A 144,179-nucleotide genomic window follows, 5' to 3' on the forward strand; every position below is an offset into this window, starting at 1 on the left:
TCTGGCAGCAGAGGCCAGGCGGCGGGGGAGGTGGGAGCAAGTGGACTGGCTCTCCCAGGGCAGCCGCCCTCCCCCGCCGCCGTCGCGATCGCCACCGCCAGCACTGCCACTGCTGCCCGCTGCCATCCCGGGGGACGAGTGCCGGTCTATGGGGAGGGCTGCACACTCCCTCCCCGCAGCAGCATCTAGCAGCCAAGGCCCACTGGCGAGAGGTGTGCAGCTCGGGACCACCTGACCCATGGGCTCAGAGGAGGCAGTGGGCTTGGGGGTGGGGTGGGTTGAGGGAAGGGGGCGTGGGGGTCGGGCAGGGAATTGGAATGGCCTCGAGCCCCGCCCACCCGCCCGCCGGGGCCGGGCACCTGGGACCCAGGGCTGTGTGCCTGCAGTGGGCCCCGGGGATCCCTGTCTGGCGGCTGTCGCCGCGGTGATCGGAGCCCGGACCGCCCTGCTCCCGCGAGGAGAGGGCTGAGGGGGTCATCTGGGGTAGGGGTGCACTCCGGGTGTGGGGCGAACTGGCGGTGAGGGCGGACAGGCTGAGGGGGAGGGGCTGCTGGGAGCGGAAGTGACCCGGCTGTAGGGTGGGGGGTCATCCCGAGGTGCAGGGTTAGGGGAGTATCTCCGGTCGGTGGGGGAACCTGGGGTGAGGCATGAGGGGTGTGCTTGGTTTGCAGGGGCTGTAGCGTAGGACCTAGTGGGGCGCAGAGCTGGGGCGGGACTTGGGTGTGAGGAGAAGCAGGTTTGTGTCGGGGGTGCAGTGGATCGGGGACCGGGCGTGGCAGGGGGAGGCATTGACTGGGTGGGGGTCGGCGAGCAGTGGCGGTGGGGCTGATGGGGTGTGGCCTGGCCCTGGGCCCGTGGTGGTCCTGCTTGGGTGCCGGGACCCTGGAGGGGGGCGTGGCGGGGCGCGTTGTTGTTGGGGACCTGGCCAGCCTTGGCCGCGGGCTGGGCGATTCCCACCTCCCCAAGCTCCACCGGCCCACCGCCCGGCCCCACTCGCAGCATCCCTACTGCTGGATTCCCAGCCAAGCGTCCATGCTGCGGGCCGGCGGACGGGAGGGGGAGGGGCGCTCACCGCCGAGCGCGCGTGCGCGCGCGCGCACCGTCGCCGGGACGCCGGGGCGCTGGCGCGCTCCCAGAACGTGAGGAAGCTGGGCGGGAGCTGGGTGCCCCTGGAGCAGCTCCCGGAGGAGGAAGGCTGCTCGGGGTCTCGGCCTCCCGCCGCTTGCTGTCACCTCTGCTGCCGTCGCGAGACAGGTAAGGGGGCGCTGGTGGGGGCGCGCAGGTCGGGGAGTCGGGCGGGTGAGGCTGGGCTGTGCAGTTGGGGAGGCGCCCGGGGTGGGGGAGGGGTGCGTCGGTGGGTCCAGGCCGCAGGTCCAGGTTGGGACCCTGAGGCGGGTCCCGGGGCCCCCCGCCCTGGTTGGGGTGCCTACCTCCCCCTCATTAGTATTGGCTGAACCCCGCGGCTTTCTTGGCCGCCGCTCATAGGCGGGTTTGTCAAAGTGGGAGCAGCCCCGTGAGATGGGAGGGCGCTGGACGGCCCCGGACCAGCCGAGACTGGCCCTCAGGCCTTGCGTGGCCTTCCCGCGCGGGTGGCCCTGCCCTGGGAGTGGAGGCCGCCCCGGACCCTGTGGGGCACAGGCGAGCTGGGGCAGAAGCAGGGGCAAGGCCCGGCCTTTGGGAGCTTGTTGGCCTGCCCCCGAGATCGAAAGCTTCTGACCAGTGTATTTTGCGTCTTTTGAGGACTCTTCCTCCTGTTTTGCACAGTGGCTGCACCAAACGACATTCCCACCGACAGTGTAGGAGGGTTCCCTTTTCTCCACAGCCTCTCCAGCATGTATCATTTGTAGTCCTTTCAATGGTGGCCATTCTGGCTGGTGTAAGATGCTATCTCATTGCAGTTTTGATCTGCAGGTCTCTTAAGAAATGTTGATGCTGAGCATTTTTTCCTGTGCATATTGATCATTTGTGTGTCTCCCTTGGAGAATTGGGTGTTTAGGTCTTGTGCCCGGTTTTGGATGTGTTGCTTATTTCCTTTTTAGGAAGGTGTATGAGTTGTTGATTTGGTTTGAAAATCAGTCTCCAGTCAGTCACATCTTTTGCAAAGATTTTCTCCCGTTGTGTTGGTTGTCTCTTCGTTGTGTTGATGGTATCCTTAGTTGTGCAGAAATTTGTGAGATTAATTGGATTCTGTTTCTTTATTCTTGGCTTTTATTTCCAATACTCCAGGTGCTGGTTCAGAAAATACACTGCTGTAATGTCTGCCCTCTAGTTTCATGCCTATGTTTTCCTCTAGGAGTTTTATGGTATCTGGTCTTACATTGAGGTCTTTCGTCCAGGTTGAGTTTCGTTGTGTACGTGCTGTCAGAGAATGTTCTGATTTCAGTGTCTTACAGGTGGCTGTCCTGTTTTCCCAGCACCACTTCCTGAAGAGAGTGTCTTTTCTCCATTGTATATTCTTGCCTCCTTTGCCCTCGATTAATTGAGCATATGTGCGTCGGTTTATTTCCGGACTTTGTGTCCTGTTCCACTGATCCCGTGTTTCTGTTTTTGGACCAATACCGTGCTGTTTTGCCTGTAGCTCTGTAGTGTCGTGTCAAGTCTGGGAGGGGTATTCGTCTAGCTTCGGTCTTTTTCTTCAGGAATGCTTTGGTCATTCCGGGACTTCTGTGATTCCATGTACATTTTAGGGTGCTTTGTTGTACATCTGTGAAGAGTGGGCTGGGTAATTTGATTGGGATCGCATTAAATCTGTAGCTTGCTTTGGGCAGTATGGCCATTGGAACATGATGAATTCTTCCAGTGCAAGAACATGGGCTGTGTTTCCGTTTCTTGAAGTCCTCTTCAGTTTCTTTTGCCAGGGTTTTGTAGATCTCCGCATACAAGTCTTTCACTTCCAGGGTCTGATTTATTTCTAAGTGTTGTCTTGTTTTGGGTGCCATTTTGAAAGGATGATGACTTTTGTGTCAAGAAATGCCACTGATTTCTGTACGTTGTTGTTGTGTCCTGCTGCCTTGCCAAGTTCTTTTCTCAGCTCTAGTCATTTTTGTATGTGGAGCCTGCAGGGTTTTCTGTGTATAGGATCGTGTCATCCAGATAGAATGACAGTTCTTCCTCTTCTTAGCCATTGTGGATCCCACTTCTTTCTTGTTCTTGTCCAGTTGCTCTACGAGGACTTCCAATACTCTGTTGAGTAGAAGTGGTGCACGTGGGCATCGTTGTCTTGTTCCCCATTTTAGCAGACAGGCTTCCAGCTTTTCTCGGTGGAGTATTGTGTTGGCTGTAGGTTTGTCAGAAATTGCTTTGATTCTGTTGGGGATCTGTTCCTCCTATACCCAGTTTGGTAAGATGGCGGGCTCAGTGTGTTCAGGGAGCTTGCAGCCCAGACTGCGGAGAGGGGAAAGGAGTCCACTTCTGAGAGGAGGAGCGGCAGGTGTGTGTAGGGCATTGGAGGAATTTTGGGTGTCCATTCTGGAAATTATTTTTTACATAAATTAAAGGAGTATTCATTTATGCCTCAGTTACTAAGTTCCAGTGATTCTGAGATGGACGTCCACACCCACACTTATTAATATCTCTGAAATCAGGGCATGTCTTACAGCAACAGCATCTTACCTCCATTGGCTGGACAGGACTGCTACATCGTCGTCATTACATCTGATTGTGCAGATGTGGACACAGCAGTTACGTTTATGTATATTATTGGCAATACGCAAGATGAGCTGAATTTCATATGAAAAGTCTTCAGAAATATTAAATCATGATCCAATACTGAAACAAAAGGTTTTTATGTAATAGAAAGTTAGAGACCTAGAGCAGCAAGATGTAAATTTAGTCCCAGCAAAACAAATTTTTGTTAGAGAAATGATCGCAGTTACTGTTGTTTTTTTCTTTTTGTAAAAAAAGAACTAAAGAGCTTTTTGTAAAACTAAACTAAGAGCTTTGGGGTACCTGAGACAGAGGATAAGTAACTGAAGTTGTATTACAAAGTTAGGGCAAGAGTATTGCCTTCCAGATAATAAATTATGTAACTTGAAAACAGGAGAGATTGGTAGATCCCTTCCAGGAGATGAAAGGAACTCCAAAGAAGTAAGCAGCTGGTGTGTCCCATTCACAAGCCGTCCAGGGCTGTTGCTGAGGCGTGGAATATGAATTTATCAAACTTTCTGCCAACTTAGAACTGTGACTGCTTATTTTGTAGTGATTTGGAGAAAAATTGAGTTTAGATAGATAGGAAATGCTGATAAAACCCCCAGTTTTCTTTAAAAGGCTCTGAAGTTTTTCTGTGATGGTTAAAACGGTGCTAAGTAGATCAAAGTCGTGCACATGGGCTGTCAGAAGCCATTATGGCTGTGGTGCTTTGCACAATTGCTGATGGCTGAGAGTTGCAGCTTTAATTTAATCTTAAACTAAGAACAATCCCCAAGAACAAGTTCTTCCCCCAGAGACATTATTGTGCACAAGTACACACGTGTGCGGCTCTTCTAGTCACCAAAGATATGCGTCCTAGTTATCCAAAAAGCCTTCTGCCGTGACACCCGGTAAGAACAAGAAAATGCCAGACTCAGAATTGGCATATTTGGTGTCTGGCAGCTGGAAAAATATTTCAGAGAAAACAGTGAGGCATTAGGTGGAAAAAAGTGGACACTGGCGACTGAGTTAAAGTGATTCAGAAGAGTCAAGAAGATGTGTTAGGAATATCTTAACCAGTTTCTTTTCTTTAAATGTAGGTACATGCGTGTGATATATGATAAATCTAATTATCTAAAAGGTTTTTTAGTTATTATAAGGCGGCTTTATGTGATGAGACAGCATTATGTCATAGTTTACTTGGCAGCATTTTTCTCAGTGTGTGCAGACTGAGGGTTCATCCTATAGTCAACTGCATCTCAGACTCAATAAATATGTTACAGGCGCTGAACCTAAACTACTGTTTTCGTGGAGCTTCCAGTTTTAGGGATGATGGGAGGAGTATATCTACTCAAGCCCCAACAAGCATTTCAAAATGCATGTTCATAGAGTATGTAAGAACAAAATTATTAAGCACTTCTGTCACTTTTATGGAAAAATAAGCTCCAAATTCCAAACAGCCAAATCTTTTGTTGTTGTTGTTTAATTTTGAAAAACTGAAGTATAGTCTATTTACAGTGTTGTATTAATTTCTGGTGTACAGAATTAATTCATACATAACATATATTCCTTTTCATATTCTTTTTTATTATAGACCATTACATGATATTGAATATAGTTCCCTGTGCTATACAATAGGACCTTGTTTATCTACTTTATACATAGTAGTTTGTATCTGCTAATCCCGAACTCCCAATTTATCCCTCCCCCGTCCTTTCCCCACTGTAACCATAGGTTTGTTTTCTGTCTGTGAGTCTGTCTCTGTTTTGTAAATAAGTTCATTTGTGTTCTTTTCTTTAAGATTCCACATATAAGTGATACCATGTGGTATTTTTCTTTCTCTTTCTGGCTTGTTTCACTTCATATGATGATCCCCAGGTTCATCCATGTTGCTGCAGATGTAAACAGCCAAATCTTAAAGGAATTAAGTGTTTGATTTATTTCCTTTCTGTTTTATATGTATATGTTGTGTATTCCCAGCTAATCAATAACTTCTGAGTGTATTGCATGGATTCCATGCGTAACTATTGAAAGATTTAAAAAATCCAAGATGTGAGACCTTCAGTTGTTAAAGGCTGTTGATCTTCCAGGGGCTTCTAAAACTCATCCTCACTGTTTTCACAACCATACTGCAAGTGGTAAACGTTCCGCAACCTTTTGGTTTTTAAAAAAGTAGACCTTACTTTTTAGAGCAGTTTTAGGTTCACAGGAAGATTGAGAGAGGTACAGAGATTTCCCCATATACTCCCTGCCCCGGAACATGCATAACCTTTTCCATTATCAACATCCCTCACCAGAGTTGGGTGTCTGCTACAGTCCATGAACCTACACTGACACACTGCTGTCACCCAGAATTCATTGTTACATGGAGGGTTCAGTCTTGCTGTTACACATTCTTTTGAGTTTTGACAGATGTGTAATGACATGTATCCACCATTGTACATAATGGCAAACGTATAATGACATGCAGCTTCCTACAGAATAGCTCCGCTGCCCTGGGGATCCTCTGTGCGCTGCTGATTCAGCTCTCTCCCCAGCCCCCTGCAACCACTGGACTTTTTACTGTCTCTGTAGTTTGACCTCTTTCAGAATGCCATGTAGTTGGAACCAGTCAATATGTGGCCTTTCCAGATTATCTTCTTTCACTTAATAACATGCGTTTATTATTCCTCCATGTCTTTTGAGGGCTTGATAGCTCATTTCTATTTAGCACTAAATGACATTGCATTTTCTGGATGCACCACAGTTTATCCACTCACCTACTGGGGGACATCTTGGTTGCTTCCAAGTTTGGGCTACTACTATGAATAAAGCTACCATAGGCATCTGTGTGTAGGTTTCTGTGTGGGCATATGTTTTCAGCTACGCTGGTACCAAGGATTGTGATTGCTGGATGGTATGGTGAGATTATGTTGAATTTCATAAGAAACCATCCAATAGTTTTCCATTTTGCACTCCCACCAGCAATGAATGAGAGTTCCTATTGGTCCCCATTCTCAGCAGCATTCGGTATTGTCAGTGTTCTGGATTTTGGCCATTCTAATAAGCATGTAGAGGTATCTCGTTGTTTTAATTTGCATTTTTCTGATATTACCTAATGTGGAGCACCTTTCATGGGCTTATTTGCCACTTACATATCTCCTTTTGGTGAGGGTTTTTTTGAGGCCTTCAGCCCATTGTTTGAAATCAGGATTTCACTGCTGCTGCGTGTCCTCACCACCAGTAATGGTTCCCGCCGCGGAATGGACAAGTTCTCCTGCAGAAATACGCAATCCAGTGAGCTACAGACCTTCATTTGGTTGAATGCTACCGTGATAGAACTGACTAGTTTAGTAAAAATTAGTCTACCCAGGAGCTAGAAAGGGAACATTGTTCACTTTTGCGATTGTTTTATGGAACTTAAAAGACTCAGCTATCAAGTCAGGAGATTGGTAGCACCATGTCTAGGAGAAAGAAGACTGATGACTCCATAACGCTGTGGTCTCAGAAGCTCCAAATAGGAGATCACTTTGACATAAAAGTACCCCCCTCTAACAGGGCACCACCCCCTTCTGACCACATGAGACCCTATTACATTTTATTTACAATTTCTTGGGGGAAAAAGAAGCAATAACTAATCTTATTTAGTTTATCTCTTTGTGCATATATGCTATTAGTATGTGTTTCTAAAATTGTATAAAATTCCTAGAAATTTGTCAATGTCTTTGCTGTCCAAGATATGTCCTGTTAAAATGTTCTTAGTTGTGATTCTAGTTATTATCTCAAAATGTTATGTCACAGAAACAACTAAATTTCCTTGTCAATTGAATTAAAGTGAACTCTCATCAGGCCTTTAACTTTGACCATCTTAAGCTTTTGGTCATTCACAGTTATGACTTTACTCTGATGCTTTCTGAAAACTCTCATAGTCAGCAGCAAACCAGTGTGCTTCACCACCAACCAAGTGTGTAATTCTGAATCTAAGTCCATCCTCCCTTTCTGAACATCATCTGTCCAAAAGAGTTCCTAATTCTCACCAAGAGGAGCATTTAAAGAGGGCAGGGGCTTTGACTGGACAATTTCTAAGGTTCCAGTTTTCTGCCTTCAGCCTGATCCAGGGGATAGTGATTCTTTTGCCACAGATATCTTTTACAATTGACCATCTACAGAAGGAAGCCTTTGGGCTTCTTACTGCTGGAGCAAAGAGCCAGGCTGACCACTTAACTCTGCACAGTGGCCAGCCTGGTCAGTTGGGGCAGCCTGGTTCTGTGAAGTGAAGGTTCCCCCTGGAGGACTCCAGATTCAGAGTGCTCACAGCCCCCCTCCTCTTGCTGGGAAATGGAGGCTGTTTGCAAATGTAACAAAGGCAGTGGAGAGTACCATCTGGACTCACTGAGCCTGAGTCTCATGTCTGATGTGAAAGGAGAACCAGCACTTGCTCCATCATCTACTTCTTCATTCAAAAAACACTTTTCCACCCATCTTGTGTCAGACCAGAAGTGAGGTCTGCTTATTTTTAATTTGTGTCTGTCTTATTCCAAAAAGTCCTTTTCTCATTGTTTCTCTGGATTTCAACATCTCATTTTACAGATGGGGAAATCAAGGCCCAGAGTGGGTAGGATTTGCCTAATGTCACACAGCAGGGAGAGGCAGTGGGTTCCAGAGCTGCGGTCACTGAGTTAGGTCTGAGTGCCTGCACCCAGCACAGCATGGCTGCAGAGTCCTTGCAGAGTGAGAACCAGCCCTGCCAAGCATTCCCCAACACACACACAGTGACAGGTCTTTCCTCAGCCTTCCCCACTGGTGGACTCTGGGTGGCAGGAAGCAGCAGCATCCACAGACAGGTGTCTGGCATGTGGAGTCTTGAGTTCCACATATGAACTCAGAGGACAATGCTTGTTCTTCCTGGTTCCCTGTTGCCTTTCACTGACCTTCATCCTGATGGGGCCTGCCTGCTGTCCTGCCACACTCACCACTCAGCCCCAGTGCATCCCTGGCATCTTTTCACCCAATGTCCCCTTAGCCCAGCTCAGCCTTCCCACTGAGGGAACACATTATTCACTGAACACTCTTCCTTGAACAGATGTTTATCCCATGTAGGCTGCACACAGATGCCCTGCTGGGCTTCAGAAATTCAGTGGGGAGTATGGAATTCACCTAGGGGCTCTAGGGACTCATCCAGGGGCTGAGTAAGCTGAGCACTAAAGGAGGAGCAGATATTATCTAGACCAGGTGAGGGGTGAGAGTTGTGCAAAGGCCCTGAGGTGGCTGGGGTTGGGGGGGGCACTGTAAAAAGTCCACAAATGATAAATGCTGGAGAGGCTGTGGAGGAAAGGAAACCCTTCTACACTGCTGGTGGGAATGCAGTTTGGTGCAGCCATTGTGGAAAGCAGTATAGAGATTCCTCAGAAGACTAGGAATAGACTTACCATATGACCCAGGAATTCCACTCCTGGGCATATATCCAGAAGGAACGCTAATTCAAAAAGACATCTGCTCCCCAATGTTCATAGCAGCACTATTTACAATAGCCAAGACATGGAAACAGCCTAAATGTCCATCAACAGATGACTGGATAAGGAAGATGTGGTATATTTATAAAATGGAATACTATTCAGCCATAAAAATGACAACAACACCATTTGCAGCAACATGGATGTCCCTGGAGAATGTCATTGTAAGTGAAGTAAGCCAGAAAGAGAAAGAAAAATACCATATGAGATCGCTCATATGTGGAATCTAAAAAAAATAAAAAGAAGAAAGAAAAGGAACATAAATACAAATGAACATAAATACAAAACAGAAACAGACTCACAGACATATAATACAAATGTGTGGTTGCCAGTGGGGAGGAAGGTGGGAAAGGACAGACTGGAAGTTCGAAATTTGTAGACACTGACAGGTATATATAGAATAGATAAACAAGATTATACTGTATGGCACAGGGAAGTATATACAAGGTCTTGTGGTAGCTCACAGTAAAAAAGAATGTGGCAATGAGTATATGTATGTTAACGTGTAACTGAAAAATTGTGCTCTACACTGGAAATTGACACAACATTTTAAACTGACTATAACTCAATTTTAAAAAACAACAACAACAAATAAACCATCAGGAAAAAAAAGTCCGTGTGACTTAAGGATGGAGACAGTGGCCATTCTGCCCATTGACTCAGGAGCAAATTCTGCTTCTTCCCACCCAGCAGCCTTCCTGGCCTGACAGAAGGCAGAAGGCTTGAGTATGGATCCTTGCCTGTCACTGCTTTCAGCTGTGTAACCTGGGTCAGTGGCTTACCCTCATGAAGCCTCAGTGTTCTCAACTGTGAAATGGGGGAGAGGATGTACAAATTATAGGACAAACCCACAAGGTTTTTGGCAAGTCTAGATGGATATGTGGAATGCATCTGAAATGCTGCTGTTATCAGTACTCAGTGAATGTGTGCTGCTGTTTCCTATTGTTATGAATATTATTACTCTTTGTTCAAAGCTGTCATGACTCATAGAGACAGTGGAGGCTAGTGGGTAAGGTCACAAACTTTGCCATTAAACTTAGGTGTCAAGTAACTGCCAGCTCTTCCAGCTGCCTGCTGTGTGAACTTGGGCAAGTCACTTAACCTCTCAGAGCTGCATTTTCTTTATCCACAAAGTGAGAAGGCTAATTCTAAGAGAGCCTTTCTATATGTGCTTGAGTGTGTTGTCATAAAAACAGGCTGCACACATGGAACTGTTCACCCTGGTTGTGCTGAGAGAATGGATGTGGAGCCGGGGTGGACAGGGAGAGAAAGCAGGCAAGGGGAGACTGTGAGCTTGCTCCTTGCACACCTCTGTTGTGTTAGATTTGCTTCAGGGAACATGCATTCCTTTTGCAATTACAACAAAGAAGCCCCAGAGAGTGGAAAAGTTAAATGAAATAGTTACTACTTTCTTCCCAGGGTGCAGTAAGGATTAAATGAGCTAATACCTATAAATTGCTTAGAATACAGTCTGGTATGTGGTAAGTGCTGAGTCATGTTAGTTGTTACAGCGATTATTATGATTATTTTATTATTATTTCCATCACCATAAAGCAGCTTTGCAAAATCATTAGTATCTATCATGTAATTCTCAGAGAAATGGGAGTCCCCTTTAATACTGAGGGTAGGGGTACCTGGAGGCCCAGAGATGCTGAGAATCACCTGTTACAGGTAGGAAGGTGAGAAGCCCTCAGTGGTTCTGGGTAGGAACTAGCTCCTGTGGGCATCCCACATGCTCTTATCTAGTGCTGCCAGTATTGGGGGGTCCTCTGCACTAGGGTGGGAAATGTGGGTGTGTCCCTTTAGTCTTGTGACTGGGATCCCCTTCAAATTCTGAGGAGGCTTGAGAGACACAGAGGGAATGGCTGAATTTAAACTAAGCCAGGGCCAAGCACTGGAGCCTGCATCTGTGACCTCCAGCCCTCCTCCAGCCCAGAGAGGTTAGAGGGCAGAAGACATGGTCCCCAAGGTCAAGAAGTGAGATTGCGCTTGTGGGCCACTGGTTGGATGGCTAGGGGGCTTCTCCGGGGCATCTTCCTTTTTGCAGGCTGAGACCCCCGAGCACTAGCCCAGGGAAAAGCGGAAGCATTTGGTTTTAGTTTTAAGATAAAGAAGACAACCATGTTGCTGCAAATGAGATTATATTGTTGGTTTTTGTGGCTGAATAGTAATCCATTGTATAAATATACCACATCTTCCTTATCCAGTCATCTGTCAACGGACATTTAGGCTGTTTCCATGTCTTAGCTATTGTAAATAGTGCTGCTATGAACATTGGGGTGCAGGTGTCTTTTTGAATTAGAGTTCCCTCTGGATATATGCCCAGGAGTGGAATTCCTGGGTCATATGGTAAGTCTATTCCTAGTCTTCTGAGGAATCTCCGTACTATTTTCCACAGTGGCTGCACCATACTGCATTCCCACCAAAAGTGTAGGAGGGTCCCGTTTTCTCCACAGCCTCTCCAGCATTTATCATTTGTGGACTTTCTAATGATGGCCATTCTGACTGGTGTGAGGTGATACCTCATTGTAGTTTTGATTTACATTTCTCTGATAATTAGTGATATTGAGCATTTTTTCATGTGCCTATTGGGCATTCATATGTCTTCACTGGAGAATTGCTTGTTTAGGTCTTCTGACCATTTTTGGAGTGGGTTGTTTGTTTTTTTCATATTAAGTCATATGAGCTGTTAATATATTCTGGAAATCAAGATCTTGTCAGTTTCATCTTTTGCAAATATTTTCTCCCATTCCATAGGTTGTCGTTTTGTTTTGCTTATGGTTTCCTTTGCTGTGCAAAAGCTTGTAAGTTTAATTAAGTCCCATTTGTTTATTTTTGCTTTTATTTCTATTGCTAGGGTAGACTGTCCTAGAAGAACATTGCTGAGATGTATGTGAGATAATGTTGTGCGTGTGTTTTCTTCTAAGAGGGTTATTGTGTCTTGTCTTATGTTTAAGTCTTTAAGCCATTTTGAGTTTATTTTTGTGTATGATGTGAGGGAGTAGTTTAACTTCATTGATTTACATGCTGTTGTCCAGTTTTCCCAACACGATTTGCTGAAGGCACTGCCATTATTCCATTGTATGTTCTTGCCTCCTTTGTCCAGGATTAATTGACCAAAAGTTTGTGGGTTCATTTCTGGACTCTATTCTGTTCCATTGATCCATATGTCTGTTTTTGTGCCAGTATCATGGTGTTTTGATTACTGTAGCTCTGTAGTATTGTCTGAAGTCTGAGAGGGTTATTCCTCCAGCCACTTTCTTTTTCTTCAGTAATGCTTTGGCAATTCTGGGTCTTTTATGATTCCATGTACATTTTAATATGATTTCTTCTAGTTCTGTGAAATATGCCCTAGGTAGTTTGATAGGGATTGCATTAAATCTGTAGATTGCCTTTGGCAGTATGGCCATTTTAACAATACTGATTCTTCCAATCCAGGAACATGGGATATCTTTCCATTTTTTAAGTTCTTTAATTTCCTTCATCAATGTTTTATAGTTCTCCATGTATAAGTCTTCCACCTCTTTGGTTAGATTATTCCTAGGTATTTTTTTATTTTGGGTGCTATTTTAAAAGGGATTGTTTCTTTACTTTCTTTTCCCTGTTGATTCATCATTAATGTAAAGAAATGCAACTGACTTAATTCATACTTGCATTAAGCTACTTCCTAACCACCTAAGGCTTCTCTTATTTTTATTGTTTCAAAGCCAATTGAGTATCATGCAAAAATGCCAGAAATGTGGAGAAACCTCCCATCTGACTGGAGCAGCCCTCCCCTTTGTTGGCTGCAATTCTCCACCCTGGCCGTGATCCCCGGTATTCTGGCCTGGACTGTGTGTGCCCACATGCCTATGGGTACATGCATGTGTGTGAGCAGGCACACTTTTGGGGTTTCTCTTTCTGGAGCCCTCTTCCCTCCTTAGTTTGTGTTGAACACCCTCACACACAGAAACCCAAGCTTGTGCCTTACTTTGGTGGTTTTAGTTCTACCTCCACTGTGGCCCACCAAAATCAAGTTGGCTTCCGGAGCAGGTTGACCCAGGATCTCATATTATGACATCAAGAGTTACCTTAGCTCTGTTTTCCACATTGACCTCACTCTCTGGTCAGTTAGCTACGTGTAGTGACCCTGGCAGTTCCCCAGAAGGGAGAGAGTTTCTCATTCACAATAGTTCTGTTGCAAGTCCAGTCACAAGTTTCCCAGGATCAGGTCACATGTCCACCTTTGAACAGGTTACTGAAATGGAACAGATGAAATCTGTTGGTTGGCCAGATCTAGGTTATATACTCACCTTTTGATTCTGATATTATAGAGAGTTAATTTCCCCCAAACCACATGGACTAGGGAAAAAGCTGGGGGAAGGGGGAAGGAAGTTCATAGGAAAGAAGAGGTTCTGTTGGCATAAGATAAGGAGATATAGGGCAGGCAGAAAATGCAGTCACAGGTGTCCACTATCCCACCCAGGGCAGTGGAACATCTTGGAAACTGAAGGGGTAAGTTCATCTCACACCTAGTGGAAAACCCAACTCAGAACCCCTAAGAACAACACATACATCGGGAGCTATGGAGCCTAGGGTTGAGAACCAAATGGAGGCAGGGCCTGAGGCAAGCACAGCAGAAATAAGTACAGGCTTTCCTGCCGGGGCTGCTGGAGGCTGAAGTCTGGGCTGAGGCACAGGTGCCTACAGATGTGTTAGTATGGAGCCCAGACACTGAAAGGAAAGGACAGACAGGATGATGGCCTCTGGCAGAATTCTCTGGGAATCTTGTTAGAAATGCAGCCTCTCAGGCCCTACTCCAGACCTCCTGTATCAAAGTCTGAATTTCATTCAGATCCCCAGATGATTTGTGTGTGCTGTTCATCTAAAGATTCATCTCCTGTCTTAGCTCTCACATTTAAGAGTGATGGGATTTATGTTATGTTATATCTTCAGTCAGAGTTTCTGGAGTGCAGTGTGGACATGTGTGTGAAGGAGCTTCAAACATATTCATAATCTTTGATGGAGTCAATATTTCTGTCTCTGAGATTGTTACTGAACAGAATCACCAGCAGCAGGGACAAAAGATATCATGCATTGAGATGTTTATTGCAATATTATTTATAATCAGAAACTACTGCATATCCACAGATAGGAAAGAGTGAGGTCAAGTATGGCATTGACTGTTGACTGTTATGTTACTATTTGAAATACTGTTTTAAAAGAAATCTACAGAGAATGGGCAGGAATATAGTGATAAACAAGACAGACACAGTGTCTGCCCTCTTGGAGCTGACATTCTACATGGAAGACAGACAAGAAGCAAGTGAACCAGTGAGATTTCAGATTGTGGCAAGTATACAGAAGGAAGAATGGGGTAATGTGGTAGAAAAACATGGGTGGGTTTTGGGACCATTACTTAGACGGGGAAACAGGGAAATCCTGTCCTAGGAGTTAGCATTTAAAGTGAAATCCAAAAGATGAGAGGGAGCCAGCCAAATGAACAACCAGGAAAATATCTTTCAGGCAAAGGGAACAAGAATTATCAAGATGCTGGGGGTTGAGGAGCTTGGCTCTGTAAGGGAAATAATGGAAGATGTGTGGCTGGAGCAGGATAAGCTGGAAGGAATTTGGAAGCTGAGGGGGCTGGAGAAGTGAGTAGGACCATACTCTTCAGTCCTTGTAGTCTGTGGGTGAAGCTTGGGTTTTGTTCTAAGGGCAGAAAGTTGCAAGAGTACATGGAGAGGATGAGTTATATCAGTAAGATGGCAGGATAGGAGGTCCCAGCCCTCATTCTCCCCCAGAAACAATGATTTGACAACCACCTGCAGACAAAAATACCTCTGTGAGAGCTCTGGAGTCCAGCTGGGAGGTTCCAGCACCCCAGCAGACCACAAAAAGCAAGATGAGCCACACTGAAAGGGTAGAAAAAGCAGTGTGACTTTGCTTGTGTCACCCCTCCCCCAGGCTGGCAAACCTCAGCGCCTAGAGAAATTCCCCAGCCCACAACTTCTCCCACAGAGTAAAGAGAGAGCAGGCGAGGGCCTGTCTCCCCAGCCCTTTGGGGCAATATCTAAAAGCTCTGTTTATCTTGAAGCACCCAGAATACTGAAGAAATCAGTATGGATGTGCTGTCTAGGAGCAGCTAAGGACAAAGGAAAGGGTGGAGGCTCATGGTAACTGGCATATACAACCCCAGAACCACAGTTCCCCACAGACAGTGCCACACACACTCCCACAGGTGGCCCAGAGATCTCAGCAACCAATTTGACTCTGCAGGGTTGGGAGAAGGTGCACAACCCTGAGACCGTTCCTTTGGAAGGGAGGGACACAAGTGGGCCTGAGCCTACTGTACTGGCATCTCAGTGCTTTGCTCTATGGAACAGGGACTGGTGAACCTTGGCACTCAATATAGCTCTGTAGAGTAAGGGAAAAGGAACAAAATTCTAAGACATACCCCTCGGAAGGGAGGGATGGAAGTGGTGCTTGCATCTAATGCCCTGGCCTATCAGGGCACTGATCTAGGGAAAAGGAGCAGGCAGCTCTCAGCACCTTACAGAGCTCTGTAGGATTAGGAGAAGGCACACAGCCTAAGATTAGTTCCCAGCAGTGGAGTGAGAGGAGTAGAGTGGACCTATACATAGAAGAAGTTTAACAGACCCCCAGAATCTCTAGCTGGATTGCCTGGTAAAGGTCTTTACCTTCCAAAGCCAGTACATAAAGACTGGAAGGGGTGATTACTTCTTCAAATGTGCAGATGTTAATACAGAATAAAATGATAACAAAGAATCGTGGAGCATGACATCTCTAAAGGAACAAAACAAAGTTCCAGTAACTGACCCTAAAGAAATAGAGATCTGTGAATTGCCTGACAAAGAACTGAAAACAATCATCTTAAAGAAGCTCATTGAGCTATCGGAGAATACAGATAAACAACTAGACAAAATCAGAAAAAGCAATACATGATCACAATGAGAAGTTCAACAAAGAGATAGAAACCATGAAGAATAACCAAAACACACATTCTGGAGCAAAGAATCCAATGGCCACACTGAAAAAAAATCAGCAGAGAGCTTCAACAGCAGACTTGACCAAGAAAAAATAATCTGTGAATCTGAAGACAGGCTATTTGAAATGCTGTATTCAGAGGAGTGAAAGTAAAAAGGAATGAAAAAGACTGAATAAGGCCTACAGGATTTATAGGACAGTCAAGAAAAACAGTGTAACAACATAGGAGTTCCAAAAGAAGAAAAGAAAAGAGAAGAAAACTTATTTAAAGAAATAATGTTGAGGAATCACAAAAGACCCAGAATTGCCAAAACAATAGTGAAGAAAAAGAACAAAGCTGGAGGAATAACCCTCCCAGACTTCAGACAGTACTACAGAGCTGCAGTAATCAAAATAGCATAATATTGGCACAAAAACAGACATGTGGCTCAATGGAACAGAATAGAGAGAACAGAAATAAACCCACACAACTATGGTCAATTAATCTTTGGCAGAAGAAAAGAATATACATGGAGAAAAGACAGTCTGTTCAGCAAATTGTGTTGGGAAAGCTGGACAACCTAGGTCATTCCTACAAGGAACAAGAGCACCTGCTCAGTGTTTTAGCTGCAAGGCCCTCCCTTTACAAATTGCCTCATCAATTCCAGGCTGGGAGAGGTGAGTTCCAGAGCACATGACCATCTGACCAATGGCTTCAGGTGAATCATGCCTGTCCGCACCACAGTCCTCAGAGCTGGCCTCCTAGAAGAGGGGTTAGTGACCCATGGCCACCTACAGTTTTATCAGAACACAGACCCCTCCCACCCACTTTTTGGAAATGCGTGTGAGAAGCAGGGACTCCCAAGTGCCTGGACTCACGTCATCCAGAAAGCAGAGGTTGGGGCAACAAACAGAAGGGGGAAAGTACTTTCAGATCATATATCTGAATAAGGGATTAATACCCAAAGCATATAAGGAATTCCTACAACTCAACAGCAAAAATACCAAACAATCTGATTTAAAAATGGGCAGAGGAACTGAATAGACATTTTTTCAAAGAAGACATATAGATGGCCAACAGATACCTAAAAAGATGCTCAACATCACTCATCATCAGGGAAATCGAATCAAAACCACAGTGAGGTATCACCTCACACCTGTCAGGATGGCTGTCATCAAAAATATAAGAGATAACTGTTGGTGAGGGTGTAGAGAAAAGGGAAACTCGGGCACTGTTGGTAGGAATATAAATTGGTGCAGTCATTGTGGAAAACAGTATGGAGGTTCCTCAAAAAATTAAAAATAGAGCTGTATATGATCCAGTAATTCCAGTCCTGGGAATATATCCAAAGGAAATGAAATCACTGTGTCAAAGAGACAACTGCACCCCCATGCTCACTGCAACATTATTTGCAATAACCAAGATACGGAAACAAGTGTCCATCAACAGATGAATGGATAAAGAAAATTATATATATAATGTTATCTTATTCAGCCATAAAAAAAAGAATGAAATCCTGCCACTTGTGACAACATGGATGGGCCTTGATGGTATTATGCTAAGTGAAATAAGTCAGAGAGAGAAAGATAAATACATACCATCTCACTTATATATGGAATCTAATAACTAAAGTGAACTCACAGAAACAGAGAACAGGTTGGTGGCTGCCAGAGGTGAGGGTGGGGGTGGGTGAAATGGGTGAAGATGGTCAAAAGGTACAAACTTCCAGTTATAAGATAAACAAGTCATGGTCATGTAATGTACAGCAAGGTGAGTGTAGTTAACAACACTGTATTGTGTATTTGAAAGTTAAGAGAGTAGATCTTAAAAGTTCTCATCACAAGAAAAATAATGTGTAACTATGGGCAGTGATGGATATAAACTAAACTTAACGAGGTGATCATTTCGCAGTGCATACATATATCAAATTATTATGCTGTACACCTAAAACTAACAGTGTTATGTGACAGTTACATGTCAGTAATCCACATCTCAGTAAGCAGGGTGAGAGCGTGGACTGCCTGCCGCAGAAATTGTGTCTGCACTACAGCGGCAGGGGGCGATTGTTGTGAGGGAGACTGTCGGTCCCTCAAGGCCTAAAATGTTTAGTGTCTGGGCCTTTGCAGGAAAAGTTTTCTGACCCTGCCCTGGGAGATAGTGGTTGTAGCAGCGGTAACAGCCTGGCTGGGTGCACACTCAGCCTAGACGGTTCCTGTACACTGCTGTTGCCCCACCCTGCCTCCCTAAGAGGGAGAGGCTTCCATATTCCCACTTTACACGTGAGAAAACTGACCCTCATTTTGCTTTTATTAACTGACCGAGTGGTGGGGGCAGCTTTGAAGCCCACTGTTCTGATTTCAAAGCCACATCTCAACCCTGACTTCTAGAAGTACCCTCCATCTTCCACACTTGTGCTCCAGGGCCGGCCATCCCTGAGGCTGCTGGGTGAACACATTTAATTCCCTTATTCTGCACCTGCTCAGCTCTTGGCTCCCACTCTCCTGCCGCTGCCTGACACCAGCTGACGTTTTACAGATGAATCACCACCACTCACCCTGTCACGTAGGGCAGGCCCCTCCTAGTTCAGTCATTTTAAATCCTTAGCGCACAAACCTGCAGGACTGCATCAAAAGAACCCCATTTGTTTTGAGTGGAGGTGTTGATGAGAGGAAGGAAGGGAGAGTTTGGGGTGGTCATAAAAATATAAAAATACTGAGGGGATGTGAAAGGGACAGTATTTATGTCCATAATGAGACTCAATCCTGGATCATCCTGTCACTTGTCAATTCCCTCAGCTGCTCATCACCTTATTAATCCATGTGTTCCTTCCTTTTTTTAGCCCATGCTTTTTTTTTTTTTTTGAAGAAAGAAGGGAGATTTATTAGGAGAACACAGGGAACCTAAGAACAAACAGAGAATAGTTTACCTGGTCTTCCCAAGATACGAGAGCCAGAAACTGGAAAGACTTGAGACATCAAATCTACTATGTCTCTTCCACCTTCTGTGGCCACCTAGTCACTCACCTTGCTTCTCCTACACATCACTAGATCCTCCCATCTCTTAAGTCTGTTGGTTTCTCTCCAGTTCCCCCTGCCATGACCCTAAAGTACTATCTTTTTGTCCCTGGAAAACTGAAATGGCCTCCTAATGTTTCTCCCGACATCCAGTCTGCTGTTCTCCTCACTACAGAGTGATTTATTAAAAATGGAAATTTTATTCAGTGTTTTTTCCCTCTGTTCCTAAGATAAATATCAAAATCTTAAGCCTGGTGTGGAAACGGATTATGATTCACCCACATTCAGTGCCCCTTGCTGTAACACCCCTCTCCCTGGAGGATTATACAGCCCTAACCTTTGTTTCTCAGTCATGGCAAAGGAGCTGATGGACAGTAAAAGAAATGTGATCAGACACTGAAGAACGAGCACCTGATTTATCACTTCTTTTCCTTCTCCCATGGCATTGGCAGTATCCAGATAGAGACAGCTCCTTCAGCCTGACTTAAGAGGGATGATGACATGGGGCAGAGCCATGCAAGCATGCAGCATGAGAGGTAAATAAGCCTTACTGAAAGCCACTGGGACTTGGGGAATCACTGGTTATTCAGCACAACCCAGCCTACCCTAACTGATACACATAATCCACTAGCTCTTGCTATTGCCCCATCTCTTGGCTAAAGCCCCAATGGCCTTTTCGTAGTTACACTAGTTGCTCCTTCCCACCTTAGAACATTTGTCTGTTATTCTCTATCCTGGGAAAGTTATTTACACCTTTTTTTCCCCCCTTGCCCAGCTGATACTTACATCCTAGTGAGATCTCAGTTCAAATGTGAATTACTAAGGAAAGAATTTCCTGATCCATGTTCAGAGTGCCTTAAATACACCTTCTTTGTCATTAGATCTCTTTCATTAAACTGTAAGTTCCCATGAAGACAGAGCCCAGGTATTTAGAGCACCTGTTTCAGAGGCCCTGCTCCATCCCCACTACCTGCCAGGGCCCAAGCTGAGGGTCTAGATGTAATGAGGGAGAGTCAGCCATGAGCCCTGCTCCCACACACCCACTGCATGGAGGGCAAACATATAGCAGCTCTGTTTGAATCCACTGTGATCATTTTAGTAGGAAATGAATATAAAAGAGGCTAGAAGCAAACAATAAATGCTGGAGAGAGTATGGCCCCACACTGCTGCTGGGAATGTTATTTGGTGCAGCCACTATGGAAAGCAGTAGATTCCTTAAAAAACTGAAGACAGAGTTACCCTATGATCTAGCTATTCCAATCCTGGGCATGTATACAGAGGAATCTAATTTGAAAAGATACATGTACCCAATGTTCATAGCAGCACTATTTATAATAGCCAAGACATGGATGCAACCTAAGTGTCCATCAATAGATAACTGTATAAAGAAGTTGTGAGATAGATAGATAGATAGATACATAATGGGATACTACTCAGCCATAAAAAATGTCATTTGCAGCAAAATGGATGGACCTGGAGTTGTCAATACTAAGTGAAGTAAGCCAGAAAGAGAAAGAAAAATACTATATGTCGTCACTCATATGTGGAATTTAAAGGGCAAAAAAGGGCACAAATGAACTTATTTACAAAACAGAAACAGATTCACAGACATAAAAAACAAACTTATGGTTAGCAGGAGTGGAGGGGAAGGGGAGGGGTGGAGGGATAAACTGGGAGTTCAGGATGTGCCGATACTAAATACTGTATATAAAACAGATGAACAACAAGGTTCTACTGTATACCTCAAGGAAATATATTCAGTATCTTGTAATAGCCTAATGAAAAAGAATATGAAAAGGAACATATACATGTATAACTGACTCACTGTGCTGTACACCAGAAATTAACACAACATTGTAAACCAAATATAGGCCAATAAAATAAAAATTTAAAAAAAAAGAGGCTGGAAAGAAGGCAAGGGAGACTGCCTGGAGGAGTGGGTATCAGAGCCTGTTTTGGAGGAGGACTTGGAGTTGTCCGGGTAGGGAGCTTGCTGGGGGGTGTGCTGAGGGGATTGTAGAGCAAGAAGCAGTGTCCCCGGAGCTGCTGTGGTTTAAAAGAGGATGAGCCCAGGAGCAGCTGGAATCAGGAGTGAGCGTCTGGCATCTGTGCTCCTGAGAACACAAGTGTTTGTGTTTTGGCATCTTTGCAAATCCAAAGCTGCTCATGGTGTTTTCTTATGGAAACTGATGGGCGGTGATGACAATAGCTGGTCCCAGGCCCCTCTACACATGGGTGTCATGGCATCTCTTGTCTGGGGGTCAGAAGCTGGAGGGTCAGGTGGCCCTATGCGGGCACATGGTTTGTCCTGGGACAAAGCGGGAGACAGCTGTCTCAGCTCTGCTTATGGAACATGTCTGGATGCCTTAAGTTCCTGTCCTTGTTTTCTAAGAACCTGTCAAAGTCTTTTCTAGTAAATCAAGACTTCCTGTGCCCACAACCTCAGCGGTATTTAACATTTGCTAAGATGAATAAAATGGAAGTGAGATGAATCACCACTGTGAGTCACTGTACTGGGCATGTCTCTCAATAGGATCTTGTTATTAGAACAATCTGTAGGTAGCAGGATGAGCTGGTACAAGCCCCACTGCTCAGTGACTAGTGACTGCGGTCACTTGGTGGTTCCATACTCCAGGGAGGGAGGTGTGTCCATACAAGACTGGGGCTTCAGGGCCAGAAGGTGGCAGAAAAGACACCCATGTGTGGAAGGGCACTGAGATGAGGCAAGGTGGTGTGTTCCCCGTCTTCCCAATGTTGCAAATATAACGCTTCTTGCTTGCTTTTATTTTTTGTAACTCCTCCCCACTTTTGCTCCCCTGCCTTTGACTCCAGGGTTGTAAGAGCAAAGAGAAAAAAAATCAAAAACAAAAGCCCTGAGCGCATACTCAGACGCACACCAGCGATGACAGAGGGGAGCTGGAAAGACGCAGGAGGGAAGGAGGCAGGGGGCGTCGGGGAGGGCGCCGCGGAGCGGGAAGCCGGCTGGTCCCACGTCTCGAGCAGGGGAGCAGCACGATGCAGCTCGCTCTGGGCAGCGGGCTCCGGCTCCGCGGGGCCGAGAAGGGAGAGGCCGCCCAGCGATCAGCGGATTGGAAGAGAAACGCAGAGCCAGGGAGGCGGGTTAGGAGGACGATCTCTCCCGCGGGGTCGGGCGGCGGAGTAGAGACCCCAGTCCGGCGCTTCCGAGCTCCCAGCTTTCAACCCGCGCTCCCGGGCTCCAAACAGTGGGGGGCACCTCAGGTCAGTGAAACTGGGGGCAAAAGGACTCCAAGTCTCAGCGCGCCTACCCGCACAGCAAAAGGGTAAAAGGAAAGAAAAGCATTTTTCTTTTTTTGAGGGGGGTTTAAATTTCGTGCAGTCCCCAGTGTGGGTCAGGCCCGGGGCAGGGAGCAGGGCACGAGCCATCCGCCCTCGCTCTGCTTCGCCCTCTTGGGCTTTGTCGGCCATTCGGCTCTCCAGCCGCGGCGTCCTCGGCGCCCAGCCCGCACCCCGACTCACATGCTCGGGCTGCGGCCCCGACGCTGGCGCTGCGGACTTCGGGGGAGTCGCGGGGGCTGCGGTGAGCGGTGGCGGCGCCGACCTCCGTGCGCCCAGGCAGGCTTGGGGCTGCACCCCGGGCTGGACGTAGCCAGTTCCCGGGGAGTCCCCTCTGCCGGAGCTCCGTGCTCACTCGCCGGTTCCGGAGTGTAAGGAGCGAAGGAAGTTTTAGATTTTAAAAAATTTATTTATTTACATTATTAATTTTCACAAAGGGCATTTTGTAGGGGAAATCTTTTAAAAGTTTCTTGTGTGTACTGTTGGGCAGTGAGCTTACTGCGATGCAGGCGCTGAAAGCTGGGCCGTGATCAGGGCGTGGGCGCCTGCCAACCGTTGCAGGGGGCTGCCAAGAGTGCCAGGAGGGAGGAGCCGGTGAGGGCTGGTGTGGAAGCCTCCAAAAATTAAGTTGCATTTTCTTTTTTTATCAGAATTTTCTCTCATTCTTGGTTTTTTATATATATGCTATGTACATTAAGTATATGGATATACATATGTGCTTAATATTTAAGATGTTATTTTTGGCACTACAATTTCCAGATCCATTCAGTTACCTTCTGATTGATTTTGCTACACAATGAGAACATGCTCTTGTTAAAGTGCTAGCTGATCAGTGGCAGCTTTTTGCACTGGTTGCAAACAAAGTTTCTCTACCATGTGATTTCTTTGGTATGTATAAAGGTTAGCTCTCTGGCTACTGCTTTCCTTACATTGTTACGTTTATATGGTTTCTAGAGGGCTGGATTTGGGTATGTCTTTTCCTTCAGGGCAGTTGTGTTCTGCTAAATCCTCAGTTGTTTACGGTCTGGTAAAATAGTTTCTCTTGAGGGCAGGCCTCATAAAGAAGAATGAAACTTGTGGGCCTGTTTCAAAATAGTTTCTGCCCTGATGGAAGTGAAACCCTTTTTTTTTTTTTTTCTTGTTTTCATTGAGAGAACGTGGTAGGAATCCTGAACAGAATTCGGGGCCCCTCCTAACACTGGGCCCCCTGGAGTTTTTGGCTCTCAGACTGCAGCCCTGAGCCTCCAGCAGCTTGTCAATTACAGTTCAGGTTTCCTCCCTGGGGGTCCATGCAGGTTTCTGCTTGTGGTTTCTGCCCTGGTAATTAGAGTGTTTGTGTCCACCTGTCTGTCTCTCCAACTTGGGGGCTGGCAATTCGCACTGTGACCTCATTCTCTGAGGGCTCTAATAAAGGTTACTGATTTTCAGTTGGTCTGATATTTTACTTGTTTTTAGAGTGACAACTTACAAACTCTTTACATGCTGAACCATGTAAATGAAATGAGAAGTCTGAATTGTCCTCTTCTTATTCCTTTTATTTCCTTGAAAGATTTGCTTTTTTCAGTTATTAATAAAATAATTTTCTTCATTTTGTTCTTAATTCCTAATTATTTTTAAGCTTTTATTAATATCTATTTTATTTGAAATAATTTGAAACTTCTGATTTCACTTGGGTTCGCATTATTTTAACATTTAATTTATTTTTAAACAATTTTGTTCTCTGCTAGTTTGTTAAAACCCAAGTTCCAATTGTGTAATTACTCTTCTGTTTTAGTGAATAATGCCCTTGGAATTTTTACAGGCATTGCATTGAATCTGCATAGTAGACATTTTTAACTAATAATTCTTCCAACACACGGATATGAGAGATCTTTCCATTTATTTTCATCTTCAGTTTCTTTCATCTGTATCATTTACTTTACTATGTATAGAATATTCACCTCCTTGGTTAAATTCATTCCCAAGTATTGCATAATTTTTGAAGCTATTTTAAATGGGGTTGTTTTCTTGATTTACTTTTTGGATAGAGGATTGCTGGTGTAAAAAAAAAACACTGCTAGTTTTTGTTGATTTTTGTATTCTGTAACTTTACTAGATGTGTTGGTACTATTTTTAGTTGAGTCTTTAGGGTTTTCTACATTGTATGATTATTTTATCTACAAACTGAGGCAATTTTACTGCTTTCTGTGTAATTTGGATACTTTTTCTTTTGCTTGCTTAATTGCTCTGCCTGGGGCCCCCATGTACTGTGCTGAATAGGAGTGGTGAGAGTGGGCCTCCTTGCCTTCATAGAACTAGAACTTAGGGGAAACCTACAGTTTCCCTGTGCTGATAAGACAATGGGATTATCATAAATGATTTATTATGTTGAGGAATTATTTATTCCTTCTGTGCTGGTTTTGTTGTTTTTATCATTATTGGATGTTGAACTTTGTAAAATGTTTCCCCTGCATCTATTGAGATGATCATGTGGTTTTTGTTTTTCATTCTGTTTATGTGGTTTATCACATTGATGGTGTAGGTTAAGCAAATCTTGCATCCAGGACTCCCCCCCCCCCCCAAAAAAAGAAACCCACTTGATGATGTATAACCTTTTCGATGTAATGTTGAATTTGGCTTGCTAGTATTTTATTGAGAACTTTGAATGTGTGTTCCTCAGAGATGCTGGCCTGTAGTTTCCTTTCCTTGTAGTGTCCTATCTAGTTCTGTTACCATGGTGATGCTGATCTCATAGAGTGATTAGGAAGTATTCTTTCTACTTCTGCTTTGGAAAAGTAAAAAGAATTGGTATTATTTCTTCTTCGAATGTTTGGTAGGATTCAGCTATGAAGCATCTGGTCCTGGGACTTTCTTTGTCGGGAGGTTTTGATTATGACTTCAGCCTCCAGTGTTACTGGTATGTTAACCTTTCCAATTCTTCATTCAGACTTGAAAGGATGTATTTTCTAAGAATTGATCCATGTCTTGCAGGATATACAATTTGTAGGTATATCATTTTTCCTAATAGTCTCTTATGATCCTTCTGTATCGGAGGCATCTGTTGTAATTTCTTCTTTTTCATTTATGATTTTATTTGAATCTTCTCACTTTTCTTATTCTAAATAAAGGTTTCTTTATGTTTATTTTTTTCAGAAAGCACATCTTTGTTTTGTTAAAATTTTCTATTTTCATTTCTCTATTTCCTTTGTTTCTCTTCTTATCTTTATTATTTACTTCATTCTGCTAACTTATTTTGTTCTCGGTATAAAGTTAGATAATTTATTCAGATGCTTCTTTTTTTAACTTTACGAAGTATGGTTGATTTACAATGTTGTGTTACAGCTCTTTACATTTCCAGGAGCTCCTCCTGAGTGGAAGGGCAAGAAGGAAGTTTAGGGGAAATGTGTGTGAGAGGAGTTAAAGTGCAAATCCCTTTTATTTGAGAACCTAAAGTATTCAAGCTGCCTGGATGCAGGTTTTCACTGGGATTCTCTGGGCAGGAAGGTGCTATGGGACTGGGAAGGAGGGGAGCCCTGGCGTTGGTCCTGGGGCCTCCATTTCCATTTCTACTGAGAAGATCCATTCCCACCAGTTTGAGTTTCAGCTGAGCATAGACTTCTGTTGATACAATGAGAACGCTTGAAATTCTCCAATTTGGCTCCACTCTCTGGGACATTTAAGAAAATCAATTCCTAAAGCAATAGGAACCGTGGCCTATTTCTCAGGGGCCTTAGAGACTCAGCCCCCAACCCAGCTCCTGCCTGTCAACTTTGCTGCCCCCCAGGAGGTCCCAGCTGACTGGGGTGGGGTGGGTGATGGCAGACAAATAAAGATGTCCTGCCTTGACCCTGAGCTTCCTATAGAGAGATGCCCACCCACCTAGAAACTTCCCCCAAGTCTCCTTCAGACAGTGATTTGAAGCAGGGCCTGCAGGGAGGGAAAGTCCTGAGGACTGGAACCCCTGGGGAGGGGAACAGAGTGGGCTGCAAGTGGGGAAGCTGTCAAGCTGTCACCTGGCTTGCTCCAGCTTTGGTCCCCTCATTGTCCTCCTTTGTCCCAGATGAGACACACCCCCAGGGAGCCCAGGGAGGACCTAGGGGGCACTCAGTACATAAGACAGGGTGTTGAAAATCCACAGGAATGATACCAGCTCAAGCCAGGAAGGAGAAGGGTAGGAAGGAAGGATCTGACCACTGAGACCTGAGCATCAAGGGCAGCATGACCCTGATAGGACAGGCCTGGGACTGTGCAGGAGCTTGGACCACAGACTTCCATCCTGAAAGCTGGTAAAGGAAAAGGGGCCATTCCCAAGAGTCTGGAGAGGGATTCTGCTTGATGGCCCATTGCCTGCCCCGGCCACCTTGACCCAGTGTCCTACCACCCAGGCCCTCTCCTGGGCCACCACCCTTGGTCCCTGAGGTGGGTGGTGATGACACAGGTGGCCACACTGTTGAGCTGGGTGATAGTGGCATGGATGGTGGTGTCATGTGCTCATTGCCAGGGTTGCTTTTCTGGGACCAGGTGGACCCCTGGCACTGAGAGGGAACCACTTTCTTTAACACCCACTGGGAGCTGGGGGTTGTCACATGATCTGCCACACCCCACCTCTACGTCCCAGTCAGGGGTCGCCAATCAGAGTCGGGGTTCAGGAAGCAGAGGACATGGCCAGAGCGTTGTGGGAACCCCTGGTTTTCTCTTTGTACACTGAGGGCACCAGCATCACACTGATAGTGAAAATCAGTACCCACAGGACCCAGTATTGGTGGGTAAAGTAGAAGGGCATTTTTGACAACCCTATTCTCTCATTAGAAGGTAGCTCAGTTCTGCTTAACCCAAGGGGGCATCTTGCACCCATCCTGATCACCCTCTGGTCTGACTCCTTATTCAGATGCATGTTCAGATACACATTCGCATTCACAGAATGCACATTATGACTTCTTGCTCAGATGCACGCTCCCTGTGGCAGCTACACCCACAGGTGTGTTTGTTTCTCTCCCATGTGGCTAAGTGCACTTCAGATGTGTGCTAAGTGCTGGGACAGCTGAGCCCTGGGCCAACTGCTGGGTGACCCTCCGACCTGGTTGTGCACGGGGAGCTCCATCCCCCCACTGGCAGACCAGGCCCTGCCCACTGTTCTGTCTGTTCCACCTCATTTGATCTGCACAACCACTCTGCAGGATGTCCTGTTACCATCCATCTCTACTGACCTCAGGTGGACAGTGAAGGCTGGGGTTAAAGGAAGTTGCCCAGGTTGACAGGTGGTGGAGCTGGGGATTTGGACCCTGGTCCCAGGAGTCAGGATCATGGAAAGGCCAGGGTGGGGCAGCTTATTACAAAAGGAAGCCCTGCCCCAGCCCCCCTGTGAAAGCCCACCCACTCAGCGCATCCATCTGGCAGAGTGCTTTGCCAGCCTTGGGGGTAGGTGGGGAGTTAAGACTGCCTTCCTTTTGCCCTTCCTCCTGGTCATGTATCAGGGGCAGGGAGGCTCTGGGGCTGGAGCTGGCACTGCCTCTCACTTTTGAAGCTGGAGATGGAGCACTCACTCAAGTGTAAGGTCCCAGCTGCTCCAGCTCAGAGCCCACTCCCACTGGAGCGGATGTGGCTTGTCCCACCACAGGAGCAGCTGGTGGAGGTGGCACTGACTGCAGCATCAGAGGTGCTGGTAAACACAGAAGCAGGGCTTTCTCCAGGCCCTGAGTTGACCTTTCTTCTGGCTCTTCATAAGCAAGAGACTTGGAGCTGGTGCTGGAGCAGAATGAACAGAAGAATTCAACCACAGAGCTAACTTTTATTGTGCCTTACCACACACAAAAGACAAAAAACAAACAAAACAAAATTGCTGCCTTAAAAAAAATAAACAAACTCAGCCTCTTAACCCCAACTCAGATTGTCTCCATTCCCTGCAGTCCCTCTTTATTGGCTTTGCCTCAGTGGAATCAGTCCCTCTGATTCCCATAGAGGCCAGACCCCTGTCCACAGCTCTTTTTGACTCATTTCATTCTTCAGGGGAATTTTCCCCAGGGAAATTACTGAAGGGGAGAGCTCCAGGGTTCTGCCAGTCTTGCCCCATCACAGACCCCACAAGATTCAGAATCATCTCTGAACATGGATGGCAAATGCGTGGCAGGAAATGCTTAAAAGAGGACACAGTTATATCTTGTTCTTGTCCCAGTCGTGTTCCAGATACGAGCATCAAGCCCCTGTTTGGAGGGCAGGGTGATGCATGGCCAAAGAGGCTTTGAACCTTCTGGTCCCCAAAACTGTCAGCAAGTGCAGAATTCCCTTTTTCCATCCCCTAGGGAAATTTTTCCTAGGGCTTCCTGGCTAGCATTGATCCAGTGTTGATGCATCAGAACTTCAGAGCACTCAGTGGCAAGAAGGTGGTTCTGGGGGAAAAATGTGTGTGTGTTGAGCCTGCATTTACTTACACATACACACGTTAATATGCTGTAGAGATGAAGGTAGAGATCCATAGGTACCTGAGATGTTATGTGTCCTCCGTACCATAGACTGTATCTGCACTGAATGTGCCAAGGGCTTCAATGTCCTCTCTCCTTTGTGTATTCTCCTTTAGATCACCACCCGAAAGGCCGGGAGGAAGTGGACATTCATCTCACCCTCTCAAACAGGATCCTTGTGCAAGCCTTTGAGAGGAACCACTTTCACTTTTCTTTCCACAGGGAAGAATTGGTTCATCAAACAGGACTTCCTGTACTTCAAATCAAGTTCTCAGTGGGTGGAAGATGATTTGTCCCAAGGTGGGAGGGCCATTTACTCCTGTGCTGGTGCTGGATAAACATAGGCTCCTGTTACAGTTTTGGATGTGTGGGTGGGGGTTGAGGGCTTGGGGCTGTGGGGTGGGGGTGGGTATGATTTGCCATAGGAATTCACTGAGGTGGATGACCTGAAGCCATCCATTTCCAGAAGGGGAGAGGGCAGAGGAGATGCTGGACAGTCTGTGATGGGGCCTGACAGTCTAGCCAGTCAACAGGGGATCTTTCATAGAAGCCAGGGGTCCAATGTGGCCCTAACATTGCCCCTCATTTGCAAGGGCCTGGGGCAGGTGGAGGTCAAATCACCTGGGGTTGTGGCCTACGAGAAGGCTCGGTCTGGCCCAGTGCCTATCAGACCATGGGGAGTGGGGGCAGGGGGAGGCAAATCCATTTGGAATGCCTTGCTTCTGATGCTACTGCCCCCCTTTGTCTCTTCTTCCCTAGGTATAGTTCTTAACTAGAAAGCTCGTCACCCAGAGCAGAGCAGAGGTGGGCCTGGGAAGGCCGCAGCAGAAGGCCCTGATGCCAGACCAGCCCTCACTGTGCCGTCGGACCAAAACCCCCTGCCCACTGTCCACGACAGCGCTCATCACTGTCCTCCATCTGATCCACTGGAGAGCATCCCGTCCTTCTACAGCAGCCCCTCCTTCGTCATCCAGCTTCTTTGTGCCTTGTGCTCCCTCTAGTGGCTGATGGGCTGGCCATTGATGCTCCTGGTGGTCCAAGCCCACCCCTGCTGTGCAGAGTTGAGAACCCTCCACCTCCAGGAATAGTCCCCTATGGCTCCTCAGCAGGACTGAGTCCAGGAGGGGGTCTTGCACCCATTCATGCAGCACTCACACCCTCCACCCAAGGAGGAGCTTGCCTGCACACTCCAGCTCCAAGGCGCCCCTCAGCCTGACCTCTGACCGCGGCAATCCTCCACAAACCGTGCAGCATCTGGCTCAGCCATGCGCCACCCACAGGGTGATTCTGCAGCCTGGATAGACTGAGACACACGCCTGGCAGCAACAGAACCCCTGAGTGAAGACACATCTCCGTTGGACCCTCAGCACCAGCCCTCAGGCCCAGAGGCTCAGCGAGCCTCTTAGATGAACTCTTGTCAGACACAGGGCTTCTGGAAAAGGCACAGCCCTTCCTGAGTGCCAGCGCCCAGGAAGAGGGACTTTTGGCAAGTTCCTCTGGAAGCACCTCTCAGTGAAGACGAACTCCAGGCCCTCCTGGACACGCTGCCAGGCTCATGAGGGCCTCAGGAAAGCCATCTGCCGAGCCCCTTTCAGGCTTCCTTTCCTGGGATGCAGAGGCAAGGCTGAGAAGACAGGAACCAGCAATGCTCCTTGGGTTCAGCAGTAAGGCCAAGGTGCCCAGACTGTCGGTGGCACTTAGAGAAGGAGGAGGCTCAGAGAAAGGGCCTCCAGTCTGACTGATTACCAGCCCTGCCTTGTGAGGAGGCTGCGAGCCACTGTGATGGGGCCCAGAGGTCCTGGGGCTAGTGCTGGCCCACTGATGAGCCAGGTTCTGGAGTGGGTGATTGAGGGGCTAGAGGTACTGGATTGAGTGTTAGCCTGCTGTCGGGCAGGACCAGCTTTTGACACGGCTGACTGTGGGGCCTGCAGTGTCCTGGAGTTGGTGTTGGCCCAGTGGTGTGTGGGGCTGGTGGCTGAGGGGTCCCAGGTGTCTTGGAGCTGGCATCAACCTCCTGGAGAGTAGGGCTGGGACCCAGGTGATCCAGAGCTGATGCCTGCCCACTAGTGGGTGAGGATGGATCCTGGGGTGAGTGTCCTCTCACTGGTGAGTGGGGCCAGCACCTGGGGACTCTGGCTGAAGGGCCTGATGATCCTGAAGCTGCCATTGGCTCACTGGTGTGCAGGGCTAAGGCTCGTGCTGGCTCACTGGTGGGCAGAGTTGGATCCCAAGGATTTCTGGCCTCAGGGCTCTTGGGGTCCAGGGTCTAGTGCCCGTGTACTGGTGTGTGGAGCCAGGTCCTGGACCCTCTGGTGGTCCGGGCCATGTTCTAGGGTAGGTCTTAAGGGTCTTAAGGAAAGTGGAGCTGTGTCCCTGCCTGGATAGTTGCCTGACCTGAGGCATCCCACTACTGATGTCAATGGCTGGTGGGTAAGGCCAGGTCAGGGCTAGGTCCTGAGGCCAAAGTGTTTGGGGAAGGATTCAAAAATTGTTCTTGCCAGCAACAGTGCTCATAGAACAAGTCCCTCATAATGGCTGCCTCCAGTTTCCCTATCCTCAGGGTCAGCTTCAGTTGCCTCCTGCCTCTGGGAGACTCCAAGATCAGCAGGCAGGTCTGACCCTGGCTCCTTTCAGATTACTGCTCCTGCCTTGGGTCATGGAGCATGTGAGCTTTCTGTATGTACCTTTTAAGGGTGGGGTCTCTATTTCCCACTGCCCTCTGCCTCTCCCTAAAATCAGCTCTGATGGCCTTCAAAGCCAAGTGCTCTAGATTATCTTTCCTTCCTGGAGCAGGACCCCAGGCCAGGGAGCTCGCTGTGGGGCTCAGACACCTCACTCCTTGTGGGGAGCCTCTGCAGCTGTGATTTACACCCCCGTTTGTGGGCCGCCCTCCTGGGTGTGTGGGTCTTGACTGTACTGCATCTCCGCTCCTACTGCTCATCGTACTGCAGTTCCTTTATATCTTCAGTTGTAGAAGACCTTTTCTGCTCATCTTCCTGTTTTTCCAATAGGTAGTTTCTCTGCATGTAATTTGGGTGTGCCTGCGGGAGGAGGGGAGCTAGGGGCTTTCCCACTGCGCCAGCTTGGCCCCACCTCGATGGGACAGACCTCTATTGTGAAGGATGCTGGAGAAAAGGATTTCTATTTTGTTCATTATTTGGGCTCCTAAGTTCATTCTAATTTAATTTTGGATAAACCAAAATAAGCCAAATAACACATTATTGCCATATAAACTAGTGTATCCCAAAATTTGCTATAGGCACTACTGATAAACTGAAAAAACATATATTTATAAATATACATAGAAATACAGAATGTATTTTTATATGTTCTTATGGAATAATGCACTTTTAAGAAGAAACAATGTACCAGATGCAAGAACACACAGAAGTTACATGGGAATGCCTTGTATTTAATCGCAGAGAGTGATGTCATTCTAGTAATTGGTTATTTTTATTGTTATAAAGTTTTTATAAGCATATGTAAATTATGAGTTCATTATTTCATCAGTGTGGCCAGTTTTATAGTTTACGTTACTACAAGTGTGAATTAGAACTTTTTAATTCTTGATAGTTTTCTATCAATAAATTACTATTTTAAAAACTTTCCATGTTCAGTTGCTTTGCAGACACTGCCGCAGTCAAAAAAGATGTCTCCAGTGCAGACTTGAAACTAGTTTTATGGTTTGTGATGCCTCATTTTGAGGCTCAGAAGTATCTGGAAGTTTCTGTAGCTGATGCTAATTCAGGTAGGTGCTACGTTTAAGTTATACTGATTTGTGATCATTTCTCAGATGGAAGAGCAAGCTCCCCCGAGTGGATTCCCCGCTCCAGTGCAGCAATAATTTATACATTTGGTGTCCTGGTGTTTATTCTAACCAACACTACTGAGAGTAATGTAACCAGTTTTACCCCAAAGAGCTTTATTTCAAAAAGCAGAATCCAGTAGCATCCCAAGTATTATTTAAGCAGTAGAACATTTTTAGGCACTTTGCAATCCTTAATTTGGAATAACTCCTTGTCTCACCCCTATGCCCATACATCATTGAAGATGAAATACTGGCACTTTCAGTTTCTTTCTTTTTGGCAAAGAGAAGACAAGATTCCTGTGTCACTAATCAAAAATGGCACACAATTCAGCATTTGTTCAGAAAAGAAATTCATTTAACAGAAAAGAAAATGGCCTTGGGAAGAAATGGCCATTTCGTGAGCAAACACAACCTTTACAAATATCAGATCCTGGAAGGGACTGCAGGGAGTTTTCTAAGCCTGTTAAGCAAATGGGTTCTGGGGGCATTAAGTCTACACTTGGTTTAAAGAGGTTTGTATGTTCTGAGACTGACTAATCAATGAAAATACTGCAGAACTTGGATGTTACAAAGCTGAATTTTGAAGTATAGCAATATAACCTGTGAATAAAGATGAAGTGTTTGAAAATAAACAAAAGGAATAGTGAAAACTTACTTCTCTGAAAAGTATTATCTAATAAACTTCAACTTTCTTATAAGATTACATAATATTTTTATTTGTGATCAATAGAAAGGCATTTTTACAGATCTTGCTTTGTCAGATGTAGTCTTGCAATATGTAGTGGTTCCATATTCCTAAGTCTGGGTTAATGGTTTCTCTCAAAAACACTCAGCAGGAAGTTAAAAAAAAATTAACTCCCATCAACTCAAAGTGATAGCAAAATTAATGTACTGATACAATGGTCTATGAACAACATGGTGACTAAAAATTTCCATTATTTTTACTTTCTGCATCTTGCCTCTTGAACTAGCTGTTAAGCATTGTATTGAGCTGGTAAGAAATCAGACTAGTAGAAGTGTAGACATGCACATATTTTAAACACTTGTTTATTTTCAGATTTTACGGACAGATCATGCAGTCCTGTAAATAAAGATCACGCTTGAACTGAAGTTAATTCGAGCAGTAAAAGGTAGAGCAAAAACATAGGTGAGTAATTGCTGTCTGGTTAAGGCCCCCAGCTCTAACTCCTAGAGGTTCCAGTGTCTGCCAACAGGATTGTCTTTGGAGGAAAGGACCTGAAACCAAACCGGAAGTGCATGATTGAGAAAGGCTTCTTGGAAAATTGTTGACATGCAGTAAAGAGTTGATTTATGTCAACAGTGCTGTGTGTGTTTATGGGGCTTTTCTTCTGGCCGCGAGATAGAATATGGATAATATTCAAAAGATACTTGGATAAATGAGACAAGTTAAGAAGCTGTTGTAATCATCCAGATGTTATTCACTTATGAAAAGTAATTTAACTTGATTGTCAGTTTTTCTCCACTAACCGTCTCCTGATCACCACATGCTACATGACCCTTAAGCATAATTTATACTTCTCCACTTGGCTTTCCATCTCCAGCTTAGCCACTTTCTTATTCTCTTCTCTGTTCCTGAAGTACTGTGCTATTCTCCACTTACTCATATCAGCCCCCTGCTCCTCTGTGGACTTTCCTTGGTTTCCCCAACTAGAAGTTACCTTTATTAGCAACATACAAGACTGTCCATTGAATACATTGGTTCAAAACTACAGGTGATTTTTCACTCAGGAAATTCGACAGTATCTGGAGATATTTTGGTTGTCACAACTGGGGAGGCACTATTGGCACTTGGTGGATCTCAGGGATGCTGCTAAATACCCCACAGTATATAGGATGTCTCCCCACCACAAAGAGTGATTGGATACAAAATATCAATAGTGCTGTTGTTGAAAAATCCTAACTTAATCCAATGTGATGCTTTCATTCTAATCTTGCTTATAATTTTACATATATATATGTATGTATTTAATCATCTGTACTAAAATGTAAGCCTTTGGAATACCAAGACCACATTTTATACACAAATGTATTTCCTCAGAAGCCTAGCACAAAGTCTGGTATATGTAGACACTCAAAAGTATTTTAAAATCTAGTTTTATTCTCTCTTCCTCTTTAGCTGACTTCTATTTCTCACCCTTTTTCTCTATCTTTTGAGCCCAATACCTCCTCTTCTAACTTCATTCTCAGCTGATGGCCCTTGTCTTCTATTTCATTTGAAACATAATTGAAGCTAGGATAAGAGAAACCAGAACGCTTAACGTTGACCCATCACATGGCCCCAGCTATCATCTTTCACATTGGATTCCTGCAAAGGTCTTTCTGCCTCCTAGCTCCCTTGCCTTGAACTTTAAAGTTGGTAAATGGATCCCAGGTGAGACATGGTTTACTTTAAATATGGCAGCTAGTATGTTAGGGGAAGGGGTCTAACCCAACCACTATCTCAGACAAACTAAGGAGGGCACAACTCACTTGGAGGATCAGTTCTGTGAGTATAGCATGGTGAGAGCTGCGGGGATTGCGGCTCATAGAGGGTGCAAGACGGATTGAGCAGGCACTGCAAACAGAAGGGAATAGCAGATTCCCTTGGGTGAAAAGTAAAAAGCAAACTTGCACACAGACTGTCACTTTAAGACATTTGTCCTTGGCAGTCTCACTTGAATCCTTATTGTCTCAGTGAAATTTTGATGGTTTTTAATAACTGGCCCCAGAAATGTAAAAGTTCCAGATATGTACAGACTCCTAATATTTTGACACTTGAGGATGTACCAAACCTAGATGTGTCTTTCCAAGCTATATAGGACCACATGTGTATGATGCTTTGTAGCAGGCAGAGAAAGTGTACGTCCTGCTGTTGTATATCCAAATTACCGAGATGGCTGAAAAACACAGGTTTTCTCTTGAAATAAAGAAGTGAGTACACTGAGGAAGAAAATATGCTTTATTATAACTGACTTTAACAAACAAAATAAACACCGTGATTTCTTAAGCTGGTACCTCAGTCTAATATTAGTTTTATGTATCTTTCTATAAAAGCATAAAAACATTTTAAGCCTTCCAAAGCCAGTTGCTTTGCTTTAAACTGAATCAACTACTAAACAGATTGACATGTATTTCAAATACGATTAATACTGCCATCATAAAATTCTATCAGTGTAATTCACCGCATGGTATATTTAAACTCTAATGACCCAAATTGCCTTTTTACATGACATTATCAAGATGAGGCAGGCTTTAAAAAAAATAATAACTTAATTCTTTTTAGCCACAGTTTATGACAGAAAAGAAAGGAAATAGAAGCATTGATCATGTTTTAATTGGTTGGCGCATTTCCTTTGATCACCATTTCTCAAGGTGATGAAAATGCCTTTTAATTTTTGCTGTTATATCGATATTCTTTTTGAATGTTGCAAATTGCCCACAGGAGTTTGACACCTAAGAAGATGATGAAAAATTATCTTACATCTGGCTGTAATGTTCTTACAATTCTGAAGAACTGAACATTTAAAATATATATTCAAATGCATTATGCCAGGAATCTGCTCCATAGCCACTTCTTAGACAAAAATACTCCATTTTAAGCAAAAGGGTCACTGAAATTCTGCAGTCTTTTTTTTTTATTCTGTTTTTTTGTTTTTGTTTTTTATGTCCTTTCCTCCCTTCCTCTCTTTCTTTCTCCTTTCCTTCCTCCCACCTTCCTCCTCTACTTTCTGTCTCTTTCTTCTATTTTACTTTTTCCCCTTCACTTACCACAACTAAGACTTAAACCCACTTGGTACCTTAAAAGAAAATTCTCCCCATATGTTATACCAATATGTTCTGATGACTCAGAGACCCTCTCCTGATTCTTCATTTCATGATACCTTTTCTCAAACCTGTTGATAATGTTGGTCCTCAACCTTGGAATTTGCCCCTTCATGTTTAGGCTTCATTGTAAGCTCTGTAACAATTTGGTTTTTCTTTCAACCCTGGATTTTTTTTTTTTTTTTTTTTGGCATGGGCTAATTTTGTCTCCACAATCTGAAGCCTGTTCTTCCCTAGCACTTGCCTCATTTCTCTTTGCCTATGCTTTTAAAGAAGGGAGAATGGTTTCATGGAAAGGAAATAAAATGAAACACTGTAATACAAAGTAGTAGCTTCTTTCCTGGTATATTAGTATAGAAAGGAAGGGAAAGGTTTGATTGTTGAAGACCTTGATTGCCAAAATACATGTCACCGAAAGACTTTGTTGAAGCTTTCATGATTAGGGCAGTAAAATGTTGAAAGTGATGTTTCATAAAGTTTAATTTGACAGATGTACAAGAGGGATTAAAGAAAGATAATAGGGAAAGGACAGAGCCCAGGTCAAAGGCACTGTGATGTGGAAGTATGCTCCATACACAAGTGGGATCCGGAAGGTGCAATTTCCCTTCTCTTTTTTGAGAAAATGTGCTGCATACCCCAAACCCAGTACATTAAAAAAAATTCTGCTCTTGACTTAAAAGTAATATGAGATACCCCTCTAGTTCATTTGTTTCTATTTACAGCTCTATATTTATAAGACAGCGCTGATTTCTTAAAAATTGTTTCCAAGGATTCAGTTGGCACCTGTGTCTCTACTGCTCCTTGAATTTTCCAGCTTTTCATTCCTATGAGTATGAATGTATGTTTTGATAAACCTGTAAAAAAAAGTATTTAACAATCTATATCATATGGACCACCATATATTAAAGAATAAGTATACAAGAAGAAAATATTTATCAAAGTACATTAAGTTTGATGTATACTTTCTTTAAAGGCTTTGATAATTCAGCTGTCATGTGAAGAGCTTTTAATGATGAAAATCAATCAGCATTATGCTGATAAAGAGAGGATTTATGGGTCAATAAATATTTATAGTTGACAGGCATATTGCAAACTGCATTTTCATAGTAGATGAAAAGTGTAGAATTTGAGGTTTGCAAGGCGTGTGTGTGTGTGTGTGTTTACATGAAATACACTCATCTTAAATCTCTCCAACTGTAAATATGTTGAATTATGATTACTTTGCTTTATGAGGATCTCTCAGCTGCTGGGTAGTGTATTGGTTGGTAAAATCAGGTCCAATTTGTTTGTGTTCCTCTAAATGGAGCATCTAATTATTGGGCAAGATTAAACATTAGATTATTTTGCCACTTGCTATAAATATTTGAAAATGATTGCCATTGGAATACATAAACAGCTACATTTTCTTATGAAGTGAGCTGATGCATTTTGCTTGCTAGTAGAATATCTATGTTTATAGCACATGCAACAGTCTCCAATAAGTGGAAAAATAAATGGCGCTAATGGCTCCCTGCTCTGAGGACAGTGTTCAAAACTTTTTAGCCTACCATTCAAGATTCTTCCAAATCTGGCCCCTACTTAACCTGAATCTCTCTCACAAATGTCCTTCTTCTGTTGAGTTACTTCATTTACAATCTCTTGATATCTCTTCCTTCCCTCACCTCTAAGGTTTATGTTCTTTTTTTCCCCCAATGTTTTTCATTATAGAATGCACTGTCTTGTTACCCTTTTCCCACAAACTAACTTTTGAATTGCTGATCCCTTTAAACCACCCATCACACATGCCAACGTCTCCAAAAAGACTCCTGTCATCTTCCAAGCTATGCATGTGCCTTTAGTGATGTGCAGACCTTGTTTGGATACTGATTTGAACAAACTAACTATAAAGCAATATCTCTGACATAATTGGAGAAATGTGTATATGGAATGGGAAAAAGATGATACTAAGGATCTATAGTATAACAAAAGTATGCTCGTTGTGTCAAAAATAGCTCTTATCACTTAGACTTGCATACTGAATGATTACAAGTGGTGTATTTGATATTGGATTTAAAATATTCCAATAAAAAGTATGATAGATAATAAAAAAAGTTGGCAAAATTTGACAAACACTGACAATTACTGAAGCATACTGAAGGATATGTGGTGTTCATTATACATATTATATAGAAAGATTTTTCAGTGTGTGTGTGTTTTTTTTTTTACAAAAATGGTTCCAAGTGCATATAAAGTGCTATAGGGCAAATAACTTTTGCTATTCTTACAACAGGAAAAGTAAGCTTTCAGTGATTTAACGTAATAACTATAAGAGACTGTGTGTGTGAATAAAATTTTATTTTACAGTGTTTAACGTGCCAATTCAACATGTAAAAATATTACTTTGGTTGCACGATGTCCTACCCCCTTGTATGTCAGAAGACTGTTGGGTGCTCAGCGACTCTCATTTCTTCCCCCTTCTCTAAGCACCTGGATTTTACTATTTATAACTGTCTGGCTTGAAGGAGTCAACACAACAGCCAGCCACTGGCCCAAAACGTCTTACTCTCATTCTAAGAATGACCAACAACTCTGTAAAAAACAAAGAATACATTTTTTTCTTTGCTAAACAAACTGGACCCACTCATTCTTAATATCATGAAAGAGAAATTATGTGTAGAAAACTTTTTTTTAATAGACATACCAGAGATTCGATAAGGGGATATAGAAATTGTGGGCATGACTAAGTAGTAAATACCAAAGAAAGATGGCAATCGAAGACAGAAAACATTGGATTGGTGATTTGAGCACTAGACTTTGTCGTTGTCAAGTCTTCTTCTCATACTTTTTGTCTTCCCATCTTTGTTGCCATTTTCCTAAACAAGGGCCTCCACGCCTTCAAAGCCTCTAACCTTGGTTATCTCCATTAACATGCTCAAAACCACCCCCCAAAGCCCCAAATCTAAGTTATTTTCTTATGCCTGTTAAAGCAGCACAACCTCCAAAGAAGTTCCCTCCCCTCCCAGCTTTCATGTGATCCCCTTCCATTGACAGAGGTGCACATTCATTTCCCTGTGGGTTCCTTCAGCAGCTTTCACATTGGTCTTTTTCTTCTATTTTTTTCTTTCTCCAATAAATACTATCAAGAGCTTCCAGATTAGGCTTCCTAAAACATGGCCCTTACCCCACTACTCCTGTGCTCAATAGCTCACTATTTCCTATACAGTAAAACCCATTCTTGTTCACTCAACATTTTAGGCCTGACAGATATGTCTGGGGTTTATATTCTAATTGTGACTTATTTTAAGCACTTGAACGTGTAAATCAGTGGAAGTAATTGCACTTCCCTGAAAATATCCTATACTTTTGGGTCTCCATTCTTTTACCTTATTATTTTAAAACATCTCTTTTCATACATTTCCACTTGGGATCTCTCCAGTTCCTTTTTCATCATCCTTTTAAGTCTTTCCTGGTCCTTGTTAGAGTCAGCCTTTTGCTCTTAAGGTTCTTCAATGCTTCATGTGTGTCTTTGTTGGAATATTTCCTCTCACTGGTATTATAACTTGGTATGAGCTTTATCCAGTCAGTCATAAGTTTTTGAGGACAAAACTTATCTATTTCACCTTTGTACCCCTAATCTTTGGCATAGTGGCCTGTGGTTAGGATGTGTATAGTAAATATTGGCAAAAGGGCTGGTAGAGAGAACACTAAAAGTTCTATGAAAAGGCCATGAGAGAGCAAGGAAAAATAATGCTTCCACAAATTTTAAACATTATGATGTTTAAATTCCAGTTATTAAACAAATTATCAGCATTTAATTAGGCATTAGTCTAGTGCATTCTTTGCATTGCCACATTGAATTTTCTCAATTCAATAACTTTCTGGATGAGGAAAGTGAAACTTAATGAGATTCAGTAACTTATTTGTACGTGTTCTCTCTGGTTCAAATTCAGATTTGCTTGAAGTCAAACCTTGTCGCTTTTCTATTATTAAATATGTCTGGTAAACCCTGGAGTTTATAAGACACAACTCAAAGGGAACCTTAAGAGACATTAAAAAAGAAAAGGCTCAAACAGGTGCTATTCCACTTCCCCACCCTACTTCAGTATCAGAAGCTTCTTAATTTTTTGCAGTGAAGTTTTTTATTTTTTATTTTTACCTACAAGGTGGGGCACTCACTTGCTTATTTTCACTATTTTCTTTATTATCTATTATCCTATACCCAAGGATTTCACATATTTTAATTTGCTTGAAGGTATTAAATATATAACCCTCACTTAATGTAGCAAGTTGTATTTACTTCCCCAAAGTAGGCATGTCATGAGCCTGCATGCATACTTAACTCCATCACATTCTAACACATATGTTCTAATTCACTTTTGTAGCTGTTCTCAGAACCAATTTCTAAATTTCATTTTTAAAAAATCAGTTTCATCACTTGATAGTCTCAATTTCAACTTGCTACAAAGTGTTTTGGTTCCTTCCAGAAATTCTTCAACCCTGACAGGAAGAGACCATTGTGAAGATACTTAAAATGTAGTGCTTATTTACTTATTTTAATTTAGATACAATTGACATATGACACATTAATGTCAGGTGATCAACACAGTGTTCGATCTGTATATATTGCAAAATGATCACAACATGGTGACTATAGTTAATAATACTGTGTTGCATATTTAAAATTTTCAAAGAGAGTAGATCTTAAAAGTTCTCATCACAAGAAAAAAGTGTAGCTAAGTAAAATGTAGTTCTTTGAACTTTAAAATTTAAAGCCAATTCCAAAAAGAAATTTTAACAATTATTTGGGTGATGCATAGCTCCTCATTGGTGGCCACTTAAGAGAGCTCGCTCGAATGTATATATTCTTGTGTAGATTTGCATTCTGATATGTATATATATACACATACATATATGTGTATATATTTGAAATATATATATTTTTCAAAATTCATATTTCTCTAATTACAGTTTATATCATAAATGTCAACCATCCACTGTATATCAGAAATTTCAAAAAGATTTGAAAAAGAAAATTTCTGGGAATAAAGGGAAACAGGAAAATTTTCATGAAGGAAATGTGATATTTGAGTAGTCCATGGCACTCTGGCATAGGTAGATGAATAACCTTAGGATATTCCAAAGTTAAAGTTTTCCAAAGCATTTCCTGGGATGCTATCCCTACAAGATGCTGTCACACGCAGAGGGAACAGAAGGGAGGGTCATGGTCAAATGTGTTGGGAAAACTACGTCCCCTCTTGGAGACTTAATGAGTGTTAATAGTTTGTCAAAGGTTCAGAAATATTTGTCAGGAAAAAAAGGTTTGACTTTATGTTTCCAAAATAAACATACTCACTTCATATTATATCATTTTTATATTCTTATATCACCTTTGATAACCCCCTAATTCCCCATGTAAGCAGAGCTGAGATATTTAAGTTAATGATTATGATATTTCTTCCAATGAACATACACATTTTTGGGACTTGAACAAATTCCTGTGTTTTTATTCAGTTTAACATTTAGAAGTTGTATGATTATGGAAAGTTATTTAATTTCTCTGTACCTCAGTCTCCTTATTTGTAAAGCAGGGATAGCATAATATAGATTCATGAAGTTTTGAGAGGACTTAATGAGTCAGTGCATGCAAAGTGCCTGGAACTATGTTCAGTCACTCAGTAATGGTGTGATACTGGACAATTCCTTGAGACCAGCTAGAAAACATTAATAATTCCACACGGTGGCAATCTTTCCTATTGGAAACCTCCAGTTATGGGAAAGTGATGTGAATGAGTACACAGAGCTATAAACAGAGGTACTTTTCCTGCAATGCACACTGAAGAATTTTCCAAAGCATCAAATGCCTGGAAACAGTCTGTGCAGAGCCGGTCCAGATCACGCACAGTGTCTGTGCCTCAGAGGGTGACTCTCCTTTGCCCTCCTTTTCATGGGTTAAAAAATACACAAACTTCTTCTCACCTCTAGAGAATCATGTATTACACAAGAAAACCAAAAATTTACATGGGCATTATTCTGGGTATGCAAAAAGCATAGCATTGGAAAATTATATAGAGAAGACAGAATACATATTGCTGATTTTTCCATTATTAAGAAGATAACCATTCGATTTCCTCAAATTTGTAAAGTTGTAGAGAATATGGTCTTTGTAATGTGTTATTCACATATGTTCAAAAGAGTCCCTGAGATTCCTTGGCAACTATACTTCCACCTTCACCTTCCAGAAAAACACACTTCATTCACCTATGCAACCAGAAAGATGTGTTAGGAATCTGGACACATTTAATCTAATTTTTGTCAGGAAGAACAAGTAGAAAATGAGTATTTAAATGTGCAACCTCTATTGCCTTTAAAACCTCTACTGTTTTGGGTCTAAGGATAAAATAACACTACTGAGAAATGACTGTGAAAATGTTCTGTAAATGGAAGATTATTATGAAAATATGTTTACTGATAGCAATAATAATAAATTAGTGTCTGGGGCTTTTTCCATTTAAGTCTATAATTTTACTTGTTTTATACCTCAAAGGAGGAATCAACCTCAGTATTTTCACTTCTTTTAATATGATAATCACCAGACTCATTTATGTTACTGAAAATGACATTATTTCATTATTTTGTGTGGTTAAGTAATATTCAAATATATATATGTGTATACGTGTGTGTGTGTATATATATATATGTATATGTGTGTGTGTGTATATGTATATGTATGTATGTATACACCCCCCCCCCCCATATTTTTATCCATTACTCTGTCAGTGGAAGTTTAGCTTGCTTCCATGTCTTGGCTATTGTAAACAGTGTTGCTACAAATATTGGTGTGCATGTATCTTTTCAAATTTGAGTTTTCTCCAGCTATATGACCAGGAGTCATATTGCTGGAACATATGGCAACTCTATCTTTAGTTCTTAAGGAACATCCATACTGTTCTCCATAGTAGCTGGATCCACTTACATACCCTTCAGCAGGGTAGGAAAGTTCCCTTTAATCCATGCCCTTTCCAGCATTTATTATTTGTAGATTTTTTAATGATAGCCATTCTTACTGATGTGAGGTGATACTTCATTGTAGTTTTGACTTGTATTTCTCTGATAATGAGAGATACAGAACATCTTTTCACATGCCTGCTGGCCATCTGTATGTCTTCTTTGGAGAACTGTCTATTCAGGTCTTCTGCCCATTTTTTAAGCTGCATGAGCTCTTGATATGTTTTGGAAATTAGTCTCTTTCAGTCTCAACATTTGCATATATTTCCTTCCATTCCACTTGTCTTTTTGTTTTGTTTATGGTTTCCTTTGCTGTGTAATAGGTTTTAAGTTTAATTAGGCCCCATTTGCTGATTTTTGCTTTTATTTCCATTACTCTGGAAGACAGATTGAAAAAAATATTGCTGCAATTATATCAAAGAGTGTTCTGCCTATGTTTTCCTCCAGGAGTTTTAGAGTATCTGGTCTTACATTTAGGTCTTTAATCCATTTTGAGGGGGTTTTGTATATATTGTTAGAGAACATTCTAATTTTACTCTTTTACACGTAGCTGTCTGCTTTCTCCAGCACCACTTGTTCAAGAGGCTGCCTTTTCTCTGTTATATATCCTTACATCCTTTGCTGTAGATTAACTGGCCATAAGTATATAAGTGTTTTTTCTGGACCTTCTATCCTGTTCCATTGATCTGTGTCTGTTTCTGTGCCAATACCATGCTATTTTGATTACTGTAACTTTGTAGTATATTGTGAAGTCAGGGAGAATAATTCCTCCAGCTCTGTTCTTTTTTCTCAAGATTATTTTGGCTATTCAGACTCGTTTGTGTTTCCATACAAATTTAAAATAATTTCTTCCTGTTCTGTGAAAAATGCCACTGGTAATTTGAAGGGGGTTGCATTGAATCTGTATATTGCTAGATAGTATGGCCATTTTAACAATATTATTCCTTCTAATCCAAGAACATCTGTTTGTGTTGTCTTCAACTCCTTTCAGTCAGTACCTTATCAGTTTGGATTACAGGTATTTTGCCTCCTTAGGTAGGTTTATCCCTAGCTATTTCATTATTTTTGATGCAATGATAAATGGGATTATTTCCTTAATTTATTTTTCTGATATGTTGTTGATAATGTATATAAATATAACAAATTTCTGTATGTTAGTTTTTATCTTGCAACTTTTTCAGATTCATCCATGGGCTTTAGTAGTTTTCTGCTAGGGTTTCTTATAATACCTGGTAGCAATTATATATATAGACTGCTATACCAAAACCTCATGATAACTGCAAACCAAAAATCTATAATAGATAATACACACAAAAATGAAAAAGGAATTCAGATAGTCACCAAATCACAAGAGAAGAGAACAAAAAAAGAAAGGAAAAAAAAAAGATGTATAAAAACAAATCTGAAACAATCAACAAAATGGCAATAAGAGCATACATATCAATAATGACCTTAAATGTAAATGGAATAAATGCACCAACCAAAAGACACAGACTGGCTTGAATGGGTACAAAAACAAGAACCCATATATTTTCTGCCTACAAAAAACTCATCTCAGATCTAGAGATACACACAGACCAAAAATGAGGGGATCAAAAAATGTGCTACAAATAAATGGAAGTCAAAAGAAAGCCAGAGTAGCAATACTTACATCAGACAAAACAGACTTTAAAATAAAGACTGTTACAGGAGACAGAGGGACTACAGAATGACCAAGGGATAAATCCAAGAAGAAGATACAACAATTGCAACTATATATGCACCCAGCGTAGGATCAGCACAATATATAAGGCAAATGTTAACAGACACAATGGGAGGAATTGGCAGTAACAGTAACAGTGGGGTAGGGACTTTAAAACCTCACTTACACCAAAGGCCAGGTCATCCAGACAGAAAGTCAGTGAGAAAACACAGGCCTTAAGGACACATTAGACTAGATGGACTTCATTGATGTTTATAGCGCATTCCATCTGAAAACAGTAGAATACATATTCTTTTCAAGGGGACATGGAACATTCTCCAGGATAGATCACATGCTGGGTCACAAATCAAGCCTTCGTTAATTTAAGAAAATTGAAATCATATTGAGGGTCTTTCCTGACCACAGCACTATGAGACTTGAAATCAACTAGAAGAAGAAAAAAACTGCAAAAAACCCCACAAACACATTGATGCCAACCAACATGCTACTAAACAACCAATGGCTCACTGAAGACATCAAAGAAGAAATCAGAAATGAAAGAAATACCTACAGACAAATCAAAACAAAAACATGAGCCTCCAAAACCTATGGGACACAGCAAAAGTAGTTCTAAGAGGGAAGTTTATAGTGATAAAAGATTACCTTGGGACACACACACAAAAATCTCAAATGAAAAACCTAACCTTACACCTAAAGCAACTAGAGAAAGAAAAACAAGGAAACCCAAAGTTAGTAGAAGGAAGGGAATCATAAAGATCAGAGCAGAAATAAATGACATAGAGACTAAAAATAAACAATAGAAAAAATCAATAAAACTAAAAGCTGGTTCTTTGAAAGGATAAACAAAAATGATAAACCTTTAGCCAGACTCATCAAGAAGAAGAAGGAGAGGGCCCAAATTAATAAAATCAGAAATGAAAAAGGAGAAGTTAGCAACCAACACCATAGAAATACAAAGATCATAAGCAGCTACTACAAATAATTATACACCAACCAAATGGACAATCTAGAATGGACAAATTCTCAGAAAGGCAGAATGTCACAGGACTAAATGAGAAAGAAATAGAAGATATGAACAGACCAATTACCAATACTGAAATTGAATCAGTTATTTAAAAACTCCCAACAAACAAAAGTCCACAGGCAGAATTCACAGGTGAGAAAAGTTGACACCTATTCTTCTGAAACTATTCCAAAAAAATTCCCAAGGAAGGAACAATTTCAAAATCATTTTATGAGGCCACTATCACCCTGAAACCCAAACCAGACAAATAGGTTACAAAAAAAGAAATTACAGGCTAATATCACTGATGAACATAGATGCAAATATCTTCAACAAAATACTAGCAAGTTGACTCCAACAACGTATTAAAAGGATCAGACTCCTTTTAATATAGTGGGATTTATCCCAAGGACATGAGGAATTTTCAATACTCACAAATCAATCAATGTGATACACCACATTAACAAATTAAAGAAATAAAACCATATGATAATCTCAATAGATGCAGAAAAAGCTTTTAATAAAATTCAGCTTATGATAAAAAAAAATTCTTTGGAAAATGGGCATAGAAGGAACATACCTCAACATAATAGAGGCCATATATGACAGACCCACAGCTGTCATCATACTCCATGGTGAAAAGCTGAAAGCATTTTCTCTAAGATCTGTTCTTCAAGACAAGGATGCACACTCTCACCACGTTTATTCAACATAGTTTTGGAGGTCCTAGCCACAGCAGTCAGAGGAGAAAATGAAATTTTAAAAATCCAATTTGGAAAAGAAGTAAAACTCATTGTTTGCAGATGACATGATAACATACATACAAACTCCTAAAGATACTGACAGAATACTACTAGATTTCATTAATGAATTTAGTAAAGTTGCAAGGTACAAAATTAGTAAGAAGAAATCTTGCAATTCTATACACTAACAACAACGTAGTGGAAAAAGATATTAAGGGAACAGTCCCATTTACCACTGCATCAAAAAAAAAATCTATATATATCTAGGGATAAGCCTACCTACAGGGAGAAAACAGTTGTACTCTGAGAACTAAAAGATGCTGATGAAAGAAATTGAAGACAACAGAAACAGATGGAAAGATATACCATGTTCTTGGATTGGAAGAATCCATACTGTTAAAGTGACCTTTATATCCAAGGCAATCTACAGATTCAATGCAATCCCTATTAAATTTCCAATGATATTTTTCACAGAAGTAGAGCAAGTATTTTTTAAATCTGCATGGAAACACAAAAGATCCAGAATCACCAAAACAATCTTAAGAAGAACAGAGCTAGAGGAATCACACGCCCTGACTTCAGACTATATGACAAAGCTACAGTAATCAAAACAGTATGGTGCTGGCACAAAAACAGACACACAGATCAATGGAACAGGATGGAAAGCTCATGCACTCATGGTTAATTAATTTACCACAAAGGAGGTAAGAATATACAATGGACAAAAACAGCCTCTTCAACAAGTTGTGATGGGAAAACTAGACAGCTACATGTAAACAATTAAAATTAGAACAATTCTCTAACACCATATACAAAAACACCCTCAAAATGGATTAAAGACCTAAATATAAGACCAGATACTCTAAAACTCTTGGAGGAAAACATAGGCAAAACACTCTGACATAAATTGCAGCAATATTTTTTTCGATCTGTCTCCTAGAGTAATAGAAATAAAAGCAAAAATAAGCAAATGGTAAATTCAAAACATTTTACACAGCAAAGGAAACCATAAACAAAACAAAAAGACAACTTGTGCAATGGGAGAAAATATTTGCAAATGATGAGACTGAAAGGGAGTAATTTGCAAAATATACCAAAAGCTCATACAGCTTGACTTAAAAAAAAAATCAAAAAAATGAGCAGAAGACCAAAATAAACATTTCTCCAAAGAAGACAGATGGCCAACAGGCACATGAAAACATGCTCCATATCACTCATTATCAGAGAAACACAAATCAAAACTACAATGAGGTATCACCTCGCATCAGTCAGAACGGCCATCATTCAAAAGTCCACAAATGATAAATGCTGGGGAGGATGTGGAGGAAATGGAACCCTCCTACACAGGTGGTGGGAATGTAAATTGGTATAGCCACTATGGAGAACAGTATGGATGTTCCTTAAAAACTTAAAATAGACTTATATGATCCAGCACTCCCACTCCTGGGCATATATCCAGAGAAAACTCTAATTTGAAAAGATGCATGCACCCCAGTGTTCACAACAGCACTATTTACTGTAGCCAAGACATGGAAGCGAACTAAATGTCCATCGACAGATGAGTGGTTAAAGAAGCTGTGGTGTGTGTGTGTGTGTGTGTGTGTGTGTGTGTGTGTGTGTATAGATATGGATATAGATATCACTATGTACATATATAGACATGCAGAGGGATATATAGGATATATAGGGATAAATTAGGAGTTTGGGATTGACATATATACACCACTGTATATAAAATAAACAAGGATCTACTGTATAACACAGGGAGCTATATTCAATATCTTGTAATAACCTATAATGGAGAAGAATCTGAAAAAGAATATATATGTATATAAATGTAAAATTGAATCACTTTGCTGTCCACCTGAAACTAATACAACATTGTAAATCAACTATATTTCAATAGAAAAATAGAAAGCCTTGTTTTGTAGTATGCTATGGTCTGAGAGTTTGTGTCCCCCTCTACCTCCTGCCACCACTGGGCAAATTCACATACTGGAATTCTTACATCCAGTGTGTTACTGTTAGAAGGTGGGGCCTGTGGGAGGTAATTATGTCATGAAGGTGGTACCCTCCTCAATGAGATTAGAGAGTCCACAGAGCTTCTTAGCTTCTTCCAACACATGAAGATACAAGGAAACGTTTGCAACCTCACCTGACCACGCCGGCACCTGATCTCAGACTTCCAGAACTCCAAGAAATAAATTTCTGTTGTTGATAAGTCCACTTCAAGCTACCAAAGTGAAGTCACTGATGGCCTGGTTGAGAAGAGATGCTCATACTTGGATGTCAAGGACCTCTGCCTCTAGCACACCCCCATCTGATTAAAATCACTGCTGTGTGCATGACATGTAGGCCGTGAATATAATGATCCACTCTTGAAATATTCATAGAACACAAATTCATTTTATTTTCAGCCGTTTTGTACAACTCAGTGTGAATTAACCTATTGAAGACATGTTCATTTTCAATCATTGCTTATAATGAATTATGTCATCATGTTTATTTTAGTGTGTTTTTCACTTCGGGCTTGTCTGGGATGAGGCAGTCAAGTCGCAGCTGGAGAAAGGATGGGGAGGCCAAAAAGGTGCGTCCACTCATATGCTGGCCAGTTGGTATATGCCTTGAGCCAGGTCCCATTTTCCAAATCATAGTCCCTGAGGGCATTTTGCGGTCAGTACAGTTACTAAAATTCCAGTTAGCCATTTGGACGTCATGAGTTTTGGTCCAACTAAGAATTCCATGTGTTTAATATAGAATACAGTTACCTCAAGAGTTCATTCAGTAGTTCCCTGGGGACAAGTGGCTGTTTATTTAAGCCCTTCTAGACTACAGCCATGTCGGCTGAGTCCTGAGCAATCAATGGGACACCTGGGACTTCTCTTCAGTGACACCAAGGTGAGTTCACAGGCATCTTGTACTCTGACAGGTTCTTCTGCCCAAGCTGCCCCTTCTGGATACTAGCCCTGCTTTCTCTAATACCAGCATGAGTGTCCATCCTTTTTATCAAAGCTGTCTCATGCTAAAAATGTTTTACAAACACATGTCCATAACTACCATATGATGCCTTCCATTTTCTCCCCCTTTATTCTCCAAAACACATATATAAATAGTAAAATCAAAGTCTTCTCTTTCCCTATCTGTGTTTTGTTTTCTGTCTATTCTTTCTTCTTCCTATTATTTTTCCTCCTATGACACTGCTTCCAAAAGTATTATTAGAAAGTCCACTGGGGAATATGAATATATTCTGACTTTTTTTTTTTTAAATAGCAACAACAAAATGCTAACAAAACTTGGCTTGATTGGCACTGAGGAGATACAATGCAAGAAGATAAAGATTCTTAGTGATCTTTCTGCCCATCATGCCTTTACAACCCCATTAACAACCCAAAACAATGACAAAGCAATCCTGTTCTCCAAAAAGGTCAGCAGAGAGAGCCTGGGCCAGCTGGGGAGGCCTTGCTCCCTCACCTGGACAGGCTGATGGCTTGGCGTGCTCCTCCCTCTGGAAGGACTGATGTGAGAGGGTTGTGCCAGCTGTTGCAGGGCTACACACACATGGAGAGCTCCCCTGCTCTGGGGATGCTAGGATGTCAGGATGCTTGGAAGTTTTTTGCCTTTTCCACTTTTCTTCTTTTCCTTCAGTCTTTTCAATGGGAAAGAAAAAGCCTAAAAGCAAACGATTGCTGAAAATCTTTGCCAGCTCATTGATTCTGAGTCAAGAAAGAAACAAACAAACCAAATCCTGTATGTGTGAAATTCTTGATGTTTCAAATGGAAGACTATTGAAATCTGCCCCACGATCAAGGTAGAATGAATAAACCAAGGAAATCCAAAGGTCTCCTTCATTCAACAAACAAATATATGTTATGTATATAGTCTAGATGCTAATCCCTGTGCTAAAGATCTAAGAATCCAAATTCAAATAAAATGCCAACCCTGCCCTTAGCAATACCTAGTCCAAATTGCATGTATTAATTGTGGTAAAATTTTCTTTATTAAGATATTAATGCTAATCTATTGATAATTTACAAGCTTTCAAGCAAGACTTTAAACCTGAGTTCCATGTAGCCATTTCAATAATATATTAGAAGATAATTGAACATTTCCAGGTATTTTTTGTTATAAGTTTTATTATCAATTCTAGATCAATCCAATTAGGAATCTGAAATGTGGGAAAAAACTTTACAGGCAAGATTTGAGCTAAAATATAAAAGAAAAAAGTCTGTTTCACCTACTTTCTGTCCATATCTGACCTTTCATTCAAATCTCATCACTTCTATGAAGCCATCTTTTAAAATCCCATCTCAAACAAACCTCTCCTTTAAAAAATCTGCATAATTAGCATATTAATGTTTAGCTGGTGGTTGTTATTCATAGTGAACTTCACAATCACTTGTGGAGTTTAAAATTACGCATTTCCAGCCTCAACCTTCAAAATTTATTTGGTCAACACTCCCATTGTCCTGGCATCTGTATTTTTAAAGCGCATCACACATGACACATTCCCAGTTAAGAAGCACTGTTCAAATTCCACTCTACAATTCGGATTTGACATTTCATAATAGCACCTCATCTATATTTGTGCATTTACATCCTCGGATCCCTACCAAACTGTGACCATCTTTTGAATACAAGCACAGACTCGTATTTACTTTGTTCTTTGCAGCACACAGATCTTACTCTGCACTAGTGAGAATTTCCACACTTCTTGTTTGAAAAAGGGGCAAGGGATATTCTTTTAACAACCTCCTCACAATACGATCACATCTGTTTTTCTATTTATATTATCCCTGCAGTGGTAGAACAAATTTGATCATGAGCAAAGATCATTTAGTCATTTATCCTTACTATTGCTTTTCTAAAAGTTTCTTAAATTAGAGCAGAGGCTAGAGAGCCAGAGAAGGGTGCTCTCTCTAGCAAGGCAGATTTAAATTTACATTGGTTCAAATCCAAATCCTCTTATTTGGCCTATGGTGAGGAGAAAAACAGAAGATAAAAGTTTGTGAAACGCATGCCTTTAGTAAGCACTCAATACATGATAGCTCATATAAATCTGAGGTGTTAGGGAATTCTCTGCCCCCAAGAATTTTTCTCTGCATACAAACCCTGTGCCTTACCTCCTGGTAATCAGTCACTCCCAGAGACATCTAATCTAGTCGTAGAATGTAGAGTTTGCTAGGCCTGCTGAAATTATTGAATCTCCCAGTCTTCATTTTTCATTTCTTTTTTTAAAATTGAGGTATAGTCAGTTTACAATGTTGTGTCAGTTTCTGGTGTACAGCACAATTTTTCAGTTACACGTGAGCACACATATATTCATTTTCATATTCTTTTTTTATTTATTATATTATTTAATTTCTTAATTTTGGTGAAGGGGAGGTAATTAGCCGTATTTATTTTTAGAGGAGGTACTGGAGATTGAGCCCAGGACCTCGTGCATGCTAAGCATGTGCTCTACCACTTGAGCTATACCCTCCCACTTAATTTCTGAACTAAATTCAGGCTGAAGCAATTCATATACTTTTGTGGGGTGCAAATGTTCTGCCTCACAGAGCTGTTTCAAGGGTTAGTGAGAGAACACAGAGAAACCCTAAGTACAGTTTCTGGCATAAACTAGTCACTCAACAAACCATTATTATTATCATTAACTTAGTAATAGCAATATCCTGAGCTCCAACCCAGCTGACTTTTACTTCAGTTCAGTGCTCTTTTCCTGCCTCTTAAAATGAACAGTTCTTATAAAAATAGGTTTATGACAGCTAGGAAGTATAACAAATTAGAACTATCGATAATCTTTGAATGTGGTAAGGGCAACCAAGTTAGTCATATCAGCCAGCAAATAAGGAGACATGTCTTCCGGTACCTGTTGTGGTAGAATCAGACCTTCACTAGTTTCGGGCTGGCCCACCACGAGACACAACCCTAGTGTTTAGCCACTCGACCTTGCTGTTTCCTCAGCTGTAAAGTGGGGGCACTAAAATAATTCTCTCATTACTATTTTGAATAATTCATTACATGTGAAACCATTTCAGAGTCTCTGACAAATAGCAAGCTTCCAATAAAGGTTATTCTGTTATTATTAACAATTCATTTTTATTTATAGATAAGGTTACCATAATCTGCCATCCATACTGGGATACCTCTGAGAGTGAAAGGTCGTGTTGTTAACATTGCACCAGGACAACAGGCATAACTACACTGGGACAGGATGCACAGTCTGTTTACAATATATTTTCTAGCTCCAAACAAATTCCTAAAGGAGTGTTATATTATGTAGGGGAATTTACATGGGCTGCTTTAGAAAGATGTTACATCTGGGTCAGATTCAAAATGGGCACCAAAAAAAAAAAAAAAAATGGTTCTGCCTTCTTCCAAACTTACCTCTAAGACAAAATAGAAACAGATGGAATGTTTCTATGGTATTTATAAATTAATCTTTCCTTTTTATAATTTAGTCTTTCTTAGGGTCTCTTTGAAGGCTAGGTCCTGGGGGTTACACTTTAATCTTTTTTTTTAATTAAGTACTTTCAACAGAAACTTTCTGAAATCTCCTATTCAATTTCCAGTCTCATTAAACACACTGTAACTTATACTTTCTAAATAAGTTCTTTTTATTTAGTATAAAAAATTTATTAATTCAAATTTGAATTAAGGAGAAATATTTCACTGATAGAAAAGTTAGTTCCCCAAGTCCTGATCACCTTCTTACAAGACACCAAGGAAATAATGAAGGCAACCGTGGTATTTTCTGTAAATCCTTAGGAAAAGCAAACACATGCACACATTTGCCATTAAATAGATGACCAGTAAAACACCTGTTTTTATTTTTTCAGGAAGGCCTATATCACTATGAACTTCCCTCTTAGGACTGCTTTTGCTGTATCCCATAGACTTTGTGTGGTTGTGTTTTCATTGTAATTTGTCTCAAAGTATTTTTTAATTTCTTCTTTGAATTCATTGATCTATGTGTAGCTGTCCAGCTTTCTCAAAACCACTTACTGAAGAGACTGTCTTTTCTCCGTCGTGTATTCTTGCTTCTTTTGTTATAGGTTAATTGACTGTATGGGGCCTGGGTTTACTTCTGTATTCTCTGTATGTTCTATATTCTCTTCCATTAATCTATAAGTCTGTTTCTGAGCCAATAGCAGACTGTTTTGATTAGAGTAGCTTTTTAATAGAGTCTGATGTCTGGAAGATTCTGCTTCCAGCTTTGTTTTTAAACCTCAGGATTCCTTTGGCAATTCTGGGCATTTTGTAGGGCCATATAAATTTTGGGATTATTTGCTCTAGTTCTGTAAAAAATGTCAAGAGGATTTTAATAAGGATTGTGTTAAATGTTTAGATTGCTTTTGGTCATATGGCCATTTTATTTTATGTTATTTTTTATTTTTTATAAAGTTTTAAAAGTTACTTTCCATTTACAGTTACTGCAAAATATTGATTATATATTCTTTGTGTTGTCCAGTACATCCTTAGCCTGTCTTACACCCAGCAGTTTATGCCTTCCACCCTCCAACTCCTGTGTTTTCCTCCTACCTCCCACTGTTAGCCAAGTTTGTTGTCTGTATCTGTGAATTTGCTGCTTTTTTGTTATTTTCACCAGCTTTGTATTTTTTAGATTCCACATAGCAATAATATCACACATTATTTGTCTTTCTGTGTCTGATTTATTTCACTTAGCATAATGCCAATTTCATCTATTTTGACAAAAGGCAAAATTTCATTCTTACGACTGAGTAGTATTCTGTTGAGTGTGTATGTGAGATATACATATATATGTGTGTGTGTACATATATATATATAAAATCTATCAATCACATCTTCTTTATCCATTCATCTGTTGATAGACACTTAGGTGGCTTCCATATCTTGGCAACTGTAAGTAATGATGCTATGAACATTGCACTGTAAGTATCTTTTTAAATTAGAGTTCTTGGTTTTTCAGATATATACCCAGGAGTGGAATGACTGGGACCCATGGCAATTCTATTTTTAGTTTTTTGAGAAACCTCCATCATGTTTTCCATGGTGGGTGCACCAATTTAAATTTCCACAAATAGTGTGTGAGGGTTCCTTTTTCTTCACATCTACACCAACATTTGTTATTTGTGTTCTTTTTGATGATAGCCATTCTGATCAATGTAAGGTGATGTCTCATGGTTTTGATTTGCATTTCCCTGATGATTAACAATGTTGTGCATGTTTAATGAGTCTGTTGGCAATTTGCATTTCCTCTTTGGAGAAATGTCTATTCAGTTTTGCTGCCCATATTAAAATCAGGTTTTGTTTTTTTTTTTTTTTTTTTTTGATGTTGAGTTGTATGTGCTGTTATACATGTTGGATATTAATCCCTTATCAAATCATTTGCAGATAATTTCTCCATTAAGTCATCCTTTTGTTCTGTTAATTGTTTCCTTTATTGTGTAAAAGCTTTTAAGTTGAATTAGGTTCCATTTGTTTATTTTTGCTTTTATTTCCTTTACTTTAAGAGATGGAGCCAAAAAAATTGCTTTGATTTATGTAACACAGTGTTCTGCCTATGATTTTTCTCTTGGAGATTTAAAGTATCCAGTTTTCCATCTTCCATGTAGGTCTTTAAACATACATTCATGATAAAAATTCTCATCAAAGTGGGTAAAGAGGGAACACATCTCAACACAATATAACAATTTATGACAACCCACAGCCAACATAATAATCCTTGGTAAAATAATATTCACCATCTGTATTCAGCGTAGTATGGAATGTCCTAGCCATATTAATCAGAGAGAATTTTTGAAACAAAAGGGATCCAAATTGGAAGAGTAGAGATAAAATTGTCACTATATGCAGATGACATGATACTATACATAGAAAACTCTAACGACTCCACACAAAAACTACCAGAGCTGATTAACAAATTCAGAAAGGTAGCAGGATATGAGATTAATATACAGAAATATTTTGCATTTCTTTACACTAACAATGAAATATCAAAAAAGGAAAGAAATAAAACAATCCCTTTTAAAAAATCACATCAAAAAATAAACTAATTAGGAATAAACCTGACCAAGAGGTGAATAAACATTTGTTTTATATTTGTATCCAGTAAATCTATTATCTGAAGTATTCAAGGATACCAACATTTGGACTATGCTGTATCCATTGATATTTGATCATGTTACTTATAATTTTTTTTTTTATTATTTTGAGCTTGTCTTTAGTAAGGCTTTATTTGTGTGGACCTTGCATGGTCAGACTTAAGGTTTTTATCCCTCAAGATTTATTTGGGGTTCTTTTTGATTTATTTTATCATCAATTCTCTCATTTTATCCACTAAAAAGCCTTTAATGAGAACCTATTATGAACAACCCATTTCCCAGTTGATTGAGATACATTAGTAAATAGAAGACCACAAAAATTCCTGTTGTCTTGGCACTTACAATCTAGTCAGGGGAGAAAGTAAATAATAAATAAGAAGCTATATCCTTTACTTAGGAGGTGATAAGTCTTCAGAAAACAGTAAAAGTGAGTCAGAAGTAAGGTGATTGGGGATGGGTAGATGGTTTACAATTCTAAATTGGGTGGTCAGAGAAGTCCTCGCTGAGAAGAAGACAGTTTGGCCAAGATTTGATTGAGTGAGAGATCTTGCAATGCACCTATATGGAGAAAGAGCATTCAAGGTGGAGAGTAGAGGGCATAAGAGGCATTCAGATCAGAAATACGGCCAGTGTGTTCACGGAATGAGAAAGAAGGCAACATGGATTAAGTAGAGTAGGTGAAAGAAAGACCACTTTTAAAAGATAAAATATTTTTAATTTATTGCTTCAAAATTTCCTAGACCCAACAGGTAATATATATCTGTACTTTAAAATTATATGAGAACAGGTCTACAATTTTGATTCTCAGACCCTTAATTTAATTTTTTATGACCAACTGCCCTGCCTGAACAAACTCTCTATTATCAACTGTTGATGGTGAATGAATTTTCTAATATACTCTTTCAGTGAAGTTATAGCACTTCAAGGGTTGAGAAACTTTCTGGGCATTTCAACTCCAACTTCAGTCTTGCTCAGAACCAAGACCTATTTCCCTGTTCTCAGTAGCCACTTAAACTTATGCTCCTTGGTCCTTGAGGCTGGAAAATTCCCCAGGGAGACCCCAGTGTTAGCTCACACTAGCCACTCCAACTTTCAGTTTCTTTTTCATTCCTGACCTCTGTCCATTTCACTTTCTTGAAATCTGAAATGTGTGTTTAAAATAGTGTTTGTAATATTTTATCTAGTATTTTGAAGTTGCTTCTCAGGCAGTACAGTTTATCACGTATCTATAAACAAAAGTTCAAAAACATAAAGCATTTCCTCTTAAGTTACTGGGGAAATAGAGATAAATATGGTATATTTTCCTTGCCTGAAGGAACTCACTTTCTAAGGTAGATAAGAAAAACACATAATTATGTTCAAGCGTGATCATTGCTCTGATAAAGGCTATTAAAAATTGCCACGCAAACAGAATTAATTCTGTCAGGCTGAAATGCAATGGTTAATCTGAGCCTAGAATTGGTAGCAGCCTGCTGGATGGAGGAAAAGAGCTTCTTTGTTCAAAGTTTAGGGGCATGAAGCATGTCCTTAGGACAGAGTGACTAGACTTGAGTACCCAAGTGATGGTGCCTCGGGGAAGGAGGCAGACGTGGGAACATTACGTGCCAAAAAGGTTAAAATTGGGGGGAGGGGAGAGAGGACAAAAAGGAAAATTTTCTTATTTAAAATTTTATCTTAATCCCATCCTTGAATGCCAGGTGAAACATTAGAGTTTAAAGAAGCCTGTGTTCCTTAGAAAGCAATGTCTACCAGTTATGGAATCCAGTACCTGTCTACCAGTATCAGCAAGATTCTCCCGTGACAACCAAGAACTCGCTCTGAAAAATGACTTCCTGAGTTTTCTTGCCAGAATTTCAAGCCTTATCTTTTACGACTTTCTGTAGGGTGACCAGCCAGCCTGACCCACCCAGGACTGAGGGAGTACCCAGGACATAGGACTTTGAATTTTAAAACTAGGAAAGTCCTGGGCAAACTGGGAGGAGTTGATCACCGTAGATATTCCACTAGAATGTTAGCTTCCTAAGAGCAGCAGAGTGTTTAGAATATTGCCTGGCATATAGGAGATGTTAATAAGCATTTGTTAAGTGAATACATAAGTGAATGAATATTTCTACCACACAGGAAACACCCAAGGGAATGCAGCTAAATCCTTAGCTATGGACACTGGAACAGTACTTAGGCCAATTGTTTCCAGGGGCCAGGGCCACTGTAAGAGAAGCCAAAGACAGTCCACTCAGGACTTAGAGAAATCACAATGAGAAAAATTAGATGAGGGCAGCTCAAGTGGCAGAGCACATGCCTAGCATGCACAAGGTCCTGGGTTCAATCCCCAGCACCTCCTCTGAAAATAAATAAATAAACCTAGTTACCTATAAACCCCTGCCCCCAACACACACCCAAAGAAAAATTAGAGAGGCATTTCCTATGGGCTATTCAGATTATTTGGAGAATAACCTTTTAAAGGATTAATGATGAAGGTTCCTCCTCGTCTTCTGGTGAACAAGGTGATGGCATATCTCCATTATTTCTCTTCATTATATTTATACTTTTTGGTGAGTTTTATTGCTAATGGACACTATTGTATAACTTAGTTTCTTCTTATGTAATTTAAAGATTAAAAAATTGCCAAGTTTTTCTCTCTAGACCACTTGAATTTCTATAGTCTTGTATTAAGTGTTTCCAGGATGTGAAGGCAGTGGGGTAAAGAGAGGCAGGGGATTTTGTCTTCACTATAGTATGTACTTCCTGAGCTTTTTAGAGGACAGAATGCTATTTGAAGGGACATTTGAAGGGACAAGGGACTTGGGCCTTTGTAATAGGGCATAGTCAACATAAGAAATATACTTTTGATCCCATAGTATATTTCAAATATAGTTTATAAAGGTGCAAAAGAGTCTAAAAATATGAAAAATGGAAGTAGGATTCGGTCCTATTATTCTGCTTAATGCTGAGGGTTCCTCCTTTCCCAACTCGGGCTTTATTTTCCTTTTGGAAATAATGGTGTCCACGCTGACAACATTGGCAGCTGGGGTAGATTCCTGATTTGTAAAAATGAATCCAATTAATTTGAATCGTTTTCTTCACTTTGATTTATGTGAATGTGATTTTGGAATAGCCATAGCGTGTTGTGTGTGTATGTGTGTGTGTATGTGTGTGTGTGTGTGTGTGTGTGTGTGTATGTGTGTATAATTTCACGGGAGGAATGTAACATAGTTATACTAAATTTACCTATCCTGCTCTCAAGGATTAATCCAAAAATTCCAGTTTAGGAATCCCAGTGTTATTTTTCAGGCTGACTAATGCTGAACAGGAGGAAAGGGAGTGTCATTGGCACAATTTTGAAATCTGTCAAGTCACTTAAAGGGACTAAATAATCTTATTTATGTTTTTTCTTAAAGTCATTCTCTGTTTTCATCAAATATGAAACAAGAAAGATACTCAATTTTAGAAATGTTAGAAATATATAACACATAGAAACATGGAGAGCTCTATGGCACGCTATATTCCTGAAGTAACCTTTAGTTCCTCTACAATGAAAAGGAATGTGCTGCAAAACCCTTTTTGAGATAGCAGAGGCAAACAGATCAAATCAAAACTGAAACAGAAATAGTGTTTAATCAAATACGGATAGTGAAGGGATAAATTTAATCTATAAAATAGAACCAGGACAGCATGACAGGATGGGTTTTAATCCTTTTACAGGGAAGAGGGTACATGGTAAGCTGGAAATTTTTGCAATTACCGACATTGGTGATGTGTAGGAAGGGCAAGAAAAAGTAATGAAACCAATTTTTCTCTCACTTGCACTAGAGCCTTTTTCAGGTCTTTGAATCTAGAGAGTGGTAGAAAATTATTGCAAAGAAATCTAGTGCTAAAAAACACTACCAAGACATTAAGAAATCTAATAAAATTATCAGGATGGAATAGGGAGCGGAGAGTGGAGTTAAAAATTTAGGAAGTTCTGTTCATAAAACACTTTTCCTAAGGCCAACTGCCTGTGTTGTACAGTTCCTTCCCCTCCATCCCTTCATTCAACAGTCTGTAGCATCATGTTAGAAAAGATGGTGTGTCTGAAGCTCTTGGGGCCCAACATTCACATGACTCACAGTGGATTTGAATGAGGAGGGTCAGCTATTTCTTACTTGGTCACTCGTATAGTTCCTAAAATATACTCCTTTTTTTTTTTTTTTTTTTTGAATAAAACTTTCTGTCTTCTTTTTTCTAAAGTTGACATTTCCGATAAGATATTTTTATATATTTTAAAATCATTCTTTGCCAGGTGGAAATTAAGCAGTGCTGGAGAGAAAGCAAATGGCAACAATCAGATTACTATCCTACAGTTTCTGTCTTAATTATCTTCATCCTGGGGCACCTATCTCTGGGTCCTAATTCTTTCTGCGGCAAATTACATCTTTCAGAACCTTACCTGAATCTTTACCTCTGTGACCTCCTAATTTAACCCCTCTGGTCTGGTCTCTTTACATATGATTGCCTTTCCTAATGTTGATTCACTATCCCATTCTTGACATGGATTTCTCTCAAAGGCTGAGACTCTGTGAATCTGCCTCCTCCCTCTTCCTTTCTCTCACCTTTCCTGCCTTCTTCAGCCTCCTTTTCCCCACCACCATCCTCATTTGCTCATTTACAAGGAAACCCTCCCCAAACAGCTAACATTCTTCAGTCATGGTAAATGTCTCTCCACAGGCTTTGCCTTTGCTTAGACACATTGAGGGAAATACAGAACAACTGTTATTTAATCACATCATCCTGTAAGTTATTTGTTCATAGAGGGACTTATAAAAATTAATCCATAGGGAAAACACTGCATAAACCAAGAGCTCCCGAGTCACTAAAGTGGGTGAAAAATTTCTGTCTTTCTACCAATTCTAAATTTACAAGTCTTCCCAATGAGTCTCATTCACACATAGCAGAGTTCACTTAGAAGAAATTTCTGTCAAATTTGAAAATACTTGGGGCAGTTAGAAGATGACTAATCACCTGCCTCTGAAGTTACTTGTCTTATAAACCCCACTGAAATCTAATTACCGTGGACTGTTGGACTTCAAGTGACTCCTGGCTCGCTGAAGTAACCAAACCCATAATTTACCTGTGCCCCATGCAGTCAGTTAAATGAGAGGCTCTTTTGTGAGATGGCTGCCCTGGGGAACTGGTGTTTACCTAATTAGGGCCTTTATGTGACCATATTATTTATGAATCTGTTCAAGATATTCCTAAATCACCCAGCAGCCACCCCCTAGTGGCTCCCTTTTTTGCCTTCCAAGTCCTTTAAGTACAGTGGCAAAGCAGAATCAAAAGAAATGGTGAAGTAAGGTTATCTTGTGGCTCTTTTTTTTTTTTTTTTTTTTTTTTTTTTTGCTATTTTATAGGTAGAGGCAAAAGGAAAGACGTTTCACTTATTTTGTTTTGCTGGAATATTTCTTTGGATCATACCTGTCTAAACTATCTTGAGTTACTTTATTAAGGTCTGATTTCACAATAATAGGAATTGAGGAAATTTGACACTTAAATACAATAAGTACCTGTCATGGCTGGTTAAAAATATGACAGTGAAGCCACAGTACTGTGGATACTTCCCACTAACCAAAACATCTTCTTCCATAACTTCCATAAAATCAGCCTTTGCACAATTGTTTCACCATGTCTTCCTCATATCATTCCACCTGAACCTCTGAGATTCTAAAGCGGCTTTAGATCTCTAAGGTCAAGGTGTGCTGCCGTAGTCAGATCACTCAGCACTGTTGGTTATCACTCACTTGCTCACATGCAGCTATAGGAAAGCAGACTTTTAGCTAATTAGAGACTGCTGAAACCATCAAAAATGTAATGTTATGTGAAAGCCTCTTTTTCAAATACTTTGTGAACGTTTTTAGGAATGTTTAAAAACAGGACAGAATCCTCTTGCATTTTTTTTCAGGGTGAAATGCTTTCCTGACAGTCTATCTGAGATTCAGAGTCCCCCATTATGCTAATTATATTTAAATTCCCCAGGCAAGGGAAGGGGAGGGAAAGAGAAGGGTCCTGACTTGAGCTAGGTTTTTGGAACTCTGGGGTGGTACCTATTTTGGGGGAGTGGCACTAAGACAGGAATTACATTTGGTGTCCAGAGTAGAAGTAGGTAAAATCTAGAGCCAAATACTAGATTGAACACAACAATTGGTCTGAAGGGGGAAAGAGGAAAAAAAAAATCAAAGACCCAAGACCGTGGTTGGAGACAACATGATAGAGCAAGTGGATTTTGGAGAGTGGATGGTGGGTAAAGGAATGCTCCAGTTTGGACACTGTCTGTGGCCACTCTTGGGAGGTAAGGGAACTTATAAGTGTACTGGGAAGATTAGCTTCTTTGTTATTTGGACTTGGGCTTGAGATAGGTTTAAGAGTTAAGTGTAGAATAGGAAGCTCATTCTAGCTTCTAGTCGTACCTGGAAGCACATAACTGCTCTTGAAGACACACAAGGTCACTAAAAGCTGGCAGAGGCACCCACAGCCAAGGTCAGCTTTGGGAAAAAAAGGTGAAATCGTGAATTTTTTCAGAATTGTTCTCCCATCTTCATTTCCAAATGGCATGTCACTTAGATATGGTGGAAGGTGGGGATGAGGAGCATCCATAAGAAATTTCTCATCATTTAGGTTAAGTGGTTCTTAAAACGTGGTCCCAGGACCCCTGGGGATTCCTGAAGCCTTTACAAGGAGCCCACAAGGTCAAAACTACTCCCTAACAAGACTAAAATATGACCTGCCTTTTTTCACCTTCTTATTTTCTCAAGTGTGCAATGGTGTTTCCCAGCGTGATATGGTAACAGATTAGATGCATACACAGGTACAGGAATTTGGCTGTCTTCTATTGTGCCATTTATTATTGCAAAATCAATGTCTCTCTTACTATTATTTTTGCTTTGTTAAATTTAGTTTTTTTTCTTAAAAATACATTATTCATATAAACATGTATTTATTATTGTTAGCTTTAAATAAAATTTTAAAAACATTCCTCAGTTTTAACTTTTAATACAGTTTACCATATAAGCAAAAACTTTTGGGGCCCTAAATAATCTTTGTGAGAATAAAGAGATCTGGAGACCAGAATGTAGGAAACGTTACTTTAGGACGATTCATGTCCATGCTCCTTGTTCTCATAGTAGGTAAACTTGGCATCTGGTTCTGTGATGTAGTGTTGAGGGCTCCATGTAGGCTTTTCTTAAAATTTGAAATATAAAGTCAGTTTACAATGTGTCAACTTCTGGTGTACATCATAATGTTTCAGTTATACATACACACATCTGTGAGGCTGTTTCTGTTTTGTAGATAAGTTAGTGTTTACTTTTTTTAGATTCCACATATGAGCGATCTCATATGGTATTTTTCACCTCTTTCTGGCTTACTTCACTTAGAATGACTATCTCCAGGTCCATTCAAGTTGCTGCAAATGGCATTATTTTATTCTTTATATGGCTGAGTAGTATTCCATTGTATAAATATACCATAACTTCATTACCCAGTCATCTGTTGATGGACATTTAGGTTGTATCCATGTCTTGGCTACTGAATATAGTGCTGCTATGAACACTGGGGTGCATGTATCTTTTCAGATTAGAGTTCCCCTGGGATATATGCCCAGGAATGGGATTGCTAGATCATATGGTAATTTTATTTTTAGTTTTTTGAGGAATCTCCATACTGTTTTCCACAATGGCTGCACCAAACTACATTGCCACCAACAATATGCGAGGCTTCCCTTTTCTCCACACCCTCTCTGGCATTTATCGTTTGTGGATTTTTGAGTGATGGCCATTCTAACTGGTGTGAGGTGATCTCATTCTAGTTTTGATTTGCATTTCTCTTAGATTAGCGATATTGAGCATTTTTTCATGTGCCCATTGGGCATTTGTATGTCTTCATTGGAGAATTGCTTGTTTAGGTCGCCTGCCCATTTTTGCATTGGGTTGTTTGCTTTTTTGTTATTAAGTTTATGAGTTGTTTTATATATTCTGGAAATTAAATAGGTTGTTGTTTTGTTCTGCTTATGGTTTCCTTTGCTGTGCAAAAGCTCATAACTTTAATTAGGTCCAGTTTGTTTATTTTTGCTTTTATTTCTATTGCCTGGGTAGACTGCCTTAGGAGAATATTGCTAAGATTTATGTCAGAGAATGTTTCGCCTATATTTTCTTCTAGAAGGTTTGTCATGTCTTGTCTTATATTTAACTCTTTAAGCCATTTTGAGTTACTTTTTCTTGAAATCTCTCCCTATCAGCCTCTCACTTATTTACTACCATTTGTAATTTCTTCATTTGGGTTAAGTAATATAATGATATCGTGATTACTACTTACATAATAAGACATTATTATGTCAGCAGTTCCCAAACTTTAGTATAAGTAAGAATGTGGATAATTGTTAAATGAATATTATTTATCTTTTATTCTTTGGAATCAGTTTTGGAGGGTATGGTTCAGAAATCTGAGATTTCACACAGTCTTATTATTATTTCACACAGGTTGCTATTAAGTAGGCAGCTGTAGGGCCACACTTTTTACTACTCTGGTCCATTTATTTTGTTCACTATGTGGCCACCATCTACAGCAAAATGTATGACATATAATGAGGCTTAAGCAAATATCTGATGAATGGAAGAATGAGGTAGAACCATTTTAGGTGTGGAGGGTAGAGAATCTCAGACACTTCCTGGTGAGTCTGATTTCAGGAAGAATATGGGGAGGTTGAAGCCAGAATCCAGGACAACGTGAAGACATTTTAAGTCACAGGAAGGAAAGGGAAGGAGAACAGGGACCAGAGGAGATGAATAGAACCAATATGAGTTACTGAATCCTGACTGTAGGTCTGACATTATGCTAAGATTTTACACATTTTACTTTATCTCAATTTTCACAACAACCTTGAGCAAAAAGTATTATTATCTCCATTTTGCTCCCACAGATATCCTCTCCCTTCCTCTTCTCTCCAGGCTATACTAGGAATATATAGGTTAGATACTTGACTACAGAAAATAAGACATTTACTCATTCCTCTGAACCCGTCCTCTTCATCTGTCAGGTGGGGAGGGGGTTCAGAAGGAGGTAGAGGAAGTTTGGAAATGTGTCTCATACATTTGTTTTTCTCATTTTCCCCTAGGTTTGCGTGCTAGCTTTCTTGTTGAAAATCGGTGCATCACTGACACTGAACTGGTGGGTTCCTGACACTGTCTGGAATCCATTCTTATCTGTTTGGTTAGACTGACTACTTTCACAGCTGCAGGTGCCAGCTCTCCCTTCAGTTGTGGCTCAAGCCAGTCCAAAGGAATCTACTTTCTTCTTTTCTTCAGGTAAGGTTGCCATATTTAGCAAAAATAAACAAACAACAAAATTATGATAATTTAAATAGACCATTGTTTCAGATAAATAATACATACTTTTTAGTGTAATCTTGTTCCATGCAATACTTGAAACATACTTTAAAAAAATTCACTATTCATCTCAAATTAAGATTTAACTGGATGTCCTATATTTTATCTGGCAATCCTTCAGAAAAAAATGATAGTGCTTCACAACTTCTAACTTTACTCCCAAAATCACCATTGATTTCCTCTCTCTGTTAACCATCTTCTAAAAAGGACCTACACATTTTGGGACAGAGACATTTATCATGTTATTACTAGGGAAACTGAAGCTCAGAGAGGTTAACATGCTCAAAGTCAAACAGTTTGTGGTAGACCTTGAATTTAAACTTGGATGTGCCTCTTTCCATATCAAATAAATAAATAAATATTTAAATAGATTTTTAAAAATAAAAGCTACTTTCCTTTCCAGTACTCTTCATACCATGGTAAACACTGGGGAGAGGGGAGTGTGTCAGTCAGACTTGGCTTATTTTTCAGGCTTCCCTTGTCTCTCTGTGTTAATTAGGGCATAATTCAAGTTGCTCAAAGAGACCAAAATATAGCATTACAATGATGGTTGAGCATTACAAGATGCTAGTCCTGCGGCTTCACCTCAAGAGATTGTTCTAAAATCCAGGTTTCTCCCATTGTATAAATTCTTCTACCAGATCAACTCTATGCACACATTCCAGCTCAGAAAAGGATAAAACAGTGAGCAAATCCAGAGAGAACAATTTCATTTTAAAAAGTGGTACAGAACCTGCACTTTCCACTGTGGAGACACACCGTCTAGTCATATACGATTGTCCTCTTTAATCTGTTAATGTAGTTAGGTTAATATATTTTCTGCCATGGAGCCAGTCTTGTATTCCAGGATGAACTGAAGTTAATTGTGATGTAATACACATTTTTATACAGTTTCAAAATTAGCCTATTGCATTTATGTACATAAGTGAGAATACTCTGTAACTTTCCTGTCTTGTTTGTAACTAATTTTGGTGTCATGTTATACCAGCCTTATAAAATTTAAGGTAGAATATTTTATTTTTCTTGTCTTAGAAAGGGTTTGTGTATGTTACACTTATTTTGGAAGTTTGGTACAACTCAGTGGTAAAGACTTTCGGACAGTTTTTAAATGGCTGATTTCCTTTAATGTCATATAAAATTTATGTTTTTCTAATCAATATTGAATCACTTTTAGAAGTTTATATTTTTCTAAGAATATATCCATTTTGCCTAAGCCTTCTAATTTATGTCATAAAAACTTTTATAGTATAAACTTATTTTTAAAATCTCTTTTAAAATTTTTTTAATTAATAGCATTATTTATGTATGGCATTTATGTCTCCCTTTATCTCTCCTTTTCTTAATCAATCTTGCCTGAGATTTTTCAGTTTTATAAATGTTTTCAACAGATCAGCTTTGGTTCCTTGATCTCTATTTAGACTGAGGCTTTTTTAAAATTACTTTCTGCCTTTCTCATTTTTTTATTGTTCATACTACTTTATTGATTAATAAAAACATTTTAAAATGCTAAGGTAAAAATAATTAAAATTTCTTTGTAATGACAATCTTTGGTTCTAAGTAATTGTATGAATTTCTAATAATTTATGCAGGAAATATTCTTATATTTTTGAGCTAGTAATGTCTTTTCTATAAGACTATCAAGCTATTGTTGCATGGTAGTGTTGCTGAAATGCTGGCCTCTGTGCACTGGTGTCAAATTGAGTCTCAGAGACAGAGTTTTGGGTAAATTGTACTAAGGCGTCAATGTGGAGGGATACACTCACTAACCCAGTATTTGAAACAAAGAAATTGAGTCAACAGTTATACCATTTAAAGACTGAGCTACTCCATCAAGAATGGAGACAGGGTTAGTTGGCAATTTTGGCTGTTTTTAAGGATTTATACTTGTGACCTTGCACCCAGGGAGAACACAAAGCACATCTTCTGACCCACCCAGGGGGAAGCCAGGGCCCATAAGTTTGTTTGACAAACCCATTGAGTTCCATTTGGAGCAAACCAGGAAATGCCTGGTCTGTGAATCCAGTCTGTAGCAAACCAGTCACCGATTTTTAAAATTATGAGGTGGTCACAGTGTTCAAGGGAGATCCACCCTAAATGTCAGGTAGAGTTAGGCCAGTTACAGAAGGTGTGATTCTGTTGTTCCCGACACAGGGGCGTTTTCGTGTTTAGTCTGTAATATTCAGGAATTAACCAAAAGGTTCCATCCAACATCTGATTAAATCTTCCCATCGTCTAGTGTGGCTTTTGAACAAACTTTGGCTGTTTTTTAAATTTGAGAGCCATATTCACATTTATCTGGGTAGTAGAGCTCAAGGAAAAAGGGAAATTGTGGCCTGGCAGGCTTACAGCATTTCTAGTAGGCCAGCTTAACAGGTCATAGTTAGTAACTTCAGTGTTTATAGCAGTTGATTGTGAGTCTCATAAATTAAAATACCCAGTTATTTCCAGTCTGTTCCCTGTAAGGGTGAAACCCATCACGGAAGCCCGGGGATGATCTGGATGTAGGAAGTTGGCCGCAAATCCAGCAATTAAAGTAATTAAAAGAATCAGCATAAGAATAAGCCCATTGTAAAAAAAAAAAAGAGTATTTCCCATTACCAGGCAAGGAAGGGTTAGAAAGGTGGCAAGAGTGGAGTTTTATGTTATATTTTTTGTTTAAACAAATACTTACGGTCCTTTAGCGTTTGTGCAGCCCAATGCTCCACTGTTTCAGTCGGCTGTTGCTTGTGAAGGGGTGGGCCTTTAACCTCAGCATCAGCTCCAGTTGGTGGTTTTGCTCTGGTGTGGTGAATCCACGGTTTGATCCAGCCCAACTCAAGGAAAGTATGTGTAGTCAAGAGTAGGTCATAGGGTCCCTGTTGTGGGACACAGCAGGGCAGCTGGGCAGTGAGCCAGTGGTGAGAGAATTTAACAGAGAGAAAGAATGGGAAAGGAAAGGAGTTCATTGGGGTGTGCTGTTACAGACCACAGAGGGCCACACAGACAAGGGTGCCTCTGTGAGCCCTGGGCTGGGAGTACAGGGTCTTTTATTGGGGGGAGGAGATGGTGGTTACAGTGGGTTTGGGGGCTGTGTGATTGGCTCATGCATACATTCTGATTGGTTATAGGTAATAAGTGGGAGGTAAGAAGTGTCGGGCCCAGGAAGGTTGGTGGGGTCTATGACGCTGATCAGGTGGGCTGAAACAGGCCAGCCTGAGCATCACCTAGGGCTATTAGTTTGTTAGGGGAAAAACGCCCAGTAGAGAATGTACTTTATCTGTTGAGGGATCACAGGCAGACATCTGAGAGCCTAGGAATGGGGGTCACTGGACTATGAAGGACGTCAATGGGCACAACAGTCCCTTCCAATTTTCCTTTATTACTATTTTTATTTTATTTATTTTTTAATTGAAGTATAGTGAGTTATAATGTGTCAGTTTCTGTTGTGCAGCGCGATGTCCCAGTCATGCATATACATACATATATTCATTTTTATATTTTTTCTTTAAAGGTTATTATAAGATATTGAATATAGATCCCTGTGCTATATAAAAGAAATTTGTTTTTTAATCAATTTTTATATATAGTAGCTAACATTTGCAAATCTCAAACTCACAAATTTATCCCTTCCCACCCCTACTTTCCTCGGGTAACCATAAGACTGTTTACTGTGTCTGTGAGTCTGCTTCTGCTTTATAGATGAGTGCATTAGTGTCCTCTATTTTTCTGTTTTTAGATTCTACATATGAGTGACATCATATGGTATTTTTAATTCTCTTTCTGGCTTACTGCACTTAGAATGATGATCTGTAGGCCCATCCATGTTGCTGCAAATGGCGTTATTGTATTCTTTTTATGACTGAGTAGTATTCCATTGTATAAATATAGCACATCTTTTTTATCCAGTCATCTGTTGATGGACATTTAGGTTATTTCCATGTCTTAGCTATTGTAAATATTGTTGCTATGAACATTGGGGTGCATGCATCTGTTCAAATTACTGTTCCCTTCAGATATATGCCCAGAAGTGGGATTGCTGGATTACAGGATAACTCTACTTTTAGTTTTTTGAGGAATTTCCATCTATTTTCCATAATGGCTGCACCAAAATACATTCCCACCAACAGTGTAGGAGGGTTCTTTTCTCCACAGCCTCTCCAGCATTTATTGTTTGTGAACTTTTGAATGATGGCCATTCTGACCGGTGGGAGGACATACCTCACGGCAGTTTTGCCTTTCTCTGATAATTAGCCATATTGAGTATTTTCTCTTGTGCCTATTGGCCATTTGTGTCTTCATTAGAGAATTACCTGTTTAGGTCTTCTGTGTATTTTTGGATTGGATTGTTTGTTTTATTGTTCCTAAGTTGTCTGAGCTGTTTATATATTTTAGAAATTAAACCTTTGTCCATTGTATCATTTGCAAACATTACACCCCATTCCATAGGTTGTTGTTCTGTTTGACTTATGGTTTCTTTTGTGGTGCAAAAGCTTATTAGTTTAGTGAGACCCTATTTGTTTATTTTGGCTTTTATTTCTATTGCTTCGGTAGACTGCCCTAGGAGAACATTGTTAAGATTTATGTCAGAGAGTGTTTTTCTTGTTTTCTTATAGGTTAATCATGTCTTGTCTTATATTTAAGTCTTTAAGCCATTTGAGTTTATTTTTGTGTATGCTGTGAGGAAGTAGTCTAACTTCACTGATTTACATGAATAGTCCAATTTTCCCAACACCATTTGCTGAAGAGACCATCTATAGTCCATTGTACGTTCTTGCCTCCAAAGATTAATTGACCAAATGTTTGTGGGTTTATTTCTGGGCTCTCTGTTCTGTTCTTTTGACCCATGTAGCTGTTTTTATGCTAATACCATGCTGTTTTGGTGACTCGGTAGCACTGTCTGACGTCTGGGAGGGGAGTTCCTCCAGCTTTGTTACTTTTCTTCAATATTGCTTTGGCAACTCAAGGTCTATTCCATTGATCATTCTTTCAGGAGACTTCTCTTGTTTTCTTAATTGGGAATCGTTCCTCTGCTTCTTCATTTAGTTGCATCTCTCTGGCACTATGGATTATCAATTATCTACTGCGGTCTTGAAGGGCTTTTTTGTTTTTTAAAGAGCATGCATTTCTTTGTAGGCTGTGCACCACCAATAATTTTGTTGCAAGGTCTGTTTTTAGTATGGATGGTTGCCACATCTTTCTTCTGTGTATGCTGCCTCTTACCACTTTGATTGGGGCTGTGGCTGGTGTTGTGGTGAACAGAGCCTGCCCTGATTGTTCAGCGGGGCCTCCTTTTAATTCTATGGTTGTCACAGCCCAGACAGGGTCTGGGTCTGTTCCTCCTTTTGTTGTAATGGAGGCTTCCAGCCCCATTTCTAAGCCATGGTGTGTGGTAGGTGGGGTGGGAGTGCTTCAGGTGCTCCTTGTTGATGCTCCCCTTGTCCTCACTTGGCCCCATGAATGTCAGTACTTTGCTCTGGTGTCCCCCAGGTTCTCTGCCCTCAGAGCTACCAGTGCAGCTCTGCCAACTTCTGGGTCACACACCTGGATCATGGCATGCTACCGGGTGAGCGCTCTCCCAGTGCCATGTCTGCGTGTGGTAAGCAGGCCTGCTGTGAACACTGCACCAGCACTCACCCCTGCCATGCAGCAGAACTCTGCTCCTTGCTCATTTGTCTTAGAGGCACAGGACCTGTGGAGCAAACTGGTTCCCTCTGCCTGGGGCTGTAAACAAATCTCAGTCCACCTATTGCTACTGAGTCCAAACCCATTCTGCTCACCACACGACAGGCCAGTAAATCAGGAGGCTAGGTCTTGGGGCAAGGAATAGCAACTTTATTCAGAAAGCTGGCAGATCAAGAGGACTGCAGACTGTCTTGGAGAACCATCCCGCTTTAGTCAGAATACAGAAAAAACAGGGGAGGGGGTGTGGTTGGTTGGTGCAAACTTCTTGCTGCAGGAATTCTTTGTTCCTGCAGCTGTCCATGTGGGTCCGGCCATGGTGTCCTTGTAAACCTCCAACAAAACAAATGTTATTTTCTATTCGGCAACTTGTCATCTTTACATAAGTGCAAAAGTGTTACTATCTTTAAAGGTCAGAGCCCCGAGAATAGGCTCTCTTGTATATTCCAGGCCAAAGGCAACACTGTTTCACAAAAGATGCAGAGCTAGCGACTAAGCCTGGAAAACAGGGCACAGTGGTTAAAACTGGAGGAGCAGGTCCAACATAGAGTCAGGTTTGTTCTCCTCTGTTACAATTTGAAGTTGTGGACCCTTGGGTACGGCTTCAGGTTTCAACTCTGGGAGCCCCTCAACAGCAAGTATGGTTGAGCCCCACTTTACTTCTTCTGAGAACACCCCAGCGATGATGCCGGCAGCCAGCAGACAGTGATTATGGCCCAGCTGCACTGCGCCCCATCCCCACCGCACACCAGCAGTGTTATTTTTTTTCAACGGGGGGACCCAGGCTATTCTGTTCTGTATACCCTCCCAGCCATGGCCCACAGTGCACCCCAGCCCCCTGAGGCTTCTGTCCAGTTCGCCCCAGCCCTCCACCCAGCTAGGGCAGCCAGTCCTGATCCAACCCTGCCCGCTTGCACCTAAGGCTAGGGATCTCAGGGACCCTTTGTACCACTTAACTCTCAGTTCTGTCAGCTAAGAGACTTCTGTGCACTCCCCTGAGCCTCGGAGTTTCTCCCTCCATCCTTGCTGACCTCTCCATTGGGGAGGGGGCTTCCCATCATAAGAGTCTAATCCTCCTTAGCTGCTCCCTCCCATGGGACAGGTCCCACACTCATTTCCCTTTTCTTTTTTTTTCCCCCTACCAGAGTTTGTGAGAAATTTTATCTTTTGAAACAGGTGATGTTCGGTCAAGGTTCAGCAGGTGTTCTGAGTGAATGGGTGGGTCCATGGCTGTCTCTCTTGGTGTGTCCGTGGGAGAGGGTGAACTAAGAGCATCCACCTACTCCGCCATCTTGGCAACTTGCCCACTTTTCTTTCAGTTGTTGCTCAGGTCCTTGTTCTTTCCACATTTTTAAAAGAACCTTGTCTCCAGCTTTGAAGGGATGCAGAGGTGTCTGCAGCTGAGAACAGGACCTGAGAGAGATTCATGCATGAAGGTTAATATCTGATCAAACTTGAACATACTGTTTAATGGCAGATTCTTGTGAAATATGAACATAATTTCCTGTTCCATTAGGGGCTAGGTGTGCTATGTAGAATTTAGAATTTCACAGGGGCTTAACCCAAGCCTGTTTCTGAGGGCCACCCATAAGTGGAGAAGAGCAATAGGTAAGAATTTATCCAATTTTAAGTGAGTCTCCTGACAAAGTTTTGCTAAAGTCTTTTTTAAAGTATTGCTCAGTTTTTCAGTCTTACCCGTGGATTGTGATCTACAAACTGAATGAAGCTTCCACTTAATACCCAAGGCTATGCTTCCCTTCTGGGTTATTTCTGCTATAAAGGTGGATCCATTGTTGCTTCAGATGGTAGTCCATACTTGGGAATAATTTCTTTAAGATGGTCTTTGACTACTTCAGTTGTCTTTTCCATCCTGGTCGAGTAGGTTTCTGTCCATCCCAAGAAAATGTCCATAAATACTAATAGATATCTGATGTTGCCTTTTGTTTTGGGCTTTTGAATGAAATATACCTGCTAGTCCTTACACGGGTGTTCCCCAATGAACTGTGTTCCTTTGATTTGATTTGTTTTTTCTCCTTTTGGATTGTTTTTTCACAATATGAAACAGCTGTGAACAATCCTGTAGATGGTGATTGTAAGGTAGGCCCTTGTAAGTGTGGTCAAATTAAGTTCATAAGGGTATCTCGCCCGCAGTGTGTTCCTTCATGTAGGTGTTTCATTGGCCACACGAGGGCAGCAGGCAATAAGATTAGCTCATTGGAATTCATTTTCCATTTTCCAGTTTGATCTTTAGTATTAACCCCCAGTCCATTGCTCTCTGATTATCCTCTAGATTATAATGGGGTTCATATTGTGTTAGTTCCAATTGGGATACTGGGGCTCCAACAAAGGGATTTTCTAAAGTGGCTTGCTTAGTGGCCCTGTCAGCCATCTGCTTTCCTTGACCTGCAAAGGATATAAATTTCTAGTGTCCTGGGCGCTGCATGATGGCCATGGCCTTTGGTTCAGCCACTGCATTGACTAGAGCCAAAATCTCTGGAGTATGTTTTACTTCTTTATTGTTGGAAGTTAACAGTCCTCTTTCTTTTCAAATTGCTCCATAAGCATGCAACACCAAGAAGGCATATTTAGAGTCGGTGTAAATATTTGCCTTTTTCCCCTTGGAAAGCTGGACAGCTTGTGTCAGGGCTGTTAATTAGGTCCACCTTCTGGGTAGAAGTTTGGGGGAAAGAGCTGCTGCCTCAGTGACTAGGTATTCTGCAGTAACAGTGTAGCCAGCACACCTGTCCATCTTTTATGAAACTGCTGCCATCAGTGAACAAGGCTCAGTAAGATTTTCATTTTCATTTTATTTATTTATTTTTATTGAGATATAGTCAGGTTACAATGTTGTATAAATTTCTGGTGTACAGCACAATGCTTCAGTCATACATGAACATACATATATTCATTTTCATATTCTTTTTCACCATAAGCTACTATAAGATATTGAATATTTTTCCCAGTACTATACAGTATATACTTGTTTATCTATTTTATATATAGCGGTCAGTATCTGCAAATCTCCAACTCCCATTTTTATCCCTCCCCACCCCCTACCCCCCTGGCAACCACAAATCTGTAATCTATGTCTGTGAGTTTGTTTCTATTTTATATATGGGTTCTTTTTTTTTTTTTTTAACATTCCACATATGAGTGATATATGGTATTTTTATTTCTCTTTCTGGCTTACTTCACTTAGAATGATATTCTCCAGGGCCATCCATGTTACTGCAAATGGTGTTATGTTGTCATTTTTACGGCTGAGTAGTATTCCATTGTATAAATAGGCCACATCTTCTTTATCCAGTCATCTGTTGATGTACATTTAGGTTGTTTCCATATCTTAGCTATTGTAAATTGTGCTGCTATAAACACTGGGGTGAAGGTGTCTTTTTGAATTAAGGATCCATCTGGATATATGCCCAGCAGTGGGATTGCTGGGTCATATGGCAAGTCTATTTTAAGTCCAGTAAGCTTTTTAAATGATTGATCTGAAAGATCAAGCTGACTTGAAACTATGTACGGTTTCTAAGACTTCAAGACAATTTGGGGTCATTGGTGCTTTTGCGGGAACAGCAGTAATGTAAACAGATTTTAAGGAATTGCTGGTTTGAATTCTGACATATAGATCACCTGGGAGGATGGCCTGATATTGTCCCATCCACCTGACGGAAAGCCAATGTCCTCCTTTTTGTGCCAGCAGTACCAGGACTTGGTGGGGTATGAACAGTGTTATGGGTTGGTCCCAAGTAAAATTTTGAGCTTCTTGTAATGAATCACTAGTTGCTGCCACTGCCTATAGGCAGGGAGGCCCACCTTTAGCTGTACTGTCCAATTATTTTGATAAGTAAGCCACAGGTCTAAGAATTTCTCCAAGCAATTGTATTAATACTTCCTTGTTTTTCGTATATATACAACCTGAATTCTTTTTTTTAAGTCTGGGAGGCCTAAGGCTCTGATGCCATGAGTAATTTGTTTTTGAGATTTTCGTATACTTTCTAGCATTCACTGGTCCAAACCAGAGGCTCAGTATTTGTGCCTTTTAGGGCCTCATAGAGCAGTTTTGCAGTAAGTCTAAAATTTGGAATCTAAATGCAGCAAACCCCAGCCATTTCCAGAAATCCTTGGAGTTGTCTCTGTTAGGTATGGCTCAATTCCTATTGGCCATCAAGTTTCAGGTTCCTTTCTGTAACTGGAAACCCAAATAGATTACCTGAAGTTTGTATATTTGGGCCTTTTTAGGGGACACCTTATATCCACATCATGCAAGGTGGTTAAGAACCATTATGGTGTTATTTATGCAAAGTTCCCAGTCCAAACTGGCTATCAGTAAATCATCTATGTATTTCAGAAGAACTCCTTGACTGTAGTGTAACCCCTGTAAGTCTTTAACCAATATCTCATTAAATATTGTAGATGAATGTTTAAATCCTTGGGGATGAGCCATCCATCAGTACTGGTTGATTGCCTTTGCAGTCCAGGTCTTGTCATTCAAAAGCAAAGAGTAGTTGAGACTTTTTTCCATTGGTGTACAAAAGATGGCACCTTTTAAGTCTAAAAGAGTAAAATATTCTATTTCACAGGTATGGTGGTAAGCAGGGTATATAGGCTTGGGACAGTGGGACGGTGTCCTGTACTGTTTCATTAATTGCCCATAGATCTTGAACAAAGCAATATTCATCTGAATGAAGTCCCCTTACTGGTAGAATAGGAGTATTATAGGGAGATGGGCAAGGCCTCATGAGTCCACATTTCGAAATCCCTTTAAGACTGGTTGAACTCCTTTCAAGGCCTCTTTATTTAATGGATACTGATTTTTCTTTGGGTGTGGTGCCCCTTCTTTTAAGACAAGGTATCTGGGGGCAGCAACTCTGGCTCTCCTCGGCTCCCCATCAGCCCAGACAGCCTTACTCACTTTTTCTTCACAGAATCTCCTCTGGTAATGGGTCAGGGTCGGTGTTGGTCGATCAAGTAGTTGCTGAAATCTGAAAGCGTTCCAGGAACCACTTTTAGGCATAAGAGCTCTTTCTCAGGTGAAAAGATTTTTTGAGCAATCAGTTTACATAGTAAGTCTCTATCCAGCAATGGACTTGGACAATCCAGTATGTACAGGAAATTATGTGTAAGTTTCTGTTTTCCTGTTTCTTATTCAAATGAGTGTAGTAGGGAGTGTAGTAGGGGGCATTGTTGAACTTGTCCTGAAACACCTATGACTAGTATTGTTGATTTGCTTAAGGAGGCCAGTTTACAGTTCAAAACAGAATAAATTGCTCCAGGATCTACTAAATTTTTTTTTTAAATTCCCAGCTCTTAACTGTAACTGGGGCTCTTGTGGGGCTGTTGGGATTGGGGGTAACATGCCAAGGAGCCCTGGGCCCCTTCAGTCACTATGTTCCTTGTCTGAATTTTTATTGTTTTGGTTACCATGACCTCTGCTGGTGCTTCTCTTTTCTTTATCTTAGGACAATCCTTTTTCCAGTGTCCTTCTTCTTTACACAAAGCACGTTGATCATTTTCTAGCCAAGGAAGCTCTCTCTCTCTCTTTTTAAAAGTTCTTCCCTTTAATAGGGCTCTGTTTTAGGGGGCCTCATAGAGCATCTTAATTGGTTTTGCTCTGTTCCTCTCTAGCATTGTAAACTTTAAAAGCAACTTCAGCTAATTGCCCTGGACTCGTGGCAATCACCCCTTTTACTCAGTTTCACTTTTTTCCTATTGTCGGGGGAGCTCTGGCTAGTAAATGTCATATGGATCATTTTCATATTTTCAGAGGCCTCAGGATCCATATCCATATACTTTCTATATGCCCAGTCAATGCATTGTAAAAAGATAGAAGGGTTTTCACTGATTTCTTGCTGGACTTCCTGCACCTTATTTAAGCTCTCCTGTTTGGGGAAGCCTCTTTTAAGTCCTGCAAGGACACATTTGCCGTAGTGGTTTAGCATGAACACGCCCGCATTGGTGTTAGGGTCCCAGCTGGGTTCAGCCTGAAGAATGGCTATATGAGGAGCCAGGGTTTGATTAGGGTCTGCATCATATAGCTTTTGAGCTTCCTCTCTCATTTTGTTGGCTACTAGCTGCTGCTCGTCGCTCGTCAATAATATACTTAGGAGTGCCAACTAAAAAACTGGCACTTGCCGTCTACCTCTGCTTGGATTCAATCATGAGCCACTGCAGCCGCTGACCTCCAACACTCCCTGAAAGCAGTTCAGGATGGAGGTCAAGAATGAGGTGCTCTGTGCTCTGGGAAAACTGGTGGAGCAGGACTTCAGATAGTTAAATACTTTCAGGAGAGGATTTTATAAGCCCAAATTCTTGGGTATTCTCATATCTAGAAAAGCACTCAAATCATTAACGGTGATATCTGCTCCTCGTAACTAGCAGTTTGCCTCTGCCTAACTGTGTGCTTGACTGCACTTACCCCCTTCACTAAAATCATATATAATACTGAATTTTTCCCCTGCCTTTTCAGAACAGTTTCTTACAGCTCTCTGAAATGCTGTCTCCCAGGCTATAGCCCTCATTTTGCCCCCAAATAAAACAACCCACAGCTCTCACATTGTGCAATTTAATTCCAGTCAACAGGAGTGACTAAATATCCACTGTCAAACAAGCTGACCATTTTCTGAGGATCATCACTATACGACGGATTATGGCTCTTCCAATTCATCAAATCTGAAGTGGTGAGTGGGCCATAATTCCAAAAGTATCCATCTGTTTGACCCTGGCCATTAGTGTCCATAGAAAGTTACTGTAATGGGAATTGCACTTCTTTGCTTTCCCCCGCTTCTGAGCACCCTGTTAGGTCCTTGAATTAGAGACCAGACTTGCCCCATAGTCTAGGGGTTCATTTTTTATAGACAAGGGATAGACAAGGGAAGGTAAATAGTTTTGGGCACTGGGCCAGCTGGGGCTTCCGAGGCTTCAGCTGCTACTGCAGGAGCTGGCAGAGCTGGTGCTGGTGTTTGTGGTAGACTGAAATATGAATCTGTTAAATGGAATCTTAACACCTAAGGTTAAAAAAGCATCCTCTACCTTTTCATCTTCTGTTTTCTTAAGTGGAACACTTTTAACCATTCTTTGCATCATCAACTTGTTCTTACGCTGTTTGCTTTCCTCATTATGGAGCTGTATAAATGCCTGGACATAGGGGATTTTTCCCATCTTTCCATGTCAGTGGCAAAACAATTTTAATTGCAAGATAGTAAAGTAATTAAGACTACCATACAGAGGCCATTTTTCATCAATATCAAGAGCCTTATGTTGTGCTAATAAAAATATCATTTTCCTTTTCATCATAGGGTTATATCTATAAGTTGACCAGCTGGCTAGCAGTTTCCCCAAAGGACTGTCAGATGGAATCAAGGAAGTGCTTTCCATGATTGAATAACAGTGTACACCAATCTCAATAAACAGAAATACCGTTGACCAGCAAATGCAAGCCAAACAGAAATGAGAAACCAAAACTGAAACACAACCATCTTCTAAATTCCACTAAGCCTGTGACCAGGTCCAAGTGACCAAGCCTTTTAAGAGAAGGAGTGTCCCAAGACTGGGAATCTCCCCAAATGGGCAAGGTCAAGGAGGCCCAGGAGTGCATTTCTGGGAACATACCTAGGTCTGGTAGAAGGAATCACAACCACTCAGATACTGTTCTTCTTCCCCAATGGGGATTTTTTCCCCCCAATCCAGCAGGAATTTTGGAGCAGTCCCAGTGGGTGGAGGGAGAGGGAAGGTCCCCAAGGCAAAGGGGGCCTTGGCAGCTGCTGGGGCCTTCCTCTTTCCCTGACTTTTAGCCTCGTCTTGGAGTTTGGGCCAACAGGACAGCAAGTCAAGGGCCCCCCCTTCCAGGGGGCAGAGCCTACAAGTGAGTTCCCCCCTGGAGATTTGGCCTCCTAAGTCACCCTCAAACCTCCACACTCCCAAGGGAGGCTGGCATGGAGGACCACTTAGGAGCACCCCACCAAGCCAGAGAGATCTGTGGTTGGGTTGCCTGTAGGTCAGAATGATCCCTGACAAGCCACCAAAATTTGTTGCTGAAATGTCAGCCTCTGTGCATCAGAGTGGAATAGAGTTTTGGAGACAGTTTTGGGTGAAGTAGAAAAGAAAGAGTTTTAATTGCTTTGTCAGATAATGAGTACCACAGTAGGCTAGCACCTTTAAAACTGTGTGTCCACCAGGGATGGGGTGTGGGGAAGTTTTATGAGAAGGGCTTGGGGTGGGGTGTGGATCTGTTGATAAAGATCAGAATGTGGGGGGTCTTGCATTCTGCTTGTTCCAGAAGTCCACTCAGATACAATTGCTCCTGGTCATGGAAATCTCCTGATGGCTTTGTGGGTCTCTGGTGCTCAGGTGGTTATTAGAACATTACTTTCTTCCTAGAACAAAGGAGGTTGGGTGGGGGTGGGGGAGAGGAATGAGAGTGAATATAATGGGAAGATTATGGATTATAGCACAGAAGCATTTGAGCAAGTTAAACAGTGATGGGGGTTTGTCAGGGAAAAAAACAAGTTTCAAGAACTCCCAGTCAGAGTGAATGAGCTAACAGCTTTAGCATCAGAGAAGCCATTTTGGACCAGAGGCTAGTTTACTGCTTCAGTAGCAAAACTGCTTTTCAGAAAACTGATACTAATTAACACACACACTGGTTGTTTATGTGCTTGCCTATGTTTCTCCCAAAACACACAGGGAGGATTTTGTTTCTAAAAACTTTTCAGTGTTGGAAAACAGAAAACAAAAAAGGGCTTCTTTATGTTTTTATTTTTTAAATTTCCTTTCCCTTATATTGTGACTGAAGTTAGACTCTTTCCATATACTTATTCTTTTGTAGTTCTTACACTCTGAAATCTCTTTATCATTGTTGACCATTAAAAAATAGTGTTTTAAAACTTTTTTACCTTTAATTTCTGTATTTTGGAAAAGTATTTCCCTAGTTTGTTATTTAATTTTGCTAATAATGACTTTTTGCTGTATACCATTTGTAAATTTTAATCCAAGGATATTGCTCTTACCCTTGGTAATTGCTGATTTCATACTTTAAAAGTTCATTTATGCTTAGAAATCCACAGATCACAAAAACTAATTATCCAGATTGTCATTTTATTATTATAAGCCTTTAGCTTTACATTTACTCTAAATTACTTTCCATAATTTATGACTTTAGCTTCTTTGTTTCACTCTTGAGTTTATTTTGGCACATGATGTGAAATGAAGATCTAAATTATTGTCCTCATATGCAAGTACTTTGTTGCTTAGCTATTTTATATACAGTAATTTGTACATGCTAGTTTATCCTTCCTCCTGCCTTCCCCCTTTGGTAACCATGTTTGTTTTCTCGGTCTGTGAGTCCGTTTTTGTTTTGTAAATAAATTCATTTGTATCATATTTGAGATTCCACATATAATTGATATCATATGATATTTGTCTTTGTCTGACTTACTTCATTCAGTATGATAATCTCTTAGATCCATCCCTGTTGCTGCAAATGGCATTATTTTATTCTTTTCTATGGCTGAGTAGTTTTCCATTATGTATACATACATTTACATATTGCAATATAATTACCACTATAGCTTTAACTAACACTTTTAGCACATCATTAATTACCATTTCTTCTCTGCAGTAAGGACATTTAAGATCTACTCTCTTAGAAATTTTCAATACAGTACTGTAAATTATAATCATAGTGTGTACATTAAATCCCCAGAACTTATTAATCTTTTAACTGAAAATTTGTACCTTTTGACTGATATGTCCTTGTTTCTCCCACCCTCTGGTCCCAGGCAACAAAAATACACTCTATTTCTACAAATTTGGCCTTTTTAGATTCCATATATAAGTGATATCATACATTATTTGTCTTTTGCTGAGTTTTTTCACTTAGCATAATACTCTCAACCCCCAAGTTTCACTCATGTTGTCCAAATGACAGGATTTCCTTCTTTCCCACGCTGGGAAAAAGATACACACACACACACACACACACACACACACACACACACACACACACACGTACGTACAGTTGAATATATATAAATCACGTCTTCTTTATTAATCTGTTGACAACGACACTTTATTTTTCCATATCTTGGTTACTGTGAATAATGCTACAACAAATTAGAATGAAGATATCTTTTCTAAATCTTGTTTTCACTTTTTTGGATATATACCCAAATGTGGGATTGCACCTATGATAGTTCAATTTCATTTTTTTTTGAAGGAACCTTTATACTGTTTTCCATAGTGGTTGCACCACCAGCATTGCACAAGTATTCACTGTTCTGTACACCCTCACCAACACTTTTTATCTCTTATTTTTGATAATAGCTATTCTAACAGGTGTGAGTTGATATATCATTGAGGTATTGATTTGCATTCCCCTGATGATTAGTGATGTTGAGCAACTTTTCATGTACCTGTTGGTTACTTGTAGGTCTTTGGGAAAATGTTGATTATGTTCCTCTGTCCATTATTAAATTTGGTTGTTTGCTTTTTTTATTATTGAGTTGTATGAGTTCCCTACATATTTTGAATATTAACCCCTAAACAGATAAATGATTTGCAAACATATCTCCCATTCTGTAAGTTGTCTTTTAATTTTGTTGAGTGCTTCTTTTGCTGTGCAGAAGCTTTTTAGTTTGACATAGTCTCATTTATTTATTGTCAAAATAAACTTGTTGCTTGTACTTTTGGTGTCGTATCAAAAAAATTGTTGCTAAGACCAATGTCAAGGAGCTTTCCTTCCTATATTTTCTTCTAGGCATTTTACAGTCAGGTTTTATGTTTAAGTCTGAAACCCATTTCAAGTTAATTTTTGTGAATGTTTTAAGATAAGGAGGGGTCCAATTTCAGTTTTCTCCATGAGCTTATCTGGTTTTCACAATACCATTTATTGCAAAGACGCAAGGGTGCCCCACTCTCATCACTCTTGTTCAACATAGTATTGAAACTCTTAGCTTATGCAAGATAAATAAATAAAAAGCATCCAAATCAGAAAGAAAAAAGTGAAATTGTCTTTATTTGTACATGATATGATCTTACATATGGGAAATCCTATTCAACAAAAAACTTGTTGGAACTAATCAATGAATTCAGTAAAGTTGCAGATTATAAAATAAACATACAGAAATCAGTTGCATTTAGGTACACAAACAATGAAATATTTGGAAAAAGAAATTAAAGAAAAAAATCACATTCACAAATAGCATCAAAACCAATAAACTAACTAAGAATAAATTTAAACAAGGAAGTGAAAGGTCTTTACACTAAATCATAAGACTCTGATGAAAGAATCTGAAGAAGAAACAAACAAGTGGAAAGCTAGCCTGTGTTCATGGGCTGGCAGAATTAAACTGTTAAAATGTTCATACTACCCAAAGCCATCTACAGGTTCAATGCCTGTCAAAATTCCAATGATATTTTCCATAGAGGTAGGAAAAAAATCCTAAAATTTGTATGGCATCACAAAAGATGCCATATAGACAAAGGAATCCTGAAGAACAAAGATGAAGGCATCACATTTCCTGATTTAAAACTATACTACAAAGCCATAGCAAACAAAACAGTATGGTATTGGCATAAAATAGATATATAGACACATGAAACAGACTAGAGAGCCCAGAAATAAACTTCCACATATATAGTCAACTAATATTTGAAAATAAAGCCAAAAAAGGTTCAATGCGAAAGGACAGTCTCTTCCCAATCCTTTTTCAAACCTTTGTAGCAGAGCTTCAATTCTCACTTGTCTCTGCAGGGAAATAAAGAATATTCCTGACTATGGTCTGAGCAAAACTGTCTATCCATAGATAGATAGATAGATTCCTGTCCTCTTGTGTAAGTGCCCAGGTCCTGGGTTAATCTGCAGACCTGTCCCTGAAGACCCAGCTAAAATCAGTCTTCTGTAAATTCTGCCAATTTACATAGAGTTCAGATGTAGTTTACTCCAACATGTTTTGCTTCCAGAGACTTCAGTGAATCAAATCCATTTTACTACAAGGCATACCGTATAATCTTTCTTAAATGTAAATCTAATTATTTATCTATTACTTGAAACTTTTCAAAATTTTCCTAAGGACCCCAAGGTAAATTTCAAATCCCTTAAGAGATGTTTATAAGCTACTGCACAATTGAGTCAAGGCTTCTCTCTCAGACTCAACTACTCCATGGTTCCATGCTATTGCTCCACTGCTGTTTAACTCTCTGTAGTGCAACTTCAGCATCTGACTTTCTCTTCTTGCACATGCTGGTCCCTCAGCCTGGAATGCCTCTCCTTACCTGTTCACCTGATTACCTCTCAATAGTCCTTTAGGTCTAGATTTACACATCATTCCCTGCAGGAAGCTTCTTTGAAATCACCTTCTCCGCACCAGGTCTACAATAGATGCCCCTCCTATGAGATCCTCAAGTACTCTGGACATCCTCTATAAGTGCACTTGTTACACTGTGTGAAAATTGAATGCTCAAGTACCTGTACCCCCCATTTAACTCTAAACTCTATGAAGGTATGTTGTTTCTTTTGTGTTTGGCACACAATAGACAATAGTAAATACTTACATATAAATATTATGTTCAAGTTCTAATAATTTAATATAGATTGAAAAATGTGGTTAATCAGCACTTAGATATTTAAGAGTGGGGGTATTTTGTTCTGTGTCAGCTAGATTTGATTTTAAATCACCTAACCACTGTGAGTCTCAGTTAACTAATCTATAAAATAAGGAAATAATTGACTTTCTCACAGGGATATTGAGAGAATTGAATGAGGCAATGAATGTGGGATGATGAATAGGCAGTGTTTTATAAAGTACAAAGCATCACACCCTGAAGGCGCTGTTATAATCAGATATTGTTTCTAGTTGATTGACTGACTGCATCCAAACTAAGGATTATTTGCACTTAAATGCTTTGAAAACCAAGCATTTCTATTTTTTTCTTCAAAATTACTAGTTAGGAATTGAACGATTTAGCCCTTTTCTTAAAAGAATCTCAGGCATTAGAGAGATTTTATTTTTTTAAGTAGGCAGAATAGATCATGGGGTGAAAATTGGGAAATTGATGAAGCCCAGGAGAGCCTGATGCTAGAAACTTCTGGGGAAATTGGAAGTTCTGTCCTTTCAGAATACTGCCTTGGCTCTGCCTTGGCCCTGCCCTGTCAGCAGACCTCCTATGAACTGAGCACTTTCTCAATCTTTCTCTTCCTGTTACAGGAGGCCATAGTTTTCCATCATGTCATTTACCTGTAACCCACCTGTTGTCTTTCCTCTTTACCCTCATTTAATCTCCATTTTCATTCCACATATATTCTGAGATATCAATATCTGTATCCATTTATTATTTGAGATAGAATTTTAAGTTTTAAAAAAAAATATTGTTAGCTCCCACATTTGCTACCCTACAATATACGCTCACTTTTTTTTTTTTTTTTTTTTTAGTTCTCTTAAGTTTCTGTCCAAGGAATACTTTTCTTCTTAAAAGAATTATAGATTTTAAACTTTTATCACTTAGAGCCAACTGCAACCTTCTGTGGGACTTTAAGAGCAAAACTCACTTTCGGCTTTTTTTTTTTCTTTCCATCACAAAAATCTTCAGGGAGATGAGCACAGCAACTGGGTTCCCTTCCCCCCTCCCCTCTCTCAGGTAAGAGCAGCCCAGACGTGGGAAGTGCGTCCTTCCTCCCTTGGATCTTACCTGTCACTTTAGAACAACTAATTTCTGTAAGACCATCTTCTTATCCCTTTACCCTGCAATTCTATGACTTCTCTCTGTGAGGCAGAGTTTAACAACCAATGTGCTACGATGAAGCTGTCAACCTTGAAACAAGCAGCTTATGATAGCAAGCATGTGGTTTTTCTTCAGCCTACATGATGGCTAGACAGCGTCTCAGGTTTTCAGTGCCTTCAGTCTGGTACTCTCTACACAGTATTATTTTGTATGTGTTTCTTGAGAATGATTGCAGAGCGATGCTTAATGGACAATACTTACATGACATGTGATTCAGGAGACCCTAGTTGGTATTTCCATTTCAGCAAATCTGCAATGTTACAATAGGAAGCCCAGTACTTTATTTTTATAAGAATCCTAAGTGTTGGCTAGGAGAAATGCTGAAGTAGCTTTTAGGACTACAGGCTGAGCCCTGGAAGCTGGGGTTTTAAAACATAAAGAGGGTGGGATTGCCAAAATGGCAGAGTAGAAGGACTCAGTGCTCACGCTTTCCCACAAATACAACAAAAACTACATCTACATATGGAACAATTTGCACAAAACACCTACTGAACTTTGGCAGAGTATCTCTTACATTGGAAATACAAGGAGAAAGAATCCTCACAAAACTGGGTAGATGAAAAAAAAAAAAAAGAAAAAGGAAAGAGAGCTTCAGAGGCTTGGAGGAGAAAACAGCAGCTGCTTGGCAGACAGAACTGAGAGAAACTGGCGCAGAGGGTCTATGCGATCCGTAGACCAAGACGCAAGGCAGCGGGGGTGGGCTGAGACTGGGGACTAGAACTCAGGCTTCCATGGATGAGCCTGCGAAGAGGACTGGGGCTGACTGCACAGAGGCAAGCTTAGGGGGAGTGTGTGCAGAAGAGTCTGGGTCCCCCCATACAGAGCACTACTGCTGACATGCATGGGACGGAGGGATGGTAGCAGCCATCTCCACTAGCCCAGAGGGAGTTGCTCAGCGCCGTTGTTGGCACACGCTCTCCTGAGCAGAGGGCATGGCACAAACACAGCCATCTTCTCAGCTTGCTTTAGGGGGGGCACAATCATTGGTGCACCGCTCTCTGGTAGGGGTGGGGCTGAAACCTGAATCCATTCCCAGGGGTCCAGCAACTGTGCAGGCAGGACTGAGATTTGGATCCAGCCCCAGGCAGGGTGACAGATTTGCTCCACTGGTGCCTTCATGGGCCCACACCTCTGAGACAACTGAATGGAATTCTGGCATGCAGCTGGGCTGGGTCTGGTTTAACAGCAGGCCTGCATATGCAGGGTGAGGCTGGGGTCTGGGTTGACTCTGTGTCTCACAGTGGATCCAGGTCCATGAATACATGTGCACTACCGGGTACCTAGCGCCTGGTGTTGGTGGATCTGCACTGGTGGCTCTGAGGGCACAGAACCTGGGGGACATCAGGGCAGGTTGCCAGCATACCTGTGGCTGAACCAGGGACAAGGGCAGCAACTGCAAAGTGTGCTTTGTAAGCCCAAACAGAGGCACTTTCTGGTGGGCATGTCCAGTAGAGGCGTGCTCAGCAACTTCCCTTCCAGGGGACATCTCCAGTCACACCTGCCACACGCCACAGCTCAGAAGCTGTCTGGGAGCCTCTGTTCCAACAATGGGGAAGCAGACTCAGCCTGTGTCAGAGTTCCAAAATCCACAGAGCAAAGAGGAGGCCACCCTCAGCAAGCAGGGCAGGCCCAGGCCACCACAGCACCAACTACACTCTCAGTCAAGAGGCTAACAGCCAGCACACAGGGAGGAAAGACGTGGCAGCCACCCACACTAGACATAGCCCTCGTGACAAAAATGTTAGACGTGAACAGTCTACACAGAGAAGCTCCCACATTAAAAAAAAAAAAAGAAAAAAAAAAAAAAAAGCTCTTCAAGACCACCGCACATAACTGTTACTCCTAAAATCCCAGATTCAGAAACATACCAGAAAAATGAAGAAGCAGAGGCGTCACTCCTAATTAAAAGAACAAGAGAAGTCCCCTGAAAGAATGAAAAATGAAATAGGCCTTGACAGTCTACTACATCCTGAGCTCCCAAAACAGGCAATAAAAGCACTGAAGGAAATAAAAAGGGGAAATTTAAAAGATTTAGGGTTAAATGAGTAACAGTTAAATTAGTCTTCAAGCTTTCAGTGTGCCAGCTAAAAATGTCGCTCACCACCCAGCTATGCGGGTTGAATCATTAGCTACTGCAGTCACTGATCTTAAACACACCGGGACAGGAGCTCAGGGTGGGGAGCAGGACTGAGATCCTCTCTGCTCTGGGAAAACTGGCAGAACAGTACTTCAGATAACTATATATTTTCAGGAAAACACTTTTTTTATGAACCTGGATTCTTACATCTTCCCATACTTAAGAAAATCACTGAAACCATTAACTGAGATATCTGTTCCTCATGAGTGGCAGAAACCTATGAGACGTGTGCTTGGTTGCAGGGACCACCTTTGACAAAGTCACATGTATACTGGTGTCCCCCTTTACCTCTTTGGAACACTTTCCCAGAGCTGTCTCAGAGGCGTCTCCAAGGCTCTAGCCTTTAGTAAGACGCAGAATAAACTTGACTTACAGCTTTAACATTGTGTGTTGGTTTTTTGTTTTTTTTTTTTAAAGGAGACAAATGTTTCTGTCTTTGTGGAAATACATGGTCTGCTGAAAGGCAGTTTATACATAGATGCAATTCTCTCTGGCTAATGGAGTACAGGATGGTTATTTTGTTTGGATGTGAAATGTGGGGGCAAAATATAGGAAAACCAAGATTCTGGTGTGACCTTAGTCACTGGGTCAGAGTACTATGTTTGGAGCTTGTCACATGATTCATATACAGGGACAATTGGAGAGCAGGGTTAAAAGATCAAGACAAAACCATCTCCACAGAGAGATCACATGAACTTATAAGCCCTTAGTGACAGCACGCCAGGGTTTCAGTTTTCTTTACAGCAGTTTACTTTCTAGCCAGTGTTTTTATTATTATTAATAATATTATTACTATTCATATTTTTAATGAGGATTTGGCACTGCTGTCTTAAAAAAAACTGCAGAATAACTTGCCATCTTTCCCTTTTTACTAAGTGATCCTCTTTTGTTTACTTCGCATTGGGCATGTTAATTTCTTCCTCAAATGAGTCAGTCAAGATGGAATTGTTACATTAGTTGAAAAGAAGAAAAGTACCAGTATCCTGAATCAGGAAAGAGCTTGAAAAGAAACATAAAAGGCACTGTTTTACTCTCTCTGATGAGGGGGAAATTACAAAGAATATTCTAACAATGAAATAGCAAAATATCCTGAATATAATATTGTCAAATAGTAATCCATTGTCATGGCCATTCAATTGTCTCATAAGATCCTCATAATTCATAATCAGGGATGGAAAATCAAGAGAGGTCTATGAAGCAGGTGTTGTGACTGACCTACTGTTCTGATTGGGAAAACATTCGTGTTTATTTGGATCCTGACTGATTATTGTTGTCCTGTTCCCATGATGCTCCTTTCTAACATTTAAAAAGAAAAGCATTCCAATCCCCTGCTTCTGATGCTGAATGTAATTCAGGTTGGATTTTGTCAGGAAACTGCATTTTAAACGTAAACCTCAGGTCAATTTCTAAATCAGTTTCTCCACAGACAAATATTTATTTATAAAATGTAAAAGAATGAAAAGGCTTCAATGAAAAAAAATTAGAAAGGGGAAAAAACCTCACAGGTTAAAAATTAATTAGGTTTTACATGGTTGCTGTGTTTCTATGTCAACTTCGTATTTTTAGGAAATTTTTACAAAAAAATGTCTATCAGAGTATATATTTTAGAAACATTTTTATAATATACTTTATTAATTTTAATACTCTGCCTCCAACACCTGCTTGTGGGATACATGTGCCCATTGCAATTGCACTCTCGTGGTGGGAAAATTGGTAACTTTTTCTTACCTGAGCAGCCACTGAGAAGATCCCCTCAGCTTCCTGCTGGTGGAGCTCCAGCACCTGCTGTAGAATAGAGAGAATTATTTCCTCTGCATGTGTGGCTAGTTACACTCTTTGAGAGATAAGACATACTCATTCTTCATTCTGTTACAGAATAGTAAACAGGGAGTTTCAATTGAAGCATCCACATACAAGGATGTGGGATTTCACTGCAATGTACCAGGTCAGGATGCAGGTTTTCAAATATTTGAGAATTGGCTTTACAACTCTAGAAACTTCTCAACCACAAGAGAGAGAAAAAAGGTGTAGAAAGTGGAGATTAAAAGAGCATCTTACCCGCACTAATTTGCTTTCCCACTAGTGCATGAGGGATCTCTTTTCTCCACATCCTCATGGAGACACAGCCAACATTTGTTACTTGTGGTCTTTTTGGTAATAGCCATTCTGAGAGGTTTGAGGTGATAACTCATCATGGTTTTGATTAACATTTCTCTGATGAATAGTGATGGTGAACACCTTTTCATGTGCATGTTTGCCATCTGTGTTTTCTTTGGAAAAATATCTGTTGATGTCTTCTGCCCATTTTTTGACTTTTTTTCAATATTGAGTTGTATGAGCTGTTCGTGTATTTTGGATATTAACCCCTTGTAAGTAAGTCACATCCTTTCCAAATGTTTTTTCCCATTTAGGAGATTGTCTTTTTTTTTTTTAATGTTTTTTATTGAGTTATAGTCATTTTACAATGTTGTGTCAAATTCCAGTGTGGAGCACAATTTTTCAGTTATACATGAGCATACATATATTCATTGTCACATTTTTTTCCCTGTGAGCTTCCACAAGATCTTGTATCTATTTCCCTGTGCTATACAGTATAACCTTGTTTATCTATTCTACATATACCTGTCAGTATCTACAAATTTTGAACTCCCAGTCTGTCCCTTCCCCCCCCCCCCCCCCGCCCCCATGGCAACCTGGGAGGTTGTCTTTTTGTTTGTTGATGGGTTTCTTTGCTATGCAAAAGCTTTTGCATTTAATTGGGTCCCATGTGTTTATTTTTGCTTTTGTTTCCTTTGCCTTAGGAAACGGATCCAAAAAAAAATATTGCTACAATTTATGTCAAAGAGTGTTCTGCCTATATCAAAAAGTCTTATATTTAGGCCTTTAAATCATTTTGAGTTTACTTTTGTATATGGTGTGAGAAAATGTTCTAATTTAATTCTTTTACATGTAACAGTTCAGTTTTCCAAGGACCACTTATTGAAGAGACTGTCTTCTCCATTGTTTATTCTTGCCTCCTAAAAAAGCCTAGGAATCCATGTCCCTGCCTCTTTGAGACATTAAGATGCAAGAAAGAGAACCCAAGTTGTTACAAGAAGAAAAAAAAAAAAAGATGAAGTGTGTATTCCTGTGACGAGAATATTAAAGCATACTTACATCGCACCCTCCTTCTCAGTGTCCCCACTCTCCATCTAAATCTTCTTAGGGGTAGTTATCCTTCCTCTGTATTTTGGGTGGAAACTCAAGGTGTCCAGGGACTTTTCTTATCACTCTTATCTTACTTAAGTCACTACCAAAACTTTATCACAGAACGTGATTTTAATTTAGAAATTAGGGCTTCAACAATATCCACATTTCAACCTTCATTCAAAGGTAAAACGTCACCAGGCCTCCCCAGGTGCAGACAGTCTCCCTGACTTCAGAGGAGCCTTCTGGAAGGAGCAAGGCAGTTTTATCTCTATGTCTCACCTCTGGCTCTGACTGTCTCATGGATACATCCCCAGGTTCCCAGATTCTGGGCCCTCCTAACTGGAGTTCCTTTGATGTAGCTGGTCCTCTCCAACAGCTGGTCACTCCTTCACCCACTCAGCATTGAAAAAGCCCATAGTTTTTGAGGACCCTTTTCCCTGGCAGCCACACTTATAAAATATAACCTTTTAAACAGACATCAGGCTTCAAATTCCCATTGCTATTTCCAGACCTTCTCTCTGGAACATGCATGCTTTTGATGCACAATCACAGGAGAATTCAGTTAACACTGCAGATGTAGGACCTTCTCTAGGACATCCATTGCTCAGCTGCTGAGGGCAGGCAACAGATGAACACCAACCCCCTGCATTTGCCAATTGCAGGGAACACTTGTCAAGATTTTCAAATGTACCTGATGATATGTCCATCATATGACCAGGCTTGAACTGAACAGCAATGCTCCTTCCACATTCCATAGCTCTCTCACCTAATCACCTTCCAAGATGTTCTTTTTAATTTTTTACTGAGGTGTAGTTGATTTATAGTTGATTTTCAGGTGCATAACATAGTGATTCAGCTTGTAACGATTATACTCCATCTCTGGTTATTATAAATATTGGCTATATGTCCTGTGCTATACAGTGCATCCTTATAGCTTGTTTATTTATATAAATCATTTAGCCCTATTTATGTAAACCACTTAGCCCTCTCTTGCCCCTCCCCTTCCCTGGTCCCCACTGGTAAGCACTAGTTTGTTCTATCTGTGAGTCTATTTCTTTTAGTTAAATTCAGTAGTTTTAATTTTTAGACTCCATGTATAAGTGATAACCATACAGTTTTTGTCTTTCTGTCTCTAACTTATTTCAATATGCTTGATACCCATCCATGTTGCTACAAATGGCAAAATTTCATTTGTTTTTATGGCTGAGCCATATTCTATAGTATATACACCACATCTTCTTTATCCATTGATCTGTTGATAGACACTTAGGTTGCTTCCAAATCTTGGCAACTGTATACAATGCAGCTATGAATATTGGGGTGTATGTATCTTTTTGAATTAGTGTTTTTATCTTTTCAGATATATACCCAGTAGTGGAATTGACAGGTCATATGGCAGTTCTATTTAGTATTTTTTGAGAAACCTCTACACTGACCATACCACTCAAGGAAATCTACAGATTCAATGGAATCTATATCAAAATACAAATGGCATTTTTCATGGAACAAGAACAAATAATTTTAAAAAACTGTATGAAAACACAAAAGACTCTGAATAGCCAAAACAATCTTACTAAAGAACAGAAATAAAGGTATAACCCTCCTTGACTTCAAACTATACTACAAAGCTACTGTAATCAAAAATGGTATGGTACTGGCATGAAAACAAAAATATGGATCAATGGAACAGAATAGAGAGGCCAGAAATAAATCCACACACTTATTGTCAATTATTTAGAATGCTCTGGCACATGGCACTCCTAAAATAGCCTTTTATCATAATTTTGTGTCATTCTTTCTCTCAACTGGGAGAGGAAAGAGAGGAGGAATTGCCTGTTGTATTAAAACAAAATTTAACTCTAAGGAAAGAAGGAGAAAAGGAGATATTCTAGGATTTATTATAGAGTCAAGTGGACTATAGGGCTTGGTGTTTCCCCTTGAAGGGAGATCTAGGGCCACATCAAACTGAACAAAGACATAGATTCCTGCAGTAAAGTGCTTGGGGACTTCTATGAAAGAACAACACTTGTGTCAACCCAGTGGATGAGGAGTGGCTGGGCTTGCCCAAGTTCTTCCCAGGCATAGACACAGGAGTTCTGGAACCTAATAAAACATCTTTTTATTTTAAACTCAGCTTTGAAATAATTTGTTGAGTTTTCCTTTTGCAAGAAGGTTTATCTGCTACTCTTATTATTGCTTCTGTGGAATGGTTAAGTAAGGTTTCACCAAAGCCCCAGTGAAAAGCTCCAGTTGCCTCTTTTCTTCATTGTAACTGTCATTGTACAACTTTTGATTGATTGATGTCAACAGGATAGCCTGGAGTTAAGAACAGCTGGATCCACTGCAAGTTTTTAGAAAGAAAGAAAAATGAAGGTTTGGAACTGGCAACATCTGTCTGAATGCATTTGGAGACGCCAGATTAGAGGTGCTCAAGGGGAGAGATTTATAGCTCTATCTTCTCCTTCAGTGCCTGGCATGCCACTGCTCAGTAAGTATTTGCCGTATCCATGAGTAATTAGAAAAGAAAAATAAAGTGGAATGGAAGTGGGGGGCAGACTGGGAAGATTTCAAGGCATGGGGAGAGAAAAGAGGAAAGGAAAGCCGTATCCCATGAGAAAGATGCTTCTGTCAGAAAGGGTAGGACGTTGAATATTCTTGCTGAGGGTGGTATGGAGGGCAGACCAACGTCTCAGCAGTCTGTAGAGGAGGAATGACAAGGAAGGAGATGGAGGGAGAAGGCAAAGAGGAAACAGTGGAATAACTCCATTTGTTAAGGATCTCTGAAAGAGCTACATGAATTTGATAATAATAGTGTAGACTCTGCAACCACAGCTAGACTACCCAGGGCAGAAACTAGGCAGTCAGTAAAGCCGAGGGTGAGAACATTTCCTTGCAGCTAGCGAAGACTAATGAATAAAGTCCACACAAAGCTTAATTGTGTGAAGCTGCTCTGAAAGGAGGAGTGTGTAGCAGGTGAAGTGCTCCCTCTAGACGGCCACCAGTGGAGGACATGAAAAGAGAACCATTAAAAGAGAAGAACTGGAAAAACAAGAATGGAAAGAAATGGAAATAGTAGTTTATTTTGTTTATATTTTACTGTCAGTGAGGGTTAATGGATAAAGTATTTCCTTCCTTCCCATCCTCCCTTCCTTTCTTTCTTTCTTTGGGAGGTTTATAAGCTTCATTTTAAATATATAGCATGGAATTGTAGCTTCTTAACCCGAGGCTATGTGTGTGAAATGAACTTTAAGAGAATAAATGCCAATGTGAAGGGTGATTATCAAGCCAGGTCCAAAGACTGAGGACCTTCTCCTCTCTCTCATTCCCAGAGAGGATGGGTCTTGGATTAAGGCCACAGTAGCCCAAGGAAAGTTAAATGTTAAGAATGTTTTGTATTTTTTTTTTCACTGCAAAAATTACTGCAGAGTGAAATTGTACAACAAAAACCTGAGCTCTAAAAGACCTCTGGGTGTAATATTAACAGTGTGTGGTTTATAGAAATACTTTGAGGCAGCTGCAATTCAAACATCTCCCCCTTGGGTCTCTGACCTGATTAAACTAATTTACTCTGAGCATGAGGCACACTATTCACATCAAAAGGATATACTTAAATAGATACAATGCAGCCTTCCCTGGGGCTGGTTTTGCTTTGCTTTAGACAGGAGCTTGGCTGCTGTCTGGAAAGACATCCTAACTTCACTGTTGAGCCAATAAAGCCCAAATAATATGAAATGGCATAAGCTGTTAAGTAAGTCCACTGGAAAAGAAAGCCTACAGTAGGGATTTTATTAGTAGGTGAGTGGCAGTGAAACGCTAGAAATACAGTCCAAGCCAGGCCACACCCTTCTCATTGAATTCCACAAATGGTATCACTCCTGAACAGAAAAATAGTGCACTGGTTATGGCAACAGACTTTCAAGTCATTAAGATGCAGGTTCAAATCCCTAGCTTGGCCCCTAGTCAAGTTATTTAACCTCTCTGAACCAGTTTCCTCATAAATAAAGTAAGGAAAATAACACAACCCTCAGTGGGTTTTTCTAAGGTTTAAATAAAACACTTCTGTAAAGCATTCAGTGCATAGTGATTTTTCAACTCTGGCTGCACACTGGAATGAACTAGAGAAGGTTTAAAAGCAATCTCAATGCCCCACCTCAATCCACACATTTTCAGTCAGAATCTCGGATGCTGGGATTTGTATGTATCAAAGGTAGATTAAAAATAGAAGGGCACTCTTAGCTCACCCTCTTCCACGAATACACCAAGAGAGACACCACGGACGCACCCAATCACTCAGAACATTTGCTGAACTTTGACATAACATCGCCTTCTTCAAAAGACAAAATTCATCACAAATCTGGTAGGAGAAAAGGTAAAAAGAAAGAAGAAAAAAGAAAAAGGAAATTAGTGCTGGACCAGTCCAGAGGGGAGGGAGCAGCAAAGGAGGAATAGCACTCCTTTGCTGGGTCTCCCCCTCCCCAACAGAGAGGTCAGTGGGATGGAGGGGGAGCCTCCGAGGCTTGGATCTGTACAGAACAGCCCTTGAGCAACAGAACTCAGTGAAAGGGGCATAAAAGGCCCCTGTGATCCCAACCCTAGATGTGAACTGGTAGAGGTGGGGCGGGACAGGCTGTGGACTGGGGCCAACTGTACAGAGGCATCACCAAGGGACTGGAGTGTGCTGTGTGCTGTGTGCTGTGTGCTGTGGCTGGGAGGGTATATTGGACAGAACAGCGTGGGTCCCCCATAAAATTTGGAAACAAATGTTCTGGTCTTCGAGGAGAAACCTAAATTAATAGTAAGGGAGATTAGCTGACATTCCATTCTCACCTCTGCAGTACATGCTAGGGGGCCCATTGCCGCTAGAAGTACTTATGTGCCCTGGCAGCTGGTTGAGATTTTCTCCATGTTCTTAAGATCCCAGAAACCCCAGGCAAACAAATAAAAATGCCCACTAAAAAGAAGTTATTAAACATACACATGCATCAGACTGGACATTATAGCTTATCCAGAAACCAACCAAAAAGCTCAAAGTAAGTTATTGTATCATAAAGCTTTTGCTGATAAGAAAACCCCTCCACACTTGGTGGCTTTAGACGGCAAGCAGTTACTATGCATCATGTTCCTGAAGCCTCCCAGCAGCGATGAATTGAATGGCTGGGCCTCTTTCCATATGGCCTTTCATCTACTAACAGGCTAGTTTGGGTTTGTTTACACAGGATAGAAGAGCTCCCAGCGTAAGAAGAACAGTAAAGCCTCTTGAGGCCCTGGGCTGGACGTCATGCTGTGTAGCTTGTAATCCGCTCTGTTGTCGCATGGCCACCTGTATTTAAGAAATGGATAAAAAGCCTTCACTTACTGGGAGAAGGGACTGCAGGGCTACTTTGCAGTCTACAACAGCATCCGTAATTTTTGCCCTTAGCACAAATGCTCAAGACCAGAGAAAATTATTCTCTTTCTGTGGACAGTTGACATGTCTGTGCAAGCTGTTTATCATAATGTATTTTGCACAGGTTAGTAGATACTTCTGTAAATATGGGAACATAACTTCAGCATGGCTGTCACAAGTCTTGTCAGTGTCACAGTCTTGTACGTCATCAGATTCTTAGCATGAAGCAGACATGCTTTTGGAGCATAGTGTGGAATCTGTTCCTTCAGTGATGTTCTCTGGATGAGAGCCATCCTGTTAATGAAACAATGGAGTGAGAATAAATATAGTACCAAAAAAAAAAAAAAAAACTCTTGGAAGAATTCTGTTTTTCCCTTAGTGAATCATATTAAAGAAAAAACAAACAAACAAACAACAACAACAAAAACAATCTTGTTTGTATTCTCTGTAAACTGGTCTATTCAATAACAAGATACATTTAAAAATACAGCATCGTCACTTTCAGCTTCAAGCATTATACCCCTGGTGCTCATAGGACAAAAAGAACCAGTTTTCTAACTTGTTGAAATTCTTCTCCTTTATCATTCCTAGGCTTGGCCAGCACTTCCAGCATCTCATTGCCTTCAAATTGTTGAGGCTAAACACTAACCTCTTCAAACGTTATTTTTAGGTCTTTTTGATTGAACATCTCCTTTGACACTTTAGGGTATTTTCACAAGTCACTTCCTTGCCATTAAAAAAAAAATCTGTTTTTCCCAATCTTAACCTCCCCAGTGAAGCACAGCATATCTTTGGAATCCATCTTCACGAAGATCTCAATACACACAGAATGAAGTGAGGCATTAAGCAGGGATTTGCCTACTTGGTGTGATCTGAAGGCAACATCATCTCTTGATATCTTTATATAACTTTTTTTGGTCATGATTCCTGGTATTTCTTCCATTAGAAAAGTGTTATTTCTTTTGGTGTAGTCCGGATCATTGTGTGGCCTAAGGCACTGCATGGTAAATAACCCAGCCTGTCTTGAGGAAATAGGACCCAAAACATTGATGCGGGGAGTGAGAAGAGTTTGCCATTGAAAATGGCAGAACTGGGCTCTGTGTTCAGCAGAGCCATGAACTGCCTGTGTGATTTTGTTTGAATACCCACCTCTCTGAGCCATCTGCATAATCAGAGCCTTGAACAAGGAAAATATTAATTTTCTTAACCATTCATATTAATGTGCATAAGAAGATGAACCAAGAATGGGGTTATTGCCATGGCAAGGCCTGCAGAGAGGCTTGATGGATGCCTTGGCAGTCAGGGACCACACCCAATTACCTGACCCTAAAGAAAAGGGACCCGAATGAGGAGAAAAGTAGTGTGGAAGAAAAGTCATTAAAGGTAAATGGGAAATTTTATACTGCCCACTTCAGCAATCATTTATTGAACACCTACTATGTTTTAGGTGCTGAGTGGTGAATCCAAAAGAGTTCCTGACTTAGAAAGATCAGAGAAAAACTTACAAAAATAGATAACAGCAAACTGTTATTGCCACACGTTAAGGCAGTTGTTTATTCTGGGTATTATAAAAGCCTAGAGGAGGGAATAGAGAAAGATTCCTGGAGGACTAAGTCTTGAAGGCTTAGTGAGAGTTACTCAGGGGAATAAAGGGGGAAAGAACATTCTAGAAGAGCATTCCACAGAGTGGAAAGGACAGGAGCCAAGGTGCCAAGACATGGAAAGTAGTGAGAAGCAGGCTTCTGACAATAGGCTTACAGTTTAGATCAGCTTCTGGGCAAAGGACATCTTGGCTTTGAGTGCAGAAGTTAGAAGAAAAATTGTTCCTTTTCAAAATTTCCTCAGCCCTGGAAGGCACCACCTGTGTTTCTCACACATGTGTTTCTCACACATGTGTTTCTTTGACCTAGGTCTTAAAGACTGCAACTTCTTATTTAATATGTAGATAGAAGGGTTGGCCACATATTAAAGTCTCCAAATCCTTATATCCAATTTACAGATGAAAATGTTTGTCTGAAGAATTGGGACATACTTTAAAATCCTTAGTTGATGCCCAAGCTCCAAAGCAGTGAAGCCAGAGACAAGATTGAGCTGAGATAGACACCTGGGCTCATTTCCCTAGTTTCAGCAGCTTACTCATCACCACACAAATATCAGTTTAATTCAGACATAAGTATTTAACAGCCTCTATCATATGAAAGATATGTCAATTTTCATCTCAACTTTCATTTCACCTCTATTGCAAAGAGAAGTTTAAAACTCCATTTCCAGATGGCTGTATCATTCAAGGTGTGCTCTCAGAGGCAGCCTGGCAATCTAGAATTCAGAGTCTACTCAATGTACTATGAAGAATCAGGTTCCAACGTTCTAGGTATTTCTGATCCCCACAGCTCTGCAGTGCAGGGATTGTTTACCTGATCAATCCAGAATCCACTATGTGCCCAGCACTGTGCTAGACACAAGTGGGACCAAGCAGAAGAGTACCATCAGGTCCCTAGTATATAATATTTATCTTGTTATAGGAAAGAGCAAGCCTTGCCCACCTTAAGACAAAAAAAAAAAAAAAAAAAAGCTTTAGTGAGTTGCTGTTTAATATCACTTAGGCTTTAAAAGGAACTTCTTTTACTAGTTGGTGAGAAGCCCAGAATAGAAACAGGAAAAAAAGTAGGTCATCTATATATCGCTTCACTATTTCACACACTGAATCTGAGCCAGGTGGTGTCCACAGGTAACAGGAGTAATGTGAGTTTTTTTAAATTGAGAGGTGAGGTCTAACTTTAGATGTTAATGGAAGGGATGGCAAAAAATACCTTTGGTGTTACCTGACATCACTACCTATCAAGTTCTGTTAAAATGTCTACCTTGATTACTACTTTGGATCACTCATTTAGTCATTTATCTAATAAATATTTGCTTGGTACATTCTGAACACTGTCAAGTGCTGAAAGGACCTAAATAATAAACACAGTATTTAGCATCAAGGGTCTTGCATTCTAGTAGGGTTGAAAGACAAGCAAATGGTAAGCATAGCACAGTAGGAAAAACATTACGATAAACAGAGTACCAGGTGCTGTAATGCATAAGGGAGTGTCTTCTAAGACCATGTAGTCAGTCACATATGATGATTACCTTAGTAGGTGATACAGATTGAGCTAAGAAGAATTAACTAAGCAGAGAAAGATGTTCTAGGCTGAGAAGTGAGCAAGACAAGACACACTTTGGGAATTTCACTTAGTTCAGGATGGGTGTGGTATAGGTATACGAGAGTGTGGCAAAAGTGAGGCTGAAAACCACGCTGGGGGCCCATGTCATGATGAAGGCACTAAACCTCTTTCTAAACTGCAAATTTGTGGTGGTAGAAATAAACATGAATCAATTACCATTCACTCACACTTTGCATCAAAGCAGCAAACATCTTAACTTCTGTTAAATAAATGACAAATAGGATAGGTGTATGTTTCTCTGTAGCTTTGGAAAGGATAAGAGCCTGGTAGGGCTTTACACACCCACAGGACTGTTTGAAGACACTGATTCCCTGGGCTGGGATCTAAAATGGGCTCCATGGAAAGAAAGCAATGGAACTCTGCTCAGTTTACTATTGGAACCAACATATCTATTATCCAAGCATTTCAGAAAACAGACACTCTACTGTCTATATAATAAGAAAGTTTCTTTTGGTAAATGACGGCTCATTCATTGATTTAACATAATTCCTTTTAGCATCCACTTTATGCTGGGCTCCAAGATGTAAGGCTCAGGGAACCTCATCAAAAATCAGTGGAAACCTATGGTGCAGCACGTGCTCTTGCCCCTTGCTCTGTCCTTCCCAGCTTGCCCCTCCTCCAGTATCTTGCCCAGGTCCAAGCCCCCCAGGTGCTGCTGGAATCCTCAAGGAACTCTGCTTCTTCACGCATCGGGCAATAGCAAACAGGAATACAAAGATATGTAGTGTACATTTCCTTCACTGAAGAAGTCATTTCCTAGGAAAAGTACAGTAATTGCACAAGAATTCAATTTCTCCTTATACTCTTTCAAGCTTCCCTCAACCCCTCATAGGTTTTGCTCTTAAAACACATCCTAATACACAATTTGTATGCACATGTCCACCTTGAGTATATTTCCAGGTAACCCAGACTAAGACAGTGAGAGAAAAACATGACTGAGTAAATAATATGTAAATGTTCTTTAGATAATCAGTTTAAAAATTATTTTCCCATATACAATACAAAGTCAATTATTTTTAAAAATTAGTCCCTTGTCAATCATGTCATTTGCAAATATTTCTCCTATTCTGTAGGTTGTCTTTTGCTTGTGGTTTCCTTTGCTGTGCAAAAACTTTTAAGTTTAATTATGTCCCATTTTTAAATTTTTGCTTTTATTTCCGTTCCTCTAGGAGCTGATTCAAAAAAACTGCTGAAATTTGCAAACAGCTCATACAGCTTAATATTAAAAAACACACAAATAACCCAATTAAAAAATGGACAGACTTAAATAGACATTTCTCCAAAGAAGACATCCAGATGGCCAACAGGCACATAAAAAGATGCTCAACATCACTAATTATCAGAGAAATGCGAATCAAAACTACAATTAGATATCACCTCACACCAGTCAGAATGACCATCACTAAAGTCTATAAATAATAAATGGCTAGAGAGGGTGTGGAGAGAAAGGAATCTTCCTACACTTTTGGTGGGAATGTAAGTTGGTGCAGCCATTATGGAGGACAGTATGGAGGTTCCCTAAAAAACTAAAAATAGACTTAGCATATGGTCCAGCAATCCCCACCAGTCATATATTCAGAGAAAAGTATAATTCAAAAAGACACACGCACCCCAATGTTCATAGCAGCATCATTTACAATAGCCAAGACATGGAAACAACCCAAATGTCCATAGACAAATGACTGGATAAAGAAGTTGTGATACACACACACACACACACACACAAATAAAATAAAATAAATGGAATATTACTCAGCTGTAAAAAAGAATGAAGTAGTGCCATTTGCAGCAACATGGATGCACCTAGAGATTATAATCTTAAGTGAAGTCAAAAAGAGAAAGACAAATATCATATTACATCCTTGTATGTGGAATCTAAAGAATAATGATACAAATTCTATTTACAAACCAAAAATAGACTCATGGACATAGAAAACAAACGATAGTTATCAAAGGAGAAAGGGCTGGGGAAGGATAAAGTAGGAGCTGTACATCTGAAACTAACACAGTAAAATCACACTTCAGTAAAAAATAAAATTTTTAAAAAGTCAATTGCTTTTAAGGTATACATCAGAATGAAATCATTTCGTAAATGTTCACTAATTGGATTCTCATGCATAGTATTTTAATTTCCAATTCATGACTCATACTATGTAAGCAAAAGCTTAATAAATGCCCATTTGTCAAATATATACACACACAAAACCATGAAATAAGTGGAGGGACATCTAGTCAAAATATGAAAAACTTAAATAGCAATACTGAATTTCACTTCAAGATATTCTAACATGAATAAAGATGCTAGCAGTTTCTTATACAAAAAAACAAAGAAATTAAAATAAAACTATTATTTTACTAAAAGCAAAGCCATCATGGGAACGTGAGGGGAACTTAAATGAGTTATTTTCTTATTTTCCATGTTCAGTCCTTTACTTCTCAGGATTGTTTTCATCTCAGTAACAGTCACTAGTCTTTTTCCATTGTTAATGGTGCAATGACAATAGATGCAAGTCACACAAGATGCTCTGGAGCTGGGATGGATCTTCAGAGTTTTCCCAGTTGGGCCTTGGTACCTCCACTTCCACCATTCATTGGTGAGGGATAGGTGATCTTGGGCTAGGCAGCTCCATTTGGCTGATGGCAATTCCAAGGGAGAGACACAGCTGTAAGCTGCTGGAAGCCAATACTCCTGGCAGCTAGGGGAATGTGCACCTTTGTCTTGAAGGGGGTGGGGGGGTGGATCTAGACAGCATATCACAACATTTGGTACATCCACTGAAATCCACAGACCTGGTATTACTTCTTTTGGAGGAATTCTAGTAAAGCATGTAGACATCTGAGACTGAAAACATTTAATATAAAAGGTATGGCATTGTATATTACAAAACGAATTCTTTAAAAAATATGGTCTGTTAGAGATTCCTGCAGGATTTACGGTGGCTTAAATTTCTTATTCTTGTTTCCTCTTGACTGAGTTCAATGCTTTAGTCACAGCTGCCTCCACCTTGGGAAATGCTTGGGGCACTGAAAAAGTTATTACAAGATTAGTTTTGAATGAAACGGAGTCTAATTTTTTTTCACTGAAAAATGCCATGGTACAGGCATTATTAAAATAAAATATTTGCTATTAATCCTGGCAAATTTAGGAGTAAGTTTAAGAAATCAGTTTTCTTAACTCCACTCATTTTATTTGATCTGAACAACAGGCAGATTTCTGGGCATCTAACAAACATTTAATGAATATGTGATATACGCCAGGAACTGTAGGGGAATTAGAAATTATTTCTCATTCTTGGAGAGTGCACAAGATATTTATCCATGACAGATTTATGTCACCAATATTGATGGTCCACTGAAAGATATGATTGTGTCATATTTAGTACAACCTCTATTCCAGTTTAGAGGAGGAATTGATAAGCCAGTTCATTTTGAATCAGCAACATAATCTCTTCTGGAAAACTTAGCCTTTGGTGGATGGGAAGGAACTGCATGTTTGGAGTTGGGGAAAATTCAGTCTTTCTAGATCTGGGAAAGAACTTAGAGAAAACATGAAGATAGAGGTGTGGGATTTTCAAATCACCTGGACTTCAGAATATTTAAGGAAGTAAATGTTAGACAAGGAAAGAAATGCTAGATCATTGAAAGCCTTGAATGTTGGGCTCTGAATTCAGAGTTTTTCAATAGATAACTTGGGAACTATTGATGACCTCTGACCTGAGCAGAGAAAATAATTATCTTGGGTTAACTTTACATAGTAATGTTTGTTTTCATCAAGAAAGCTTAGTCATCTGAAACACAGAGCTCTTAATTTTAAGCCACTAGACTATTTTTTTGTTCACTTAGTATATGTTTATGGTGTCTCAAGATCCATTTATAGTAGAGTTTATGGGGCTTCTTAAGATTAAAAAAAAGATCAAAAATTCTCTGCACATTCAAGTAAGATATTGTCTTCTGTAGCTGGAAATATTGCTATTACTTTAATAATATTTCCCCCACAGACAGGGTATTTGGGAATTTGATATGGTTGAGCACTTTGTAGGTTATTAAATATTTGTGGATCCCAGTAAAGTAGGTACAATTATTTATTACCATTTTATAGTTGAGGAAAGTGAGGCACAAAGAGATTAAATAACTTTCCCAGGATCATTCAGTTAGGAAGTGGCAGGTACAATACTGAAATTAGTTGGTCTGATTCCCCAGTCTGTGCTCATAACCACACTGCAATACCACTTCTGAGAACAAGGCAGGAAGAGACAACAGAACTGTTCAAAGCAGCAGCCCGAGTAGACATGTGACAAGAGAGAAGATGGAATTTTCTGCTGTTAGGCACCATGAACGCTTCAGACATTTTATTTGGTTATTAAATGAAAGGATAATTATAGAAGCATGTGATACTTGTGACCCCAGGATCATCAAGGCCAGAGTATTAATGCCATATTTAAGCATTTTGTTCACCTCACATATTCAGTCATTTGTCAAGCCAATTCATTTTTATAATTCATTCATTCATTTATTTATTTTATTTTATTTTTTATTAAGTTATAGTCAGTTTACAATGTTGTGTCAATTTCTGGCGTACAGCAAAATGCTTCAGTCATATATGAACATACATATATTCATTTTCATATTCTTTTTCACCATGGAGCTACTACAAGATATTGAAGATATTTCCCTGTGCTGTACAGTATAAACTTGTTTATCTATTTTATAGGTACCAGTCAGTATCTGCAAATCTCAGACTCCCAGTTTAGCTCTTCCCACTGCCCCCCGCACCCCCGGGCACCCACAAGTCTGTATTCTATGTCTGTGAGTCTGTTTCTGTTTCATATGTAAGTTCATTTGTCTTTTTTATAGATTCCACATATGAGTGATATCATATACTTTTCTTTCTCTTTCTGGCTTCACTTGGAATGACATTCTCCAGGGACATCCACATTGCTACAAATGCAATTATTTTATCATTTTTTAGTGTAATATTCCATTGTATAAATATACCACAACTTCTTTATCCAGTCATTTGTTGATGGACACTTAACCTGTTTCCATGTCTTGGCTACTGTCGATAATGCAACTATGAACATTGGGGTGCAGGTGCCTTTTTGAAGTGGAATTCCCTCCATATATCCAGAAGTGGGATTGCTGGGTCACATGGTAAGTTTATTTTAGTTTTTATGAGGAATCTCCATACTGTTTTCCACAGTGGCTGCACCAAACTGCATTCCCACCAACAGTGTAGGAAGGTTCCCTTTTCTCTTCTCCACACCCTCTCCAGCATTTATCATTTGTAGACTTTTGAATGATGGCCATTCTGACTGGTGTGAGGTGACACCTCACTGTACTTCTGATTTGCATTAAACATCAAGGTTCTGTGTATTTTATTCCCCCTTTTTAAGATTTGTCATATTAGATTTAGTCTATTGTCTCAGCCTGCTAAATTGCTTGATAATCTTGATCTTGCTATGCAGTAAACTCACTACCTCACTCAGCTCTGAGTTACTTGATAAGAATTCTATTTATACATGCATTCAGATTATCTAACAAAATTGCCGAGTCTGTAGGGCGATAGGCTAAGGACCTAGAGATGTAACCAACATGTGTACAGTACAGCAGTGAGGCTGGTTAGAAAAATGCTCTTCATTTTTTTCTTCTCTCCTTTCTCACCACTTACCATTCTCATCATAAACACTATTTATCCCTCTTTTCTCACTTGTAAACTGGAGATTTTGATAGTGCCTATTTTATAGGGACTTTGAAAATTAAATGAAAGAATGTAGGTAAATAATGCATTATTCACTATTTTTATAATAACTGATCTTACTATTAATGAATACAGACAACATGGAAAATATGGCACACAGGGAAATCATGATTATAGCAGAAGGCGAGTAGCCAAACTAGTTTATAAGATCCCAGTTTGTTTTTATTTTCATGTGAGTTTTATGGGACTTGCACAGCCAACAGACGTCATTCCCTCCCTAGCTCATTGGACATGAAAAGTCAAAGAATAGAGAAAAGAAATCTGCTACTAGCTTTTTGCCAAGCTTCTTTGTTACCTGAATTAACAGTCTTTCTTTAGCTAATTTGGCAAATAATCTGGATCCCAATTCTCTGAGGTCAGTGTTGTGTCTTCATTCACAGGGTTAGCCTATTCTATGGACTATTTCTGTCAAAATTGTCATTTTGGATTTTGCCTAACCATGCAACAGAGCATGACTGCAATGTGAATGATGCCTTCAATTTACAACTAGATTAGCTGCCTTTCCTTTATCTACCAGAGGGAGGAAAATTATTTTGTCACTTGAATAATGTGAACACCTAGTTATTTATCTGTAATTTAAGTTATTATAGAAGAAAAATCTACAAGGAATGCTAACATAATAGGTATCTAAAAGATTATTGTAGAAATTTTAATGTTTCCATATTAATATTATTTTAAACTAACATACAAGCCCCAGATATATGGAGTCTATAAATATGTGAATTAGAATGGAAAATTAATCTCTTTCTCTCTCTTATTCAATATAGCAGCTAAAGAAAAACATTCAGTCTTTTGCATACTATATTCTAATTTATTCTACAACATTCCAACAAATTAATAAATTAAATAATCCAACCATACAACCCAATTCTATATAGCATGCAGAGGACAATAATTACTGTGAATAAAGGAATCAATCATTTATCATCTATATGTCAGATTATACACATATAGAGAAAGAGAGAAAAAGAGAGAGCCCATACGTTGTTGAGTCATCATAGCATGAGGTAACTTTTATATGTTTCTAATTATAAATGAGAAACCTGTGACTTGTGGACTATAAGTAATTTGCCCAAATCAAAGATTTAAGATGTTTATCTGAATTTAAAGCTTGCATATTATCCATGAAAACATGATACTTCTGTGAATTTCTTTTACAGTCCTCTCAAACAATATTCATTAGAATGTAGTAAAATCTCAAATTTTTCTCTTTCTAACTTTTACCAGTGGTAATAGGAATTGGAATAATTATAAAAATAGGAGGTGGGGTGGAACAGCAGACTAAATTTGCCAAGAACTCACCTGCTACAAAATACCCACATCTAGCATAAAATATATTTTATTGTTTTGCTGGACCGTAGATGTAAGGGAGATTGCAGATGGGCTAAACAAAACAGGAAGTTAAATCTTGAACAATAAGCTCTAAATCAGGTTTTCCTCTGAAGGTAAATACTGATAACACTGTAATCAAGAGACTAAGCTTTGAATTAGCTACAAAGTTAGTGAACTGAAACTGAGCCTCCTGAAATGAACTCAAAAGAATAATAAAATAGCCCGAGCCTGTAGAAAAACCAAGCTTAACAAGGAAACAAAAGTAAATCCCTGCTGGAAGAAAGCATCATAACTTTAGTCCTTCAGGTTTTCCGTAGATTAATATGTATGTCCCTCAAATCACATGTACCATAGCCACAGGTAATAAACTACCATGAATGACAGCCAGCAGGAAAAAAAGCAAACAATAAATGCAGATCTTCAAAGAATTTATACATTAGAATTTTCAGACAGATTATACAAAATAATTCTGTATAAAATACTTGGAGAAATAAAAAATTTACAAGAAAGAGTTTGCAAAAAGAAATGATCAAAACCAACACCTGACATATCTGAAAAGCACAAAATAGAACTTTCATCATGAAATGTAATTGACAAAATTAAAACTATATAAATGAGTTAGGTCAGATATGGCTGGAGAGTAAAATTAGCAAACTGAAAAACAGATATGAAGCAGTAGCACAAAATACAACAGAGAGAGGTGAAACAAGAACCATCAAAAAGATTAACATATGTGGAGGATAGAATAGGAGTTATGCTCAATTGTAGTTACAGAAGGAGAGGGTGGTGAGAGTAGAAGAGAGACAGCATGTTCAGAGATGTTGTATATTATTAGCCTTGTCTATGTTGTGATAAAACAATCTCCACATCTTAGTGGCTTAATACAACAAAAATTAGTTATTAGCCAAGGTGTTACTCCCAGTTATCTGTCCTTTATTCAATGAGTCAACAATCTAAGCTGCTTTGATCTTGACACACTCTCTCTCTGCCATCTTGACCCAAAGTCTCCATGTTTACCTTGGAAGGGGAAGAAAGGAATGAAGGCTTTTTATTGTCTCAGGTGAGAATGACATCTCTTCCACTCACCTATCCTTGGCCAAAACAGTCTCAAGACCCTTACAAAAGTATGGCAATTAAACTGAAAACAGATTTCTCACTAGCAACAATAAAAGTCAGCAGGAAGTGAAATAATACATTTGAAGGGATGAGGGAAGATAACTTTCAACTTAGAATTGTCTTCCAGAAAAAAATCAAGATGGAAGACAGACTAAATATATTTTCAGATGAGATGAATATATGTATATATCTGTATTTCATAATATCATGTATGTTTCATATATTCTCTCTCTCTCTCTACATATAAAGTTTACTGTAAGTAAGACTACCCCAAAGGACTTGGAAAATAATTTATTCCAGTAAGAGAATAAATGATCTCAGGAGGAAGGTCCATTATTTATGAAAAAAAAATGGACAAATATGTAATTAAACCCAAACAAATGATTTTAAATAAAATAATATGAATATGTAACTTGAGGAATTTGAAAAAAGAACAGAACTAAATTATTACACAAAAATGCATGTAAATGTTAGAGGATTGATCTGAATGAGGTGGTATGAATTTCCTTACATTGTTTAGGGGTGGGAATTATGATATTAACTGTAGACATTAATTTGAAATGTATAGTAAAACTCTAGAATAATTACCAAAAGAATAGAAAGACAGGATATAGTTTTCAAACTAGTAAAATAAAAATAGTGAACTAAGAAAAATAAAGAAATCAACAGAGAACTCAAAATAGCTAAAAAGAAGAAAAAACATGAAGCATTTATTGGATAGCCCCTCCAACCCTTTGAAATCCCAGGTACATCCAATTCTAAGTACTTATGAAAACATACAGGTAATAAAGGGATGGAAATATCACATTGGTCTTAAGTATTAACTGAAAGAAACTTGAGGAGCTCTGTTAAGTTCAGACAAAATTCTTATTAAGATAAAAGGGAATTTTAGGTAACAAAAATGTTATTGCATAATGCTAAAAATTTCAATTAGATCAGGAAGATGAAACTAGTATCTGTGTGTGTGTGTGTGTGTGTATAGATAGGTAGGTAGATAGATAGTATGTATGTATATCTAAAGTAATAACATGCAAAACATAAATACAAAGCCATCTAAAGTAACAACATAAAAAACATAAATACAAAACCAAAAGCATGTTCTTTGAAAACACTAATAGAATAATTTAACCTCTGTTGAGATTATGAATGAAAGGAAAAAAAGGCACAGAAAATTGTTATTACCACAGATTCAGTGGGTTCTAAAAAGACAAAAATATAATACGAATAACTTTATGTCAATGAAGTTTTTGTAGACAAATTACTAGGGAAAGCAGAACTTACTGATGGTTATTCAAGAAGAAGTAGGCTTAGTCACCAATAAAGTAATCAAATAACTAGTTTAAAATCCTCCCACAAAGAACCAGCCAGCCCACATGGTATTCTAGCTAACTTTTATGAAACAGATAAATTTAATCCTCCACAAAACATTTCACAAAAAAGAAAAAAATTATAATTTCCTATTCATTTTAATAGACATGTTTATATAGTTATATTATAATATAAATATTATAATATTTATAACAAAACATTAAAAGTGTGACAAATAGAAATGGTCAGAAATGGCATTAATATAGACCAACTTTCTAAAGTATTAGCAAATCAAGCAATATAAATATAATTCATTGTGAGTAAGTTGGGCTGATTCTGGGAATAACTTGGGTTTAACACTAAAATTGTTTAAAGAAAAAAATGATTTGATTATCTCAAGAGATACAGCACAAGTGTTTTATAAAATTCAATTTCTTATGATTTTTTAAAAAGTATAACAAACATCCATTCTTAACATACGAAATGTGAGAAGAATTCTTGCTGTCACTGCTTCTAGTCAACATTTTCCTGGAAGTACTAGAGGTATTATAGTAGCTAGTGAGGTGAGATGATAAAAATGAAGTAAACAGATATTTCATTAATCAAAATATGATTATCCACATTGAAAAGCCCCAAACTTCTACAGACAAATCATTAAAAATTGTAAAAGATGTTGACAAGCTGATTGGTTCTGAACTCAATTACTTAAATACATTTTATTTCTGTATACAACAATAAAGAGATTTTTAAAAATAATTTTTAAAATATATCATTTAAAATTGCATTAAAAACATAAGGTTCTATAGAAAATTGTCTATTCAGTTCTTCTCATTTTTAAATTCAGGTTGTTTGGTTTTTTGATGCTGAGTTGTATTAGCTGTTTATATTTGTTGGATATTAATCCCATATTTGTCATATCATTTGCAAATATTTTCTCCCATTCAGTAAATTGTCTTTTTGTTTTGTCAGTGGTTTCCTTTGCTGTGCAGAAGTTAAGTTTAATTAGGTTCAACTTGTTTATTTTTACTTTTTATCTCCTTTACTTTAGGAGATGTATCCAAAAATATTGCTACAATTTATGTCAAAGAGTGTTCTGCCTGTGTTTTTCTCTAGGAGATTTACAGTATCCAGTCTTACATTTAGTTCTTTAATCCATTTTGAGTTTATTTTTGTACATGGTGTTAGAGAATGTTCTAATTTCATTCTTTTATTAGTAGCTGTTCAGTTTTCCCAGCACCACATATAGAAGAAACTGTCTTTTCTCCATTGTATATTCTTGTCTCCTTTGTCGTAAATTAACTGACCATAAGTGTATGGGTTTATTTCTGGGCTCTCTATTCTCTTCCATTTATCTATGGTGTCTGCTTTTGTGCCAGTACCATACTGTTTTGATTACCATAGCTTTGTAGTATAATCTGATGTTAGAGAGTGCAATTCCTTCAAATGACCAACAGGCATATGGAAAGATGTTCAACATTGCTAATCATTAGGAAAATGCAAATCAAACCCAAAATGAGTTATCACCTCACACCGGTCAGAATGGCTATCATCAAAAAGAACACAAATAACAAATGTTGGTGAGGATGTTGAGAAAAGGGAACCCTCATACACTGTTGGTGGGAATGTAAATTGGTGCAGCCACTGTGGAAAACAATATGTAAGTTTCTCAAAAACTAAAAATAGAACTACCATATGACCCAGCAATTCCATTCCTAGGTACATATTTGAAAAAACCAAAAACATTAATTTGAAAAGATACATGCACCCCACTGTTTACAGTGGCATTCCTTACAATTGCCAAGATATATAAATAACCTAAGTGTTTGTCATCAGGTGAATGGATAAAGAAGATACACACACACACACACACACACACACACACAACAGAATACTACTCAGCCATAGAAAAGAACAACATTTTGCCATTTGAAGCAACATGGATGGAACTGGAGGGTGTTAAGCTAAGTGAAATGTCAGACAGAGATGACATCACAGATGTGGTATCAAAAAATACAACTAGTGACTGTAACAAAAAAGAAGCAGACTCACAGATATAGAAAACAAACTAGTGATTAGCAGTGGGAAGAGAAAAGGAGGGCGATATAAGAGTTGGGAAGTGGGAGGTACAAACTCTTGGGTGCAAGACAGGCTCAAGGATGTACTGTACAACATGGGGAATATAGCCAATATTTTATAATAACTGTAAATGGAGTGGAACTTTAAAAATTGTATAAAAATTTGAAAAATTAATTTGAAAAATAAGATTCCAGGAATAAATCTAGGAGAAGATGATAAAGACTGTTGGTCATGAAACTTTCAAGCTTTGTTTAATGACTTTAAAGAAGAGCTAAATAAATGCAGTTATTCTATCTTAATGAATAGGGAATTTGGTCTAGTTACACTTTTAATTGTTTTGGCAAATTAAATTATCCCTGGTAATTTTCCAGTTCATATAGACTTTAAATTTATTTGCATTGAATTATGAAAAGTAGCCTCTTGATTTAAATTTTTTCTCTATTTGGGTTATTTTTTATATTTTTCATATATTATATCTGAAAATACATAAAAGTAATGATAAGAAATCAATCATCTATATTATCACTGAAAAATGATCATCAATGTTAGCATTTTAGTATATTTCCAGTCTTTTAAAAAAGCATACTTTGCAATAATCATTTCAGTGTGTCTTACAATGGCACGAAATTGCCTTGGGGGCATCCATATAGAAATTCTAGGTATGTCATGGAAATCAGATTCCTGTTTCCTTTGCAATCTCAATCTTCCACATGCATCCTACTCTCTGGACATATTCAGATCACTGAAAAATATTTTTCACAAAGTCAGTGATATACTTGGTAAAAGTTTTAAAAGTACGTCCTTTTCCCATCCAAATGAAGTGAAAAATTCATCTGTTATTAAACAAACTTGGCAGAGTTTGCTCATTAGTCCATAGATTAATGCTTACACTAAACTTTTCCCACATTGGTAACTGAAAAGAGAATGGAAAGAGAATAGTGAACCAATTTAACTGAATTCAGAGCAGACATTTTTTGCTGATGAAAAAAAGGTATTTACTTAGAAGGAAGTGAACCTCAAATTTAAAACTGACTTTTTTTTTTTCAAATAATGAAAGGAAGATAAAACTGACTTCTTATAAGACAATATGAAAGAAGCCCTTTGTATTACATTTACAATGAGTAGGTTTGACTTTTTCCGCCAAAAGGAAAGCTGTTTCAAAATTAGACTGGGCAACGCCATCTGAATGTAGAATGATGTATTTGCCAAAAGAAAAGACCTCTTCCAGCAATTACACATTCAGTGTTTATGGAAGCAGCACTTCCCCAGCTCAAGCATATTTTTCACACTAAAAAAAAACAGAAAACAAACAAACAAAAAAAACAAAAAAACCCTTATGATCTTTGTCTTTCTTTTAAGAACTTTGACAAATTAAACTGGAAGAGAAAATATTCATCATGGGCATCCTTCATTGTTAAAACTTCACATACGTCCATTTTAAAGCACTGCTGTGAGACAGAGGTGGGTGTGGGCAAAGACAAGCATTGTTATAACTTTAATGTGCATAAGTGAAAATCTTCAGCATGACTGCGTGACTGCATGGGCACTTCTGCCTGGCTAGTGCACACTGAAAACTATGCCCCTGGTGGCCAGGGCTCTAATGCATAATCATAGCGTCACTTACGCATATGTGCCAGCAATGTTCTTGCTTTAATTCCTAAACAATTGTAAATGGGTTTAGTGATTCCTAACACAAGCTTAGAGGGTGATCAAGAATATGTATATGGAAATCATATAATAATAATGGTAGTATTAATGGTATTAAGGACAGTGACATTTATTTAATGGCATATTTCTATATGTCAGGTACTCTGCTAAGCATTTAACTATATTATCCCATTTAATCTTTGTAAATCCCTTATAAAGTAAATATAATCTTTCCCATTTTATATTTGACAAAAATTGAAGCTCAGAGTTGGCTGAGTAACTTGCTCTAGGTCATATAGCTAGTCCTTGGCTGAGGATTCAAAAACATACATGTTCACTCTGAAGCTGTGCTCCAACCTCTATGGAGCACTCGGTTTTAAAATATACACCTAGACAAATATGAGAAATATGAAAACTGTCATGGAAAAATATCAAAGACATAACGTTTTTCAAAGATGGGTTCAATAGCAGACTGTATAGTTCAAAGCCAGAAACATAGCTTTACTAAGGTGGGTTATTTCTTTCTCTCTTATCTATTTATCTATCTATCTCTCAATCTATATCTCTATCATATCCATCTCTTTCTCTATTATTTATATCTATCATGTACATGTATCTATCAATCCATTTATATCTATTACTGACCTGTCTGTTTGTATGTCTGTCATTGATTAATCACCTACCCACCTATTTTTGCTTCCTCAGCATCTCTTTCCCTTCTTTAGTACACAGACCCCTGCACAGATGTGTTAGGAAGCCTAGACAGAGTACCTCATTCTCTTAGCACAGTGGTTGGACCAGTGATGGGCATATGACCCAAGCAGAGCCAGTAAGAGTCCTTTTGGTAGTATTAACCTGTACTCACAGAGTAGGGAAAAAAAATCCTGAGTCTTTGGAGAGCATGAGTGCTAAAGGCTACATAAATCTGGAGCCACCCTGAGTCAGCTTTGCTGCTCTGGGAGAAAGCCTGTTTAGGCATGAGGCCAACAGAGACTGGAACAGGCCTCAAGAAATAGGTCTCGTGATAGCATCTGAATCTTGAGAGCTAGCTGTGTTAGGAGCTCATGACATCTCTTAGAGATCCCTGTAAGATGAGTTGAAAATACCTTTTTATTTTAACTTAAGGTAGTTTGAGTTGGGTTTCTGAAGGGCTTTTGAATTACTTGAACAAGTTTGAAAGTAATTTCAGTAAAAGTGGGTTTTGTGGGTCATTTCTGAAGAATCAACTTAAGTACATTTAAACCATGTACTTTGACATTTCACTGAAGATTTCCAACTCTTTCCTAGCTCCAGTTTTGTGCATGTGGAGGCTGCTATTGCTCTCTGAATCACCAGTACCCAATCCTTCTGGAAAATATGAACAATGTAGACTATCCATAAGCAACCTGGGGGCCTTTTAATGAAAGTGAATGTATATGTTGAGCTAACAGGTGCTATTCTATCAATACGCTGAAGAACACAGAAGAAATACTATAAAATTAACTTGCTGTTGTCCCAAATGCCATGCCATCAGGATATCAATCATTGAATTCTGAACTACAAATGCATTTTGAGCAAATTTACTCAAAATATGTTTAAACTTGCTCTAGCTGTCTATTACCACACAACCCTTGTTTTAATTCTTTCAGGCTGCTCTAATAGTGTTTTAAAAACACCCATTCTGGAGTTCTCAGGAGTGGCATTCCTCTATATGTGATGTTCACCCAAGGAATTTATTCTGATGTACAACATATTACTTGATAATTAACTGATATTTCTGCTTAGTAAATGTCTTTATCAGTATGATTTAAATAAATTTTAACATTTTACTGGCCTATTATATAGCCTTGGCTGCTGTGATATTAATAATGTTTTTCTAATCATTTGTACATGAATATCCTAGTTGAAAAAGTATGTCCCTCCTACAGACTTTGTGTAGTATTTGCTGTCACTGTGAAAACAGTTATTCTACCCTAAGTGGAAATTAGATCTGCATAATTATGAGGAGCGTCATGTGAAAATCTCAATGAAATATGTAAGGCTTCTTTTGAATGTTGATTTTAACTAGATACACAAATATTGAGACTGTTTAGTAATTAAATAAGAGAAATGAAAATATCATGAATAGTGCTTGACAATAATTTTTCTTGTATGCAAGTAGAGTGATTTAAGAAGGGAGTTAATTTTGAGATGTTTTGAAAAAGCCTTTTTTTTTTTTGTAAGTCAAATTAGGATAAGTTGGCTCATTTACTTAAAATCAAGAAAATGTTTTCTATGCAAGAAAGGATGCTTTCTTTAAAGGAAAAGCCAAATAGGAGTCATCACTGGTGAAATTTAAGAATCAAACTCTCAATTATGATTATTTATGAAAATTACTTATTTAATGATTGCGACTGAAGTGCTTTTGAATTACTTGAACAAGTTTGAAAGTAATTTCAGTGAAAGTGGGTTTTGCAGGTCATTTCTGAAGAATCAACTTAAGAACAATAAAGACAAGATGAAAATACAAATCAGGCAGAAGAACATGTGGAATTCAGGCAGGAGACAGAAATTGTTCTTGAAAAATCTTTCAGCTTTTATTAATCTCGCTGGGTTTCAATCTTCCAAAGTTGCTAGAAGCTTCCTTCCTCACAGAATAGCTGAATGGATTTCTTTTTCACAATTAGAAGAAAACAAAGCCACTAAGGGCTTTCAATTAAAGACATACAGAAGGACTATTCTTTGATATGCAAGATGGAGTAATACCATATATGGTTTCTAAGTTACATAACTTTTTGCTTCTAGAATTTATCTAAGAATCAAGACTTTTCCAATAAACCAAACAAATTTGTCTTTTTATTAATTTTTCATTTTTTTCTAGGACTTTGCTGCTCAGGGTTGAAGACAACAAAATTAATCAAGAAATGAAGCTTATATTAAAACATTCTAGTCAGGTGTGCCCTACCACTTAGTGTCCCACTGACATTTCCATTACCTGAAATACATGGTGTTTGAGCTTTTCAAAGATTAGATGATCTATAAATAGCAATGCTATAGGAGGGAAATTGAAAAGTTAAAGGGAGTGAATGCAAAAGATGTGCAGTTGACTTGATCTGTGAGCACATTTTTAAAACAGTAAATGTTTCCGTGATGGTTAGCAGCTTTATGCAGATTGTACCAGAAAGGAAAGCAATCGCTGAAAGCAGCCAAGGAGAAATTCAGAAAGTGAACTTTAAAATTAGAAATGTAAATTTCTCACACAACAGTAAAGGCAGGAATGATCTTTCCAGTGACCATGAACCATATAGACAGCCCTCCAAAATATTACATTAAACATCAATGTTTGGATGAACGTGAACCCCCCTGATTCACATCAAGACTAAAGAATACCACCTTCAACATTTCTGGAGAATTGGGAAAAATATCGCTTTGTTTTTTTTTTCATGCCTCCCTATTTTCACCAACCTTTCAATTCTGATGTAGAGCAGGGATAAATAAAGAAGTTTGGCTTATGAAATTGGCTAAGAATCGATTTATTTTGTGCAAGTATTCTGGGTGAAAAAAAATATTAAGGAATAATTTGACAAGGCATTCTTTTTTCCTATAGCATAGCAATGGCTCTTTAATTCTAGAAGCATTAAATCTGGGCTAACCCATCTCATATCAGTGCCTCCAGGCAAAGGTGCCTTTCTTTACACCTACCAGGCAGCCCTTTTAGGCTTGGTTGCCAGGGGAGGAGGGGTGGGAAGGGACAGACTGGGAGTTCAAAATTTGTAGATACTGACAGGTATATATAGAATAGATAAACAAGATTATACTGTACAGCACAGGGAAATGCATACAAGATCTTGTGGTATCTCATGGTGAACAAGTATGTGACAACGAATATATGTAAGTTCATGTATTACTGAAAAATTGTGCTCTACACTGGAAACTGACACAACATTGTAAACTGACTATAATTCAATAAAATTAAATTTTAAAAATAAATAAATAATTCAAAAATGTAAAAAAAAAAAAAAAAAAAAAGACTTGATGAAGCATTTAATAAATAAAACAACTGATTCCACTGAGGATGTTTGACAATATCTCCCAAAAAGGATCCTTTGAACACACACACAGGCCTAATAATGGTTGACATGTACCTTGTTTTATCCCTTGATGTGTTGTCAGTTTTCTTAAGAGCCCTAAAGGAACTGAGTATCTAAGCCAACAACAGTTCATCAAATGTTTTTCTAAAGTGTGGAATTATTTTCCTACTCCTGTTTCATAAAAATTTTATAAGAGCTTTTTTATAGGAAAGCGCAACTATAGTCTACTTCTAATGATTAAACATGAAGATGGAATGTTATGGTAAATTATCTTTAATGGTGTATATGAATCAGGGATGTGAAATTTAGTCATAAGATGCCTATTATATTAGGCCACCTCAAGCTAAGAAGTTAACAGAATCAGAAAACATCAATTAGCTGTAACCAAAATGTTTTCTCTCCTGTGGAATTCACTATGCCATATTTCATTTACACTTCTATTAAGTTTTATTCCAGTATCTTTGTATTCATTTTTCATTTTGAAAAATTTTGAATCTGGAGAAAACTTAAAATAAAAATGTACACTCATATACTCCTCATATAGACTCACTGTTAACATTTTGCTACATTTGCTTCTGTTTTCTCTGAATTATTTTTACTATTATTATTTTCTTAGGGTACAGTGGTTTCATTAGGGATTGTTCATGGAATGGATACACGTAGAAGGGAAGAGAAGGAAGCAAGATTGGGCAGAAAGAGAAGGTAGGCTGTGATAAAGTCTCATTCAACCCCATGGAAATTCTGAAGGTGGGGTGACTCTTCAGAAGTGGCAAAATTGGCTCTCAGAATGTACACATATATATCCCCCAGTCAGGTTCAAGTCTAATAGAAAAGTGAGTGTGCCTCTCCCAGTGGTCCTAACAAAATCCTTACTACACTCATTTGGGCTCTAACTGGATTCATGAACCAATCTATGTCCAGAAGATGTGATAATCTCATTGGTTGATCCAGAGTCACATGCTCATCCTTAGTGCCAGAAGTGACATCAACTCCACCTGAAGCATGCATACTGAAAATTGGAGAGTCTGTGATTCCTGTGGTAGAAGATCTAAGGGTGCCAGGAATGAATGGATGCTGGACCGTAAAAGCCTAAACAAATGACTGTTCTTTAATCAAATAAAAGGTGTTAACATACAAACGGCTTCTGGTATGGCAGGTGCATTCTAAGAATGAAAGGCACAATGATGTGGGATGCAACGTGCATTTCAAGGTTTCTGAAACAAATGAAGATGTTTTTAAATGTTCTCTGGGAAAAAATAAATAAATATGCTAGGTAAATAGGGGGGGAAAATCCACTGAATGAGTCTCAAGCTGGGTTTTAAACCTTATTCATAGAGAGGCTTCTGAGCTGTTAGATTATTCTGTTTATTGATCTCGATGGTGGTTTTATAGATACATTCACTTTGCAAAAGTTCAAAAAGCTATATGTTTATGACTTATGCCTCTTTCTGCATATATATGTTACATTTTAAGAAAAAGTTTCTTTAAAAAGTAAAAGAAAGAAAAAAGAAATCTCATGTAGCATAAGGCATAGATAATAAGATCGCATCATTCTTTCTCATGTCTTTTCTTTCTGTCCATAATCTTGGACACGTTACAATCTCTCTATTGCTGGGTGTTCATTGCATGAAGAACAACTTCATCAAGGGTGATTTTTATGATAATTGAGTTCCCCTACAACCCCCCCACCACTGCTAGCACCTAAAATTTAGTTTTTTAAGGGTGTATCATGAAGACTGTTATTAAAGCAACCGTTTTTAAAATGTGTGTTTATATGTTTGAAATAAACTCTTCTGTCTCATCATTTTGCCTAATTTTGTTTTTATTTCTACATATTAGGTAGGCTGGTTACAGAGTGGGCCTGCTGGCTATGCGACCCGGGGTTCCTGGGGCTGGTGCCTGCACACTGGTGGGCGAGTAAGTCCCCTGCACTAATTGTCTAGGGAGGATTCCAAAATGGAGCTTGCCAGCATCAGTGTCCTCATGGTCGAACAAACTCCCCATAATGGCTGCCGCTAGTGCCTATGTCCCCATGGGGAGTCCCAGTTGCCTCTGGCCTCTCCAGGAATCTCTCCAAGATCAGCAAGGAGATCTGGCCCAGGCTTCTTTCAAATTGCTGCTCCTACGCTGGTCTCAGAGTGTGAGATTTTGTGTGTGCCTTTGAAGAGCAGAGTCTATGTTTCCCACAGCTTTCTGGATTTCCTTTATTCAAGCCCTGCTGGCCTTCAAAGCTGGACACTCTGGGGGCTTATCTTCCCAGGTCCTAAAGACCCTTAAATGGGGAGCCCACATGGGACATGGGCTCCTTGCTCCTTTGGGAGAATCTCTAAAATTATAATTATCCCACCATTTGTGGGTCATCTCCTCAGAGGTGTGGGTCTTGATTATACCCCCTCTCTGCCCCTTCTACCTATCTCACTGCAGTTTCTTGTTTATGCTTTGAGTCGTAGGAAATATTTCCTAGTGATCTCCAGGCTGTTCTCATAGATGGTTGTCCTGTAAGTAGTTGTGCCTGTCAGAGGAGCTGAGCTCAGGGTCTTCCTGCTCTGCCTTCTTGGCCATGCCTCTTTTGTTATTCTTTTTCATGCTGAAAATAAAACTTGGCCAGTAGGAGCCCATTCACACTAAGATCTATGTACACACACACACACACACACACACAGACAGACACTTAAAAAAAACTATTTGAAAGTAAGAATGTGACATGGCATTTTATCCCTAAATATGTCAGCAAACATATCTTAAAATAAGATATTCTTTGACAGAATAAGAACATCATTATTACTAAAATCACATCTAAGAAAACAAACAACTCAGCCATACTATCTAATATATAATCTGTATTTAAATTTTCTTACTTGTCTGCCAAATGGTTTTTTGTTTGTTTGCTTAATTTTTATGATATTGAATTTCTTTGAACAGACTTAGTATCTCGCAGAACGTTCTCCATTTCAGTTTGTCTGATTGTTTCCTCATGACTAGCTCCAGGTGAAAAGCTGCAGGAGGAAGTATTGTTACGCAGCGCTGTGCCCTCTCGTTGCCGATGCAGTAGTGCATGCAGGACCAACGCTGGGCTGCTCCACTGCGCAGACGTAGCATGCTGTTAGGGTGGAGAGGGCTACGCCTCTTCATTTTAAAGACATGTTTTCCTTTTGTGAGTAACATGTAGTCTATTTGATAATATTATGGGATTATGTTAATGAGCTACTTCCAAATGGCTTTCTACCAAATGTTTTGTATGTGGATGCATGTTAATTTGGATTCATGAATTCTTCTTTTTCTGTTCAAGAATAATTTTAGTTATTCTTTTTGATTCTCAAAATATCCCATATGTTGTTAATGGAAGTCCCTTCAGACAGGCTCCTGTGCTGTTTTGACACAACTTTATTAGTGTGTGAGCACTTCTTTGCTTTCTGGCATAATAGTATATCGTAGACTCATCTTGTACTTTCTCTGACCCAAATCAGTAATTTCTTCAAGAGGTCTTTCTTTTATTAGGGAATAAATAGTAGGAAACAAAATCTGGGCTCTAGGAATGTAAATTGTTACCCTGATTGTGCTTATTATTGCCAGGACATTTCAGTAAACAGAGCAAGAAAATAGATACTTTTAAACAATTATGGATTTCCTGTGTTTACCAGGGGAGGACAGGGAGGGACTGACTTTTCAGTCATACCCTAGAAGAATCATGAGATAATTTTGGTGGGGAGAGGGGGGATGAAAGAAATGTGCTGTATCTTGATTATGGATGGTAGTTAAATAATTCTCTGAATTTGCCAAAACTCAAGTATCTCTATACCAAAAAGAGTGCGTTTTAAATTGCTCTTAATTTTTATAACATTTTTAGGTTCACAGTAAAACTGCACAAGATGTACAGAGATTTTCCCTATACGTCCTGCCCCTAAACATGTATAGCCTCCCTAATTCTCAACATGCCCGACCAGAATGGTACATTTATTAAGATCAATGAACCTACAATGACACAACATAATCATGCCAAGTCCATAGTTTACATTAGAATTCACTCTTGTTCTTGCACATTATATAAAAACCAGCTTGTTATTTTTTTTAAGTAAGTATTGCATTAAATGTACATATCAAATTTGCAGAGAATGAACAATTCCACAATGTTCAGTCATTCTATCTAAGATTAGGGGGTGTCTCTTTTTGTTCAAGTCTCATTTTGTCTTTCAGGAATGCTTTAAAGTTCTCTCTTTGTGTTTCCACTTTAACAAATGCTACAATCTTACAAACAACATATTTTGACAGTTTATTTATATCTCCTCTATGTGGGGCCAGCTGGCACTCTGAAGTTTACAAAGACCCCTACTCCTGGGCTCTTCATGTGCCTGGAGCCTATTGATATCTTAACCCTACTTGCAACTGCAGGACCCTTTGTAGACCTCCATTTCTGCAACATAAAAACATCTTCTCTGGATCTGTGTTTTTACCCTAATAAAACTAAACCACCCCATGAAATAGCCTGTCTCAATACCCTAGGAGGACGGGCCTCACATCCTGCCCTTATCAGAGTCATAAATCAGGTACCTGTGCATGAATTGATCATACAGCCCCCTACTCCTTGTGTTCACAGCCCCTTCCTCCAGTAAGAGACCCTGTATGTTCACCCCAATGGGCAGACAATCGCCTCTCATCTGTGTGGCCTGCTGTTGCCTGTAGTAGTTTATTTATTAAACTTTCCCTTTGTTCTTAAATTCTCATGGTCTTTGGTAATTTTTTTTTTTTTTTTTTTTTTACCATCTGTGCACCGGCCCACTTTGTATAGTTTGGGGAATTTTTAATAATGCTTCTTTAATTTTAATTTTTTGTTTTAGTTCCAGGACCAAGTGTCAACAGCACAGATTAGCTACTAGAGATATTGCTGAAAGAAAAGGACAAAATTGAATGGAAAAGGGGAGTAAATGCTGTTGTTACCAGGAAAGGGGAATATGAAAGGAAGGTGAGACGATGCAGAAGATGAGTTATCGTCCAGCCATAGTGAGTTTGAAATGCAAATGTGGTATGCTGGAACTGCCTGCCATTCATGATGTCCTGACCCTCCCTAGTCCTTCCCACTCACATGCTTGTCACCCTCAACTTCACATGGAGGATGAGCACATGATTTAGGCTCACTGAAAACTTCACTGCAATCAATTTCTTAACTTTTCAAGGAAGGGGAAATGCCTGAAAATATATGAGCATGGAGCTGTTGTTAGCGATCAAAGTGCAATAAACCAAGAGAGAAAAGGGAGACTCAGCCCTGACAATACTGGGCTTTTGAAATTGAAGTTTGAAAGTACTTAGTTTTATCAAGAATCATGGTTAATAAACTCCTACAGATTTATAAGTATCTTAAGGTCAAGATTGGTGCCTGACTTATCTCTCTGTTCTTCCATCCGGAGTTTGATGGAGGCAGCACTGAAAGAAAGAATGATCTAGTGGATGAATGGTGACTTGACTCTTGCCTTTAACTCTCCCAAGTATGCATTGGGAAAGTCAAAGCTCTCAAGATGCTACTCCAGCTAACTGAGTTTATATATTTTATTCCTCAGCTTAGTATTTGTCTTACTAAGAATCTAGCCTATTCAGTTGATACACTCCCCTCTGATATGTTTTCCACACTACCAGTTTATCTGGGAAATACAAAGGCTCAAACAGTTCAGACGGTTCTTTTCAAGACCTAGGTGATGGAAAGAAAAATGGCAGGCCTTCCAAACAGGCAGATGGACGAAAGTCATAGATGCTCATATGGATGACAGCACACACCACACACACACTTCAAGGGCTCATATATATTATACTTCTTGCAGTTTTTCCTAGTTTCCTTGATTCTCTATGTCTTTATATTTATTCCATATCTTGAGTCTTTATTACTATGTTATGAGATAGATTTATTTCACCCATTTTAAAGTGTACAGTTCAGTGCTTCTTAACATACTTGGTGGTGTGGAGCCATCACCACTATCTAATTTTAGAACATCTTTGTGATCCTAAAAAGAAACCATGTACTTATTAACAGTCATTCCCTATCCTTCAACACCCTTAGCCTCTAGCAACTACTCATCTATTTTCCGTCTCTGGGTTTGACTCCTGTGAACATGTCACACACATAGAAACATACAACAAGTGGTCTTTTGTGATTGTCTTCTTTCACTTATAATATTTCCAAGGTTCTTCCACATTGTAGCATGTATAAACAATTTTTTCATTTTTATTGCCTTATAACATTTCATTGTAAGAAAATACCACTTTTTGTTTATCAGTTCATCAGTTGATAGAAATTTAGGTTGTTTCCACATTTTGCTGTCATAAATAATGTTTCTATAAATGCTCATGTGCCAGTTTTTGTGTAGTCATATGTTTTCATTTCTCTTAGTTATTACCAAGAAATGGATTTACTGAGTCTTATGGCAACTCTATTTTTCACTTTTGAGGAACTGTCAAACTGTTTTTTCCAAAGTGGCTGCACCATTTTACATTATCACTAGCAATATATCAAAGTATGAAGATTCCAATTTGAACAATTCAATTGTTCTTGTCTGTCTTTTTAATTTTGGACATTCCTGTGGATGTGAAGTAATATCTCATTTTGGTTTTGATTTTTGATTTACATTTCCCAAATGACTAATGATATTAAGCATTTTTCATTTGTTTGTTGACCATGTATATATCATCTTTGAAGGTAGGCCTTTTCAAATTCTTTCCCTGTTTAATCCACTGGACTATTTGTCTTTTTGTTGTTAAATTTAAAGAGTTCTTTATGCACACTAGATACAGGTCCAGTGGCAGACATAAAATATTCAAATATTCTCTTCCTTTTTGTAAGCTGTCTTTTAACTTTCTTGATGATATTCTTTGATGCACAACTTTTTAATTTGAATAAAGTCAAATTTATGTATGCATTCTTTTTTGTTTGTATTTTTTGTGTCAGTTATAAAAAAAATTGCCTAAGCCAAACTCATAAAGATTTACTCCTTTTTTTCTTCTAGGAGTTTCATAGTTTTAGATCTTACATTTAGATCCATATCTATTTAAAGAACTTTGTTCTTCTTTTTTAAGATTGTTTTGGCTGTTTCGGGTCACTTGCATTTACATATACACTTTAGGATCAGCTTGTCAATTTCTGGGGAAAAAACAGCTGGAATTTTAATAGAGATTGCACTGAATCTGTAGATCAATTTGGAGAATATTATCATCTTCACAATGTTAAGTCTTCTAATCCATGAACATGAGATATTTTCCCACTATGTTTATAGTTTTCAGTATATGACTTGCCCTTTTGTTAAATTTAATTCTTGTTACTTTATTCTCTTTGCTTCAATTATAAATGGGATAGTTTTCTTAATTTTACTTTCAGATTGTTCTTTCCTAATGTATAGAAATATCATTGATTTTTGTACTTTGCTCTCATACCCTGCCATATTGCTGAACTCATTTATTAGTTTTAATGGTTTCTTAGTAAACTCATTAGAACTTTGATCATGTCACCTGCAAACAGAGTTTTACTTCTTCCAATCTGAATGTCTTTCTTTTCCTTACACAATAATCCTGGAAAGAACATCCAGTACAATGTTGAATAGAAATGGTGAAATGACATTCTTGTCTTGTTACTGATCATAGTGGCAACATGCTCAATCTTTTCTCTATTATGTATGAAGTTAACTATGGGTTTTTCATAGTTGTACTTTGTCAAGTTGAAGTTCAACCTTTTATTCTTAGTTTGTTCAGTGTTTTTATGATGAAAGTGTGTTGAACTTAATCAAATGTTTTTTTGCATCTATTGATTGATTTTCATATGCTAAACCAATATTGCATTCCTCTGATAAATCTCACTTGGCCATGGTGTATAATCCTTATTTATGTTGTGGGATTTGATTTACTAGTATTTTATTGTGAATTTTTGTGCATATATTTATAGAGATATTGGACTGTCATTTTCTTTTCTTATGGTATCTCTGATTCTGGTATAAGTGTAATACTGGCCTAAGAATGAGCTGGAAAGTGTTCTCTCTCTTAGCTTTGGAAGAGTTTGTGAAAATTTCATATTAATTCTTTATTAAATGTTTGGTAGGGTTCATTAGTAAAGACATATGTCCAGTGCATTCCTTTGTTGGAAGTTTTAAAATTACTAACCCAGTCTCTTTGTTTGTTACACATTTATTCAAATTTTCTATCCCTTTTGAGTCACTTTCAGGAGCTTGTGACTTTCTAGAAATTTGTCCACTTTATCTAACTTACATTATTTGTTGTCATACAGTTATTCATGACACTCTCTTATAATCCTTTTTATTTCTCTAAGGTTAGTAGCAACCCTGTTTTTTCCCTGATTTTAATAATTTGAGTGTTTTCTTGAATCTCTTTTTTCTTTGGTTAATCAAGTTAAAATTATGTCCACTTATTTCTTTTATTATGTTTTTTAACCCTCTCATTTATTTCCACTCTAATTCCCTTCTTTCAGGGTGCCTTGGGTCTAATTTGGTTGTTATTTTTATAGTTTCCTATGGTGAAATATTAGGTTATTGATTTGATTTTTTAATATTGGCATTTGTAGTTACAAATTTTCCTAAAGAACTGCTTAGTTGCATCTCATAAATTTTGGTATTTTTTGTTTTTGTTTTAATTTGTCTCAAAGTATTTTCTACTTTCCCTTGTGATTTATGTTTTTGGTTATTTAAGAATGTGTTATTTCTCACATATTTGTGAATTTCTCAAATTTTTTTCTGTTGTTGATTTCTAATTTCATTGTGGTGAGAGAACATACTTTATATGACTTCAGTCCTTTAAAATTTATTATGGTTTGTTTTATTTTCTGGTATGTGATCTACCCTAGAGAATGTTTCTGAATAGTTTCTACATATAACTGAGAAGAATGTGTATTCTGCTGCTGTTCAGTGGTGTGTTTTATAGAGAGAGATAGAGATGCATATAATTATGTCTATGAATCTGTGTATGTCTGTTAGATCTAATTGATTTATAGTGTTTTTTAAATCTTCCATTCTTCTTGTTCATTAGTAGCTTCCTTGTTAATTCCATTGTTAATGTTGGGAAATTGAGGTCTCTAAAGATTATTGTCAAATTGTATGTTGTTCTCTTCAGTTCTGTTAGGTTTTGCTTCATGCACTTTGGTGCACTGTTGTTAGGTATATATAAGTTTATAACCCTTCTATCATCCTGATGAATTGACCATCTCATCATTAAAAAATGTCATTTGTCTCTAGCAACTTGTATATTAAAATCTGTTTTGTATGATATTAGTATTATTACCCCAACTATCTTTTGGTTACTGCTTACATGATATATTTAACATTTAACTGGTTTCTGACTTTGAATCTAAAGTGTGTCACTTCTGTATGCAATAGCCAAGACATGGAAACAACCTAAATGTCCATTGACAGATGATTGGATAAAGAAGATGTGAGATATATATGTGAATGGACTACTGCTCAGCCATAAAAAAGAATAAAATGATGCCATTTGCAGCAACATGGATGGGCCTTGAGATCGTCATTCTAAGTGAAGTAAGCCAGAAAGAGATGAAAAACATACGATGTCACTCATATGTGGAATCTAAAAAAAAGAAAGAAATCACTAATGAACTTATTGACAAAACAGAAGCATACTCACGGACATAGTAAACAATCTTACGGTAACTGGGGTGGGGGGAAGAGTGGGAAGGGATAAATTGAGAGTTCAAAATTTGTGAAAATTAACTGGTATATATAAAATAAACAACAGATTTCTTCTGTATAGCACAGGAAACTATATCCAAATACCTTGTAGTAGCCTATAATGAAAAAGAATATGAAAATAAATATACATGTGTATATGTATGACTGGAACATTATGCTGTACACCAGAAATAACTGACATGTAAACTGACTATACTTCATTTAAAAATAAATAAATAAGGTGTGTCTCTTGTAGACAATATAGAGTTGGAACATACAAAAACACATTCCTCCAATTCTGCATCTGATTGGAGTTTAATCTATTTACATTTAATGTAATAAGGTAGGATTTACATCTGGTGTTTTGCCACTTGTTTTCTATAGGCCTGTGTCTTTCTTGTTCCTTTATTCCTCAATTTGTGTCTTTCAGATGTTAAATACATATTATCTAGTGTATCTTTCTAATTGCTTTTTTGATTCATTTAATATATTTTTAGTTGTTTTCTTTTTGAGTTATTTCCCAGTGGTCCTTGGAGTTGCAATTAACATCTTAATTAAAACAATTTAGTTTAGAATATTATTAACTTAGTTTCAATAGTGCGCAAAAAACTTCTCTAATATGACTTCATTCCCTCACCCTTCCTTTGTATTAATATTAGCATACAAACTATATCTTTATATATAAACACATCAAAACAAATCTGTAATTTTTGCATTGTGCAGTTGTCTTTTGAAATAGAAGAAAAGAGTTACAAACAAAAGTGCTTTGTATTGTCTTTATAATATCTATGTAGTTTACTAATGTTCTATGGCTTCATGTGGATTCAAGTTATCATCTAGTGCCCTTTTATTTCATTCTGAAGGTCTCCTTTTAGTATTTCTTGTAGAGAAGGTCAGCTAGCAATAAATTCTCTCAATTTCTATTTATCTGGTAATGTCTTTATTTTCCTTTACTTTTAAAGGAGAGTTTACTTGTATATAGAATTATTAGCTGACAGTTGTTCAACACTTTAAATATTTAAATAAATATTTAAAACAATGGCATTGTTTTCTGGCTTTCATGGTTTCTGATGAGAATCTCTTGTATTTCATATGCTTTTTTCTTTTGCTGTTTTCAAGATTTTCTATTTGTCTTTTGATCAATAATCTTTGTCTTCAATTTCAAGGCTGGCTTCCTGGGGATTATTCCTTGATCAGGATAGTTTAGTGATCAGTCAATGATTGATCAGAAGATTTCCTTAAATGCCTTTCCCATATGTCTTCCATGTTTTTGCTAAGGCATAAATTTACAAGGCACGTTTAGCTTTTACTTCTTGCTTGACCATGGCCTTAAAGTCAGAAAAAGATGACTGACTGATGTCTTCCTTTCTCAAGTCTTTCCTGGGTGTTCAGAGCCTTGCCTGTGCTCAGCCTTTTTCATTCCTAGGGATATGTAGAAGCTTTTCAAAGTTCCCCACTTCTCCCTCTGCCTGCTGAGCTGAGCTCTGAGTGGAATCAAATAGCTATCCACTTTGAGAATATCCATTTTCCAGAGATCTACAAATTTGGACAAAAGTTTAATTTTGCTGTGATGTAGGATACTTTTTACAGAGCTCAAAAAGCAATAGGATCTCTTTGTTGTCTGTAATTTGACTGGCTTTTGACCACTAAGTTCCTGTGCTGTGGAGGAAAAGGAGATAGAAATGGCCCTAAGGAAAATGTTACAGACTGTGCTGTCTTATTGAGATTCAGCAGTTCTCTCAGATAGATGATCCTCAGTTTATTTTGTGGCTTTGGTTAATTGCCCACACTCCAAAATGATTTATTGCAGTCTTTTGCTTGTTTGTTTATATTTTCACTGTTTTAGAGGGAGAGAGGTTCACTGAGGTAACTGCCATTCTGGAAATTGATGGCCACTTCTTGTTTCTTAATGATGTATTTTTCTCACGCACTACTACTAAACTCTTTTTTTTTTATCTGTTTAGTATTTTCTGGTATAATTATGATCTCAAAGACTTAATCCTTTCTATTTTTCTTATATACAATATATGACTACAGTAAATGTTCAACAAATAATTCACTGTGACTATACTCTATATTATCAAATGACCTATGGAGAGCAGAATCATACTTGATTGAGAACTGCTGATGTATATTATTTGATTTAACCTTTGCCACAATTCTGCTGGGTAAGTATTATTATCTCCATTCTACGGTGCCCTAGAGAGCTGCGTATACACCTTATCAGTGTCACACAGCATTAACTGGCAAAGGTTGAATTTAAATCCAGGTTTTTCTGACTCCAAGGTCAATCTTAGCTATGGTTTATAAAGAGAGAGGAAGTATTTTGTTATTTTTATTTTTTGAAATTATGACCACCTTAGATCTTGTCAGTTTCCAGTTTACATTTTATTTGTTCTATAATTTTGTTAATAGATTTTGGACACTATAACACATTTGACTAAACTGTTAGGGCTTTATTAATTGAGGAATTATGATGCTGGGTTAATTTGGCTTTTTTCCCAATGCAATGACCTTGAACTCAGAATGACTGGCTTTGTGAGATGTAGAGTGAAATTTGGTGAAGTTATTCTTCCAAACTTTCTCTTGCTTTAACAACAAACTCTCAGAGGTGGCTGACTTTGAGTTGCCCACACTCACCCACATCCTGTTTGTCTTGTATATACAACACCCAGGCAGGCTTCCTCACATCCTGGCGCCAAGGCAGTACTACCATGAGCTTCTACATTCTATGGCTAAGATAGCAGAAGGCTGGCACCCAAGGAAACTCCATATGTCCACCCGAATTCTACAATCTTGGGAGAACATAAGGAAATCTGTGCTTGAATTAGTCATGGTTAATAATCTCTATGACTAAGTTCATACTCTGATAACTGATGAGTTTTTTATTTTTTGTTTTTTCACATTACATTCTACTGACAAAATTATGTGCCTAACCCAATAGCTGCTAGCGGGCTCCTTGGAGCCCAAGGATATGAATTGAAACTCTAATTTTGCCCTTAACTGAATATGCAATCTTTTTTAATAAGAAAATTAGTAACGGCTTTATTGATATATAATTAACATACCAAAATTCACACTTTTTAAAGGTATACAAATCAAGGTTCCTTAGGGTTACTATACTCACAGAATTGTGTAACTATCATCATTATTTAATTTCAAAACATTTTCATCATTCCAAAAAGAAGCACTGTGACCTTTAGCAGTCACTGCTCCTCATTCCTCCTGTCCTACCCAGCCATAGGAAACCACTAATCTACTTACTGTTCTCGATGGATTTGTTTGTTCTGGACTTTTCATATAAATGGAATTATATAATATGTGGTATCTCTTTTAAGTTCCAGTTTGCCCTTCCCAAGGACATATAATTATTAACATCAATTAACTCATTGGGTCATATTAAAGACAAAAAAGAGTTAGCAGACGTGAAATCAGTCCATAAAGTTATTTGAGTTAGTGTTAATTTTAATTGTTTTAAAACCTACGCTTCTCGGGTCACCCCAGGGAAGTACAGATTGAAAAGGGAGAAGGGGGAGCAGGGAGCCACCAGCGTGGGATTCGGCGTGAGGGGTCCGCCTGGCCCACCTGGGCCCCCAGGACCCTCGGGCCTTCCCAGGACACCTGTCTATGACAGCAACGCATTCGTGGAGTCTGGCTGCCCTGGACACCCAGGATTGCCAGGGTACCAGGGGCCTCCTAGAATGGAGGGTGACAGGATACCCTGGGATTCTGGGTCCCAAGGGAGAGAGCATCTGGGGCCAGCCTGGCCCCCTGGGCCTCAGGGACCCCCTGGCATCGACTATGAGGGACGCCAGGGGCCCCCAGGACCTCCTTCCTTCCAAGGCCTTTACAGGCAGACTTTCAGAGTTCTTGGGCCCCCCAGGCCTGCTCGGACCCCCAGGCCCCCCAGGGTCCATGGGTGCCTCCTCAGGGTGAGGGTCTGGGCCACGTACCAGACCATGCTGGACAAGGTGCCCGAGGTGCCAGAGGGCTGGCTTATCTTTGTGGCTGAGAGGGAGGAGCTGTACGTCCGGGTGCGGAACGGCTTCCAGAATGTTCCACTGGGGGCCCGCACACCACGCCCACGTGGGACGGACAAAGAGGTGGCCGCCTCGCAGCCCCCAGGGGTGCAGCGGCATGAGGGCAACCCTTACCCCCGCCGGGAGCTCCCTCGAGCAACAAGGCGGCCCTGGTGGGCACACGACAGCTTAGCCAAGCCCCCACGCCTGCCGGACCCCCAGCCCTACCCGGAGCCCCGCACCATTGCTCCTATGTGCACCTCCGGCCAGCACCCCCCCCACGGCTCGCCCCCCCCCCCCCCGGACTTCCAGGCGGTGCTCCACCTGGTCGCGCTCAGCAGCCCGCAGCCGGGCGGCCAGCGCAGCACCCGCCTGGCCCCAGAAGAGCGTGTGGCATGGCTCGGACCCCAGCGGGCGCGGCTCGCCGAGAGCTGCTGCGAGGCGTGGCGGACTGAGGCCAGGACGGCCACCGGTCAGGCCTCCTCGCTGCTGGCGCCCTCGTCGTCCTCTGCACTGAGAACAGCTTCATGACCTCCTCCAAGCAGGGCCTCTGCTGGCTCCGCGAATAGGATGGATGGACAGATGGCCAGAGAGGAAGCCAGACGGCAGGTAGGAGGCGCGGAGAAGCCGCTGGGGAGGGCAGGGCAGGGAGCCTCGCCGGCGCCCCCAGGAAGGGACCTGGCTGGGACACTTCCCTGTATGGTTCACCTTTCATGTAATCCTCAAGAAATAAAAGGAAGCCAAAGGGTGCATTTTTAAGTTTAAAAAATAATAATAAACAACAACAACAAAACAAACCCATGCTTCAATTTTGATACTGCTTTCTCCCCATGTGAAAAAAGTAGTCAGTTATAAAGGAGAAGGGATGTGGAACTGTTTGAGGCCAGGAATCTTATTTATAAGGAGTATAAAGCAGTTCCTCAAGTAATGATTATTCTTGCATGGATATGGGTCCTCTAAGCTCATCTTTGTGCTTTGAAGAGCCAGACTTAGCGGAACTCACTAGTGAATAGCATAGTCATGAATACTGTGTTCTTCTTGTCTTCAGTCTACCTCAAGAGTTGTCTCTCATTTTCAGTGAAAGTTCTGTAGTCATGAATATAACCATTTATAATGGTAGACTTGCGTGTCATTTTTAGGAAGGTTTGTGTGTGTGTTTAAAGTTCTATTATTATGATATGCATTAGTATTTTATTCAGTTAGTTGAGGGATGAGCTGTGTTTTATGAATCATCTTTGACAAACACACACAGCTGTATTTACACAGTATCTACCCTAAACACTACACATTATGATTGAAATAAAATGAAGAAAGTTTTCATGTTATGACGCAAGGAGGAAATTAATACCTTCTAAACCATTTCCACCTGTCAAAAGCTGGTCAGAAATAATTTTATTTGGAGTCACTAAGTCAATTATAGGTATAAATTCAAGTGGATAGTTCAGTTATATCTGTATCTAGTTTGGTTAAATAGATCAGGAAAGATACAGATAATTCAGTAAGCATCATTTTGGAAATGTTAAGTTTTCCACTTATAATTTGATAATTTAAAATACTAATTTCATTTTAACTGGGAATCTGCATAAAAGATGGTTTTCTAGTTGTGCTGTTTCAGTTTCTTATACATTAAAGTGCTTTTTTCCCCTTTAAAAACAGTCAATTATTAGGATGGACAAATTATATTGAGACAGGACACGAGAGTGAACTTGAGCAATGAGAGGCTTTTATGACATCCTTGGAAATTATGTAGGTGTTGTGCTCATGCAAGGTCTCCTTTCTGATCTTAAAGTAATATTTTTTATAATGACAATGAGAAATAATATTCATAAAATACAAAAATCTAAAAAAATTTACAATGAAAAAACTATAAAAATAATTAGCCATATGGTGTATGACCATCTTTGCATGCATTACTCTACTGAGATTGAATTATGCTTTGCCTGTAGCTCAAGGTAAACACACGATCAATTTGATAAACTCTAAGACAGTAAAAACTGTTGAAAATTTACCCAACTTAATGTCTAGTAAAGCATCAAGTACAGATGAACAAGCATTCAGTGATTTTTTTTAAAAATTATGAATGGTGTCAGCACTACATGTATCTCTTAAAAGAATGGTTTTTATTGCCTGGATTAAAAACAAGTTCTCAATAAATGTTTTCTGAATAAAAATGTAATGTGCAAGTTAAAAAGCTTCAGCAGAATGAAAATATTGAATTACTGCACGAATAAACAGTAACACAGATATCAGTGATTTGCAATTGCCTAGGCATACTAGCTAAAAAAAAGATCATCTCAAATTCTTCAATAAATAAAAATTCCCACAAAGACTGTTTTCCCAATATATATATAGATTTAGGAAAGACATTTCACCTAAAGCACTGGCTACAATGCTTTTACTGTTAATATTGCAATATAGTGTTAAAGAAAAATTTTAATCAGAAGTATAAATATATATGTGTGCAGATGTAAATGTTGCTTTTCAACATCTTAACATCAGGAACTCTATCTGGCTTAGCATTTTTCTCTTTTGCTGTCCAACAAAGAATCATACTATTTTCTGTCAGGGAACTGGCAGGTAGTGTTCAATTTAAGTTAATCAGGAATCAGGGTGCTTTAATTAATCTGGAATAATTTTGCATTATTAAATATTCCAGTGGCACTTGGGGCTTTCCCTTTAATGTCTTCAGAATGACTTAGCATTATTATTTTGAACAGATTCCCATATATGTTTATCCTTTCAAATTGCATGTCCCTTGGTAGGGAAAGAACCCTTTTCCTGTGACCTGCCAAGCAGCCAGATCCAGAATCACAGTAGCATCTAAAATCAGTCCACTTACACCTATCCACAGAAAAAAAAAAAATTTTGTGGTCATAAGAATTTTCTTTGAGTAAGTGCTAAAATGACCACATAAAATCAACTTTCCCATGATATCATGTTTCCATCTACTCTGGTTAATTAATGTTTATTGAGTAAGTAATGTTTTATACACTTGGACAGAGCACTAATACTACTGAAAAATTGTTTCAGAAGCTTGCTTGTTGAAGCTCTTGGCCCATGTACATCACCTCTCTAAAAGATGAAGACTGCAAAGATATTCTGATATCTTATGAACTTAGCTTAAAATAAATCCATGTTTCATTTAATATAGATCATATGGGAAGGGCGATTTCTTCCTTATTGTCTGGGAGTGATCATTCTAATTCTCTTAACCTGGCTAAGGATAGTTCTTTGGTGAAAGTAACATGTTGAGGAAAGTATTAAATGAAACCAAATGGATCTTTATTAATGGAAGATGCAAGGTTATTCAAGCTGAGTGAGTGTGAAATGGAGATTAGATGGAGCCTAAAGTCAAAAAAATATGTGTGTGTGTGTGTGTGTGTGTGTGTGTGTGTATACGCATTAGAACTTTAAAAGAGGCTTGCTTTACTTAAGAAGATCATAGATCATAGTGCTGACTAGTTTACTATGACGTGTGGCCTCTAAATGTAGATACGTTTGATTGTTGAAAGCCCTACTATATTCTGTGTTGAGTGCAGTGTTAGGCATATAGTAAGTGTCTAATTAATACGTGCTCAGTGCTAGACTTAATGGAGGCCAGGAGGTAGCCCTGCCCAGAGGCTTCCTCTAGGACTAGTGGCTCAATGTAAGTATGCAGAAATTAAGAGTCAGGATCCAGAGTTGGGGCAGCTGGTCTAAGACAGACATGGCATTGAAGAGGTAAATTTGTTTCCTGCATTTTATCTCTATATGTTGTTACAATCAATTTTTTTTCACCGCACATGATCCGTAAATATTCTTTCTCTCACAGTACATGAATCAGAGATTTAATGTTGGAATTAAAAGGATAGTACACCTTGAAAAAAGAAATACTTGAGTTTGGGGAAAGAAGGAACAAAATACAGGTGAAAAATGACCTGCACCTGAATAAAGAAGTAAATTACAAATTCTGTTTCTAAATTACCCTCAGTCCTTTTCAGGATATTACCAGAAATGAATCTGTAGAGGAAAACTGTCCAATAGAATTTTCTTTGATGATAAATCTATTCTATAATCTTCACTGTTCAGGACAGTAGCCATTAATTGTATTTATCTATTGATCACTTGAAATGTAGCAGCTGAAGAAGTGAATTTTCAATTTTGTTTAATCTTAATTTGAGCCTAAATGGCATATGGCTGTTGGACAGGGCAGATCTAGATTTATGTTGTCTACAGTTGGGTGTTTATTGCTGGATTGGAAGAGAGGAGGCCAATGACATCAGAAGTACTTTCTGCTCCTTGGTACCAGAGCCAAAGAAGGCTGGTGCTGGGAGGTACTGCAATTCACAGCTCTTAGAGGAGATGCTTTTTTTTGATAGGGAAGTTCTGTTTCTTTTACAAGAGGAAAGCAAAAATCAATCTTTTCCTTATCACATAGTAGCAGGTCATTACAGAGGACTTAAAGGATATAATAAATCTAAGGTTCCCAGAAATGCTTTTAGTAAGAGAAAACAATGAGGGTTTGTGATGTTTCAGATGAACAGGGAAAGTTTGTTTCCAGGTGTCAAAAATAGCAGTTGGATTTGCAGCCTTACCTCTGACCTTCAGATCTGATAAGCAAGATAAGAGGAGCTTATTTTCAAACCTCAGAGCTGTCAAGTCGGGGTCAGATGAAGAATTACATTCGTCTCTGATAAAGAATAAAGTGTCTGCGGAGCAAAGGGCCAGCTCTATCGGATCACACACAGAGAATTAGGTGGGAAGAATTTCAAGCAGCAATCTGAGAGAGGATAGGATAGGAGAACAAGCAAGGGAAAAATGAGCAAGAGCTGGTTTGTGTTTGTGCATAAAAAGTAAGAAATAAAATGGAAATCATTGTGTTTTTATGTAGAACATGTGCCCAAGAAATGTGGATTCTCATAGACTGTGCTGGTGAAATGGGAATATAAGTACCCTTTCTACAGAGAAATTTGACAGGAATTGTCCAAGAAACATTAAATGTATACATTTTGACCCAGCAACTTCATTTTTAGAAAGATAGTATAAGAAATAATCGTAACTATGCAATGATACAGCTAAAGGCAGTTCAGTGCACCCCTGGTTATTGCAGCATTGATGATAATGGAGAAAAATTATAATTGAATGTCTATCAATAGAAGGTTCATTATGGTACGTCTATACAAAGGAGCATTATTCATTCATTAACAAAAAACCTGTTGGTAGATGCCTATAAAAGAATGAAAGCTTGTACGTTCATAAGTACTGTTTTTCTTCTTGTACAACTGCATTTTAAAAATACTCTTCCACACATTTTTTCAAATTTTCTTAAATATTTTTATAAAATACTTTAAAACACAGTAATTTTACAATAAAAATAAAGGGTTTTTTTTTTTTTCAAAATGATCATGATGTGTTTTGTCTTACCAAATTGGTTTTTAGCTCTTCTGTGAATTTCCTTCTATCTTGCTTGTCAAGGAGACCCACTGTATCTGTAAACAAGTGGAGATTATACTGTACAAAAAAATAACCCTCTTTGGCACCTCTAGGAAGCTCTGCTGCTAGATCTAGTAGGACAGACTATACAAGCAGTCACTAAAAACTGCAGTTAATGTGTAGACTATTTTATCCACTAATGGTTTTGATTTGCCTCATGAGATTTATGTTCCTGCCCACACATCAACTTTAATAATCAGGGAACTACTTTACAGCTACTATCCTACAATTACTCGGTGCCGTCTCACCTTTCTCCTTGGAGAGAGCTGGCTCCATAATTGGATGACTAGGGGAAACTGTCCCTAGAGTGCATGTCCGTTTCTCCATTCTGGTCACTGAAAATTTGCAATGGATTTTCCAGAGAGTATGAAGTCAGGGTGTTGTACACCCACTGCCTCTGTCTCTGCAGTTCCATTTCTGAGGATAAAGACTTTCACTTCTCCATTATTTCTAACAGTACTAAAGTAACAGCAAAAGGGAAAGAGCAACAAAAGCAGAGTCAAAAAAAGAAAAGAAATCCAACCTGTACTGTAGAGGTAAGGATCATGGGAAAGATTAGAAGCAGAAGTTTGGATTCATCCAATTTCCTGTGATTCCTCCTATTGAAAACCACAGCCATTTTCCCAATCTGCTACCCTCACCTTGGCTGGAAGCAAGCGGTAGGGATCACAGGTCTATTTGTTGATACTATTTGTTGATATTCCCCATTAACCTGAACATATCATCATCATAATCATCACTATAGTTACGGTTTATTAAGAATATGCTATATAAGCCAAGGCCTTTCCATTTCTTGTGCCATTCAGTTCTTGTAGGAACTATGCAAGACAGTAACTATGTTTGCATTTTGTGGACTTATGTGAAGTGCAGATTATTTGTGTTATTCAAGATCACAGCTGCAGAGCACATAGAAGGTTCTTGCAAATGACTTATTCAAAAAGGAAAAAAAGAGGAAGAACCAGAATGCTCTTTGAGTCCCAAGGCCTATTTACTTTTTCTTAATTGAAGTGTGATCGATTTACAATGTTGTATTAGTTGTGGTACACAGCATAGTGATTCAGTTTTCCACATCTACATATATATTCTTTCTCATACTCTTTTTCATTATATGTTATTATAAGATATAGAATATGGTTTCATGTGCTATACAGTAAGATCTTGTGGTTTATTTATTTTACATATACTAGTACATGCAAATCCTGAACTCCCAATTTATCCCTCCCCCTTGGAGACCATGAGTTTGTTTTCTATCTGTGAGTCTGTTTGTTTTTTGTAAATAAGTTCATTTGTGTCATTTTTCTTGGATTCCACATTTAAGTGATATCATATGGCATTTTGCTTTCTTTTTCTGGTTAACTTCACTTAGAATGACAGTCTCCAGGTCCATCCATGTGGCTGCAAATGTCATTATTTCATTCTTTTTCCGGATGCGTAATATTCCATTGTATACATATATACCACGACATCTTTATCAAATCATTTGTCCATGGACATTTAGATTGCTTCCATGTTTTGGCTATTGTAAATAGTGCTGATATGAACATTGGGGTGCATGTGTCTTTTTGAATTATAGTTTTCTCTGGATATATGCCCAGGAGAGAAATTGCTGAATCATATGGTAAGTCTATTTTTAGATTTTAAAGGACTCCCCATACTGTTTTCCATAGTGGTTGCACCAAATTACATTCCCACCAACAATGTAGGAGGGTTTCTTCTCCTCCACACACTGTCCAGCATTTATTTTTTGTGGACTTTTAATGATGGCCACTCTGAGGGGTGTTAAGTGATACCTCATTGTAGTTTTGATTTGCACTTCTCTGGTAACTAGCAATATGGAGCATTTTTTCATGTGCCTGTTGGTTATCAGTATGTCTTCATTGGATAAATGTTTATCTTAGGTCTTCTGCCCACTTTTTGATTGGGTTGTTTGTTTGTTTTTGTTTTTGCTTTTTGTTATTGAGTTGTATGAACTATTTGTATATTCTGAAAATTAAGCCCTTGTCAGCTGCTTCATTTGCACATAATTTCTCCCATTTTGTAGGCTGTCTTTTCATTTTGTTTACAGTTTCCTTTGCTGTGCAAAAGCTTAGGAGTTTAGTTAGGTGCCATTTGTTCACTTTTGCTTTTATTTCTATTGCCTTGGTAGACTGACCTAGGAGAACATTGCTAAGATTTATGTCAGAGGATGTTTTGTCTATGTTTTCTTCTAGGAGGTTTATGCTCTCTTGTCTTATGTCTTTAAGCCATTTTGAGTTTATTTTTGTGTAGATGTGAGGGAGTATTCTAACTTCATTGATTTACATGCAGCTGTCCAGTTTTCCAAACACCACTTGCTGAATAGACTGTCTTTTCTCCATGTTCAATCTCCTCTATGTTCAAGATTGACTGCAGGTGTGTGAGTTTATTTCTGGGCCCTTTATTCTGTTCCATTGATGTATATGTCTTTTCTGTATCAATACCATGCAGTTTTGATTATTGTAGCTTTGTAGTATTGTCTGATTTCTGGGAGGGTTATTCCTCCATCTACACTCTTTTTCTGTATTATTGATTTGGCAATTCTGGGTCTTTTGTGATTCCATATAAATTTTAGGATTATGTTCTAGTTCTGTGAAAAGCGTCCTGGGTAATTTGCTAGAGATCACACTAAATCTGTAGACTGGTTTGGGTAGTATGGTCATTTTAACAATATTAATACTTCCAATCCAAGAGCATAGGATATTTTTTCATTTTTTAAACTTTTTTTTATTGAGTTCTAGTCAGCTTACAATGTTGTGTCAAATTCCAGTGTAGAGCACAATTTTACAATTATACATGAACATCCATATATTCATTGTCACATTTTTCTCACTGTGAGCTACCACAAGATATTGTATATATTTCTCTGTGCTATACAGTATAATCTTGTTTATCTATTCTTTCTATACCTGTCAGTATCTACAAATTTTGAAATCCCAGTCTGTCTCTTCCCACCCTCCACCCCCTTGACAACCATAAGTTTGTATTTTATATCTATGAGTCTGTTTCTGTCTTGTATTTATGTTCATTTAAAAATTTTTTTTTAGATTCCACATATGAGAGATCTCATATGGTATTTTTCTTTCTCTTTCTGGCTTGCTTCACTTAGAATGACATTCTCCAGGGACATCCATGTTGCTGCAAATGGCATTATGTTGTCATTTTTTTATGGCTGAATAGTATTTCATTGTGTAAATATACCACATCTTCTTTATCCAGTCATCTGTTGATGGACACTTAGGCTGTTTCCATGTCCTGGCTATTGTAAACAGTGCTGCTATGAACATTGGGGTGAAGGTGTCTTTTTGAAGTAGGGTTCCTCCTGGATATATGCCCAGGAGTGGAATTACTGTGTCATATGGTAAGTCTATTCCTAGTCTTCTGAGGAATCTCCATACTATTTTCCACAGTGGCTGCACCACACTGCATTCCCACCAGCAGTGTAGGAGGGTTCCCTTTTCTCCACAGCCTCTCTAGCATTTGTCATTTGTGGACCTTTGAATGATGGCCATTCTGGCTGATGTGAGATGATACCTCATCATAGTTTTGAATTGCATTTCTCTGATAATTAGTGATATGGAGCATTTTTTCATGTGCCTATTGATCATTTGTATTTTTTCCTTGGAGAATTGCTTGTTTAGGTCTTCTGCCCATTTTGGGATTGGCTTGTTTTTTTTTTTTTTTTTTCTTTTATGCCATATGAGCTGCTTAAATCATCTTTAATTTTCTTTATCAATGTTTTATAGTTCCCCTTGCCAAAGCCTATGTAATTTTTATTCACTACATTCTACTCCTTCCCAGAAAGACAATTTAGATGAATTATATCTATAGAATATGTTGCTGCATCCTCCTGAGCTATCTACTACTAAATAGGCTTTTTCAGAGATGGCTGAGCTGCTTCATGAGTAGTGCTCATACTTCCTATGTCAGGAGGAAAAGAAGTGCTCAAAAAGATGGAATAATCTCTACTGGGGTGAGCTTTCTGTTGGTTTTCCTCTCTCTGAGAGCAAAACACAGCAAGCAACCCTGCTAAGCATTTTAGGACCTTACTTATGGGAGTGAGGAGTAGCAACCCAGCAGCCCAGGGTTTCAGACCAAGAACACTCAGAGTAACAGCAAGGATGAGGTAGAAGTACCGAGACATGGCAGAGGCCAAGACACATTTGAGAAAGAGACGGAATGGTTGTGGGAAAACAAATTTAGCTAGGCTCAGCTGAATTTCAGAGGCAAATGCCCAGAGCCAAGGTACAAGTCTTTGACACCAACATGTGATTAGCTGGATTTATCATTTTTTTAATTCAATTTACTTAAACAAAAAACCAAAATAACAAAAGTAGTTCACAGATTTCCAGTCAATATGTCAGAGTAGTAAGACCCTGAGCTTGCCTCCCTCTCCCTAGCACAACAAAACCACAACTCACTGCTAAACAACCATTGATAAAACAAGATTGGAACCTACCAAAAAAGATCTTCTTCAACTGGAAACATAAAGAGGGAACCACAGTGGGACAGTAGGAGAAACGCACTCATAATATCAGGTCCCATATGCCCCAGGTGGATGACCCACAAGCTGAAGGAAAATTATATTGCAGAAGCTCTCCCACAGGAGTGAGAGTTCTGAGCTCCCATCAGGCTCCCCAGCCTGGGGTTCCAACATCATGAGGAGTGGGCCTGAGAACATTTGATTTTGAAGACCAGGAGTGCTTAATTGCAGGAGTTCCAAGGGACTGGAGGAAACAGATTTGATTCTCTTGGGAAGTGCGCACAGAATCTTGCATACACCAGGGCCAAGAGCAGAGGCAGTGATTTCATAGGAACCCGGGCCAGACCTGCCTGCTGGTTTTAGAAGGTCTCCTGGGGTGGTGTGGTGGGGTGCAGCTGTGGTTCACACTGGGGGCATAAAATCTGGTGGCAGACATTTGGGTAGTATTCATCTACATGAGATTTACTGAAGGTGACAACTGGCTTGGGTCATTAGCACCAAGACCTGGGCCTATCAAACAGCCTGTAGACTTAAGTGCCGTGAAGCCTCAGGCCAAAAAAATCTCAGTGGGAACACAGCCCACATGTCCGCAGACTCCTTGAGCACACAGCCACCTCTAGACATGCCTCTGGACACGGTCCTGCCCACCAAAGGGCCAGGACCCAGGTCCACCTATCAGTGGGCAGGCACTGACTTCTCCTGCCTGGAAACCTGCATAAGCCTTTAGTCAGGCCTCACCCACCAGGTGGCAGACACCAGAAGTAAGAAAACAACAATCCCACAGCCTGTGAAAGGAGTCCACAAACACAAGTCAGACTCTACCCTAGAATCAGCTGGGCCCTGGTCCTTGGGAGATGAGAGGGGTCGCACTGTTGGGACACATAGGACATCTCATACAGACAGCCACTTTTGCAAGGTTGAGAAAGGTATGTTACCTACATAAAAATACAAATAGAAATTTAGACAAAATGAGGTGGCAGAGGAATATGTTCCACATAAAATCCCAGAAGAAGAAATAAGTGATGGAGATAGACAACCTACTCAAGAATGAGTTCAGAGTAATGATTGTAAAGATGACCAGAGAACTTGAGAGAATAGATACACAGAGAAAATTTTTTATCAAAGAGTTAGAAAATATAAAGAATAACCAAACAAAGTTGAAGAATACTATTACTGAAATGAAAATACACTAGAAGAAATCAAGATTACACTTAATGAGGCAGAAGAATGGATCAGTGAGCTAGAAGAGAGAGCAGTGGAAACTACTATTGAAAAACAGAAAAAAAAAATGAGGATAGTTTAAGAAACCTCTAGGACAACATAAAATAACTAATATTCACATTATAGTGGTCCCAGAAAGAGAAAAAGGAGAAAAGGCCTGAGAAAATATTTGAAGGGATAATAGCTGAAAACTTCCTTCACTTGGGGAAGGAAACAGTCACTCAAGTCCAGGAAACACAGAGAGTTTTATACAGTATTAACACAAAGAGGAACATGCCAAGGCACAGAGTAATCAAATTGACAAAAATTAAAGATAAGAAGAACATATTAAAGGCAGTAAAAGAAAAGCAACAAATAATATACAAGGAAACTCCCATAAGGTTATCAGCTGATTTTTCGGCAGAAATTCTGCAGACCTGAAGGGAGTGTCATGATAATTTAAAGTGATGAAAGGGAAAATTCTGCAACCAAGAATACTCTACCCAGCTAAGCTCTCCCTTAGATTTGATGGACAAATAAAAAGGTTTTCAGATAAGCAAAGCTAAAAGAATTCAGCACCACCAAATCAGCTTTACAACAAATGTAAAGGAATTTCTCTAGGTAGAACAGGAAAGGACACAACTAGAAGCAATAAAATTACAAAATGGGAAATTTCACCAGTAAAGGCAAACATATAGTAAAGGTAGTGGATCAACCACTTATAAAACTAGTAAGAAGGTTATATGACAAAATTAGTGAAGTCATCTTTACCTACAATGAGGAATTAAGTAATGCACAAAATAGAAAGATGTAAATATGACATCAAAAACATAAAATGTAGGCAGAGGTAGTAAAAATGTAAAAACGTAGAGTTGTTAGAATGAATTCAGACTTAAGTGATCATAAGCTTAAAACAGTCACCTGTAAGTTGTTATGTATATGAGCCTCATGGATGATGGTTACCAAACCAAAAATCTGTAATGAATACACGGTGGAGGAGAGAGAGGGGAATCCAAACATCACACTAAAAATAGTCATTAAATAACAAGGGAAATGAGCAAAACAAGAAGAAAGGAACAAAAAGAACTAGAAAACAATCAGAAAACAATTAAAAAGTGGTATTAAGTTCATACCTGTCAATAATTACTTTAAATGTAAATGTACTAAATGCTTTAATCAAAAGACATAGAGTGGTTGAATGAATAAAAAAACAAATCTCATACATATAGTGCCCACAGAAGACTCGCTTCAGAGCTAAAAATACCCTGACTGAAACTGAGGGAATGGAAAAAGATATTCCATGCAAATGAAAAAAAAAAAATGGAAAGGAGAGAAAGTTGGGTTAGCAATACTCATATCAGACAAAACAGACTTTAAAATAGACTGTAACAAGAGACAAAGATGGACATCACATCTTGAGAAAAGAATCAATTCAACAAGAAAATGTAATAATTGTAAATACATATTTACCCAACATAGGAACACCTAAATACATAAAGCAAACATTAAGAAAAATAAAGGGAAATATTGACAGCAATACAATAATAGTAGGGGACTTTAACATCCTCCTTATATCAATGGATACTTTATCCAGACAAAAAATCAGTAAGGAAACATTGGCCTTAAATGACACATTATACCAGATTGACTTAATAGATATACACAAAACATTCAATCCCCAAACAGCAGGATATATGTACTTTTTGGGGCACATCGAACATTCTCTAGGATATATCACATGCTAGGCCACAAAACAAATCTCAATAGATATAAGAAGACTGGAACCATATCAAACATATTTTCCAACCACAATGCTATGAAACTAAATATCAAATACAAGAAAAATACTGCAAAAAAGCATAAACATGCAGAGTCTAAACAATATGCTACTAAACAGTCAATGTGTCACTTAAAAAACCGAAAAAGGAATCATGAACTACCCCATAAACAAATGAAAATGAAAACAAAAATTTAAATCTATGGGACACAGGAAAAGCAATTCTTAAGAGAGAAGTTTGTAGCAATGTAAGCCTACTTCAGGAAACAAACAAAAAAAGCAATCTAACCTCACATCTAATGGAACTAGAAAAAGAACAAAAAACAGAACCCAAAGCTAGCATAAGGAAGGGAATCATAAAGATCAGAGTGAAAATAAACGAAGCAGAGACAAAAAATCAATTAAACTAACAGCTGCTTTTTTGAAACAATAAATAAAATTGATTAACCGGTAGCCAAACTCATTAAGAGAAAAAAAGAAAGAGCCCAAATAAACAAAGTCAGAAATGAAAGAGAAGTTATAACTAAGATTACAGAAATATGAAAGATCATAAGAGATTACGATGAACAATTATACACCAATAAAATGGATAACCTGGAAGAAATGGACAAACTCTTAAAAATGTACAGTCTCCCAAGACTGAGCCAGGAAAAATAATTTAATATATGAACAGATAAATAAACTGTGATGAAACTGAATCAGTAATTTAAAAACTCCCACATAAACCACTAAAAAAAAAATCAATGAGAACTATAGTGCAATATCACTAATGAACATAGATGCAAACACACTCAACAAAATATTAGCAAATCAAATTTAACAAGACATTTAAAAAATCATACACCACCATTATCCCAGGGATGCAAGGACGATCCAGTATCTGGAAATCAATCCATGTGGTACACAACATTAACAAATTAAAGACTAAAAATGATATGATCATCTCAGTAGATGCAGAAAAGTCTTGTGACAAAATTCAATATTCACTTATGATAAAACTCTAAACAAAGTGATTATAAAGGGGACATACCTCAACATAATAAAAGCCATATATGACAAACCCACAGCCAACATCATACTCAGTGATTAAACAATGAAAACGTTTTCTCTAAGATCAGGAACAGGGCAAGGATGCCGACTCTTGCCACTTTTATTTAACACAGTATTGGAAGTCTCAGCTACAGCAATCAGACAAAAAAAAAAAAAAAAAAGAAGGAATCCAAATTTGAAATGAAGAAGTAAAACTGTTACTGTTTGCAGACAGCATGGTCTTACTTACAGAAAACTCTAAAGACACCACCAAAAAACTACCAGAAGTAATAAATTCAGTAAAGTTGCAGGATACAAAAGTAATATATAGATATCAGTTGCATTTTTATACACTAACAACAAACTATCAGAAAGAGAAATTTTAAAATAATTTATAATTGCATCAAAAAGAATAAAATATCTAGGAATAAATCTATTCAAGGAGGT

The 144,179-nt window shown here is 39.2% G+C and overlaps 1 long non-coding RNA gene across 4 annotated transcripts; it reads left to right on the forward strand.

The window, feature by feature from the left end:
• The first annotated feature begins 1,067 nt into the window (after nt 1-1,067).
• On the forward strand, nt 1,068-115,495 carry LOC123616343 (uncharacterized). 4 transcript variants are annotated; one of them, XR_012503764.1, is made up of 8 exons: nt 1,068-1,254; nt 28,969-29,152; nt 29,612-30,940; nt 32,470-32,600; nt 33,718-33,807; nt 65,140-65,329; nt 92,484-92,661; nt 114,860-115,495. It is a non-coding gene; the product is annotated as an uncharacterized LOC123616343 (long non-coding RNA). The 4 variants fall into 4 exon arrangements; XR_012503766.1 differs by having other exon boundaries at nt 29,075-29,152; XR_012503763.1 differs by lacking the exon at nt 1,068-1,254 and having other exon boundaries at nt 17,791-29,152.
• Nucleotides 115,496-144,179: the final 28,684 nt, after the last annotated feature.

This window comes from Camelus bactrianus, chromosome 33, assembly GCF_048773025.1.
Source record: "Camelus bactrianus isolate YW-2024 breed Bactrian camel chromosome 33, ASM4877302v1, whole genome shotgun sequence".
Taxonomy (NCBI): Eukaryota; Metazoa; Chordata; class Mammalia; order Artiodactyla; family Camelidae; genus Camelus; species Camelus bactrianus.